The following is a 144,179-nucleotide window of genomic DNA, read 5'->3' as shown; positions in this document are numbered from 1 at the left end:
CGTGTTCTCCTACCGGTATTTATAACTAAGCCAAGCCCCTCTCAAGTCAAAGTTTGTGGACATGTCCTTAAACCTTTATGGACGGCACATCCATGCAGTTTTCTTGGAAAACAATCTGGAAGTGTTATCTTCCAGGGTTTTTGTTTTGTTTTAATTTCTAATACCCTGTAATTCACTGGTTGTCTGCCATCCAAGCACTAATGAGAAACAAACTCATTTAGTTTTCAAATCCAGATAATCCTAGCCATTTACTGACAATGCTGTAACCATACTCTCATGAGAACTCAACATTCTCTATATTCTAAAGCAAAGGTTTTCCAACCTTCTAGAAGTTTTGAGATTGCAACATTTAGGATTGACCCAGCAGGGCCAAAGAAATTCTAGGAATAGTAGGCCCAACCTTTTAAAAAAGTTGCTCTAAATAATTGTTTTCTGACTTCCGGTTTGTTGCTTGTCCCCGTTGGACGCTCCTTCGGGATCGTCGAACCCACTGCCTGTAAGAGCCGCCTTTTTCAGCGGAATGGCGGCTCGAAAAAACTCCGTTTCCATTAGGAAACGGAGATAGAGCCGGCTGGGGTGGGTAGAGTCCTCTGCCTAATCCCAAAAGTTTTTTATTTACTTTTGGGAGGGAGCGGAAGAGACTCCCCGTATCCCCAGCCGATGCTCCGGGCTCTGGGAAATCTCTGCTACACGCAGAGCTAGGGGGCAAAAGCAAGCCTGTAAATCTGTCAAATAAATTAATTAAAGAAGATATGAGCTGGACCTCTGATCCTGAAGCGCAAGTATTCTTTTTATTTTATTTTGCCTAAGAAGTGAAGTGAAGGGAAAAAAGTTTTTTAAAATGGCGATTGCTGCTGCGGCTTGAAGAGAGGCTGAAAGGGAAACTCCTTCCGTTTTCAATTACAAAGTAGCGGAATGAATATTTTTGGCTGTAACTGAAGGCAAAACCTCACTCTCACTTCTGTTTTTTTTTTCCTTTTTTTTTCCTTGGGGATCTGATATTGATCTTGGTTGGAAAAAAGTTTTTTTTTTCTCTTTTCCAGTAAATTTTGTCTGCATGGAAAAATGGCACTGAGACTTATAAAGCTAGACAAACAGGCAGTGGGGGGGGGATTCCCCCATTAATAAATTACATCAACAAGTTTTAACTCTCCAGTCTCAGAAACCTGATTTTAATATAATAGAATTTCTTCTTGAGGAGATTGTAAGAAGGGATGAGATTGTGAATCAGCAACTTGAAAAATTTAAGTTGGAAATCAAAGAAATTGGTGAATTGGTGAAATCTAAGTTTGGCTTTTTGGATCGAAAGATTTTAAAAACAGCTAATGGCTTAGCAGACTTTGTGATTCAGTTGGATGCAAATACTAAATTATTAGAGTCTAAAATGAACGAAACTGAGGAGAATTTGGATGACAAGATCCAAAAAATTAAAAAGGATTTGGCAAACACTCAGGATAATAGTTCAGAAGACAAACTTAAAATGGAGGCTGATCAAAAGACTGGTAATGAAGAAAATGTACAACAGAGGATTGAAAGAGAAGTTTTAATGATCCAACACAATTTTACAGAATATGCAATTAGACTGAGAGGTCTGCAGGAAAATGACAGAGATGATTTAAGGAAGATATCTTCTGAAATTCTGGCTGGGATTTTAAAGGTTCAACCTGATGAAGTGTTTTGCAGGATTGACAGAATTTATAGAATAAACTCCTGGTTGGCAAAACAAAGGCAATTGCCTAGAGATGTGGTGATTTATTTTACAGACAAAGAAATTAGAAATAATATTGTGCAGAATTCTTATAATTCTACTTTGCAATTTCGTGGAAGAAAGATTTGGATTTTTAAGGAACTCCTGCCCAAGATGTTAATGGAGAGGAAGAAATTTGGTTTTCTAGTGAATGAGTTAAAAAAAAGGAATATTCTATTTAGGTGGGACGTCCCAGTTGGTTTAATATTGAGACACCAAGGAGTAAGATACCAACTGAATACTGTCGAAAAAGCGGAAGAATTTTATCAAAAAATTTTAAAAATAAATTTAACATCTTTAGGCATAACACAGGACAAGCAAAAGGAGCTGGAAATAAAGGGAAAACATCAAATTACAGAGGCTGTGGTAGATAAACTGTCTTCGGACTCCTTGGATACCCCAGCTGGACTGTCTATAAATTTGAGAGCAGTGTCATCTGATTCTAATGTGATGAATTATCAAGTTACAGACAAGTGCGTAAATCAACCAGTTGATATACAAGTGATGGAAAAGACATATGAGATAATAAAACAAAATCAACAAGATCAATTTACAAAGCAGAATGACAACCGATCAGCTGATACACAACTTGTAGGAAGGAAATCTGGATGGAAATGCAATCCACAAAAGAAAAAGAAAAGAAACAGATCTCGTAGAAATAGTAGTTTCTAAACCAAGCAACAGTGAAGCCAGGGATTTTAAAAAATAAATGAATATGTGAAAAGATATTGGAGGCGAATTATCGTTTAATACTATCTTGAGGAAAGTGGCAGATCTCTGCAATGCCGTGATTTTGGGATGTGGAAAGAGCCTTACATTGTTGGATTTGAACTATCTATTTTGGATTTCTTTTACCGATAAATATATTATAATTATTTTGAGTTACAAGGCAAGAGAGTCATGCTGGGGCATGCAGAAGATCTGGCTGTTACCCACTAAGATGATGGGAATTTATAATCCTGATGAAAACCACAATTACAACTATATGGAATATAATTGTCACTCGGGTGGTTGTTTTTACTTTTATATATACATGAAGATATTCATTATTGATGGGGGCAGAAGATGACTGAAGATTTTGAATAAACTGTTGCACCAGGATGCTATGTTACCCTATTATGGATGATGGATTTAACAATCTAGTGGAAAGACATCAAAGAAGATACTAAATGAATTATAAATTTAAAGTTATTGTCTTTTCTCTTTTTATAAAATGGAATGTATATATAGACATATGTATATTTTAGCAGAGTGGGCAGTGGATTATATTTAGAATTGTAGTGTATGGTAATCTTGCAGGAAACTGGGTTGAAATAGGCTAGTTTAGTGATTGATTAGTTTAAGAAAAAGGATTTTTAAGTCATATATTTTGGGGAGTGGAAGAATTGGATAGAACTGAATAAATGTTAAATTTGGAGAAGGCTGCTTTGAAATGTTATATTAATATATATAAAAGATTAAAGGTTATGTTGTTGTAATAATAATAATATTTTATAAGTTTGGGGGAGGAGAAAAAGGGTAGATTATTGCGAAAAGCGGAGAAAAGCGGAGTTATAAGAATATTATGCTAAGGGTCAGTACTTTGAGGAGTGAGTAAGGGTATGGTAAAATATTATGTAATTAATTATGAATCAGCTTATTGTTGTGAAGAAGAAGTCACAGGGGGGGATGGGTGGTGAGGGGGGGTTAGGGAAGAGGGGGGGAAAGGGGGAAAAACTTGTATTTGAAAACTTTTTCAATAAAAAAAATAATAATAATTGTTTTCAAACTTGGCAACTTTAAGATGTGTGGATTTCAGCTCCCATATTTCCCCAACTAGCACTTTGATCACAAAATGCTCAATTTTTTCTTGTCTACATTTTATCAATTTAAGAACACATCTCACCCTTTGAGATAGTTATTCCTCATTCATCTGAACTATATAATATGATAATATATTGTATAGTAATATAATACATATAATAAGCAGATTATGACTGGCAAAGTTTTTAAAAGAACGAGATTACCTAGGAGTTATAAAAAGGTTTAAAGAGTGAAACAGCAAATATTCTATGCTTTTAAAATTATAGGAAGTAAACCGGATTGTAATTATATGTGGAAATGACTCTGGGAGACAGGAGGAAGAGCTGCAAGTTAGGCAATTGTCTAATGAATTAAACTTGAATCCAAAGAAGAAAAGGTGGTGAAAGAATTCCTGATGGGACCTCCCTAGTTTTCAGAAAAGTAAAAATTCCTAACAGTTTTGCTCTCTTTGTCCAAGCTTCTCAAGGGAAACTGGGAGTCATATTCAAGCAGTACTTACAGTAATCCAAACTGCAAGAATAGTACAATCTATTCTCCAAAGCACCTGAAGGCAGAACAAGAAACAATGGATGGAAACTAATCAAGGAAAGAAGCAACCTAGATCTAAGGAGAATATATGGATTTCCATGGAAGGCTTTCAGACTGATCTCCTCTAAATCTAAATCTAAGTCTAAATCTGATTTCAGGCTGCCTGAGACCACACAGAAGAAAGGAAGCAAGACTCATAGTTAGTGACACAGGCTGTTTCTGGGTTGGCATCCAAGGCAGGAATTGCTCATCCTTGCTCTGTTTCCTTCTGCATCATGCCACTTCGGTAAGTGAGATTTTTTTAAAAGCAGTCAGACTGCAAATGAAAACAACATAAAGACTAAGAAAGAAAACCTTGGATATACTTTTGAAAATAACTTTGATGCAACTAAAACAACTGTTTGGAACTGGTTTATGTATGCTTAGATATGTCCAATTTGTCACCCTCAAAAGCTTAAATGTTCCTGTGAAAGAAGACAACTAGCTTAAATAAGGGGATGTAATTTCAGTAATCTTCACAACTGCAACTGCCTGTGGTTCTGCCTCAAAAGGCAGTAATTTACTAGGGAAAATCCAGCACATTAGAATCACCACTGTAATTCAGAGAAACATACTTCAGATAACAATATAACACAGAGACAATTTCTGTGTTTCCTCTGAAATGTTTAGAAAGCTAAAACTGAGTAGTTAGTTGAACTGCAATGATTATAGTAGTTATATTACACACACACACACACACACACACACACACAGAGAGAGAGAGAGAGAGAGAGAGAGAGAGAGAGAGAGAGAGAGAGAGAGAGAGAGAGAGAGAGAGCTCTGATATCTTCCCATAAAATTTATTTTCAATTCCAGTCAGGAGAAGAATGAAGTAATATAATTAATTTGATCTAGTGGTTAAAGTACCAGGCTAGAAACTTGGACTGTGAGTTCAAATCCTGCCTCAGCCATGAAAGTCAGTTGGGTGACCTTGGGCCAATAAAGGTGGGATATAAACAAATAAACTCTTCTTTCATTTCCTTGTTGACTTTTATTTAACACCAAGATAGTACCAACCATTAGTTGGATAGATTCTTGTGCATAGCTATAACTAATAACAAATCAATTTAATTGGAACTTCACTTGTGGTCCTGGTCTTTAGTGCTTGTCAAAAGTGAAGAGATGAGAATGGCAAAAGACTTTATCAATTATTTTGCAGTATTCCTAACAAATCTATTTTGATTCATTTTTGGTGATTGTTATTAAATAATTTAGGTACTGAAGTTACGTTCTATTGCAGGGCTGCCAAATTTGAGGCCTGCGGGCTGGATGCGTCACATGCTGGCCACACCCACACCATTACATAGTTACTGTATATCCAGATATCTGTCACAAATATGTAATGGTGTCATTTGGATGGTGATGTCATAGATGATGTCACATATGTTTATTCATCACCGTTTCTACTGCTTCTACTGCTATAGATGTACACAACCCTCACATCCTGGACATAAACTGTTTCAACTCCTACCTTCAAAATGATGCTATAGAGCACACCAGAACAACTAGACACAAGAACAGTTTTTTTCCCGAATGCCATCACTCTACTAAACAAATAATTCCCTCAACACTGTCAAACTATTTACTAAGTCTGCACTACTATTAATCTTCTCATCGTTCCCACCACCCATCTCCTTCCACTTATGACTGTATGACTGTAACTTTGTTTCTTGTATCCTTACGATTTATATTGATATTGTTCCTGATTGCTTATTTGTACCCTATGGCTATCATTAAGTGTTGTACCTTATGATTCTTTTTTTTTATAATCAAACAAATAACATTTTCACTTGTATATTTAAACATTTATAACCCACCCTTCCCCCCTCCCCCCTCCCCCGACTTCCCAGAAGAAAAACAGGGTATAAGTTTTATCAAACATACGCTAAAATATGCTAAGTTAATGCAAGACTATAACTCCCTAGACCCCTTAACTCCCCTTCTACAAATTATTCATCAACCTCCCTTTAAACTCAAAATAACATATAATCCTTTAGGCCTAAGAGTTTTAAAAACATTAACAAACACTAATAGATCATTCAGAACCTAGAATTCTCGTAATACATCTGTAAGAAATTCTTAGTTCATTTTCTTAATCATTTTACTCTCCCTCCTACATTTATTCTCAAATATTTTTCTTAATTCAAATATTTTTTCTTAAACCTTAATTAATCATTGATTGAATTCTTAATTCATTTACTTAATCATTGTAATTAGTCATTAATACATCAATTATTAAACCAAAGAAAATTAATCTTCCCTTCTTCCTTTCTTTCTATATTTTTTCCAATCTTTCTTCCTCCCTCTTACTTTTATTTTAAGGAGGTTTTGATTTTCAACTGGGGGTTGATGTGTCTTTGAAACTTGCCCCTTTTTTGAAATCGTTTCCTCTGATTTGGAGCCCCCATATCGACTCTTCTTGCTTATATAATCAGTCAGTTCATAGAACGAAGAGTTAACTCGATGAGTTTGCAAAAAAAAGTCCAGTTGTTGCATTTCAATTAATTGTGTGAAAGCCTCTGCCAAATCTTCCAAAACCTCGTAGGGCTGATCAGTTTCTTCTTCTTTCTGCTCCAAATTATATTTTTGAAAAGTTCTGTCAGTTAATTCCACAAGGGCAGGAAGAAAGTTTGAAGATTCTTGAGAATCAGCCGAATCCAGTTTCTCTGTTTTAATCAAAATGTCTCCTTCATTGTCATTGTGCTTTCCTTCAAAAACATCCTCATTTACTTTTATATCCTCCACCAGCTCTATAAATTTTCGTTCCATGATTGCTGTAAAATTATTAATAATTGCCATTTGGTTATTCATGGCTTCCTTTATAAATTCTGTAAGGTCTCTGAAAAAATCCTCTTGGCTCTGTGAGTCAGTTCTCTGTGTCATTTCTGACGCCATTAAAGAGCTTCCACCACTTTCAGAAACTCCTTGCTTGGAAGCCATATTATTTTAAGAAATTTTTTCTTTTCAAAGCCAAAACATCTCTTAAACAACTTTCTCAATTTTTTTTTGTAGTTTATCAAGTAAGATAGTCTTTTCTACATCCAGCTCTCAAATCCCAGCAGCTTAAGTCCAGTCTCTAGGCACAAATCTGTTAACAAGCACTTAACTTTCATTTTCACTCCAGCCATAATGAAGACGCTTCCTCCTTCAGCTCAGCAAAATCAAGTAGAAATAATGTATCCCAGGAGTTAAGCAACATACTTGCAAAGGCTTGTTCTCCTGCTTCCGTTCTGCCTGCTTTTGGAATCAATTAGTCCTTGTTGACAGCAGAGTTGGTCGCCGGCGTCTAGCTCCATTTAAAATGGAGTCACCATGGATCTGGAGCTTCAGTGGGCTAAACGGGGAGCTCTCACCCTCCAAGCCCCTGGAATTGCTCCAGGGGCTCCCGGGGAGCTCTACCCTCGCCCACCGGCTCTCCTCTCCTTCTTCTCCCGAAGGAGAGGTTTTCAAGCCGTCTGACAGCTGATTAGCACTGTCAGAACGGCTCCAATGGAATTGCGGGGCTGGTGGTCTGAAAAGACCATCCGCGACACCGGCGGTGCCAACGGAAGTCTCGTACCTTATGATTCTTGATGAACGTATCTTTTCTTTTATGTGCACTGAGAGCGTATGCACCAAGACAAATTCCTTGTGTGTCCAATTACACTTGGCCAATAAATAATTCTATTCTATTCTATTCTATTCTATTCTATTCTATTCTATTCTATTCTATTCTATTCTATTCTATTCTATTCTATTCTATTGTGGGAACTCATTCGTCTCCTTGCTTTAACACAAGGAAATGTAATATTAATAAGCACAAAAACTCTCACAGTCTTCTTGATTTATTCACAAAAAATAAAATGTAATTCTTTGGTGGTCTGAGAACATATTTTCAGCTTGGTAAGAAGTGACAGCGGGAAGGAGAGCAGTGGAAAGCAGAAAGAAAAATTAGGTTTTGCGGTTGCTAGAAAACAAAAACAGAAGTCATTTTCTTAAAAAAGCTATTTGTTCTGAAATTATAAATTGCTATTTAGTAGTTGGCAATCTTAAGAATACAAATGGTAGTTTAAAAAGTAATATAATAAAATAGTTGGGAAAGTTCATCTATCTTGGCATGTTTTCACCTTAGACCTCTCTTGAGTGTTCAGATAAATATGTAGAATCTTCCAACTGGATAAAAAAAATACTGTAGGACACTGCACCTAGCACCCCTTCTTATTTAACTAAACCTTTATTCTGTCAGTTGATGTGAAGAGGAATTGTATTTGTATTTGCTTGAATTGGAGTGGAATGATATGCACAAGTCAGGTTGCTAAAAAAGGGTCACAGAAAAAGTGGTAAATACACAAACAGTTGTTTTTAGACTTCCAACTAAACACAAGAACATTGGAGGTTCAAGCAGTATGTTTGTCAGGTTCAAGCTCTTGTGCTTTCAGAACAAAATCTATTCGCAGTTTCAAGTGTTAGTATTAATTATATAATACAGTAGGGATTAAAGGTGAAGTATTTGAATAAGCCTCACCCTAAATTGGATGTTTTTCTCTGCATGGACTTCAGTTCCCAGGAATTTTGTTGTTGTTGTTAGTTGCGAAGTCATGTCTGACCCATCGCAACCCCATGGACAACATTCCTCCAGGCTTTTCTGTCCTCTATCATCCTCTGGAGTCCATTTAAGCTCATGCTGACTGCTTCAGTGATTCCATCCAGCCACCTCATTCTCTGTCGTCCCCTTCTTCTTTTGCCCTCAATTGTTCCCAGCATTAGGCTCTTCTCCAGCAAGTCTTTCCTTCTCATAACATGGCCAAAGTATTTTGAGTTTCATCTTCAGGATCTGGCCTTCTAAAGAGCAGTCAGGGTTGATTTCCTCTAGGACTTTCCTCTAGGATTTCCTCTAGGTTGGATCACCTTGCAGTCCAAGGGACTCGCAGGAATCGTTTCCAGCACCATAGTTCAAAAGCCTCAATTCTTTGGCGCTCAGCCTTTCTTAGAGTCCAACTTAGCCACTTTAGTCATGGCTGAGAATTCTGGGAGTTGATGTGCACACATCTGGATGATGACTGATCTGAAAAGGGCTTCAGCTTTGACTGAAAGATCAATGGTTATTAGCAGTGATGGGATTCAGCTGGTTCGGGATGGTTTGGCTAAACCAGTTGTTAAATTGGTGGCTGGCACCACCTCTCCCCTCGCCTCCCCTCCCCACCCCACCCTGCCCCTTCCAGGAGTCTCCATGCGCCCCATTTTGGCTCCCTGGTAAGTACAGCCTACTAGTCCAAAATGAGGTACGGGCCCCCTCGGCACAGACCATTTTTGCCCCCAGGAGGCTGCAGGGAGGCCTACTAGGCCCAAAATGGGGCACAGGGGTGTGTGATGCCCCCCTGTGTCCCATTTTTGCTCCCAGGGGGGTGCAGGAGGCTGAGTGCTGCCTGTCACACCCCTTGGCAACACCCACCATGGCAACGCCCACCTAGCCGGTCATTAGGGCAGAGAACCGGTTGTTAAATTATTTGAATCCCACCACTGGTTATTAGTCTTGCATTAAGAAGGTCTTTTAAGATGAAGGTGGCTGTTACTATAATAGCCGCAAGAGAAGCTGAATCAGGCAAATGGGGAGACAGCATACAGATAGTGAAGAACGATAGTGTCAGTAGAAAAGTTTATGGTTGTAAGATTATTGAAAGTAGACTGGCAACAATAGAAACAGCACAGAAGAAGCAGGAATAGGGAGTTTTGGGTGCCTGTGGTGGGCTGCACTGAAGGGCTTTTTAGCGTCCTCATGGCTCCTGTGCTGCAAATTGCCTAGATGTGAAGTTGTTTTGAATGTTGTTAAGAGGAACACATAGGCTTAGGACTGGAAGGATTGGAGTATCCTTCAAACTAGGTTTCTTACTCTAGATCAAAGAATCACATAATCCTGTTGTGAAGTATCTTTCATAACATCCAATGTCAACAGGGCTAATATCATGCAACCAGCCTGCTGCTCTTACTTTAAAAGGCATTGTCAAGTTAGAAGAATAATTTGATTTAGTGACAGAGCCATTTTGTTTTGAGTTAGTTAAGAACATTTGCTCCTTTCATATACAGGCACTTTTACTTCCTTAAATTGTTTTATGATTAGGAGAATTAGCCCTGATTAAAATGAAAAAATCATTTGGGATTTGTGTATTTTCCCCCCCTCCCCTTCAGCTTTTAGGTGGAGTTTGGGGAGTCTGCCACTCTATAACCCTTGAGGTCTGCATTGTAAGGCTTTGTATCCCTAATTTGCTTTTGCTCACAGCTGAATGAAATTTTGGAGACTTCAAGCATGAGTCATAGCTGGCGCCCAGTTTCTCCAGTGATGAAGCAAAGCAGAGGAGAAATATGCCTGCACTAGAAAGAGTGGTTCTCTTTATGTGGAGGCATTAGCAGGATAAAGAAGTTAGTTTCTGGCTACTACAGAATAGTCATATTTTTTGTTTGCTTCCATCATCTTACTACCATGGAGTTTCCTCTATATGTTTTTTCTCATAAGGTAGACTTCTATGTTCAATCTGTTCTCACTGCAGTTATAATGTGTTTCCTACTTTAAACTAACGAGAAATGGTGCCATCAACTTTCATTCATCGTAGTCATAAAATGGTCTAGAACTTTGGGCCAAAGCTGATCTCAACATGTCCCATATACTACCCTGTTTCCCTGAAAATAAGACCCAACCGGAAAATAAGCCCTAGCATGATTTTTCAAGATGCTGGTAATATAAACCCTACCCCCCAAAATAAGCCCCAGTTAAGATCATCAGCCAGATGGACACAATTAGTACTGTATTTCCCCCCAAAATAAGACCTAACCAGAAAATAAGCCCTAATGCAACTTTTGGAGAAAAAAATAATATAAGACCCGGTCTTATTTTCAGGGAAACATGGTACATGAGGATTAGTTTGGTAGCTTGGACATACAAAATGTCAAGTATTTCAAAAATGATGAAAATGAATAACATAATATGCTATTAATTTTATTTAACAGTAATAATAACAGACTTTACTACCAAATAGCCACTTGTGAAAGAGAACCACTTCACTTTGGATACTTACCTTACATAGTTTTTCATTAGCCAAGAGAACATTGGTACTTGGTTTTATTACTGGGATGTTATGCAATATTTGTTCAAGATCCTATCTTAATCGTATTATCCTAATATAATTTAGGACACCCATCCTAGAACTTCCTATACCCTGGTTTATTTTTCTTCTCTATCCTTGGTGAGCAGATAGATCTTACTATTCTTTGGTCCTTTCTCCTTCCTTCCTTCCTCCCTCCCTCCCTCCCTCCCTCCCTCCCTCCCTCCCTCCCTCAGAAAGGCTTACTTATCTGATGACCCAAAAGCACTTTTTCCAAAAGCCAACTGGACTTGGTTTTATTTGTTGAAAATGTTTTGCTTCTCATTCAAGAAGCTTCTTCAGCTCTAAGAAGTTGAGTTCTTACAACTGAAGAAGTTTCTTGGGTGAGAAGTGAAATATTTTCAAAGAAAAAAACCCTAAGTTACCTTTTGGAAAAAGCACCCTTGGGACAACCATGACCTGGATGACTGAGAATCTCCAGAGACATTTGCTTATCTGATGGCTTCTTGCTTCTTGACTGACAGAGAGATCCTCACAATTGGGTAGCATGACCCAATCCCCCTCCTCAGTTACCTCCTCCTTCCTTCCTCTCTGGAAGGTCCAGCCTCCTTTCCCATTTTCTTTGCCTAAGCCTCCACTGCCCATGCCTGGAGAGTCCAGTGCCATCTCAAAAGCAACTGGCACCAGAGAGTGAAAGAGCAGGCAAGAGTTCCCAAGGCTGGTGCTGTTTGGTGCGAGAAGTCCTGGGGCATTGACTACATAGCTTGGTTAATGAGGCCTGACAATTGCAAGAAGACCTGATGGTTAGGCTAAGGCAGATTGCTATACCACTCTTCTTTTTGGAGATCTGACAGTGTTGTCAGTCCCCAAACAGCACTATAACAGTTTGCAGAAAATGACCTGGAGGACAGCATATGGATCATAAATCTGAGTCTTCGTCTAATTCCATTATCTTGAATCCTGACAGCAGAAACCTTCCTTAACAAAAATTTACCACAGATTGAAGCTTCACCTTCTCCTAAACTAAGCTATGGCCCTGATCAGATCAGATCTGCTGGAAATAGTGGATTGATCTAATAAATTTCAACATTAAGATTTAAAGGCTTTGATCTATTTTATATGAGGCACAACTTTCTCCGTGTGATGAATCCCAGATGGATTGGATTTCAGTTCTGCAATTCCTAGTTACTGCAGTTTAATCCACAACATCTACAATCTGTGGAGAGTGTTTTCTTTCTGGATGAAAACATTTGCCTTACAAGTCATGCTTTAGTGTGTTTCTCCAGTACCACAAACCTAGCCATTATCTTTCTGAAGTTTATAATTGTTTTTATACTATAACTATAGAGTTATAATTGTTTTTATAACTAAAGATTGTTTTCAATATTTTCAAACTTTGGGAACTTTCACAGCTATAAACACAGAGTGTTCCGGAATCAAAATCATACTGTAGGAGGATAAGCAGCAGAAACCATTTCTAATGCTGTTTGACAGATCTTTGCAAACACTCTAAGCAACATGGAACAAAGAAAACTCTTGGATGATTTGTACAAAAACCTCTTTCCTTGATGTTCAGCCTGATTCTTACTACTATTCAAACAAGTGTGTATGTGCATTTTCTATCACAATACTACCACAAATGTCTTCAACATGGGTTAGTCAACAACTTGCAAAATCCCAGTTTGTGCTCATATTTAGGTGCCATATCATATTCTTAATCCTGTAAACTCTAGAACCAATAGGAAAGAGGATTATGAGAGCTGGCTGTTCTAAAAACAAATTCAGCCCTCTGTATCTGACTTGGTTGAGAGACTGAATGCAGTGAAAACTGCCCTGCAGTTTCTCAACAGTTTGCTCTCTCTGTGAAAGGGACTTGTTTTTTTTAACTTATTCCCAGGGCGCTTGAAAATTCCTGTTGAATTTGTCTTGTCATGGGTGGTGTTTTTGAACATTATTTATTGTTGGAGGTGGTGGATGGTATGATTATCAGTATCACTGTTTTCTGTTACAAAGGTTTCCATCACTCAGAGGCCTGTCGAGTTGCTGATATTTTCCAATATGGAAAAAAAATGCAGCAAAAAGCATTCTGTAATGAAAACATGCCTGTAGATTCATCCAAATGTGAGAAATCGGAGGGACTGGCTACAGATTGCTGGAGACAGAAATGCAGAGTCACAAACTGCACACCATCCGCACAGCCTTTAAATAGAAGTAGTGCAAAAACATTTGTTTCCATCTATGAGCATTTCACGGAAATTCTCTTCTCCTTAGAAACAATTTCAAAACCAAATTCTCTTTCATCTAATGCCATGATGGCAAACCTATGGAATGCGTGCCAGAGGTGCCATGCAGCGCCCACTCTGTGGGCACATGAACCATTGCCACAGTTTAGCTCCGCTGAGCATGTGTGCGCAGCTCCCGCCAGCCAGCTGGTCTTCAGGTCTCTGCTGCACATGTGGGGGAGCAAGTGCGGGGGGTGCATGTGCATGCATGGGGGGCATGCATGCATGTGGGGGCCCATGCATGCATGCAGGGGGCAGCACGCACATATGTGAGGGTGGGGTGGTGCACATGCATGGGGCCTGCACATGCATTGCGGTTTGGGCACTCGGTCTGGAAAAGGTTAGCCATTACTGAACTAATGGATCAGATTCGACAGAGATTTGACAGATTTTTAAATTAATTTTTTGCTAGTTTACAGAAAGCATGTGAAAGAGGCAGGAAGTCTTGCAAACTACTGTTGCCACCAATGTCCGTATATGTCCCAACAGCTTGTTAAGTCTCCAGTTTCCTTGTATTGCACAAAAGATGTGCCAAAGATTTCCATATATATATATATATTACATAAGCAAGTAGAAAAGTCTTTGAGCAACCAGGAAAGAAGTTGCCAATCATGTGAAGGTTCGTTTCATTTCTGATAATCACGATAGAAACCATCTTCATGTTACTTTCCATGCAGTATGGAGAGATCAGAGACATCAAGGGTCTGGCCTGCATGCCTCATTTTTCTAAAAATCTCCTAACTTTTCAATCTTAAAGCAGTTGGCGATGCTAGTGGGAAATGTTGAGAGTTGGTCTCAAATGTGTCTGGAAAGTTTCAAGTTGCAGAAAGTTGACACAAGTCATGCAAACATAATACAGTGCAGAAGATTCCCCAACGTCCCTTATTCTATCATAGAATAGAGAAGAACAATCTTGACACTGTATTTTTATTGATGCATCCTAGGATTGCATTTGCTTTCCTTGAACCCATAATTGCACTGTTCGTTCATATTCACCAAACTGTCATAATTCTCCTCTCATGTACTTATGCCCAGTATTCTTTCCCTTTCATTCTGAGTATCACAGTTTAGGAAGGACCATGACAAACTGGAGAATCTGCAAAGGAGAATAACCAATATAATTACTAGAACAGAGCATTTCAGAGAATGTTTGTACTTAAACAGAGACTGAATAGTCAACTTTTGGTGATATTGGTTTCACATAATGGGCAAGATGTAGGAATAGACACTTCCAAAATCCTTTCAATCTCTACATTCAATGATTCTATGAACCAAGGATTACATCAAAAATATCCTGGCTAGTCAGAGACTGTAACATTTAGTTGACAATGGAAGTCTGAAACAAGAAGGTAACTTTTGCCAACAATGAATGTCATTGTAGTTCAACGTGGAAGAGAAGAACATTGCCTGGTAATGCAGAGATGATTTTACTTTTTCTTTATTTGGATTAAGAGTAGCAAAAGTTCTTTGTTCACCCTTAAAGACCATCATGCAATCAAAATATAATTGAACATAATCACACATCATAGCCTTCAACATGAGGCCCATGGAGCTTGTTGCTCACAAATACCTTCCTGGCTCCTTCCACACTCTCTCATAGTTTACAATTTAAAATGATAATTTTAAAAGGTGCAAGCTGGATCATTGCAAATCAGATATCACTTTTGTTTTCAAGTACTGTATGCTTTCGGCTTTGGTATTAATCTTTCTTGGAAAATAAAGTTGAACATGGACTGATTGGGCTCCTGATTTTCTTAATTAGCCTGTAGATGGCTTTATGGTTTTCTAATAATTTAAGGAAATTATTGTTAGGAAACATATATCATATAAATTATTAGGAAAACAAAAACTTATATGTTGACTATAATCTGTTGTCTGGACCAGGTTACTGAATCCTCAATGCTGCCCAAAAGGTCCTTCACTTTTGAAAAGATGCTTTCTGTTCTAGGATATGTTAATTTTGTTCTGCTATGAGACAAAATTAATTGCTAAAACTAATGTCATTTGGTGGCTGACTCAACAATAGCTGGTGATTCCTTAGGGTATATTTAATAGCTAGAAATGACAAGACAAGCAAGGTTCAGTTTGACATTGTCACAAGCAGGAAGCTAGCAATGAGTAAGGCCCATCATTTATTCTCATTGTCTAATTGCTCTTATATGCAGAAATCCAAATAGGATCTGCTACTCAGAATATGAGCAAGTGTCTCTTGAAATTAAATCTTAATTATGTTTTGTGATTGTCTCTCTTATTTCTAGCAATGCATGTAATACAGTGGTGAAATCCAATTTTTTTTCCTACTGGTTCTGTGGGCGTGGCTTCGTCGGCGTGGCTTGGCTTGGTGGGCAAGGCTTGGTGGGTGTGGCAGGGGAAGGATACTGCAAAATCCCCATTCCCTCCCTACTCCTGGGGCCAGCCAGAGGTGGTATTTGCCAGTTCTCCGAACTGCTCAAATTTCCGCTACAGGTTCTCCAGAAGCTGTCAGAACCTGCTGGATTTCACCCCTGATGTAATGGCCATTTTGAATGGTTTTGTATTCTATAACTGTTCAAATGGCCATTACACATATTCCTATGTACTGTAACTATTTTACTAGTGGGCCTTTTAATCAAATCAACTCCTTCACTTTATAAAAAAGTTTAGGATAGTAATTGCAGAATAGCAGTGGATAGCAGATAAAGAATGAAAGTGTAGGCTCAAACCATATCCTAACATGGCACATTAGCAATGATGTTGGCCCTTGAGAACAAAGGGGCATATTTTTCATGCACATAATTCTGATTCGTAGGAGACCTTACAAGCAATGATGCCTGCTTAATGTCTATAGCAACTTTCACTCTTATAACAAAATTAATTACAGTGGCAGAGCCAAGGCTCCAGTGAACAAGTCATACTGTTTTTCAAGTTGATTTGCCAAGCAACTTATATGTTTTTAACTTTTTGCAACCTGACAACTCATTTATTTTATTTTATTTTCCTTAAGACTGCTCTATAACACAAGTGACTCACTAAGATAATGGAGCTCAGCAGCAGGGGATCATGGGCCTGTCAGATGCCTGGTACATCTTCTTTGAAGAGAATATATGTAGCTCACGGTTGAACTATGGAGTCCTTGGTGCTCTCTGAGCTTGGTTGTTTGCTTGCAGATGAAAATGGAGTTTGCTCCCTTGACTTGTCAGTTTTGGTGGGAATATGTTTTTTCCCTTTGTAGTTCCTTGATTAGGGTTTTGTTTTGTTTTTTTTCCTTGAGTGTTTGGCTACTGTTAATCCCTGCTTATCTAGATGTTGACTGCTGGAGTGGATGTGTTTTGGCCTTTTTGCTTCCTTCTTAAATTTGTTATTGCTTCTTTTGAATCTAGTATATGTCAATGTGTCTACAATGGTTGATTTGTCAGAATGCAAGGTTTTTGGATTTAGTTTGGTCTAGGATGTTATTGTTTCCCAGTTGGAACTATGGATAAGTCTGTTCATGTGTTACCAAATAAATGACTTTTCATTGTGTTTTCTGACTACTAGTTGGTGTTCATGGATACACTGTACTAGTCTTGTGTTTGTCGCACATAGTAGCTGTTACACTGCTAGAAATACAGTAAAGCACAGTCACCTGGACATCACATTTTCTTTGGTTTGCTGAACCAATCAACAAACAAGAAGTTTCTTCATTTGTCTGTGTAGGCCCACATACACAATTGGTGGACTGCATTTATCTTCATAGGTGGTTAGATTTTGAGCTGAAAGCAACCAAACAGAATATATTTGAGCCTCCCATCTCTAGTGCAGAGGATTCAAACACAAATTCATAGCCAATTACTGAGCACACCACACAAAATCAGTCATTGGTACCTTGTGTTTTGTTTAGTAACCTCAGTAATAAATCAGGTATTTTTTGGTTTCTTGAATCACATGCTGTCTGATATTGTATGTGTTCCTTTCCATTGGATTATGGTCAACGAGGAGGAGGAGATGCGTTGCATTTATGTCTTCTCTTTTCTCTGAGAGCTGTGTACAGACTCCAACTGCAGGTTTCAGCAAAAATTATATAACTGTATTGTTGATCTTTAAAAGTTAGAGTACTTGAAAAATAACAGAACACCTATAATCATTTGTTACATGCACAGGTAGAATCTCATAAAAACATGCAAGATTTTGGATGAGATTTTAGCAATTTGGAGGGAGGTTTGAACCTTACTTTATATATTCATTGACACTCAAGCCATATTACAAGATTGATGTCTAATTCCTGAGGAAATTATAAATAAGGAAGGCAGGTTTTTTTTCGTTTACCTGAACTTGAACTCTTCAAGTACATTTTAAAAATATTTTGAACAATTCTGGAGAACTCAAAAGCTTATTTAATGCTTTGCAGTACAGTTAGTTCTAATAATATATTATTCCAGTTTATATCTAGCTTATATAAGGAACAATAGTCTCAATAGATTGCAGCATCAAGTCAAGATTGGATGGGCTGGGACACTAAATTAGGTTGGTCCTGGATGAGACATTGTCAGAGAATCTCAGAAGGCAGCAGCAGCAAACCAGTATTGCTGCCTGGAAAACCAAATGGCTGCATCTACGTGGTCACCTTACCCATCTTTTATGGCACAGGAATTGAATAGTCCATTCTCTAATACCTATATCATATATAATATACCATATCATCATCATCTGCAAAGACTGCATGTAATTAATTAAATACAAACATTTCAACGTAATAAAATTAGAATAGAGAAGTCAACCTAAGTGCAATTATCTAATATAACTATAGTATTTAACCAATAGCAGAGAATCATGGTTACTGATTAGAAGACAGGTTAGAAGGCAGTTACTGGTTAATAGAGCAGTATCATGGTTAGAAGGGAAAATACTAGATTTGCCTACCAGGCCATTCTCCTTCTAATATAATATTATTTCCCTGTCAAATAAAAAAGCAGGATAAGAGCATGTGCAAATTTTCTTCCACAAAATCTTCCTTTGAGTAAATGAAGAGCATTGAGTCTAGGAATTATGAAAACTCTTTTAGAAAATGGATATAAAATGTTGTTAAAACAATTAGCAAAGCATAACAATCTTCCCATCAACTATTCCATACAAGGAAGAATGGCCTTTCAGGTCTCTCTGTACATAACAATATCTAAATAACACTATTTCACAGTAATATGTTTGATGTCTCTGATAGATAAACAAAGCCATAATAAACCACTAAAAATGCTGTTTTGTTCTACAGTTATGTTGTTTAACTTTGTCATACAATATCCGGACATAATTTTCACTGTTCTGTAGCTTGTGTTTTTTAAATCTATGCAAGAGCTCATAGCAAAGTAATTGGTGCCTTGGCTGACTGAGTGTGTTTATCTGACAGGATAGTGCCATCAGCTGGCCAATTCAATTATGGTGAATTTCACTGAGAAATTCAGAGAAGTGCACATTATCAAATATAAACTGAATTATATATGGGTGTTTGGGGTCAAAAATGTGGAACTGAACAACTAAATACAATTCTCTGTCCTGTTGGGTAAAGTTGATCTGGACTTTTGATCTCAATCACTAGTTACTATGTTCAGAACTGCTAGTTCGTGGTTCATTCTTACATGTAGCATCATGTACTGTGTGGAATCAAACTAAGCTAATCTCTACCTGTTGCATAATTTATTTGGGAGCTAAGGGGGAAACCTTTCAAACTTCTTTTTAAAACGCAAGGGAAATTGGGAAGCCCAGGGTAAGAAAAATAATAATAAAAACTAAAATGTTTTTGCTACATTTAGAACTAGTCTTCTTCTACTGCTAGACAAGAAACATACACAGATTGAAGTGCATACCTGAAAAAGATAGAACTATAGGCAACCTAATATGGAAAAGTGCACTTTAGAAATGGAATAGGAAAAAACACCAACTCTAATATTGTTTGGAGTGATTGGAGGATTAATAGTGGTGATGTCATCCATTTTTGTTGTCTAGAAACACTTGTCTGCTCATTCTTCTGATGGCCAAGTTAGCAGTTCAATGAAGTCCTCAGTCACAATGCTACTGGCATAGGCAATTCTATTTGTGTGAACCCATTCATGATCCTTTGTAAGACAGTTGATTACTTGATTAGTGTTGTGTAAAATCAGTCTGTAATGGTGGCTTAAGTAAAAACAAATAAACAAAAACAAAGAAGAGAAAAACCATAGTTTAACTTGGTGCTTAAAACCGGTCTTTGTAGATCTGAGGAAAAGATGCTGAAAACTGAATTGGCTTCATTAGATTAAAAGGAAACAACTCTTTCATGAGGAAAGCTTATGATGTCTGTGGCTTTTTAGTGCAAAAAAAAATATGAGTAAATGGGTACTGTTAGAGGTGTCTAATACCATGCATGATAGAGAAAATTAATAGGGTGTTTTTCCCCCTCTCCTTCCTTTAAGATATTACAACAAAGAGTCATCGGATGAAATTAATTAATGGGCCATTTAGCTTCTCTTCTTGAAGCCAAGTGGATGTTATTACCTCATGCAATCAGATTGTGTCCAAAGACCTCTTCCTTAGAAAATTTTATGTGAACCATGTGGCTGTCTGGGAGGGAGGAGCTATACTCTATGGATTTCATTAATATTCAGATATATGTCACTATCATGTTGGTGGAAATTTTGATATGAAAACCAATGTGATGTAGTGGCAAGGATCAGGAATATAGAATAAGAGCAAGGGGACCCAGTTTTAGGTCCCACTGTAGCTAACGTACAGGAACTCTTGTCTCCCAGATTTTGGGTAATAAAATGAAAAGAACGTTTGGCAGAAAGAAAGACAGAAGTTGAACAAATACCGTATTTTTCGGAGTATAAGACACACCGGAGTATAAGACGCACCTTAGTTTTTGGGGAGGAAAATAGGGGAAAAAAATTCTGCCTACCAGGTATTCATCTGGCTAGCGTCCTTAGTTAGGTCAGCTTTAGCACATTAGTTCACTCGCTGGTTTTGAGGTTGAGGTTGGTTGGGTCTAAAAAACAGCTTCTAAAGCACAGATGATCGTCAGAGGAAGCAGCAATTAGAAAAGTAGGCAAAGCATGGAAAATCACTCACAGTTGGGGCTGAAAAACAGCTTCAAAAGCACAGCTGATCATCAGAGGGAGCTCCAGTGACTAAAGCAAGTGAAGCACGAAAGGGGTAAGAGAAGGCAGCAGCTGTTCTGGGTAGCCATTTTGGGCACCACGCATTGCGTTTTCAGCCTCCAAATGCATCGTGTCTTTGGGCGGCGATCGGCAGCGATGTGCTTTGGTGATCGCCACAGCCTTGAAGGGCTCTCAAACAGAGCATTTGGAGGCTGAAAATGCAACTCGCGGAGCCCAAAAACATAAGAGGACACATGGAGGCCGGCGGGTGGGGGGCGGCTGGTGGGCGGGATTACATTCAGAGTATAAGACACACCCAAATGTTCAGCCTCTTTTAGGAGGGAAAAAAGTGTGTCTTATACTCCAAAAAATACGGTATGTCAAATATGGCTCTGCTCCATATTCATATGTTGGGATAATCATTAAGGTAATATAAATACAATAAATCATCCATTCAACCAGCAAACCTGAATCTGTTTAGAGGCTCTTAAAGCTGTTGTCCTTTTCCAACAGAGACTATGCTTGGTAATAATTGTAGGATTCATCTCATACTGTCACTCTATTTGTAAGAGAGAAAAAGCTATTGCTATAACTGACAGTAGATGCCTGTCATGGTGATCAGTATTATTTCTCCTTCTTAGTGACCTTGAAGCACCTATGAACTACCATTCCCACAACTCTTATCCAGCACATGCACTTCAGATTGAGAAAGGATGGATTAGATACACTAACTTGGTCACATTTCCATGCCATAACCTGTGCTGTGGTATCTGGACAGTTGTTGCATGATAAGAAAGCCTTAAAGCTCTCCCAATGAGCAAACAACCAGTCTCCCAAACAAATACATAGATAGAGAATAGTACACTCTTCTATTGGAGTAGTGTATGGTCCAGCCATATCACCATAGCAACAAGACACAGACCACTAATAACTCCATGCAAGATTTCCAGATCATTGTTCTCATTGCATCAGCAGTTCAAAGGCCCAGATGATTTAAGGGCCAAAAATAGTCACTCCAAATCAAGTTAATCCATCTGGAATGTGACAGATTGCAGAAGCTGCCAATGATTGTTGATCAAAGGAAACTCCTCATTTCTCTGCATGAGGGATTCGAACAACAGAGGAAAAGAGAGTGCTTTGTGGAACTGCAAAATTAAAAATGAAACAAAGAACCTAAAGGGAGTCCAGCTTTGATATTGATACCATGGATTTTAGAATTTATTTACTCTTATTTCTTTTAACCCTTAGAGAGTCTCTCAAACCTGCTCTTAGAAGCACACAGGAACACTGAATTAAATAAACAGGAGAGAAAATAAGATCCAGACACTGACTTATCAACTTTCTTGTAAAATGTGATCCTGCACTGGCCAAGCTATTGAGGAGGAAGGTTGGAACAATAAAATACTGGAGTAGAGAATACACTGATTAGCTTTCCCATACTTGGGGGGGAAAAGCACTTTGAAAAAAGGGAACTCAAACTTGTCTTCAAAGGTTCAGGTCAAAAAAACATGCAAGGTATCTACAGGAAATATTTTTCCTGTATTTTTCCTATATTTTTGTATCTTTTTTTTTTTTTTTTTTGCAAATGCAAAAAAAAAGTGATTGTACTTTTTTGGGGATATAGGAAGAATCTGAGAGTGGTTGATTAAGGGAAGAACCAGCTAAAGAAGTTAGCTTATTTATTTATTTATTTATTCATTCATTCATTCATTCATTCATTCATTCATTCATTCGATTTATATGTCGCCCTTCTCCGGAGACTCAGGGCGGCTTACAATGCATTAAGCAATAGCCTTCATACTTTTGTATATACCTGCTTAGTAGGGCTTTTTGGGCCCCCCTAAGCGGTGTTCTATTTTATACAAAGTCAGCTTATTGCCCCCGCAAACCGGGTCCTCATTTTATCTACCTCGGAAGGATGGAAGGCTGAGTCAACCTTGAGCCTGGTGAGAATTGAACTCACAGTAATTGCAGGCAGCTGGCAGCTAAGTGCTACTTTAACAGCAGTTTAGTCTGCTGCGCCACCAAGGCTTGACCAACATGATTACATATTACTACACCAAGGGTCAGCAGCTTGAATGGACTCAGTTGTGAGTTTGCAGAAACTGTGAGTTTGCTAAAGCAACACAAGGTGGATATTGGGTGCATACAAGAGATGTGTTGGAAAGGCCCAAAGTCCCATGATGTCAACGAAGGATACAAATTAATCTACCATAGTGTGTCCAGTAACCATACCTTAGTTACGGGACACACTATGGTAGATTAATTTGTATAATTTACTACCATAGTAAATACTAACATGTGCAGCCATGTTGCTGAGATCCATCAGATAACAGATTAACAGAGTTGGAAGGGACCTTATAGGTCATCTAGTCCAACCCCCTGCTCAAGCAAGAGACCCTATACCATTTCTGACAAATCAATACTCCAATCACCTTATCTCATCTGTCATCAACACTGCTGCCCATCAATTACACATTTTCTTGGTCTATGCTCACAAACTAGGTGTGATAAGAAAAAAAAGAACAGTTTTGGACGAAACTATAAAATTGTATATCTGCCTTCCTAGAATTACACTTGTTGCTTCTCTGCAGTGACCTAAACGAAAGTGTCAGGACATGATATGGATATGTAAATCACCTAGCTGAACCTGGTTGCTGTATCTGATCATACGAAATGATCCAAGAAGCAGATCTTACATCTTGCAGGAAAAGAAGGAAGAGGAGAAGAATTTGCATGATGTCACTGGAAAGGCCAAGGCAGAAATTTGGAGCCTTTTCTACTTATCTACATGGCTACATCTCTATATATCTATCAAGATTACTGGTAGAAGCCAAACACAAATGCTATTGGATTTGTTTTAAGTGAAATGCAGTAAAGACAAATGTGGGCAGTATGATTTGGAAACCAACAAAATCACAAAAGGGTTACATGCCAAAATTGACCATCAGTTTGCCATTTTCTGGGCTATGGAATGTTCTTTTGGAGGGGAAAATGGAAAACTAGACTGAAGAAGATTAGAGATGCCTGGAATAAGGAATCAACAGCTGGTTGGCTTCCCAAGCAGATGGACTTCACCCTGAATCATTCGTTATTTTGTACGTGAGCAGATTGCAGCTTAGGTGAGTGAGAAACTGCACTATCTCTCTCTACCAGATGCCCTGCCAAAGACATTTTATTTTCACAGAAAGGATTTTTTATGGCATTATCTCTATTTTCTGATAAGATATAGAGCAGATGTTATATGAGATGAACTAAACACAAAGGAAAGCAAGAGATCAAAAGCAAATAACTTTAATAAAAACCCATAAAATGAAATGAAGACAGCAGCAAATTAAACAATGCAGTCATTATATTATTGTCTGACTGGCCTTCCTCTTAGACTCTAGACACCTTGCCAAGCTTTTCTGCAGACGCTGCCCAGAAATCAAGATGAAATTAGCTGTGCTTGGCTGCTGTTGTTGCTGCAATATTCGTATAAATTTGGAAGACTAAGCTTTCTCCCTCTCTCTGTTCCCAACCCTGTGCTATTGAAATGCATTGAATCGGGGTGAAATGCTCCCGGTTCGGACCGGATCACCCGATCCGGTAGCGATGGCGGCGGGTGGTTCGGAGAACTGGTAGCAAAAATCCCTGCGCCCCCCCACCCCACGCCCAGCTGAGCCGCACGATCATCAGAGGCTTTTTTTAAAAAAAAACTTTTAAAAGCATTTTTTCTACAACCTCTTCCGACGAAAAAATGCTTTTAAAAGTAAAAAAAAAAAGCCTCTGATGATCATGCGGCTCAGCTGGGATCATCAGAGGCTTTTCAAAGCATTTTTTTCTGCAACCTCTTGGCCGAAGAGGTGGTAAAAAAAATGCTTTGAAAAGTCTCTGACAATCCCAGCTGAGTTGCCTGATCATCAGAGAGGCTTTTCAAAGCATTAGAAAAAATGCTTTGAAAAGTTTTAAAAAAAAAAAAGTTGGCCACACCCACCCAGTCACATTCCCCCCACCACCAAGCCACGCCCACAGAACCGGTAGTAACAAATTTTACATTTCACCCCTGCATTGAATGTATAAGAGCACTTCTCCCTCTAATATCCGAATTAAGGTTAGAGCTGAAATCCTATAACCAACATCTATCTAAGTATTGTACATTTAGGACTGTATGTAGTAAGTGCGGCTTACTATGGTATGAAGCCACTCTGCTGTTTTGTGAGGACATGTCCTCCAAACATAGTCTACATTTTAAGGCCAGCCCATCCTAATGCAGGCTGAACCTCGGCTAAGATGTTTCAGCATGAAAGTTGTGTTTTCCATCTTATGCCAGAAGACAGGGCAGGTACCTATTGTAGGTGCATGGAAAAGGAATCTTCAGAGGTGTACAGCCCATCAGATAGACCAGACCAAAAACTCAGCTCCATAGGAAGGCTAGTAAAGTGGTTATAATACAGGAAGAGAATCCTGCAAGTCTGATTGTGCTGTATCTTCTCTTCCTTTCTATAGTTCAGTGAATTAGGGAGGCACCTGCCTGATCCACTTCCAACTGTTAGCTTGTTGTCCTGAACTTGAAAAGTATTTCAGCCCTCTTTTGCCTAGGTAACATTTCCTGCATTTCTCCAAAAGAGTCATTTTCTTTACTTACTACTATACTAAGTCAGCGATCTGTTGTACACCATTGGTCTGCTACAGAACAGCCCACTGGGCTCTGCACTTCCATGGGATTTTTGCTGCTAAAGGGACTTTCATGGATTTTTGTAGAGATATGATGCATAGGAATCGAGGTTGATACCAGGGGTGAAATCCAGCAGGTTCTGACAGATTCTGGAGAACCGGTAGCAGATTCTGGAGATCGGTAGTGGAAATTTTGAGTAGTTCAGAGAACCGGCAAATACCACCTCTGGCTGGCCCCAGAGTGGGGTGGAAATGGAGATTTTGCAATATCCTTTCCCCCAGGAGTGGGGAGAGAATGGAGATTTTGCAGTATCCTTCCCCTGGAGTGGGTGGGATTGGAGATTTTGCAGTATCCTTCCCCTGCCACACCCACCAAGCCATGCCACCAAACACACCATGCCCACCAAGCCACACCCACAGAACCGGTAGTAAAAAATTTGGAATTCACCATTGGTTGATACTATGACTATAACTTTAAAAAAATCATGATAAGATTTCAACTCCTGGTTCAGGATTAAAGGAGTTCTAGAGAATTATAAAATCATAATTTTGTTCCAACAAGCCGGGCTGGCCTAATACGAATTTTATAATGGGTGTATGTTAGTTTTTTAATTTTGTGGGCCAAATTTTCATATATTCGGTTTTAAATTGTTTTTAAATTTTGTAAATCTATATGTGTTTTAATATGGCTGTACACCGCCCTGAGTCCTTCGGGAGAAGGGCGGTATAGAAGTCCAATAAATCTAATCTAATCTAAAATAGACTTAGAAGGCACCGAAGAGATCAAATCCAAACTCCTGCACACTGCAGAATTCACTAGGTAGGCTAAAGTAGGTTGAATAGTTATCTACTAAGGATGGCCCTGGTAGATAACTATTCAGCCTACTTTGAAAATCTCCAGTGAAGGGGAAGAAGTCACTCCATGAGGTAACCAAGAAGCTTAAAGCTCCCTCAATAAAGCCCCAGGGCAGGGCACAGCAGAATTTGGGGGGTAGATGACTGCGAGCTTTAAGCATTATTCCAATCAGAAGTGGCAGGCAGAGGATGCAAGAGTGCCAGATAGATTAATATCAGTTTACAAATGGGAAGCTGGTAAAAAGCCAACAAACAGGTATAGATGGAATTATCTGGAGAGATTTGCAATTATTTTTTTATTTTTTAAATTATTTTTCACCTCAAACTATTCTGTTCCTATGTGTGTATATTCTATCTTTTAATTCTATAAGTAATTCTTTTCATTAAATCTTTATTTTGGAACCTGGTCTGAAAATCCCACTGACATCTATAAATGCACTGACATTTATAGATGATTAATCTATAATTTTTTTTTTATTATTATTAAATTTGTATACCGCCCTACTCCTGAAGGACTGAGGGCGGTGAACAGCCATAAAATAAAACATATAAATACAAAATTTAAAATGGCGATAAAACAAATTAAATAAATTTGGCTGAACCATTTTAAAACCCCAATAATTTAAAACCAAATTTAAAATTCCCATTTAAAAGAGGAAAAATTTAGGTCAGGCCAGCTTGATGGAATAGGAACGTCTTAAGCGCGCGACGGAAGGTACGCAGATCCGGAATCCTCCGTATCTTGGGGGGGAGCTCGTTCCAGATAGTAGGTGCCCCCACAGAGAAGGCTCTCCCCCTGGGGGCCGCCAGTTGACATTGTTTGGCCGACGGCACCCGGAGGAGCCCCTCTCTATGGGAGCGTACTGGTCGGTGGGAGGCTATTGGTGGTAGCATTAATCTCCAATTTCTAATTTTTAATCCCCAAGGAAAATCTAATATCTAGATTGTTGCCCAATGCATTTCTCTGGCCCAAAAGTTGATTCTTAAAGAGGTTTTTTTTGGGGGGGGAAATATTGGAAAACTGGTGGACATATTGGAAATGTAGGATGGTAATAGATAAATAAATAAATAAATAAATAAATAAATAAATAAATAAATAAATAAATAAATAATTTTATTTCTATACTGCCCTTCTCCCGAAGGACTCAGGATGGTGTACAGCCTATTAAAAGCACAAAGACAGACATCAATTAAAAATAATTAAAATTATTAAATAATTTCGGCTCAGATTTAAAACCCCCAAAATTTAAAACACCCAATTTAAAATCATTACACTGATAGCCCGGCCTGGCGGAACAGCAGGGTCTTGAGGGCACAGCGAAATACACGAAGGTCGGAGACCTTACGCATTTCCGGGGCCAGTTCATTCCACAGATAAGATTTGTTTGCCTTCATGTACATCTCTGGGAATAAGTATTTTTGAGGATTTGGGACCCAAAACAGAATTTCTTGCTTCCCCATCTTTTTTGTTTTGATTATTGTAGTTTTATCACCTTGACAGGTCAAATTTGTTCCACTCCAAGTCACAAAACAGGTTTGACTTCATCTCAAAGATTTGTTTTCTCTCACAGAGCGAGCTGTCCTCTTGGTATATACTTTTGTTTTCTCTGGGGAATGCTTGGTTATTATTTCTTGAGCTACAGCAGGAAAATCTTCTTCCATATTTTGCTGTTTCCAAAAGGTTCGAAGTTTCCTAAAGTATATGTCTTAAAATTACACCTGCTGGCTTAAATGAAATAAAAATAGATGTTTACATAATATCAATTCTATTATCTTTTCATTTATGTAGTTCTGATAAAAAATCTATAAAGTTACTACATATGGAAAACTATGATTATGTGACAAAATTAGAATAGCAAAAGAATCTCTGTTAAGTTTTGATAGAATACATCAGATAAATACTTACACATTCTGGAATTTGGGAATGTCTTGGGAATGTTGTGTCTTAGGATGCACTATCTCTGTTATTCATATTTCTTTGAACCTCATTGCTTTAAGAAGCTAATGATCACAACGGATGAAATGATAATGATAAAAAACTTGTTGACACATATAAGGATGGCTGATTCTTGTGTTTCATGGGGATGGTGCTGGCTTTTCTTTGCATTATTCCTATTTACTTTTACTTACTAATTTAGTACTTATATCATTTCTACTTACTCTTTTCATTTTTCTCACCACAAAAGTGCAGGAAATATTTTCCTATTTTTCAGGAGTTCTGTTAATAGAATCCAAAGCAGTGGTGAAATGTAAAATTTGTTACTACCAGTTCTGTGGGCGTGGCTTTGTGTGGGGGGTTGTTAATATGACTGAGTGGGTGTGGCCAACTTTTTTTTTTTTACTTTTAAAAGCATTTTTTCTACAACCTCTTCGAAGACGTTGTAGAAAAAATGCTTTTAAAAGCCTCTGATGATCCCAGCTGAGCCGTGAGATCTTCAGAGGCTTTTTTTAAAAAAATCTTTTAAAAGCATTTTTTCGGCCAAAGAGGTTGTAGAAAAAATGCTTTTAATTTTTTTTAAAAAAAAGCCTCTGATGATTGCGCAGCTCAGCTGGGCAATCGGGGGGGGGCAGGGATTTTTGCTACCGGTTCTCCAAACCACCCACCTCCATCGCTACCGGATCGGGTGATCCAGTCCGAACCGGAAGCATTTCACCCCTGATCCAAAGCAGAGTCAGGGGAAGCTCTAAAAAGCTACTAAAGTGGAGATTTTAGCTACATGTAGTTCTGGGGCCATAAATTAGCAGATTATATTGTCAAATATATTTCTTGAGACTAATTAAATAATTATGAATCATACTAATATTAGACAGAAAAGATCCACTTTTGGCAACATAAAATCTATCCTTTGTCTCAGCAGGTAGCAACAGCTGCCCAGTCTTGACAAGGTTTGTAAATTAAGCAGAACTGGGTCTGGTTAGTTTGTGATGGGAAACTAAATCAAAAACATATCCTGAAAGAAGATAACAACAGATGACTTCAATATTGCTGCCAAGCATACTGTGTGGCACAACCATGAAATCATAAGGAATCAAACTTGGTTTGGAGAATTGATTTTAAACCCCTCCTTTACCTTGACTTTGTTATTTGCTTACAGCTTCTGCTTATACTTTGGCTAACTCTTTGTAATAACTATAGGGAATATTGGCTACATTATTAACAGCAAGGGTTTGTATACAAGCTGCAGTTGCATATGACCCAGGGCAATGTCACCCAGATTTAGCTCAGGGCTTAAATGAAATATCATTTTTCAGCTTGACTGTTCTGTGTCAATCAGTGGCCCATTCGTATCTAAATGCAGAGGAAAGGGATGCTGAACAAGTCAGTGGAGGAGAACTTCTAAGCAACTATCAACCATCTGTTTGTATCAACGCAGGAATTATTGGAAAGACAAGGATGCACAGATAAAAGCAGGACCGTCTGTCAGCTGCCAAGAAGTGTCCAATACAGGCAAAGAGTAGAAAGAATTGAGGCCAAAAGCCTGCTTTATTCTTAAGATCTCAATAACTGCGTTCTGCAAATGTTTCTGCCAAAAGCCTGCCAATCATCTCAGAGGAAAGAGCCTTATTATTTTTCCCTCCCAGGATTTCATATTGCCAAGTTGTCTTTCTACCACCATGTCGGTTTTTCTGTAGCTTAATGTTCTCTATTGTACGGTTCCCGATCACTTTTTATTAATCAAAACAAGAGTTTTCTGTCTCAACCATAGGAATCGTATCTTCTTAAAGGATTGCCGATCTGTTTTGCCATGTCAGGCACGTACCTCATCATTTAGCTAAGGTTATTTTGTGCATTCTGTGGTGTATGGTGGTGGGTTTCTGATGGGTGTGTGATAGGGAGTCTGAGTATTCTGGCCTTGGAGGGAAGTCTAAAGGGTCTGATGGTGAGATTAGACATTAGAGGGAGAATAAAGGGTAGGTAATGCCATCATAGTTGTGACGGGGAAATATAAAGTGGGAAGCCATATTAGTGGGTAGCAGTCATGTTTTGTCCTCAGTGTTCACTCCTGGTGCCAAATGATTGCATCTGCTCCAAGCTCCAGCTGTTACTTGTAAATGCCAGGTTGGTTTGTAATAAATAACCTCATCCATGGTTTTGTCAGGGAATAGGGTGCTGACCTAACATATACAGGTAGTCCTGGTTTAGTGATTGCCTTGTATAGCAACCTTTTGAAATTAAAACTGTGATGAAAATGCAACAAGACTTCTCATTTTGACCTTCACAGATCTATGTGACCTTCACAGGTCTATGTGATCTTCACAGGTCTAAAGTAAAGTTGAAGGAAAAGCATAAGTCATGTGAGGTTATTTGTACTGAATCCAATCCCAATTCCTGAGGTAGTGGACAAAGTCTTCCGAAGTTTGGTCCACTGTTTATTAGACCCAGGTCCTTCCTGCATGTCAAAAGTAATTCAGGTGGTGATCTGTAATTAGGTGTGTGGTGGCAATGCAGAAGACCATTGCGCCAAGGAGTTTACTGTCCTATTTTGATTTTTACTTCACATTAAGAAAAATCTAGTTTAGAACTCATTCTGAGCTAATCTGTTTTTCACTCTCGTTTGCTGAATAAAGAAAGGGAGGGGGGGCGGAAAGCTCCACATAACTGCAAAAATGAAAGTCTCAGACTTTTGGTTCCCATCCCAGAGTCATGTGCCACCCGGTCAAGGTCAGGCCTTGCAGTCTCATGACCATAGTAGGGCATGAAGCTGTGGTGCCAGGTTTTGATAAAATCCTTGAGGTTGTTATTTGTGGGAACTTCTGCATAGAAACTAGCATTAGGTATTGTGGAAGCTGTCTATCCTTGGGCTATATCTGCTGTCATTGTTAAGGAGTTCTTAACAGGTTGTAAGAGATTTGGATGTCGTCTTGCTTTATATGTATTCTTTTAAATGTTTTATTGAGTTAATAATAAAGCTTAAAACCATTGGTGTGCTCATTGTTTCTGGATACAAAAGAAGAAATGACTTATGACTGCCCTGACATCTGCCAAAACAAGGTGTCAGCCTTTCAGAAGGCAGCAGTGGTGTTCCTCTTTCTCAAGAAGCTATTGTGGGATTCATCTCTGGACAGTTATTGTCCAGTCTCTGATATTCCCTTTCTTGGAAAGGTTGAGGAAATAGTCAAACAATTGCAAGTCTTAGAAAACAAATCTGGATCTTTTGCAGTCAGGTTTCATGTCAGGCTATGATATGGAGCCTATATCAACATCATACTTGTTGATGACCTTTGGCAGAGTTAGGAAGATGTATCATTCCTTGATCTCAGTAGCTTTCAATACTATCAACCACAGTATTTTTTTTACTTCTACTCCTTCTACAGGGAAGTAGAGGTGGCTGTGTGCACGGCCCCTCATTTGTGAGGGACCAAAAGGCTCAACATTCTTATCCCTGTTTAACATATGGGTGAGGTGACCCATGAATTCAGGGACTGGTATCATCAGTATGTTGTAAATCTGTCATGACCATCTCCTAGTCTCTTAAAAGTCCTGAACCAGATAGATATTCATCAAAGGTAAGAATAGCTTCCCAACTTTATCAATTTCAAAGAACCAAGCTATGACTTGTGAATGAAGTTGCAGTGGCACCCACAGAATTGCAAGAAAGTAGAATTTCAAACCATGGATTAATTGTATCCTGGGATTACATTCTGGTGCATCCAGATCACTATGAATCACTCTCAGATGGGGAAGCTACAGTCCAATTTGTAAATACGCTTGTAAGCATTATTGACACATCTTAAGGGGAGGCTCTTCTTTTTATTGTGCAAGCACACCCTGATGCCCTTAAGAGTTTTGGCAGCATTAGCTATAGCTAGAACACAACTCAAAACATTGAGAAACAGCAGTGCAGAAGTGCCAGGCTCGCATTCACATCCAAGTCATAAATAGACCTATTGAAAAACTTTTGGCAAAGGTGCCTGGCCAGCCACTCCCACTAGCCCTCCCCTCCTGATCCCATTTTTGACGTCCAGCTGCCCAAGCTTGTCACATGATGATTGACAGCATGGAATCCAGTTTGCTACTTGAATTGCAAACTCAGTTCTTCAAACCACTGCAGATTTGTAGCTGTTTGGTATTGTATTCTATTGTTTTGTACAATACCAATCAAAATACAACAGAAAACAGAGCGCGCCAATAATTTAAATTATATTTCCCCCCCTCTTCAGGCTGATTGAAGAACAGTTTCAAACATTTTTGAGAGGGGATGTGAAATTCAGGTTAAGCTTTTCTTCCAGAAGGCAGAGCCCAATAGGGAAATTCCAATGAACCAGCCATAACTACTTTTCCTTAAAGGTGCATTGCTTTAAAAGAAAAAAACAGTATTACTATAATATGCGTGGAATCTCTCAATATGAATTGACAAATCAACTTATTTTCCCACACCTATCATTCGCAATAAAAAGTTTTTATTTCTTTTGCACTATTAGTATATTTTTATTCTGGCATAATTACCTTTTCTTTGATTCTCTCTCTCTCTCATTACTAATGCTAAAAGACCATTACTTTGTAATAATATATCTAAAACAGTAGCATAATTATATCATATAAAAGACTTTAAAAGAGAAACCTAGCCTATTATAAAGAGCTATATGGAGAAAAAAATATTAAAACATTCTATTAAATCAGTGGCCACCAAGCTTTTGGGCAGCAGGGACCAGTTCCACAGAGAGAGGTTTTTCTGCAGACCAGAGCGGGCGTGGTTTCGTGTGCTGCCTGCATCCCGTGAATGGGGCTTTGTGCAGCCTGGTTTCTGGCATGCCGCAGCCCGGTGCTGGTTCATGGACTGGGGATCGGGGACCCCTGTACTAAACTATGTGTGGATGTACAGAAAACAAACTTTAAAAAAACTAAAAAGCTCAAGCACACATTTAAATTAGATTTTTAAATAAAAATATATAACTTGTCTCAAATTTACATAATTTTCTTCAAATTCTAAATCTATTTTTGAACAATTAAATCTAGCACATGCCAAAACATATTGCCTATCTCCTTTGGTACAAAATCTAAGAGTTGATTCAATATAGGTAGTCCTCAACTCACAGCGATTCATTTAATGACCATTCAAAATTACAATGGCACTGAAAAAAGTGACTTTTGACTGTTTTTCATACTTATGACTATTGCAGCATCCCCATGGTCACAAAATCCAAATTCAGGTGCTTGGTAACTGGCATGTATTAAAGCACCAGGATAGAAAGCAAGAGATTGCGAGTTCAAGTCCCACCTTAGGGAAGTCAGCTGGGTGATTTTTAGCCAGTCACTCACTTTCAGACCAACTCACCACACAGTTGTTGCTGTGGGGAAAATAGTAGAAAGGCGTATTGGATATTTTTGTCATGTTGAGTTAATTGTAAAAATAGAAAAGATGGGATAGAAACAATTAACAGTTGCATTATCCCAGGTCATGTATTCACCAATTTTTAACCTTCCCAGCCAGCTTTGACAAGCGAAGTCAACAGGGAAAACCGGTTTCATTTAATGATTGCATTATTCTCTTAGCAACTGTTAGGCAAATCACTGCAGAGTTGCAGTGATTTGCCTTACAATTCTGCAAAAAAGGTCATAAAACGAGGTAAATTTCACTTAACTGCCTTGCTTAGCAATGGAAATTTTGGGCTCAATTGTGGTCATAAATTGAGACTATCTATACATAATTGCGTTTTTCATAACTGCCCAAGCTTGATATATCCAAAGTTCTCCATAGAATGAAATATTCCAAATGTTTTATAGTTTAACAAAATATTAAATATTTCTGCTTTCCAACTTCACCGCAACAATCATATTTAACCAATAAGTAATTACAAATAGAAACATATTTGTATGGATTTAATTTTTACTGTATGTCATCTGAAGAACTTGCTAGTGTTGAATGTTGAATATTGTAAATAAAATGTCATCTCTCTTACCCCATACTATATCATAGGAACCCCAAGCTTTCAATTTTTACAAATGACTAGATTTTCAATTATTAATTTGTCCAATACATCATCTGGCAACCAAGAGAAATTATACTACCTGTTTTCCCGAAAATAAGCCCTAGCATGATTTTTCAGGATACTCGTAATACAAAAATATTTGTATTTTGATAAACTAATAAAGTTTTAATTTGAAAAAGATTGTCAGCCAAATGGACACATTTAGTACTTTATTTCTCAGAAAATAAGCCCTAGCTGGAAAATAAGCCCTAATGCATCTTTTGGAGCATAATATCTGGTTTTATTTTCGGGGAGACAGAGGTATTGGCAGAATGAAACATAAAAGGAGACTGATTTTTACACAGCTGTTCAAAATGGCTATTCAATTTACAAGCTACTGAAAAAACATGAGTAAGATACCTGATAAAGAACCTACCGAATTCCTAGAAGTCACTAAAGAGTTGATAAAAAGCAATTTTTCCATCATACCATTCTCATTTCATACTTAGAAGCAAGAGTACTATATATGTTCTGTTTCTTTACTCTCAGGCATAATTGTGCAAAAAAGTGATTTTCAACCAACTATATTACTATAAAAACAAATAATACTCTTGCCATCAAAATGATACATGCAACACAAGAGATACAAGAATACTACTATTCACTTTATAATTTATATCTGATATTGCTTATGAAAGAAATAGCCTCAAGCATATTTCATCTTAAATGGTAATTGCATAATTTATGGCCTTATTAATTCCTGGCACAAATCCTAGGAATTCAACTAAAAAGATTTTATTATAGTATATAGAATTACCACTACTCTAAAGAAGAGTTACTAGCAGAAATTCTTCTGAATATAAAATAATGTTCTTCTGATAAAGATTACATTAGGAGATCTCTTAGCAGCATGCTTTATTTTTTCTATTTGAAATTTTTCCATTTCTTTTTTAGCATTTGGAACAGTAATTTAGGATTTCATTGGCAGTCAGGCTGAAAGGTATTGTTACGTCAACAAATCAGATAACTCCTGGTTAATGTATCTAGATTTTTTTTTAGAGAACTCATTGATATTACTGCCTGGAATTGCTTATAAAGTAATAAGGGGGGGAGGGAAATAAAATCAAATAAGTAAATAAATAAAACTGTAACCCGAATTCCTATCTGGAAAGTTAGCAGAAAAAAAATTACAACAAACAGGTATATGCAGTATTTTTCTTGCATGTTGGTCAAGGCATTTTAATTCAGGTCAATCAAAGGTCCTACTTCAGTAGAGTAAAAATAGACATAAATATATGTTGGTTATAAGCCTTTGCTTGAAACAGAATGCATTTTTCTTTTAGAGCGGTCAAGAAGCAACAATAGCAAGGCTGTCTAAGCTCTTAAGATTTACACATTCTTCTCCTTTGTCTTACATGTTTATTTTCTCAAAAACTTGGCCTGTTCTGTAAGGTTACTCTGTACTAGAGCGGATGCCAAAGTCTAATAGATTAAGAAAACAATGAATTTGGAACAAGAGTATGGTTGATTTTAAGGAGATTTTCTTTCCCAAATTTCAATAGGAACCAGTTTTTTTTTTAAAAAGATACCAATAATGTAAAGGACAATAAATGAGATTAACTCACATCATTGAAAGGCTAATACTCACTGGTTGGAAACTAAAGGGATTTAAATAGTCCAGCACTCTAAAGTTATAGTGGATCAGATAAATGCATATGCTAAAACAGAGAAAAACTGGAGAACGCTGTAGAAGGCTATAGTCAACTTTAAGCAAGAATATTTCTAATTAGCTGGAAGCTAATACAAAAATCAAATTTGTGAAGTAGAATACATTCAAATATTGTGATCTATTCAGTCTGATGCTACTCATTTGTTCCAGCTGTGAGCTCTATTGGGAAAGGCAGTTTCATTGCAAACTTTCTCATGTAGAACAGTGATTTTACCATTAAAAACATAGTCCAACAATCAAAACTGAAATCTAAATTCAGGAAAATAAAGGCAAGACAACTTTTCAAAGACTCTAATGCATGTTTCCAATAATTGTTTTTATTGAAATTTACCAAAAAGTTATTTGTTCTTGGACTATATCTTGTGGTGTTGAAAAAGCTATTTCCCCTCCCCTTTCAATGCAAACATATTCTGAGAAATTAAAGTTAATTCTTATGTTTATATCTGTATGTACAAGACCACCAACTCTCCCCAAAATGCTGAATATATAGGGCCAGGACTTAATACCGTTATAACTAGAACCAAGCCACAAAGATACGTTTACATGTATTACACATGTCACAAATATCTAAGAAAATGAATAATGAATAATGTAACATAAAATATGGTTTTAACAATTCTACTCCGTTTATAAAGGTGACAACTTAAACTGCTCAGTTTTGTCATTAATACAATAAATAACAAAATTAGATGAGAAATATAAACGAAAGCTATAACAATTACTTCTTTGGACACAGAAAGAGAAGACTACCCTCCTTTTAAGGCTGCAGATAGGAATTTTCCATCAAGTTAAATTTATAAAGAATATCCATTTAGGAAAGGGATGCAATTACATATTCTATGTCTTTGCATTTCAATACTTGCAATCTTTTAGACATATATGACTCTTAGTGTACACTAGGGAGCTAAGAGAACTTTAGTGCTACAAAACCTAAGTGCTGGAAACATTCATACACATAGTACTAGTTTACTAAGGACAGAGTTAGCTCGTTGTTCTGTTTTCTTTTTATATATCTATCTGTGAAGAACACTGACATATTCTAAAATGTGTCAGCTTAAACAATCACATATGTGATAGAAAGTCAAATGCAGTTCAAGTGGAATACATACAAGATATTTAAACAGAGAAGCACAGATGTTAATGTTCTTTTGCTAATGCCTCAAATGTAGATATGAACTTGAGGAAAATATTAAGCAACAATTCATATAGTTATACTGTCTTTTTATGAAGTGATAAAAACTAGTTCAATATTATAAGGCAAGTGACATTTGTGAAGCCTTGAGTCTGACATTAAATTAAAACCATTCAAGTTGTAATTGCTAAGAAAACTTTTTAAATTTACCTGCCATTTCCAAATATACCATCATATGGCATTTAGTTCAGAGATCAGTCATGCAACATTAGGAAGAGATTTGGGATGTAAGCAAGTTTACTGTCACCAGTAATAAATTTGAAAAGAGTTGAAGTTGCACTGCCAGTGGATATAGCATGCAGACTTTTCTCTGCCAGTATTTCTATTTACAATTTTTATTACATGGTTTTCTTCAAGCCACCATGGCAATCAAACAATACAGGTACATTTTTTGCTTTCTAATACTTTACACATCCAGAAGACCAAACTTTAATTCAGACTATAAACATGTGACTGCACAAATTTACTATGTCACTACCGTTTGTCTAAGTACAACACTAAACCCAAGATGAACAGAAATAGATTCGATATGAGTCTGACTGAAAGTCAAGATTCACAAAAGTAAATCTCCGGTTTATAACATAAGCCAAAGAAGGGTGTGGGTGGGGTTTTTTTGCACTTTTCCATTTAGTTATATAACCTTCTAATAATTTATTGCCCTTTGAACTGTGCAAAATATATTAGCTTTTGATGCAAAATGGTCTTCAATTTCTAATACTTCTGGATAGGCTTAGGATATTTATGGCTTAAACTTGGACTTTTAACATCAATATTACAGGCATGTGTTTCAACAGATATAGCACTACCCAAGATAAGATAGTTACCGTAGATATGATTTCAAGACATGTACTGACTGTTAAAAAATACATTCCCTTCCTTTCCTGAAGGAAAGACACAACAGCTACTTCGTAGGTATAAAAGTCAACAGCCCTATTCAAGTTCAGTTTTAGAACCAAATTATCATCCAAAGTTTTCTAAAGCAACTTAGATACCTACCTACATTGGAATTTACATGTGATAAATACAATATTTTTGCCCTGAAGGACATTGCTCTGATGCATATGAAGATTTAGTTCTACCAAATAATCCCAAATTACAAGCCATTGTTCAACCAAATAGACTACTTAGTGCAAAGTTGGTTTTGTTCTCCTGGTAGTTTAAATCAGATAAGTAACATTTTGACCATTGTCCAAGGTTTTTGCAAATTATATTTGCTCCAGTTATAATTCCAATGACCTGATGATAATCAAGTGTTTTACTGTGATGCACTCAATACTGGTCATTTTTTTTCATTTTGTTCTGTGAAATTTACTTTGTCACTTCAATTCAGAATTCTTCATTTTGACATGCACCAACAACATGGGAATTGAACTGTACTACTATAATTGTGATATCATCCCTGTACATCCGAGCCAACTCTTCTGGAAGACTGAGCATCTTGGAGAGCCGTTCATGATCCACAGTGCCAAATTCATTATTTCCTACAGCATGGCGTATCAAATGAGTAGCAGCATTCTGATCTTCAAAGGCCGAAGATACACGGGCTCTCCTTTCAGTAAGAAGCCCATGCATCTGTCCCAAAGTTACCTTGTAACCACCAACGGCTATTGGCTCCTGAAGATGAACACCTGTAAGATACTCACCTACAATTCTAACTACATCCTGCCTGTGCATTGTTTCCCACAAACCATCTGTTGCCAGTATCAGGAATTTGTCCTGCGGTCTCAACTTGTGGTGTATCACTTCAGGCTCAGCTGTGAGATATGGCGGAGTGTGATAGTTTGGTGGAATGAACTTTGTATATTCATTATCATTGAGTTGATCGGGGCCAGATTCTACTACTCTCTTCTGAAGGTCAATGCTCCACTTAAATTTGACATCACCAAAAGCTCGGAAAGGCATAAGTAAACCCAACAGCCGATCTTGCTTGACAACACTCTTTTCTTCGGACTTTGGATGTTCCATCTTAAGTCGTTCAATTTCACTTTCATTGTGTGAATTATGATCATGAGACAAAGCAACAGCAGTCCAAGAGCCATCCTCTTCTTGGACACCAAGCATGGCTCTACTATCACCAGTATTGGCAACATGCAAATCAACACCATCTACATGAGCCACACAAGCAGTTGCACCAGAAAAAGCTACACGCAATACTAAATAGTTAAGAAAAGAATTTGGATCTCCAACTTGTGCTTCCAAAGAAATGTCATTGTCAAGCCTCTTAAATGCATTAATTAAAGCTTCTTTGACATCTGTTGTTTCTCCAGTGTTAAGATCTATGAGTTCTTGCCAGTAAGTTCGCAAGCTGTTGAAGTATAATTTGGAGGCTTCTTTACTGAAATAGTCATTAGGGTGTTTATGCCACTGTAAGATGGGCAACAGGGCTCTACCACTTTCAACAGCATTTTCTATTTCAAGTAGAGTTTCGTGGGGCAACAAAGAAACAGCTATATAATAAAACAATCTCTCACTGACAGCTTGGGCACATGCACATCCTGCGTGGCCATCGAATACACCCAGAAGCATGCCTCTTGTCTGTAAACAAGTCGCCGCACTTCTTCGATCCTCTATGGGAGCATTGGCTGGCAGCTGGTTGCTGTCAAAGCCAAGAACAGAACTTACATTTTTGCCATCAAACTCTGGCACTTTGAAACTATATTCATTTGCCTTGAGGATGCTGTTGACTTGTGGAGGAGTGAGGTAAAATCGCTGTGGTGTGGAGACATAGTTTCTTGCATGAATAAACTGACTGAAGTTTTCCTTTGGTCTGCAAAGTGTTGCAAGCTTCTTCTGAGGAACATACCTCAAGTGCTTGTGAGTTACGGGAGGGGACAAGCAACATAGATGCTTGTGGTGACAGTAACATGCAGTACTGTATATCCTGCCAATCTCACAGTTGCGAATTAATGGGAGTAGTAGCTGAGCTGGTGCTGGCATGGCATCAGAGAACAATGGCAGTCTGGAGCTTTTGACTGGAATTGCTGGAAAAAAAACATAAGACAACATAAACTTAGGATGACCCTTTCATAATATATATATATATATGCACCATATACTCACTTTTATTTAAATACCTCTTTAATGTGTACAGCTTTGCTGATTCAACAAATACGCTGGAAGCAAGAATATTTTAAAGTATCAATCTAAGATTAAATATCTCAATTCACCCTATTATACTAGTAGAGAATGACAAACAGCATTATTTAATTTAATCAAAATTTCAAGTTGGGAGAACAAAAGTCATCTCAAAAGTTGAAGGACCAAAACAACCCAAACTGAAATCCTGTCCTTGAAAAGACTCTCAGCTTCTACATGTAATAAGGATTTGGATTGCCATATGAAGGAAATTGTCACATTTGTTATTTGTGTTAATTATTGTAATCTATTTTCTCCGAAATGATTTCCCTCTAATTTCACAGAATAACAGAGTTGGAAAGGACTTGGAGGTCGTTTAGTCTATACAGAAAACTCTATATAACATTTCAGACAAATGGTGGCCCAATCTACTCTTTAAAAACCTCCAGTGTTGGAGCACTCACAACTTCTAATTAATTGTTCTGTCAGGAAATTTCTCCTTAGTTCTAGGTTGATTCCCTCCTTGATTAGCAATAGCAATAGCACTTAGATTTATATATCGCTTCATAGTACTTTACAGCCCTCTCTAAGCGGTTTACAGAGTCAGCATATTGCCCCCAACAATCTGGGTCCTCATTTTACCAACCTCAAAAGGATGGAAGGCTGAGTCAACCTTGAGCCTGGGGAGATTTGATCTGCCAAATTGCTGGCAGCCAGTGATCAGCAGAAGTAGCCTGTAGTACTGCACTCTAACCATTGCGCCACGGCGCCTCAGTAATTAGTTTCCACCCATTGCTTCTTGTTCTGCCTTCAGGTGCTTTGGACAATAGGCTGACCCACTCTTCTTTCTTACAGTCCATTAGATACTGGAACACTACTATCATGTCACCCCTAGTCCTTCTTTTCATTAAACTAAACATATCCAATTCCTGCAACTGTTCTTCATATGTTTTAATCTCCAGTCCCCTAACCATCTTTGCTGCTCTTCTCTTCACTCTTTCTAGAGTCTCAACTTATATCATGGTGACCAAAATTTAAAGGGACCAGGCTTATATCATCTTTGTTATTATCCACCAGTAATTCTGGCTCCAAGTTCACCATTTACAATTGACCAAAGATATTTATTGTGTATAATAGCAATCATGTACAGTAGACTAGTCTGGAACTACATAACGTCCGACAGATTGTTTTAAACAATTAGTCATTCAAGCAAATTACAAAATAATTAGTTTCCATTTTGTAGGTAGTTATTTTCAGCAACTATCTGTTACACAGTTCGTGGTCTATGACAACAGCAACTTCAGAATTAATATGTATTATAATATTATTGTATGTTAGAACATCTAGCCCAAACTTTGTTTATTAGTGTAATTTTAGTGTAATTTTCTCACTGTACCCCTATCAATTCCCACACATGCTCCATAGCACCCCAAAGACATTGGGACAGTTCAGTGTATTAAGTAGTAAAATATCCTACAGTGCCTGTGAAATTATTGTAATAACCTAGGTGTCAGTTTGGGAGCCACAGATATAATCCACACTTTCAACTAACAGCTTTTCAAGTGGAACTGTAGCATACTCTTTTAAGTAGTATTACTTTAAAATAATTTTCTTACTCTAAAATCTTTTCTGTTCCATAGATCTACAGAAATATTTTAGTTATTTCACAAGGTTTGGTATATTACTATCAAATTTGTGTTTTTCAGTCATATAGAATTTTAAAAAAAGTCAAACTGTCTTAATCTGATAGTTTGATAGTCTAATACTGACTTAATCTAATAGTCAGTATTAATTTTTTGCTTCTGTATTCCTATATTTTGGTTGCACAGTTTGCTCAGTATTTTGTTTACGTGTCAGTCTTTCTCAAATGTCAGATACTTTTTGCTACCTTAACTCTTAATAACCATGAAAGGAACACACAAGGTGGATCCATTGTTCCTATTTTATTTTGTTTCCCTTACAATCATACCCTTTTGTGGGACTTTTACAATGCCACTAGTAATATGCTACTCTGGAGAGCCTTTTGGGGGTGAAGCAGAGATAGCTTATTTCATTGCACAATTTAAATATGTATATGATTTTAAATTCTGGAAATGTCTACTTTTATCTTCGTCTTTCATCTATTAAATCAGACTGTTCTAGAAATTGCCAACAAGGGACCAAGTTCAGTTCATTTCCTCAGTTTTACCACCAGAGCTGTGGTGGCACAGTGGTTAGAATGCAGTATTGCAGGTTAGCTCTGCCTTGATCCTCACTGGCTCAAGGTTGACTGAGCCTTCCAAGGTCGGTAAGAGGATCCAGATTGTTGGGGGCAATATGCTGACTCTTTAAACCACTTAGAGAGGGCTGTGAAGCACTATATAAATCGAAGTGCTATTGCTATTTACTTGTTTACTGTCAGCTCTCCAGACCACTTTATCAATTTTAAACAGCTGATGACTTGTGTCTATCAATAAAACAATTTGAAAGCCTGATATATGTAGAGTTACTTGTCATGGTTACCTTGACCAATATTTCACTTCCCAGGTAGGACTCAGCACTGTATTAGATAGATCATACCAGGAGTGTGGTACAAGGTGGAAAACAGCAGGGGGTGGGGGGAAGTGGCAGGGGGAAAATACGTCAGTGACATGCCCAATCTATGCCAGTAACTGAAGCAAGTTAAATTAATCCTGAGGGCATTCAAAAAACCATCAACGAAGGTATTAACAATATAATTTATCTTTATATTATAGAAACTTGCGAAGCTTGTCAGCAGTACATTTACACAAATTAGTACATTCATTCATCCCATATTCAACACAAGTATAATGACTGGCTACACACATCCTAAGGATATTTTAAAAACCATAATCAGTTGAAGAAACAGTAATGGCTAGATCCACATATAATGTGAAATCATAAAGCATATTTCACAAAGCACCATACTGAGTTCATGTATTTAAGCCCAAATTAAACAAGCTACATTGTTCAAAGTGCTGTGTGAAATCTGTTTTTACTGTACAGTGATGTTTGCAACATTGAAATCCAAGGTAAGTTTATTTGTAAGATTATATACTAAGAAAATACCAATTTTAAGCTTAAAGAAGCATTTACAAAGATAATACTTACAGCACCTTTTTCAAACTTGGTATTCTCCAGAAATGTTAAGACTACAATTCCAAGAATTCACAGCCAGAAGTCATCTACAGTAATACTTTAATACACTCCCTCATAAACCTATTACCCACCCTCAAAATTTTATTACTCAGATAATAGGAGCACAAAAAATACCTACCAATTCTCCTGGGCCCAGGACACACACACATTCTCCTGTCACAACAAGAAGCCGCCAACATCCACAAAGCAGAAGCCCAGGAATAGCAAGGAACAGGAGAGATTATTAAAGGAGGAAGAAGAAGTCTCCAATATTGAAGAGGGACAGGAAAAAGAAAGACAGAAAGACAAGCAGTTTGTTTGTAGTCACAAACATTAAGAAGCAACTTGCAGCATAGCCAACGCTACCTAAGCTTTCTACAGCCGAACACAGAGCAGAACTCAATCACACTTGCTATGCAACATAACATCCAGTTCACACAAGACTCATCTGCTATCAGCCAGCTCTGAAGAGCAACAGGCATATACATTGTTTTGAAACGAGGCTGGAGGAATATTTTAATCTGCTAAGCACCAGCTTCAATTATTTGAAGTCCCTATCAAAAGGTATATAGTTGCTCTGAACAGAGCAATATAGAGTTTTCACTTTAGTATTTTCAACAAAGCTCAGGATTTTTCCAGCTTCACTGATCTAACAGAGATTAGTAAACAGACATACAGGACATATTCTGACCAGACTGACATTTAAATCAAAACCAAATGTCCATATTAAACAAGTATGAGCAGTATTGAAAATAACCAATATACCTTCCTGAGTACATATGAACATCACAGAAAGGAGGCGGCTTCTTAGATGAAGAACAGTTTATCACTACCACTTCAACAATTTTGGCGTTTTTAAAAATGCCTTCTTACATAACCCAATTTTTCTTATTTGAATATTGGGGTCATCAAGACATGGATTTATAGTCAATCCAGTTACAAGACATAGATCCTATTCTCCAAGTTCTACAAAGTTCTTGCAAATTCATGAGATAGAAGGGGGTCAATCACAAACCTGGCAAGAGCACATCAGCTGTTTAGCCGCAAAAGATAGTTTATTCCTAGTATGAAGGCATTCTCACAGGGGATTAATTATATCTTTCCCAGGATGCTGTCAATCCTGTTAATTATTCTCCATATTGCAACTAATGGTAAAGAAAAAAGGGCTGCACAAGTAAGTTCTTCTGGATACAAGGCAGGAAGAAATAAACTAATTAGTTTATGTAATGATCTGCCAATCAGATTAAAAGCTTTAATTATAGTAGACGTGTCCCCAGGGAGAAGGGCAGCATTTTATCATAAAAACCTCAAACAAAATGCTGTCTTAAAGTTTTGTTCTTTTACATTCAAGAAAAAAAGCAACATATGCTTCCTAACTTCAATATTATTAATCATATAGAGGTATACAGCCCAGCTCCAGCAGATGGAAATAGCTGGCTGCCTATATTTGAGTATGAAAGCTTAGAAAAGAATTGAGTGGGATTAGTACTGGGAGAAGTGAGCTGTAGAGAATACCACAGGCTATGAAGAGATGAGAAACGAGCAAAAAATTATATAGATCGCAATATTGCTGTCTATATCTGTGTATGTGTATATCTGTGTGTGTATGTATGTATGTATCTATATCTATCTATACATATATATATATATATACATACACACACACACACATACATACATATATATGCTACCGTGTTTCCCCCAAAATAAGACATCCCCTGATAATAAACCCAATCAGGCTTTTTCAGCGCATGGCAATAAGGTCAATGCTTATTTCAGGGTTCAAAAAAATATAAGACAGGGTCTTATTTTCGGGAAAACACGGTATACACTTATATACCGTATATGTTGCCTATACATTGCAAGAAAACTACATTAAGATGTAGAAAACTACATTAAGTAGTTAATGTAGAAAACTACATTAAGTAGTTTTCTCAACTTGGAGACTTTTCGATATATGCTTATATATTACACATGTGTGTATTAATAGAGCCACTGCTCAGAAGTAACACTTAAATATGGCCCATTTTGCTCTACAGGGCCTGCAGACAGGCTGGAGCTTTCCTCTCCTCTTTACTAAGGAAACCATCTGGATGTGGTCCATGAAACCACCAGGACCCCAAACTGGACCCAAAGGTTATTTTTTTTCCCCCCACTACCCAGAGATGCAGCACAGTGAACCAAGGCTTTCCTGAAGGTAAAAACACTGGCGGATCCCGAAATGTCACCTTCAAGTCGGACCGCGGATGCCTGTTTTGCATGCCTGGCTACATAACAACAATGCCGGGGCTTTTTCAGGGGCTGCCTTGGAGACGCCTGAACTCGGGTCTGTTGCTGAAACTACGCCCGCGTCCTCCTCCTCCTCCTCCTGTGCGAGGCATCCCCGGTCTCCTCTTGGGCCTTTTCCGCCTGTACCCAATATGGGAGGCAGCTGCACGGCGGCAGCAGCAGCAGCAGCAGCAGCATCACTACCTCCTCCGCCTCAGGCCGGGGAAAAAACGGGAGCCGGGAGATGGCAGCGGCCGCTACCCAGGACCACTCGCGGGTGCTCCAGCCCCAGAGCCGGCTCTAAACCGAGAGATACTGACCTGGCCCGAGATGGGGAAGAGGGAAGGTGACGGTACCCGGTGAGGGCAGCGGGTTAAAAGGAGAGCGAAGCGGCCGCTGTCCCGCCCTTCCGCGGCCGCCGTAGACGGGGCGACTCGGCCTTTCCCCCTCCCACCCAGAAGCCCGAGTGGCCAGCGGCGGGCGCGCGCCTGCCTCAGCTTCCAGCTGCAGCCGCGCAGCGGACGGGAGGGTGGGGAGGGAGGGAGGGAGGGAAGCGAGACGGGTTTCAAGGCTCGTGGGCGGTTTTTGTGACGCTGCCCAGATTATATAGCCTTCGCTCGGCCGTCTTCACGCTCATTGGCTAAAGGCAGGGATGGGCGTGGGAGGGGGAAAAAAAAAAGAGAGGGCAGATCACGTGACTCACACGCTCGCTTATCCCAAGCTCCCATGCTTCCCCCCCCCTCTCTTCTTTCTTCCCTTTCTTCCGTTTTTTAATGCCGGGGCTTGGCGGAGGGATCTCGAAACTTATGTCCGCGTCCGCCGATCGCCTTGCTTGCCTAGTGGCTTTCGGAAGCCGAATGGACGAATTGCCGCTGAGGACTTCTTTTCTTTCTCTTTTGATGATCTGAAAAAGGCGGGAGCCGGCAAAAAAAAAAAAAAAAAGAAGGCGGGTTCGGCCGACGTTGTGTTTGGCTCGGATCTCCCAGAAGGTCCGCCTTCGTATAGCTTTGCGGCCTATCAGACCGCTTTGCTGAGAAGAGGCGTGGTCGGTGCTTCTGGGGTGGGGGCGCGGGAGGTGTAGGGGGAAGCCGTATTCTCTGGAAAAGCAGGTGGGAGCCATTTCTAGACTTCTTCCCAATGCTCCCTCTTTGCTAAAGTTGTAACTAAGTTCACCCGACGATAAGGATAGCGATCCTTTGCTTTGGATAAGAAACTCAGTGTACCCGCATATGTGTTTGCACAAGGGCTTGTATAATTAACCCCATGGGGGTTCTGGGTTTGCACAAGAGACCGAATGGAAAACGAACCAAATTTATGTTTGCACGGCAGGCTGAAAAACGTAAATTGACTGGTTTATGGTTTGGTAAGTGAGTCTTAACCCTAATATTTCGATGTAGCCTTTTGCAGGTATGAACGGACACACAGCTCATCTATTTACAAAGACTCCCCTAACATTTTAGGGAGGGGAAAGGATGTGGGGAAGAAATGGGATGAATGAAGAACCTGCAGTAGAATAAATAGGGTGAAATGCACTGAGTTAATCTAACAGCATTTCTGCAGTTCGGATCCACGTTACATAATCAGAATTTGAGAGAAGATGGCTTGCTGGAGACCCGAGCAGCAGCATTCAAAAATATGCTCCTCTCACTTTTATACTGTATATGGTGACCATATTTTCTTGGGAAAAATGAAGGACAATCCTGAAAAAGGCAAATCTGAAAAAGGTTCATAAAATAAAACGTTTTAACTGTTTATGAAGATGGTCTGAAGTTGTCTGAAGGTTGAATCATTGCAACTGGACTAGTATTTTGTCAGTTTGAGAGCTGCAGAGTCGCATAACTAGCTCTCAAATTAACAACAACAAAAAAAACTAGTCCAGCTGCAGTGATTCAACCTTCAGATAACTTTACCTGGATGATTGAGAATTTTCATTGACATCTTTCTGTTTATAACTGCTTTACAAAAGAAAAATCAATAGCAACCCTCCCCTGGCAAAATGCACATTAAAATTAAACAAATTACAAATTTATTTTTAAAAGAAACCAATTTCCGTATTTTTCACATGAATATGAAAGTGCATTAAATCATAACATTTGTACAGTAAAAGTTTAACTCAATAGGACAGATGTATGTTTTTGAAAAGTCTTAACAGGCAGCTTATTGAAATAAAGGATTATCTTTATATTAAAGAATGTATGGTCACTGTACTTACCTATAGCATTTTCCTGATATGCTTGATGTTGTACAAAAATACAGAAGAAAATAAAATCTTTATTCTTGGGTTAAAAGGGCTGTAAATTTCATTCAGCTCTAGGAGATTTAATGGACATATCATTAGATTTTAACAACTGAAATGATTTATCATTGCCTTCTAGGATTGTTTTTTGACTTTCCAGTTTAGACTCCAGTCCTGGGATCCAGTCACTAACCAGATTTCATTTTCATTTCATTTTATTGGATTTATATACCACCCTACTCCCGAAGGACTCAGGGTGGTGAACAGCCAAAAAATAAAACACAGAAACTACAAAATTTAAAAGACAATATAAAAACCCATTAGATAATTTGGCCCAAAACAAATTAAAACACCCCTAATGTTATAAAACAAATTTACAATTTACAATTTAAAAGGGAAGTTAGGCCAGGCCAGCTTGCTGAAATAAAAAGATCCTGAGGGCACGGCAGATCTGACTCTGTTGCCCAAGGTTTTCTAGGATTACTGACTGCATAACAGAACAAATATAACATTTATTTGACACAGCAGTAGTTAGATACTCATACAGTAAAGTTGTGCCTAAGATTCAGCATAAGACTCTTGCATATAAGATTAGGTTAAATACATTATGCGGCTGTTCTGCTCAACAGGGCCATTAGAAACGCCTAGCTAGTTCGAGCCATTACATATTTCATACTTTTTTCAGAAAGAGTTGAGTTACTTATAAAGTAATAAAGTTAGGATAAAAAGCATATATATATTTCAAAAAGCATAGTTTTCATTTAATCTTCGGCAGTTTGCAGACAAGTAGAGGTTGGAATCAGTCAATTAGTGTAGAGGTTGTCCTAGATCTACCATAACTCAGATACAAAGCTCTCTGTTTTGGAGGAAATGTCTATTCCATGCACCGAAGAACAATGACTAAGCTCTGAATTAATTGGAGAAACAAGTGCCCCAATATCAGAATTATGGATATCATTGGAAAAAGTCTAGATTGTTAGTTTTAGGAACTTAATAAGGTAAAACTATGCTGCTTTTTAAAAATGGAAATATTAGGCACTTGGTTCTTAGATCATTAAAGGCCTGCTTTTTCCCCATAATTCCTTGTCATCCTTAAACTTCCTTTTATTTTTTTGGTTTGATTCAATTTTGTGGTGACAAAAGAGGTTTTTAAAAAATATGAAATACTACTGGGTTCCAAAAGCTTCAGTGCTATGAATGTTAGGAATTTAAAACCTGTCCTACCCTGAGGGTCAGCCAGAACTGGAAAAGTGACACTGAGAAAGACCGTTGGTTTTAGATTTCAGACCGTGTGACCGAGTCATTTCCATTGACCTACAGCAGAAGAAATACTTCTCTTATTTTTTTTAAAGGCCAGAAGTAGCAAAGTCTGAACTTTTAAAGATATCAGTTAGTTCATGGAGTGACTTGCTGACTGCACAAAAGTATATTGATGTATCCAGGAGGAAGTCCCAATTCTTATAGAGACCCAGGGGATGAAACAATTGAGGTTTCTGAAAATCTGAAAAAAATCTTTATCGGTACCTGTGGATGCTGTGCCAATTTTCCATGCAATTCTTCCTTTGTATGTTTAAATGAAATACATTTAGAAAAGACATTTTATTTTAACTTCTACATGAATAGGATGAGGCAGGAAGGGAATAGCAAGATGAAAATGACTGAAATGAAACATGATAAGCCTGCCATTCCTCTCCACAAGTAATAAGGCATGACGGAGAGTTTTGAACTAAATTGAATTGATCTGAATCTGAACTTCTAATATTGATTGCATTATAGCAATAGCATTTAGGCTTATATACTGCTTCACAATATAGCCCTCTCTAAGCAGTTTACAGAGTTGGCTTATTGCCCCCAATAATCTGGGTCCTCATTTTACCAATCTCGGAAGGATGGAAGGCTGAGTCAACTTTGAGCCTGGTGAGAATTGAATTTATCAACAGATTGGCAAAATATGCATATGCATTTCTATCTATCAACCCCTGTATGTTTTACAGGAGAGGCAGAATAAAAAAATAAATAGTGGGAGAGAACTGGGATAGAGGATTCATGCTTCAAATTATAAGAGAACATAAATCATGCATTAAAACTCAAATTCTCCCCTTCCCTTTCAAGTCCCAGGCATGCAACTAATCCTTCCATTAGTTAGAGTGAGTTTGGCTGACTTTAGTAGCCACTCTTGACATCATGAAAAGGCGCATTGCTAGTTATTAATTTGTTACTTTGTTACTGCTATTATTACTGGCTGGATTTAAACTTAATAATAGAATAGACCAATTAAGAGCAATGGCACTGAGGTTAATAATTAAGTCTCATTGTTTTCCATTGGTCTCTAGGTATGCATGACCCATTACATTTTTTTTTTTTGTTGAGGTTGATAAGTGCCATAAAGCAAAGGTGTATCTGTATATATATTGGCTCAGGTGCCAATTTAACACAGTTACTCTTGGCTTGGATACTGCCGTGTTTTCCCGAAAGTATAACATACTCCAAAGTAAGTCCTAGCTTGATTTTTACACATGCGACCAATATAAACCCTACTCTCAAAATAAGCCCTAATTAAGATCCCGCCCACTCCAGGGTGCATGAGTAAAAATTAAGCTAGGGTGGGGATGGGGGGGAGCTGCCCTACTACTTACCTTCGGACAGTTGTGGCCAGGCCTCGCACACCTCGGCCCATTTCTTCTGCAGCTGGCAAAGCTTTCCTGAAGGCCTCTGTAGCTGATAAAAGAGCTCTGGATCTATCTGGAACTCTGTTATTGGCTGCAGGGACCTTCAGGAAAGCCTTGCTGGCCGAAGAAGTTCCTGAAGGCCTCTGACAGCAGAAAAGAGGCCAGGGGCGTCACACGCAAGTGAGGTGATTTAGTGGATGATATCCCCCCTCGAAAATAAGACCTGGTGCCTTTTTTGGTGGCAAAAAAACTAAGACAAGGTCTTATTTTCGGGGAAGCATGGTAGGTGTTTTAATGGAAGGGTTACTATTTATTTTCCAGCATAAAGTTTTGGACCATCTCTGTCCAAACAAACTAGTAACCCAAGTTAGCCGAACATTTGTACCTGCAAGCTGTTTTCAGCTAATATCATGTACAGAAAATGTGGCATCCCTATACCAAAGAATGTTTTTAGTTTGACCAGTTTGGCTGGAACAGGAATGGGGGGGGGGGAGGGGGAAGGAAAATGTTTAAAAATGATTTCTCAATATTTGTGAGAGTCCCACTTCTTGTTTTATTTGTCCTATTTTCTCTGCCAGTGTTCATACTTACACATTACCTACGTAATCTACAATTTCTCTATCATATTCTGCTTCTTGTTTCTGATGGAGCTCTTCATAATTTTAGATACAATTTCCTTTACAGCCCCTGCATGATTCTTCTAGACCAGGGGTCTGGAACCTTAAACACTCAAAGAGCCATTTGGACCTGTTTCCCACAGAAAAGAAAACACCGGGAGCCACAAAACCCTTCCCGTGCCTATTTCTTGAGTGGCCACAAAACTAGCATATGTACTTGAATTAAATGTTCTGTTTTCTTCTGAAACTTTTCTTTTCTTGGATTTATCCATGGTTGGCCTACTGGGGGTTAAAAAGCTCAATAAATCGCGTGCTGGCGGGTGTTTCACATTGGCGGTTGTGACGCATATTTTGAGTGACAGGGAGCTGCAGCAGAGGGGTGAAAGAGCCACATGCGGCTCCAGAGCCGCAGGTTGCTGACCCCTGTTCTAGACTGAAATTTCCCAAATTGAACCAGGGCCTTTTTGAATGCAAAGCATACACTACAGGTAGTCCTCAACTTACAATAGTTCGTTTAGTGAATGTTTGAAGTTACAACGTTGAAAAGAGTGACTTATGACCATTTTTCATACCTACAACAATTGCAGCATCCCTATGGTCACATGATCAAAATTCAGATGCTTGGCAACTGACTCACATATATGATGCAAAGTCCCGGGGTCACGTGATCATCTTTTGCGACCTGACAAAGTCAGTGGGAAAGCCAGATTCACTGTTACTAACTTAACTACAGTGATTCACTTAACTGTGGCAAGAAAAGTCGTAAAATGGGGCAAAATTAAGATGTCTCACTTAAGAACAGAAATTTTGGACTCAATTATGGTCGTAAGATGAGGACTACCTATAAGTCTGCATTGCAACGGCTTTTTACCAGTATAACATATGATGACCAGTACACAAATAATTTAGCTAGAAGGCAATCTTGATAAGCTGTATTTCAGTCCTGATAGCAAGAATTACCCATTTTATCAAATGTTATCAGGACACTTGAGCCTTGAGCCACTATCTGCTATTTATATATTAATCATGAACAGAAAAGACACTTAAAATTCCAAATGGCTTTGGTCTGTAAACAGCTTCCTAAGTGAATTTCATATTATCTTATTTACATTTCAATGTCCAGACAACATAACTTTCAACAAGTGGGATTTTGCAAGGATCATTTAAGAAATGGCTGTAAGTCAAGATTGTGTAATATTCCAAAGTATAATATTACAGATTCAAAAGAGCATTTCAGATAAAAGGAACTGAGGAGTCAAGGGAAAAGTAGGTCATTGTGACCTTAGTCGAATACAGACTAAAAAAATACAGACAAAAATAATAGTAATGGTGAAACTGTTTGCTCCTCAGGGAATTTTTTATTTTACTGTAGTCAAAATGTATCATTTTCAGAATGGCCTGGATCAATAGTAACTTAAAAAAAAAAAAGGTGGTTCAGTTTTTTAAGTTTTCTCCCCCAAACAAAACAAAAACAAGGCTTCCAGTATCTAATCAAACTTCCCATTAAAAAAAGTGAACAAAACAGAGCAATGGAATCCAAAGTACTATCAAAGCATGACTTGTTTTATAAAGAATTGTATTATAGAAAGGTATATTAGTTTCCATGTTTTATTAAATCAACCACATAAAAGAGCAGTGAACGTTTATTTTTATTCATTTACTAAAATTACATAGTTGCTCATCTACCAGAATAAATTCTGGATAGTGAGCAAGAATTGAAACACAATATAATTAAATGATTTGATTGCTTATTTGTTCCCTATGACTATCATTAAGTGTTGTACCTTATGATTCTTGATGAATGTATCTTTTCTTTTATGTACACTGAGAGCGTATGCATCAAGACAATTTCCTTGTGTGTCCAATCACACTTGGCCAATAAAGAATTCTCTTCCTCTTCTCTTCTCTTCTCTTCTCTTCTCTTCTCTTCTCTTCTCTTCTCTTCTCTTCTCTTCTCTTCTAAAATGAAACAAAACAAAAACATCTAAAATGATGCGGAGGCCTGATAAAACTTGCCTCCATCAACCAACCATCAATCTTGAATCCCCCAAAGTTGCAGGTGGTCCTATTGTTTCCTTGCCAATAATTGCTGTATTCTTGAGAGGATTTCTTAATGTCATATGCAGTCACCTCCTTTAAAACATCCACCACCACCTCTGCAAATTTATTTCTTTTATGGTTTTATCAGGAAATAGTCTTCTGCAGTCATGACATAAGCCTAAAATTGAAAATCAAGCTTGTCAGATGCTACATCTTTTCTATCCTGCTCTATGGAATGAAGAGTTGGTCTCTGACAGAAAGCCACTTGAAGAGACTAGAAGCATTTGAAATGTGGATTTACAGGCCGTTGTTACGTTTAAACTGGGTTGACAAAATCCGAAAAGAGGAGATGATAAGCCTCCTGGGAAAGCCAAGGGAAATCATAAAAACCATTAAAAAGCGAAAGTTAGAATATTTCGGACATGTGATATGACACCAGGAAAAATACGGCATATTTCACTTAATCCTCCAAGGAAAGATTTGAAGGCAAATGAGGTCCAGGCAAAAGAAGAACATCATGGCTTCAAAATCTAAGGGACTGGTTTTGACAAAATTCAGCAGTACTTTTTCATGCGGCTGTTGATAAAAATAGGATTGCCAACATGATCGCCAACGTCCGATGACGGATATGGCACAAGAAGAAGAATGCTTTTCCATTATTTACCAGGATTTGTCATAATGATTAACACTAGAGCTTCATTCTAGAAATTCTCCTACTGAAGTGAGTGGTTCTTTGAATAAGGATGGTTAGAATTTCATAGGACAAAATAATAGTCTTGAATTGTTTGCTAATCACTGTGCATTATATATTAGAATACATAAAATTAAATCTGGATGGCATGATTCAAGAATGTCCACAGAGTGTAGTCAAAAAGTCACCATGAATGAAAGCTTGTTCCCAGCAACCTGCCGTTCGTTTTCTGTTCTTTCATGAAAACTATTTCTGCAATGGTTAATCTGATTCAGTCTCTTAGTGGTGCCGTAATAAAAGGTTTAAACTCTCATCTTGAAATTAAGAGGCTACAGTAGGGTTGTGGCAATGTAACTCAAGAGAACTGCTGTGTGATTTAGGTGGTAATTGATCTTGCAATACGCTAAATAAATAAATAACCATACGCTAAATAAATAAAGATCTTGCAATCTTTCAAGCAACTTCCTTAATAGACAATGATTGTCAGAATCTCCTTGGATCTGTTGTACTTCACTGTTGTAAGAATTCTACCTTACTCTTAAGCAGTGATGGGATCCTGCCGGTTTAACAACCAGTTTGGTGATTGTGTGCGCATGCGCGCAGTTTTATGAAAACTTACCTTCTGCGTTACTGCTGGGGAGTAACACAGCTGAGGTGCAACAAGCCGCTCTGCCGCGTGAATCAGCTGAGAGGATATCTGAGAGGTCAGTAAAGCGCAGGGGTAAGTGGGCGGGCCCACCTGGTCGTCAGTGCTACCGGTTCACCCGAACTGTCCGAACCGGTAGAATCCCATCCCTGCTCTTAAGATTCACTCTATGTATCTTCTTAGAAGTTTGGGGAAACTCTCCTTTAGATTGCATTTTGTCCCTGAACAAATGCTAACAGTGCTATGGTCTCACATCTCACTCCCTGCCCTTAATGTGTCTTGATAGCTTCTTTAAAAAATTGCATACCATTTGAAAAATTGTAGAACTCTATCTCAATATTATTTAGTAGTGTTGCACTGCTTGTCTCACATTTATTTTTATTTAAGATTTTTTTAAAAAAAAAAATATTAAGGAAAAATAAATGGAAGCAAAACAATTCATCCAAGTAATGCTTAATTTTCAGATGATAGTCTGACAATTATCATGTCATGATTTTAGCTAGGTCCTCATTCATTATTTATTTAAAGTACCTATTTTCAATGTCTCTTTTGGTAAGAAGCTTATTTTTACAGTATGTCCTTCAAGCTAATCCTGACTCCTGGTGATTACATAAGATTATCTTCTTTCAATGGCTGAGAAAGATTGACTGGTTCAAACTCATAGTCTTCCTTCTTTTAAGTCTGTGTCTTTAACTGCCAGAGAGCAATTATGAGCCTTGAACTTGCAGTATTGTGAATTTAATCAACGTGATAACACATAACAATAGCCTCCCACCGGTTGGTACGCTCTCATACCAAACAATGTCGACTGGCAGCCCCTAGGGGGAGAGCCTTCTCTGTGGGGGCACCTACTATCTGGAATGAGCTACCCCCGGAAATATGGAGGATCCCGGATCTGCGCACCTTCCGTTGCGCTCTCGAGACCTTTTTATTCCATCAGGCGGGCCTGGCCTAATCTTTTCCCTCTTTTTTAATTATGTAAATTTTAATCAGTTTTTAAATGATTGGGGTGTTTTAATCTGTCTGGGCCAAATTGTCTAATTCGATTTTATTCTGTTTTTAAATTTTGTATTTATGTATTTTTACTGTTTTGGCTGTTCACCGCCCTGAGACCTTCGGGAGTATGGCGGTATATAAATCAAATAAAGATAAAGAAAGATAAAAATAACAGACTCTGTAGTCTCATCCCCAAACTCCCCAAACTTTAACCTAAAACTGTCTACTGTTGACTTCACCTCATTCCTAAGAAGTCTGTAAGGGGCATGCATAAGAGCACCAGCGGGCCTACCATCCCTGTCCTAATGTTCCCTTAAATTGTATTCATTTTATGCATTCAATTCATGCTTATATATATTATCTAATATGGACTCGACAAAATAAATAAATAAAAAAAATAAACAACAGTGAAATCCATGGAACTATGCTGCAGTAGGAAAGTAATTTCTCACTTATTCATTATTAAAATATGTTTGGAACTCAGCCTAATCACCTACTAAGTCAGTGAAAGATCATTCTGGTTTTTTTTTAAAGTGCTAGATTATGACGTCAGTCACAATTCTACCAAGAACATTGTTCACACTTCTAGAAGTTGCATTTAATTTGGTTGATGTATTTTCTGAAGAATTTCACAGTTCTTTTGGGTTTGTGGAAGGAAGGAGGAATGGCCATCTGTATAAATGATCACATATGCATACAAACCCTTAACCATCTGCTCTTTTCTCCTATAAAACTTGAGAGATACATATGTTGTACAAGGCAAAACTAAGTAGGAAAGATTTTATATCAAAGATGCTGAATTTGGAAATTAGCTCATATTAATAGTACAGTAATTGTGCAGATGTATTTATGTTGTTTTAATTTCATTTAATAATATAGTATTGAAATATACTTGTTATAAGGGAACACAAATAGTGATTTGATGATAGGAATGTCTATGGATTCTCAGTCATCCAGATCATGGTTGTCTCAAAGATGCTTTTTCCCAAAGTAAACTGGGTTTTCTTGGTTTTTTTTCCTTTGAAGGCGTTTCACTTTCATCCAAGAACCTTCTTAATTCACTTCAGTTGATGATAGGAAATGCAATCAGTGACAGAAAATGAGTTGAACTGGTTTCAAGTAGCTTTTTGTAGATATAGAATAGAATAGAATAACAGTGTTGGAAGGGACCTTGGCAGTCTTCTAGTCGAACCCCCTGCTTAGGCAGGAAACCCTACACCACTTCAGACAAATGGTTATCCAATATCTTAAAAATTTCCAGAGTTGGAGCATTCACAACTTCTGCAGGCAAGTTGTTCCACTGATAAATTGTTCTACTAACTCAGGAAATTTCTCCTTAGTTCTAAATTGCTTCTCTCCTTGATTAGTTTCTATCCATTGCTTCTTGTTCTATCCTCAGGTGCTTTGGAGAATAGTTTGACTATTCAAACTATTATAGATATAGACCTGTGCAGTGCATGGTAATTTTCCTGTCAGGCCAACAGCAGAACTTTCCAAAGGTTTGGCAAGTCTCGTGCTTCGATCAACGCGAGCATATCCTTCTTCATTTTCTAAGTTCTCATTGTTCACAGCTTTAACAAAGTACAAAGCTATTTCTCAATGGTGACTGAATTATCAGGAAAATTAAATCATGCATGTAATATCATACTCAGCCAATAATGGGTTAGCGTGTATATTTCTATTACAGATTGGTCTTTAAGTTAAAAAAAATCAAATCTTTACTTGTGGTTTCCTGCTTGAGCATGGGGTTGGACTAGAAGACCTCCCTTCCAGCTCTGTTATTCTGATAGCCTACAAGCAAGTGATCTTTTGCAATGTGTTCAGAGTGGGTCATTTCCCAGATTACATGACAATAAAGCCTAGGTTGAACAGACTTCTTTGATCGAAGTTGGATGCAGTGGACACAATTTGGGGCTGATGATTACTGTAAAACAATGGACAGCTATTTAATTGAGGCTTTTCTTCTGTTCATGAAAGGCCTGGGAAGACACTGTAGGAGGAAGGTGCTTTCCTTAGCCCCCATTTCCAATACAACGGGGTACTTCAGGCTATACATTTTCAGCCATGTGCAAAACTGTAGCCAGATTTTGTGAAAAAATATACCTTGTGAAAGGCTAGGGCCTAGGCCCATGATGGCGAACCTATAGCACACGTGCCACAGGTGGCACACGTAGCCATATCAGTGGGCACGCCAGCTCAGCTCTGGCGCGCATGTGTGCGCCGGCCAGCTGATTTTCGGGCCTTCTGGGCCCAACAGAAGTAGGGAAACAGGCTGTTTCCTGCCTCCAGAGGGCCTGGGGGGAATGGGGAAGGCCTATTTTTCTTTCTCTCCTGGCTCCAGATCCTCTCTATGCATCTGGGGAGGGTGAAAACAGCCTTCCCCACCGCCTCAGAGGCCCTCTGGAGGCCTGAAACGGCCCATTTCCCAACTCCCAGTTGGACAGGAAGTGATGTTTTTTGCTGTTCCCAGCCTTCAGAGACTCCTAAAAGGGCTCTGGAGGCTAGGGATAGCAAAACATGTCACTTCCTGTCCATCTGGGAGTTGGGAAATGGGCCGTTTCAGGCCTCCGGAGGGCCTCCGAATGGGTGGGGAAGGCTGTTTTCGCCCTCCCCAGATGCATAGAGAGGATCTGGAGCCAGGTGAGAAAGAAAAACGGGCCTACCGGGCCATCACATGCCAGGAGCGGCGGGGAGGAGGTGGGATTGCGTCTGCATGCCCAGGGTGGGGTGCATAGAATTATGGTTGTGGGCATACGCGCACGTGAACCTCCCCCCTCCCCCCTCCCGGTGGTCCTCTGGGTGCGCTTCAAGGTTTTGGTTACCACCTTTAGAGCGTTCCATGGCTTAGGACCTGGATATTTATGGGACCGCCTGCTGCCACCAGTAGCCTCTCACTGGCCAGTACGCTCTCATAGAGAGGGGCTCCTCAGGGTGCCATCGGCCAAACAGTGTTGACTGGCGGCCCCCAGGGGGAAAGCCTTCTCTGTGAGGGCACCTGCTATCTGGAATGAGCTCCCCCCGGAGATACAGAGGATCCCGGATCTACGCACCTTCCGCCGCGCCCTCAAGACCTTTCTATTTCAACAGGCTGGCCTGGCCTAACTTTCCCTTTTTAAATTGTAAATTTTAAATTTGTCTTAACCATTGGGGGTGTTTTTACTTTGTCGCGGGCCAAATTATTTAATGTGGTTTTATACTGTCTTTTAAATTTTGTAATCTATGTGTTTTATTTTTTGGATGTTCACCGCCCTGAGTCCTTCGGGAGTAGGGCGGTATATAAATTTAATAACATAAAAAAATAAAATAAATAAAAAGGTTAGCCATCACTGGCCTAGGCTTTGCACAGTGTGGAGGGAGGAATGCCATCAACCCCTCCCTTTATGTTCCTTTGTAAAATCCCTCCTTTTAGAAGGCCAGATCCTGAAGATGAAACTCAAATACTTTGGCCACCTAATGAGAAGGAAGGACTCGCTGGAGAAGAGCCTAATGCTGGGAAAGATTGAGGGCAAAAGAAGAAAGGGACGGCAGAGAGTGAGGTGGTTGGATGGAGTCACTGAAGCAGTCGGTGTGAGTTTAAATAGACTCCAGAGGATGGTAGAGGACAGGAAGGCTTGGAGGAACGTTGTCTATGGTGTCGTGATGTGTTGGACATGACTTCGCAACTAACAACAACAACAAAGTCTCTCCTGCCTATGCAGACAGAATTGGAAAAAGGCTGGGAGTTACAGCCCGGCTGGAGAATGAGGGCGCTTCCCACCCCTTTGAGAGATTTGGAGTGAAATATTTTTTTGAGTGGGGGGGGGAGTTGGCTAAGGAACTGAATTTTTTTTCTTTAAACTGTAGTTAAATGGTGAAGTTAAAGAGCTAATGAGAAAAACAGCACCCAGCTGAGCTTGTCTGAATTGTTGTATCTGTAGCAGGCAGCATGAAGGCTGTGTCAAGGCCAGAAGGAGTCCAGCAGGAATGAGACAACATACCTGGGGTGGTCCAGAGGCAGCTTTGAATAACTCCACCAATGGAAAAAAACTGCAACAAATAAAGCCACAACAAAGTCCTCCTGTGGTGAATTACACTGCTAGCAAAATGTCTCAAGTGTTCCCAAGTTATCAAAATGATGGCCTTTTCTTATTTCTTGCCCCTAGTGTCTGTTAATAATAAATTTGTTGGATTCTTTGACATCCAACCTTCTCCTTGCAGTCAGCCTGGAAGTTCACACCTCTTGAAGGGACTCTCTTTCTGTCCCCTGGAGTCTTCTGTCCTTACTGCTCTTCTTATCTTTGCTGTCAATAACCTTTTGCTAATTTGCAGTTAGTGACAGCAGCAGCCTCTACTTTCTTTGAGTTACCCCTTTAGGCAGTGGTGGGTTTCAAATTTTTTTGCTACCGGTTCTGTGGGCATGGCTTTGTGGGCGTGGCGTGGCTTTGTGGGCATGGCAGGGGAAGGATACTGTAAAATCTCCATTCCCTTCCCACTCCAGGGGAAGGATACCGTAAAATCTCCATTCCCTCACCACTCCAGGGGAAGATTACTGCAAAATCCCCATTTCCTCCCAATCAGCTGGGACTTGGGAGGCAGAGAATAGATGGGGGCAGGGCCAGTCAGAGGTGGTATTTACCGGTTCTCCAAACTACTCAAAATTTCCATTACCGGTTCTCCAGAAGTGGTCAGAACTTGCTGAAACCCACCTCTGCCTTTAGGGAGTTGTACGATATAGGAGATAATCAAATGGAAACAGGGCAGATGGGCCTATTCAGATACTCAAATTTAAAACTTCACTTTAAATCAGGTTCCAGCTCCACTTGATGCTCAAATTTATCTCCTGCAAGTAAGTCTAATACTTTACAACCGGTAAGTAGTGGTCCTCTACACAGTTTTACAATTTAGTTTGTTTTCATATGAAGAAATGAGAGCCAGTTTGGGGAGGCATCATGGTACAAACTGGGAGACTCTAAATTCTAGTCCCCCCTTAGGCAAGAAGCTAGTTATTTAATATATTTATACGAGGTAGACCAGACAGGGAACATGAACAGATGAACTAATTTTACTTTATTGTAAGGTTATATTAACAGAATCTTGCAAGTTTGAAAGTACACTTCTTCCTCAGTCTTTGTAGCTCAAGAAACTAAGAATGGTTCCTTCTGAGACATTTGCCATACCCATAGTCCTGCAGTAGATTAAGCTACTAAATAGGCTTTATCTAACTGCTCCCTTGGCTGTGTGTCTATTCTGTCTCTCAAGGTCATTTCCACATATGATTACACGGGGTGACCTTGGGCCAATCACTTTTTCTTAAAGCTAGGAAGAAGACAATGACATCTTTTCTTGCTAAGAAAACTGCAGGCAGTTTCCAGGAGTCAAAATCTGACTTGAAGACACACATACACAACATGAAGAAATACTGGTTTCTTTCAGAGCTCTTAATGAGTTCTAGAGTACAAAAGGGAAGAAAATTGGCTGAAAATATACTGTTATATATGGGAAGCATTAACATGTGATTTCTTCACTGCAGAAGGCTAGTTGCATGCTGATTTGGTTTGTCAGGACATTGTAGGACTGGTTACTTGTTACTGACTCTCAACTCAGTCCGTAGAGGCTTGTTTGCTTCCATATCTGCTTTGTTTTATTTGATCAGCATATTTTTTTTGCATCTATCAGCATTTGTTACTTTAGTGGAAGGCTAAACCCAGCATGCCTTTATTCAGGAGATCAGCAAAGCTACCAGCTAAAGTAACCAAGTTCCAGAATCTTTTGTTGACATATGAAGCAAAGCAGAAATAACAACATACTTGTTTGATTGTAACCAGGGTCACTATAGCTTTTCCCCTTTTCCAAGTTTTTTTCTGTTTAAATATACTAAATGTTCAGTGGTCCTTGAACTCTGTGAAAAAATCTGCATTAGCCGTTGCACTCAGCTTGTATTTTCCAACATTTTTTGCCAAAACTCTCCAGTTTCTTTATTTTTCCCCAGTATTTAATTAATATCCCATTTAACATAGTAAAATCATAGAAAAGTTTATAGAAATTTACAAAATTACAGAAACATTAAAAACGGTATTTAAATACTTTACGTATTCTAAATCAACTAGTTCACAAGTCTGTAAAATTATAAACCCATAAAGCTTACTTAAACCATATGCAAATATGTTCAGACTAGCCACAATTGAGAAATATTTCAGTAACAAATATGAGTTTGTATAAAATTACAAAATTAATTCATGAATTTTATTTTGTAATATTGACAATAGGATTTTGTAGTATTTTATCAGTGCTCTGGAGCATGGTATTCATTATGAACTACAGTACTACAAGTACCAAAGAATTTAATTCATACAAAAATAGAATTTCCAGTATGCCACATAAGAAAAGTAGGATACATTAATATTTAAATAATACTGCAAACAGATTCTTCTTTTGTGTAACTTTTTTTCAGAGCAACATAGTGTCCAATAAAGTACTTTTCCCCCCCCATTTATATCAGGAATCGTTCATCCACTAGTGTCTTGGATGCTAAATTCTTCTCCCCAACTGTATTCCGAATGAACCTGAAAATCTAAGAATAAAAACCAAATTCAGATGATATGTCACAAATTGAACCAAATATTCTTTGTGTAGCAACAAATGTCCATAGACTGTTCTGCTAACTTATATACTGTTCGGTCTCATAAAGATTGTTGTCTTATTGTGACAAATTTATATTGTAGTGTGTGACAAAAAGGGGGATATCCACTATCTATCTAATGTGTATTCGTATTACTTTGGAGTTCTAAGAAGTACATCAAAAGCAAAGCTTTAGGATCAGTCACTATATAGGATATATCAATTTACAGTGACCAGTCTTAAATATGCTATTTCAGGCTTTCAGAGAGTAGCGATGTTATAATTTCTTTGGAAATTTTAGAGGTATTCTAACTGCCAAACAAATGAAACCATGTGACTTTACTGTTTGAACAGTCAGGTTTTATTAACAAATGGGAGTTTACCAGAGGATTATGCACTGAATTCAAAGTACTTCCTGAAAATGCCACACCAGATTAGTTTGCTTAATACTAAACATAGTTATAAAATAGCATAATGTTTCTTTGGAAGGATAAAAGAACTCAAGAAAAAGTTTAAATATAAATCTTTAAAACACTATTTTTATGGGATCACCAAACCAATGTTCAATGTTCCCTTTTGCTCTCTGTTCTAATGTGATTTGCCTTTTCCTTTAACTGTAAAAGATGGATCATTTTAAATTTTTATACATAGTATATAGCAATTTATAGATATTAATAATTTTAATAATGTACATTTCCCACAGGATAACTACAGGATGTAAATAAATGATAGAATGGAACTTTGAAGCATTCTCCATGTTATTTTAATTCTGAGATTTACCTCTTGTTGTAAATATGTAAGAACAGCTGCTAAAACAAAATTCTGAGTAGCCATATCCACAATAGCAAAAAACAGCATATCAAAGATGAGAAGGGTAGTTTCATTGCCATAATAAAGAATATCGCTGAAAGAATGACCTTCATCTGCAAAAATGAAAAATAAATAAAAGATAAAAAATTTTTAAAAATCTGCTGAATAACTTGCCTTTTAAAAAAGTTTAAGTAGTAGAAAAAACATTCTACTACTAGAATGTTTTTTCAAACTAGGATCCAGCTCTCATTATCCATAGCCAATTGGTTGTACTGGAGAACTGATAAAAAATACAGAGAACATGCAATGCCAAAGGAAACATGAACTATCTGTACCGATTTGAAAAAAATAGTTATATAGATCTCTTTCGATTAATGCCCTACTCAAGTTATATTTGATCATAAGCAATCTAATGTGTTTAACATATCTGCAAATCTACCAGTGCATAATATAGTTTCAAAGCCCTTCTTAAAAGCAAAATATGATTGAAAATACAACTAGAAGCATTTGATTTCTGACGTTTTATAGATTAAGTTATTGTATAGAACTTGGATGGGAGACCATCAGGAAATATCAGAATTGCAAGATATATTGGGAGCTTGAAAAGAGAACCTGGAAGAAGACAATGCCAAACCATTTTCAGATTGTTGCCACAAAAATCGCAAATTGCTAGGAGTCAAGCCTGACCTGACTATCCTTCTAGTAAAAAAATTAAACTGCATTGAACAATACGCTATTTGTGACCAAATTGCTAAAATTCTAAGACTCTTCAGAATGAAAAAGTGATCACACTTCTCATCTGCCGGTATGAACAGAAAGGAAAGCTGCTTGGTTTCTCTATAAAGCAAACTCCATTTTCAAAATTAGTGCTGAAGTTAAGCAAAGTGATAGATGAAGAATTTTTAATTTCAGTGGTGGAGATTAAGAGATGAATCACTTAATTTCACCTCTGACTTTTCTTTTGGTAAAGAGTATGTTTTTACCAGCATTTTAAAAAGCATTTATCCAGTGGTGAAATCCAAATTTTTTTATTACCGGTTCTGTGGACATGGCTTGGTGGGCATGGCAGGGGAAGGATACTGCAAAATCTCCATTCCCTATCCCACTCCAGGGGAAGAATATTGCAAAATCCCCATTCCCTCCCCACTCCTGGGGGAAGGATACTGCAAAATCTCCATTCTTACCCCACTCCAGGGGAAGGATATTGCAAAATCCCCATTCCCTCCCCACTCCTGGGGGAAAGATATTGCAAAATCTCCATTCCCACCCCACTTTGGGGCCAGCCAGTTCTCCAAACTACTCAAAATTTCCGCTACCAGTTCTCTGAACTACTCAAAATTTCCGCTATCGGTTCTCCAGAACCTGTCCGAACCTGCTGGAGTTCACCCCTGCATTTATCTACATGTTGTTTGTAGAGATGGAGGATTATTACCCCAACAAGCTGTAACACATTTGCAAGTTAAAATCTTTGGGACATAATTAGGCTGTATTATGGCTAATTTATGTCTTAGTTTGAAACTAAAATAGTTTTAGTTGCAGCAATTGAGTTAGGGATGTTTGTCATAAATGCATTACAAATCTAAAAACTCAGAAGTTGATTAATTTTGTCTGAACAAATACTACAGGATGGAACTATTCCTCTCTAATTATTAAGAGTATTTTGTCTTGACATCAGGTTAAGAGAGAAAAAAGGGTGTGAAATGTGTGCCCATCTAAGGAAAATCTATTTGGAATTGTAAATTCTGTAAATTGTAAACAGAAGATTTAGCAGAGATAATCACTGCTGAAGGTACATCAGTTTTGAGGAGCGCTAATGCAAGGACAACTGTGACAGAAGAGCTTGGCTTATCCTAATATACAAAGATGGCCATTCGCTTACAGCCTGATGTATTTAACTGCTGACAGATTTAATCTTCATAAATATATGTATATAGAAAGTAGCAAGTATAAACTATATGTTATATAGTTAAGTTTGGCATTTTTCTGAAACACTAAATGCTGTGCAAGAAAAAAAAAGATTGCATATTGAAATAAGTTGCTAGGTTTCCTTTGCCTTCATAAATTAAATATCTGAGATAATACCATTGTAAAAGATGCTCTTTTCTATTGGTTCCATAAACTCCATTCCAAGAATTCTTTCTAATAGTAATTTGTCCTTTATGATGTAGTCCATTTCCTTATGAACCTATTAAAAAAGGAAAATATAACAACTCAGAAGAAGCAAAAGCAACTCTATTATGAAATTCCTTTCAAACGAACAGTAACAGCAAAACTAAATAATGTGTTCATTGTAAGACAATGTTTGCAAACTAAGCAAAACAGAACAAACAGTACAAAATAATTGTGTGGCTGATGATGATAATACAGATTAACAACAAAAAAAAAAATGTAAAGATCAAGCCAAAGTCTATTAAATAAAAAACTAAAAATAATAATAATGCCCCATTGGCTAGCAGAATATTGCCAGAGCTGATAATATCATGTTCTGGATATTATAGCTAAAAATATTATTCACAAATTATATTAAAAAACATGTTAGAATTTGCAACAATATTAAATGAAAAAAGCTGAGCCATTTTTGGGACAAAAAATATATTACAGCTAATCAACAGATTTAGATGGAAATAACACAAGCTAAAAAAGCTACCTCACAATCACATGAAAATCAATATTTCATATGTTAATCATAATACATACATGATCAATAAATGAGCTTAGAAATTTATTCATAGTGTGGTATGCTTTTGTGCTTTGCTCAAATGTGGTTGCAGAAGAATTCAGAAGCCTAACAGGACCATGTTTCTGAAAGGAAAACGAGAGAATAAAAATTAATCTGAAGCATGTATATTTGTGGGTCCATTTTGGCCCTTGACTAGTCACTTTCTCTGAGCCCAGGAAGAAGGCAATGATTGCAATATTGTTTACTGCTTGGTTGCTTATTTGCTGTTAATCCTGGAGTTAGTCCCTAATTATCTGGATGTTGATTGCTGGCCAGGAGATGTTCTAGTCTTTTTGTTTCCTTTCTAATTTTTTTATTGTCTCTTTTGAATGGCTTGTAAATGTTGTTTACCTTTTATGTGAATGTGATGGCTGATTTGTCTAAGTGCCAAGTTTTCAGGAATTTCCTAGAATTTTTGGATTTAGTTTAACAAAATAAGAGTTGGAAGGGACCTCGGAGGTCTTCTAGTCCAATCCCCTGCTCAGGCAGGAGACCCTAGACCATTTCAGACAGGCAGCTGTGCAGTCTCTTCTTAAAAGCCTCCAGTGACGAGGATACTCACAGTTTCCCCAGTTGAAACTATGATTAAGTTGTCCATGTGTTATGAAATTAAGGAGTTTTCATTGTGTCTCCTGATTGTTAGTTGTGCTCTGCTACTGCTCTGCTACTCTTCTGCCGGTCTGTCCTGTATAGCGGCTGTTAAAGTCTTCATACTGTATGTCAGGTCCTGCTAGTTCCTGCTACCAAAGGCTGAAGGTGGTGGACAAATGAACAATATGATTGTGTGTACATGATGGGAAACAGGGAAGAGGTAATGTCAGGTGATGACCAGAGAAGCCTGGAACCGGTTTGTACCAGAAGCACCAAGGCCATGCATCCTGAGAAAAGAATGTGAATTGCCCACAACATCTCAGTGTTTTCATAACATCCTGGCGAGTCCTGATTGGTGAGGGGGTCACTGGGATGACGGGAGAGAAGGGAATGTTTTCTGTATCTTTTTCACACAGGAAAATCTTAGAGCTATTCTGTCTTTATTGCAACCAACTTCCTATAGTAAAAGAACCTTTTGCTTCAAGCTAATGGAGTTGAGGGTCTTTCTTTTCTAAGGGATCAGTTTGGGGCAGTCTGACACTGTATGATGTAGATGACTCCTGTTTTTTAGTTTACTTAAGATGTTTTGGAGGGCTTTAATTGGCTGGTGGTCTATTGTGGGTTGTATTATAGATAATTAAAAAAGCTAAAAAGAAAACAAAAACCCATCTGAGTGTTCCTTGACATAAGTCAACATTCAGATAAGTAGGGATGAACACCAGACAATCAAGCAGTAAACATCTAGGAACTACCCAGAAGAAAACAACACTGTCACCAACACTGACAGGACAAGCTACTTTATATAAGAAGAGCAAACAATCACTCCCTTTTAGCACTGAAGATGTTACCTAGTTGGGTGACAAAACGTCTACAACAAATAACCAAGCTCGGAGAGCACCAAGAACTTCACAGTTCAACCCTGGGCTACATTTATTCTCTTCTAAGAGTATACAATATTCTGCACTAATACTACTATTTAAAAGGACCTCATCAACCATTTTAACATACAAATATAAAATGATAAACTCCATTCAAACTGTAGGAATACGAATGTAGAGTGATGGTCCACCTATATAGACACAAATAGGAGAATGAATAATAAATCCTTGGCTATACAAAGATAACACAAAAGTGAGAAAAGTAATTGTATCAAATATCATATTTTTTGCAAGAATTGGATCCCATATATTGCTGCAAAAATCATATTTCAAATATCTGATAGCAAACAATCTTAACAACAAAAAATATATATACCCTTGTCAATGATTCATGAATCTTGTCATATTGCTGCCTCATTTTGCTTGAAATGGAAATCTGAAACGTCTGGCCATCTGTATTTGGTAACAAACCTCTTTGGCTACACAGATTTTCCTGAGGAAATGACACAAAGTAGAATTGATGAAATAACATATACAAAGATTGAAACTTAACGATTTATTATGTAGGTTGGCGCTTCTCTACCTTGGCAACTTTTAAGATGTATGGACTTTGACATCCAGAATTCTATAGACAGCAAAATCTGGAAGTTGAAGTACACACATTTTAAAGTTGTCAAGGTTTAGCAACACTAATGCAAGATGGTCAGATATAAGATGCAAAAAAATCTGGATGAACATTGGATTGGAGTAACAAATTTTCTCTTTGCTGCCATCTGGATTTTTCTAGCTAACGTCTGGGCGCCCCGTATTATTCCTGTCACAACAGAATGTGAACAATATGTGATTCCAGAACTGTGAAGAATCTAAAGTTTTGATATAAAATATCGTTCATAATGGTAAGAACAGCCACCACCAAAAAGTGATGAAATTAAGTTTGTAGCAGGTTCCTTAAACAATTAAAATTGTTAGATTTCCAGTCTTCTGGTTTCTTCACTTACTGCTTCTCTTTTTAGGTTCATATTCATCTCTTCCATATTTGTATCTGAATGGCCATGCACAGATCGCCCATGAATGTAATACCCAAAACATCTCTCTGACAATAGGAAAACTGAAATCTGCAATATGAGAAAAGGAAAATGGAGCGTTTTAGTACACATTCAGATAACAACAAGAACAATTCTGCTCACCACTGCATTTTGTAAATGTATTATGTCATCACTCCTATGCTACAGAGAATAAGCAGCTCTGTATTTGGAAGCCAGGATATGTTTTAAATTTGAAGCACTTTTGAAATTGTATGTGTGATCATGAGACACTTCCTTGCATGAGGCTATATCAGTAGGAACAACTTTTTTATTGGACTGGAATGCAGCACAAATTAGCAACAACTAGACTGAGTGGGATGAGCTTCGTTAAATATTCAAATAGCATTATACTGAGCATTAAAATAAAAAAAGTGAAAATCAGTCCTTTGTTCCCTTTGGCTCACATCTGAATTCAGACACTTGAAAAATGGAATTCTGAATTTATCTCATAATATCATCAAAAGCTTTCCCATAGGACTTTTTTTCAGGTCTACATCAGTAAAATTATAAAGAAATAAAAGCCATACGGGTTTTATTAAAAAAAAAATCAGGAAGTTGTTTGAAAAAGTAGTTTGGGATACAAATTATTAGTATACTAATTGTAAATATTTTGACAAAGCACGTCATTTCAAATATAATTTTGAAATGTCTGAATAGGAACAGCCTTTTTGAAGAAAGGCACTATTTGGAAGTATAAAATACTTACATTGCTCATGCAGCATAAATCAACAAACTGTCTGATCTTATCTTCAATAAATCTTTCATAAATGACAGAAAAATATACCACCTGTGAAAAATCAGATTTACTAATAAGTTAAAAAAGAAAGTGTTCGTTTTTCTATTTTAGCCAATAAGATTACCACTTATTAAGATGTCAAACCAGGCTGGGGCAACCAAGGTTCAAATTGAAAGCTCACTGGTGACTGGCCCAGTTAAAGGTAAAGGTTTCCCCGCACGTGCGTGTTAGTTGTTTCCGGCTCTAGGGACGGTGCTCATCTCCATTTCTAAGCCGAAGAGCAGCGCTGTCTGAACACGTCTCCGTGGTCATGTGGCCGGCATGATTAAACGCCGGAGGCGCACAGAATGCTGTTACCTTCCCACCAAAGTGGTCCCTATTTTTCTACTTGCATTTTTTTACGTGTTTTTGAACTGCTAGGTTGGCAGAAGCTGGGACAAGTAACAGGAGCTCATTCCATTACGCGGCACTAGGGATTCGAACCACTGAACTGCCGACCTGATCGACAAGCTCAGTGTCTTAGCCGCTGAGTCACCGTGTCCCTTGGCCCAGCTACTTCCTTTCAATTCTATCCGCCCTACAGGGTTGTTATTTTGGAGGAAAAAAAATGGAAATTAGAGTACTATATATACACTTGTTTCACCTCCAGAAGGAAAGGCAAAAAATACATCTAACAACAATTAAATAGGCATTGCCATGTGACTGGTTTGCAGAATCGAAGAAATTTTCAACTCTGCCAATTCCATAATAACCAACCAAGCAACTAAGCAAAAAAATACATTCCAGAATGAAGGAGGAACTAGCATGGAATTTTCTGATTCTCTGGAATGCCCAGGTAGATGCAGACTGTCTTCCCTCCAGCCCAGTTTTGGTTAATGAGCTACAAGCAAGACAGCCAATAGGAACATTTACAAATGTGGTCTTTCTCTCTCTGAGTCTTCTAGATAGGTAGGCCCTTTGACATTCAGTGATGTTCCTTTCTGTAGACTAAATATTATAGAATGAGTGTCATAGACCTCAGCTTAAAACTTATTAGTATTTTTCCATGTTATTTCCATTTTTTTTTTTTTGCTTTAATTTATATGCCGCCCTTCTCCGGAGACTCAGGGCGGCTTACAATGCGTTAAGCAATAGCCTTCATACTTTTGTATATTTATACAAAGTCATCTTATTGCCCTCACAATCTGGGTTCTCATTTCACCTACCTTTGAAAGGATGGAAGGCTGAGTCAACCTTGAGCCTGGTGAGATTTGAACTTGCAGTAATTGCAAGCAGCAGTTGTTAATAACAGTGCTTTAGTCCACTGTACTACAGGCTCTTTTACGGAATTAATTTCAATACCAGTAAATGTTTTATTTCCAATAAAATCAAGTAAGTTACATATAATACTCATTAATGACTTTTCCAAGAGGAAGCTCTTAATTCATGCATACTTGGGATGATCACAATATATTAAGAAAATCAGATTCTAGTACAGAGGTGCAAATCCTCCTTAATTGTGGAAAGAGAGAAAGTCATTCTGTCACTATGAGAGAAGTCAGCATAATTATAACATTTGCTACATTATCGTTTGAGATATATTTTTTATTTTTTTCCTGAAAGTAATAAATGTCCATAAAGCCACTCCTGGAGAAAAACTTGAGAAACTGGGTTTTATCAATTTATTGTAGATATCTACAGTATGCTGATGATGACTCAAACACAATAAAATCATTTAATGAATGTGAATCATCTGGTAGTCACAGTAAAATGATTTTATAAAGTTTTACCTGAATTACAGCAATCAATAGCCAAAGTACAGTGGATATACCATATCTCAAAATGCGGCTCCAGGGTGCTTTGTAACTTTCAGGATTTCTAGTTAGACCAGAAGATGAATCCATTAAGGCTAAGTTTGAAAATCCTACAACCTGTAAAGGTAACAAACAAATTACAGTCATACCTCAGTATTCAACTGCTTCAAAACTCATCAGATTTGGTAGTCCATATATTTTGAAGCAAAAATCTTGTCCAGGTACTCGATCTTTCGCCTGGTGCTCGACGTGCAAGGTAGAACTTGCTGGTATCGGCCGCCTCATGACTCACTATCCCTTCCAGTTAAAATAAAAGGTCATGTGGAAAATCACATGATTTGCTTGGAACCTGTTTTAAATATTTGTCACGCCCCTTGGAATGAAGCCCAGACGAGTACCGTGGTATCAATGTATCGATAAATTTTGAAAATGTTGATCTACATTAGTAAAGATTTTCTAACGAATGAAAGCAAATATACATGTCTCAGGGTAATGTTGCAGGATCAAATCTGGGTCGGTCACAGGGACCAGAGGCTTTGTCTTCCGAGTTTTCAGACTTGTGCCGGAGCCCATCTTCAGGGAACTTCTCTCGCAGGGTGTGTGCTGTTCTGGGTGTGGTATTTATATGGTGCCTGTTGTAGCAATAGCAATAGCATTTAGACTTATATACCGCTTCATAGTGCTTTTACAGCCCACTCTAAGTGGTTTACAGCATATTGTAGCATATTGCCCCCAACAATCTGCGTCCTCATTTTACCGACCTCGAAAGGATGGAAGGCTGAGTCAACCTTGCGCCGGTAATACTTGAACTGCCGAACTGCAGCTAGCAGTCACCTGAAGTAGCCTGCAGTGCTGCACTCTAACCATGCGCCACCTCAGCTCTTATGTAGTTTTTTAGATGTTGATTGGGGTGTGTTGATGGCTGGGCTTTTAAGTCATTGCCTACTGTTTGCTTGTGCTCCAAGAGATCTTTACAATGCATAATTTGTCCTTGTATGGTAGCCTCTGGGCGGTGTGCGATGCCCACTTGCAGATCTTGGAAAATGCATTCTATAGCTTCTGAAATGTTTTCGATGTATGGCAGGGTGTGCCATGTTATTGGTCTTGTACCTTGTTTCTTCCTTTCTCTCCCCACCTTGCTGTGCAGACATTTTGTCAGACACTGTCAACACGGTGTACCCACAATCATTCATCACAAATTGAACAAGTGGGCACCGCACATTGCCCAGAGGCTACCATAGGAGGACAAATTATGCATTGTAAAGATTTCTTGGAGTGGGAGATATTTCCAATGTAATCTACCGAATCCCCTGCATGGATTGTCTCTGTGACTATGTAGGACAGACAACGAGGAAGCTAACCACCAGATTACAAGAAGCGAGTGGTCAGAGAGGAGACCCAAACTCATTGGTAGCCTCACACTGCAATAAATAAGGACACACATTCAAGTTAGCAGCCACTAAGATTGTTGGACGACCAGGCACAAAAACAGGCAGGGAAGTGATTGAACCATGGGAAACAGGCCCTTCGTCAGTCAACAGGAGCGCTGATTTACTACTACCATATCATGTACTTAGAAGGCAAGAGTTAGGCAGCACAAGCAAATGACAGCCAATGATTTAAAAGCCAGCCATCAACACACCCCAATCAGCATCTAAAAAACCATGTACAACAGGCACCATACAAATACCACACGTAGAGCAGCACACACTCTGCTAGAGAGAAGTTCCCTAAAGATGGGTTCCAGCACGAGTCCGAAAACTCAGAAGATAAAACCTCTGGTCCCAGCAACCAATTCAGATTGAATCCTGTAAGATTTCCTAAATTGCCTAGATGACCACTTTCAATTTTTGAATATACTTCAGCAAGCATGAAATAGCAAGTAATATCTTGTCAATATTTTCCTTTAAATAATATTAGCTGTTGAGATCTTATTTTTCCAGATGTTACTAAATTACTGTTCCCAGTCAGAATGGCCTACAGGAAGAGTTACTGGGGTTAATTCATCACAGCTCTGGCTTTAGGGTACAGGAAGACTTGCAATAATAATGTATTGGTAACTGGTACTTGATTATAGTAGTAAAGTCAGAAGGTAATATTTATCAGTTGAAAAACTTATTATTTAGCTTTGTAAACATTTGTTACAATTCCTGTCCAAAGACAGCTAATATTTATTTTTAATTTTTTTGCTATGTTGATACCTAGCAAAAATTAAAACCAACTTCAAATAATATTAGACTTGGAATTTTATAATTCACATGAATAACCCTGTATTCTTCAGTTGTTTGTTTCACTTTCTGCTTTATATATTTGAGTTGGCAGCCAAAATTTAAACCTGCAGAAGGAAATGGCAGCTTGAATATAAATCGAAGTTCTAGGCCTAGAGTGTATTATGAAGTAATTTTTCTCTTACCTTAGTTACATGCATAAAACAAATTTGTTCTTATCTATGTCTCATAAAAAGTATGCATCAGCTAACTTTTATTCTGCTAGAAAATCTATTTTCTTTTCACTGTATCTTGAACAGATTCAAAACCAGGAACACACAGATAATATGAGGCAGGGGTGTCAAACTTGATTTCATTGAGGGCCGCATCAGGGTTGCGTTTGATCTTGGGGGGCCAGGGTGGGCATGGCCAGCTCAACATCACTCGTGTCAGCGCCTGTGGTGGCCCGAGCGCTCTGCCAGAGAAAACGGGCTCCCGACCTCCATTTTTGGCTGCAATGGCCTCCTGCAACCCTCTGCCAGTGAAAACGGAGTTCAGTTTTCACTGGCAGATGGTTGCAGGAGGCCGTCGCAGCCAAAAGCGGAGCTGTGGGCCGATCCTTCACTGTTTCCAGGGCGGCTCCGTGGGCCAGATCTAAGCACCCCACAGGCCGGATCCAGCCCACAGCCCTTGAATTTGACACCCCTGATATAAGGGCTTTGAATGAAAATAATATAAACTTAAAAGTATGTCATTCTCCCAGACACTGGATTACCTGATTTGACCTCCCTTGCCTGATTTATTCAATATCTGATTCTGGCCAAACTATGAATAAAATTACGCTAAAAAGTCCCCAGGAGGCCGTTCCAGTCTTTTAAATATTCTGAGCCTTGGAATAGCTATTGATTTTAGTAAGATAATGGAAGTAACAGAATGCAATTTGCATGTCTGACAAATAAGCACATCGATTCTTTTGCTATATTGTCAAAAAAAGTGTATTTATGTCCAGAGAAAAAGCCATTAACCTGTCTGTCTTAGGAAATGAGGTTGTAATAAATCAATCAATCATATTTTAATCCAAACAGCATCTGCTCCTATTCGATGGGAGGTCGTTCTTGGCTGTAGCCTGATTTCATTTATTATATTTTATTACATTGTGGCCATTCAGTATGTGGTTATAAAACTATAGAAGAAATTGATACAGCTTTGGTTTGCTGAATATTACTCCATAATAAAGAGAATTGTCAGGAAGCTATCATCCATGTTGGTTAGAATTAGACAGCAATTGAAAACAAAAGTTCAAACTTAGCAAAAGCATCAATGAAGCTTTTCCATTATTAAGACTCAGCCAAGATGCACCCAAAGTATGTATGTCAGCTCCTGAAATCTACTCCTGATGAATTCTTCCAATGGTTCCTGAATTATGATTAAGACTTGTAAAACTGTAAATGTGGCCTGGATGGGTATATATAAATAGACACTATTAATAATTTTTGATGTTGAATGTAAAAGAAAAAAAAACTAAATCTTAAGTGACTGAATAATTGGCAATTCCAATCACTCACATTTCTCACGTTGGGCTGCTCTTGATCATTCAACATTGCCCTTTGTTTAGAATAATCACTGATAATATGGAGTTAATCTATGGCAATCAAATTAAAAAAAACCCTGCTTATCAACGATCATTACACTAACAAATAGGAAAGAAAATGAAAAAAAGATTCTTTTCTTTTGTATGATACCTTAGGAGCCCTGGTGGCACAGTGGTTGAATGCAGTATTGCAGACAAACTCTGTCCACAGCCTGGAGTTTGATCCTGACCGGGCTGAAGGTTGGAACTCAGCCTTCCATCCTTCCAAAGCTGGTAAAATGAGGACCCAGATTCTTGGAGGCAATCCGCTGACATTGTAAACCAGCCAGAGTGCTATAAAGTACTATGAAGCAGTATAGAAGTCTAAAGTGCTATTGCTGTTTCTCAAATTATGAAGTGAGGTGGTGGTTTTGATGTCTTTAAATTTCCCAAAAAGGTATAAAAATGGTCCTCAAACATCAAGCAAGGAAGAACATAAACATAGGAATTCCTACTCTGGTAAGAAACTCTTCTGTATTTCTCTTTGTCTGCTACTCTTTATCCCAAAGAAACTAAACCATCTTCCAGTGCACCAAGCGGACAGAAGCAGCCAATTTGCACAAGAAGGGAACTTTTTCTCCATCTGTTTCTCTTCTTACTGAACCAGAAAACCTTTTTCTTCTTACAAATAAAGTTTTCTTTACTCTATTTTCCTGAGTTGTTATGTCTGCAAATCTCTTTGATTTCTTTGCTGTAACAAGACACCTTTGTTTTCATTTTTGCTGCATGCCCTTCCAGACTATGTACCATTAGTATGAACTTCTCAAAATCACATTTTCTGCTTGTTTGATTTCACCCTTGTCTTTCTCTCATAAAACTTGAGAATTACATTCCCGATAAACTGTTAGTGACTATTTGATTGTTTTATATGCAACTGGCTTCATATATACTTAATGTTACTGCTTTGATGATTATGTATGCAGTAATTTCATTGTTGGATGTCCAGATTGCATAAATCAGTTTAAGGCTGTTCAAATCTGGTATTTTAGGAGGCCCAGTTTGTGGCAACTACTGTATTATAAATGTGATTTTTTCATTACTCAATTTTCATGACCCAATTATGTCTTGGAACCTTGAAAAAAAAATTAAATGTCACCTCTAAAATGAAGAGAACAGCAAGCACTTGGAAGAGAGGATTTATTTTCCTAATGGTCTGAATTTCATTCCACTCATTTGCTATGAAGTATGTTCTCCATATACTGACTGGTGCAGAAACACTTCTTACGCCATTTTCTCCTATGAAGAAGAAACCTATGTTAAAGAATTTATTTTGGCCTCAATGACACAAACACCACTAGTTTGATTACATTAAATTATGTAATTAATTATATAAAATTAATATAAAGCATATCATAGATGTTTAATGAAATTAAATAACCTCATGCATTTTATGTAATCCAGTAGATCAGTGTTTCTCAACCTTGGAAGCTTGAAGATGGGTGGACTTCAACTCCCAGAAACGGAAATCTGGGAGTTGAAGTCCACCCACCTTCAAGTTTCCAAGGTTGAGAAACACTGCAGTAGATAAATGTTAAATATTTGGGTATACACTCATTACTTATCCAAAAACTGTATAATGGATTTTACATGTGAACCATATGAACAGTCCCACAACATGAAAAGAATGTGTAGTTACTTAATATATACTATGAGAACGAAAATATACCGTAGAAGTTGTTATATATGTCTGTACAAAGTAAAGCTCTTCTATATATAAGCATAGAATGCTTGGGATGAGATTTGCGCCATTTCTGAAATCAACAAGTTAATCAACCAAAATAAAAACATTTTATACCTTCTACTGCCTTAAGAACTTTTCCTTTTGGACGCTCCCAATCGATGAAAAAGATATCTGTTGTAAGTTGGGAAACAAGCAGATGCAAAAAGTGCAGCGCCTAAAAATCATTAGATGACATAAAAAAAAACAAACCTTAAAATTATTGTCTTGGGAAAAAATTCTAGAAAAGCAATCATAATTTAGAATTATATAAAGAAAGGCATTTACACTGCCACCTATCAAATAATAATAAGAAAAGTCATGTCTAATACCTCTGCCTCCTATTGCCATCAACAGGAATTACATGTTTTATATGATGAATGACTTGAAAATTCCCTGTGCAATCCCAATCAGATCGCAGAATTACAAAATGCATGAAGTAGAAGGGAGTTTGTAGGTCATCTTTTCCAAGCCTTCTAATAAATCATCCCTGATTGGCTAGTGATGCAGCTCCATTTGAAAGCTTCCAATAAACAGAAGTCCAGTACTGTTTTGGACAGACTGTTTCATTTAGCAGCTTTTTCCAGTAGGAAATTCCCAGTAATAACACAATTCCTGGTGTATTTATTCAGGTGTAAGTTTCACTGAATTTAAATTCTGAAATTCTAAAGAACACAATTTTTAAATTCTTGTAAAAAGCTATCTGGTTTTTTTCCCTACCTATAAGTGCTGAATTATATATAGAATATTTATGTTTAATTGATGTATGCATGTGTACTATACTTTGAAACACTTATAGACTGATTAAAAAATGCAAGCGTTTTCAAATTGAAAAAGCATATGTTTTTGTTTTTAAGGATATGGGGAGAAAGGCATGTTCTATGATAGAATTCAGGCTTATTCTAAAGTTTTCTTCATGCACGTATCACATCTGACTTAGGGCAGGCCCAAAAGCAATTTCATGCCCCCACTGAAAATTAGGAAGTAAGCATGAGTTACTTTTCAACTAGACTTCAAAAATACATTTAGCAAGAATTGTTGCATCAGCTATCAGGTTCTTACTTTGAATTTTAACCTAGTGAACACTAATAAGAAAACAGTATTCCAAAAAAGAAGCTACTATTAAAACTCCCCCCCACCCCCCACTTCAGACAATAAAGAATGCAAACTGTTTCCAAACTGATACTGATAAATTGTAGCACTTTATATTTTTGGAAATCAAAAGAGCATATAATTTACCTTCAGAACAAAAGCACATCCAACGTAAGAAATGAACTTATCTTCTTGACTTGGCTGAGGTAGTAAAACAGAGACAAACTGCTGTGCCTGAAGAGCAACAAACTCTGTTATACCAAACAGGATATAACACAATTATGCTTGTTTAATCATACTAGCTTGTATGTTACTTATAGCATAGCAAAATACTGCAAATAGCAATACTTACAGACTTGCAAAAGGTAATGAATTTGAAAGCAAAGTAGGATAGGTACCAACTAGATCTATTATTTTTTTCAAGTGCACTTAGAGGGGAGAAACTAATAAAAAAGCATCAGAGCAAACAAAAAGATCACTTAGCATGCAGAACTTGCCTGAATTGTCTGATCAGAAAAGGCAAACGAGAAAGTAGAACATATAAATATTCAGATGTCTTATAATTATACAGAATTGTTTATTCTTTTATAAAAAAAGGGGGAAAACTTACTTTAAAAAATATAAGCCAATAAATCCCTGTTCCCACTGTGATGATGAAGAAAACATTTGCAAGGTCTCCGGCATAGAAAAGCAGAAACTTCATAACTGTCTAAAAATACAAAATTATGTTTTTGTAAGATGCAATGGAGTGACATTTTCCCCACAAAGGAAATGATCAGAAAAGCCACTTCTAAACAGCTGCATTACATATCAAGAGACTCTTGACATGCAGAGGCTTCACATGCAGGAAAAGTTCAGATTTTGCTGAAATGGATAAATTAATCTCTTTGATTAGAGAAGAGACATTATCTACTTTTATTGCTGACTGGAAGCCTCTTATAAACTATTTGTATAATAATGAAAACTCCTTTTCTGTCACTGATTGCATTCCCTATCATCAACTAAAATGAACTGAAGAACCTTCTTGGATGAGAAGCGAAACGTCTTCAAAAAGAAAAAAACAAGACAGTCCAGTTGCCTCTTGAAAAAGCACCTTTGGGACTTTTGGATGACTGAGACTCTCCATAGACAATAATGAAAAAAATGCACTTGTGATTTATGGTTTTGATGATTAGATAGGATAGATCATAGAAAGGAAAAGTATTATGATGCAACTTTAGAGAGAGGTCAAATATATTTGCACTTAATTTGCATAGCAAATTTGTATTAATTGCTATGCTATGAGAAGTATCAAAAGCCACTTCTTTATATTTTTTTTCCTTTCTTTTCTATTTGTCTTTAACTCCCCCCCCCTTTTCTTTCACATTTTGCTTTCTCCTTTCTCCTTTTAGTGTCTATTATTTTGTGTTAGCTTTTAGGTTCTTATTTAAAAGTTTTAATAAAAATTATACATGTAGGGGCTTCACAGCTGATTTTTGAAAGAATCTATAGGAGAGATAACAATCCAGCACCCAAATGTGGAAGTGATTTAGGAAATATTTTTCCATTATTTCTTACTATTCAAATAAGCCAACATAAGGCATGGATATAATATTGTGCTGCTCTTATTGTATTACATACAACCATGTCATTAACAGTGGGTTGAAAGAATGCAAGAGTAAGGCTACACTACCGCAACGAATAAATATACAGTATTCTTTGCTAAAATGAGATTTAGAATCCCAGGTTATTTGGAAATAATCCTTGTTATGCAGGACATGGAGGGCTCCTTCCATTCAGAGATCAGTAATTTAAAGAACCCTTCTGCTGTTTTTCATGAAATTTACTATTACACATACATGCTAGGATTGCAGTTTTATATACAAACTATAATTGACACTGGAGTTTCCAGTTGGATGCTGTTAATGCAGTGCTTACATTCCGTAAAGTTTTAATCCTGGTATAAATGTGCATCCTAAAATATAATTAAACTGAATAGGATTTATTTTTTTACTAAACGCGATCATAACATCAGTGGGATAACAGTACCAAAGTGTTATGTTTAACCAGGTCAGCTTTATGTTGCAGGAAAGTGTCCTAACATATATACAACTAAATAATACTATATAAACTAAGACATCCAACTGTTCATACCTGTAAATCAATCATGGGGCTTCCTGTACGCCTTTTCCAGCCAGCAGTCTTGAGAAGGGACCATAGAACTGCCAGGCCGCCCAGAACGCCTAGTGCTATCTGCAGGAACAAATAAGCAAATCATATGGCTTTGCCTATGGAAATGAGCATCATGTTTCAAAGAGATCAAAATTTGGCGGGAAGAGAATGCTTACATCAGTGTGAATGAGCGCCTCCGACTGGTTCATTTCATAGTCGACTGAGAAGGAAACCTAAACAGTGAAATTGTTAAGAATGTTAAAAGAATAATTTCACAAATTAAATCACCTGTACTTGAGCACCACCATCCACAGAACATTATGTTATGGGTCATAAAATATTATTACTTTAAATAAAATAAGTGAGTCTTCAGATTTTGGCACAAAAACATCATAACACCACAGACAAAGTTGATGGTGTCAGAAAACTAGTGGCTACAATATGGAAATTTGAACCAGTCATTGGTAAGAAATATTCAAAACAGCTTTATAACAGCTTGGCTTTATATGCAAAACTAGTATTGAGAGATTGTTTTAAAAAAATAATACATAATAGAACGAAAGAAATGCTAACTTAGTGACTCTTGTCTACAGAAAAAAATATATATCTGGGAATAGAAAACTGAGGCACAAAATATGATCATCATAGACTATTGGGCATGATTTTCTTATATGTTACTCATTTGTGAGATGGATGCTAGATATTAAGCATAAATATAGGAGAAATAAGAGACTAAGAAATTGATCAATGTTTAAATAAACCAGAATGGATATTTTGTGAGGATGCATCAGTCTGTAATTATTGATATTAATGGCCATTCAGTAAACTGGATTAAATAGGCAAGAGAACTTAGTATAGAGAACTAAGCGCTGACTTAAAAATATGTAAAATGCTCTTTTCAGTTAATTGTTAAACCTTTATAATGATCAATATCCAGGGCTTTCCAGTTTATTAAGTTAGTGGAATTATTGATTATTCAGTAGGATCTATCTTGGTTTTGCCTGGCTAAGCTAAGCTACTGTTAAATTTAGCTGAGAGGCAGGGAAGAGCATTACCTTACCATTATATTCTCAGCATCAGGATTCTCGATGAGAACATCACTGTAGGCAATTGTTATCAGAGGTGGATAGATGGCTCCCCTTTGAGAGTTCCGCACAAGACGAATGCTGCAAAAAGGAATGCAATGGAGCATTAGCTAGAAAATCGCAATTGGCACCATTGGAAGTAAGGTAACAATTCAGTGGTGGGTTGCTCCCGGTTCGCACCAGTTCGCGAGAGCCGGTAGCGGTGACGATATGACGTCACCGAACCGGTTCTCTGTCTTCGGGAACTGGGCCCTCCCGCCCGCCCCGGCGTTATACCGACCTTATGTTTCTTCTTTTTTCGCCCAGCTGAGAGGTGCAGCAGAGTGGATTGCTGCACCTCAGCTGGGCAGATTTGCGATGCGCTTGCGCAAAGCGCAAGTTTGGTGCGGAGGCAAGCATGCACACAGCGATCGTGCACAAAGCGCGTGACTGAAGAGACGATCGCGCGCAAAGCGCGCACACAAAGAGAACCGGTAGTAATGCCGGTTAGAACCCACCCCTGTAACAATTGTGCAAAGCATAACTGCACCCAGTTCTGTTTTGTTTAAACTTACTTTTTCATTATATGTAATTTGCCTAGTATCTCTTTTTTTTAAACAATCTCATTATTCTTTTTAACTCCCATAACTATGCTTAAATATTCTTATTCACTATAATAAAAGGTATTATTATTACTGTTAATGGAAGATAGGCAAAGGCAGACTGGGAAGAAAAGGTGACATGGGGTATAGATCACAGAAGAGGGCAGAAGAAAGGAATGTGATGCATTGGTCTTGCCCTACTTATTTGGTAAAACCTCTCTAAATTTTGCCTTGGATGAAATTCAGAAGAACTGAAATATTGTTTCTGGGTTAGCAAAACTGCAATCTACTTGGCTAGACTTCCTGGCCATGGTGTGTGTGTTTGGGGTTAAAACAAACATATTTCTGTTTGTATACATCCTTCTACAAAGTACAGATTATAAATTTAAGACAATACACTGGTCCCATGTTTCATGGACAGCACTTACTTTTATCAATGACTGATGGCTATACTGTAGCAAGTAAAATATGAAATTAGCTTTTGCTTTGCAGTCCAAGTATGAACCATAACATTTTTAATGCTACTTCCCATTTCACTGTTGTAAGGTAGCAAGTTCCCTCTTCAAGAGTAAAATTTGCCGTAATAATTTCCTGAAATTTTCATTTAGGCTCATATTGTACATATAAGCAAAATATTTGTTTGAACTTAGGATGTTATCATCAGCATGTGATGGACTATTTTTACACTATGATCACACTTTATGTAGAAAGAGCAGGATAAATTCCAATGAATTCAACAAAGCTCCCATTTGAGCAGATATATGGGGTTTTTGATGGTTGGAGGACATTGGGCCATCTTATTTTTGTGCAGTTTTTTTTTCCTCACAGCAATGTTGATTCAAAGAAAATTCAAATTTGAATTTGGGAATTTACAACTGGGTAGCAACCTATTCAAACTTTATATAACCTTACCTTATTGCTATTTTATTAGCAATTCGGATTACTTTTGGCTGGCTTTCTAAGTCATTTTCTCGTCCACTTAAAGTATCGACCAATAATATACGCCGTGTCAAAAACCAGTTATTCACATTGCTGCCTTTGAAAAACATACAAAATTACAACTTTAGACAAAAAACTTTTAGATAATTACTGAGAGAAGAAAAAATAAGGAAACTTACATTGTTTATCACTAATATAGAACAATGATAACAATGATATAAATCATGTTGAATAATTTTCAGTTGTTCCATATTATTAAATATATTTTAATATATTTACTTTTAAAAGTAAAATAACAATTGAGGTTACTTCAGGAGCACATGTATACTGCTTTTCCTTCTCCCCTAGCATAGCTGCCCTAAGACTGAATTTCTGATTCTGTTTTTAATTACCTGCCCTGTTTCCCTGAAAATAAGACATCCCCTGATAATAAGCCCAATCGGGCTTTTGAGCACATGCGTTAAAATAAGCCTCCTCCCGAAAATAAGCCCTCCGCGAAAATATTTAAACACAGAGTTGGAAATCAGGTAAAACGGCAAGAGGAGCCCCGTCTTGCTCCATGTGCCCCAAAATAATAAGATCTCCCTGAAAATAAGGCCAAGCGCTTATTTCGGGGTTCAAAAAAATATAAGACAGGGTCTTATTTTCGGGGAAACATGGGTATAGTTATAGTTTATGTCCAAACCCAGATAAACTGTGGCTGGCCTTATAGTTTACTGAAAACAACTCAATTTCAAACTATCATTTACAAACTGGGCTTTTTCAGTAACATTGTTAAATTAATCAGGGCATAAGAATAAAGCTTCAGTTAACTGAAAACCGAATTAACACTGCTATCCTCCTATTGATAGAGCTGCCTGAAAAGAAAAGGAACAGGGAGATTTAAGCCTGATTCCTGTTCGCTTAATACCAAATTAGGGCTTTGTGTTTTATTCAAATGAGGCCATTGTGTGTGTATGAGGTTTGGAGTACAAGTAGAGTTACTGATAAATAGTAGCAATGATTTTGAAGAACAAGAAAATGAAATCATATATTTTATTACACCTACTTTTTATCTGTCGAATCACTGAGATACGTCAACAGAATATTCTTACCTTGGTTCACAAATATTTCATTATACTTAAGATTCACATTTAACACTGGCACAGCCCAAAGGTATTGCTGTCCATCTTCTTCATCATGATATTTGAGGAATATATCATAAAACACGGGTTCCGCATAATCCTTTAAAATTTGGGAAACTGAAATTGTACACTGTATCAAAAGAGCAAATGAACGTGTAATGTATTTTTATTAACATCCACAAAAACTCAAAAATGGAAAAACATTTTAAGGAAAAAGCCTTCCCCTTAAAACATGTACCTTACTATTTAGAAGACAACAGAATGACAGAACAAAGAGATTATACAAAGGGCTTCAAAAATCTATATACAACTACAAAGTGCCCAGACAGATTTTCCTGGGCACATTGAATAGGACATGAGAATAATAGCTTCCCTTTCACTATTTCCAGTACTTGGCAGTTTAGAAGGATCCTGTGTCCAAAAGATATTGAGAACTTTATTTTCAATCTATTGGGCTTATTTTGATAAGATGGACTCAATTACCAAGAGTCATCTTGCATTCCACAGCCTGACACACTGTGGAAAGAAAGAAGTCCCTTTTTCTGCCTATTTTGAATCTTCCTCCAATGACCTTAAATACATACCAATGTTATGAGAAAGAGAGAAAAGGGAGTCTTTTCACTTAGAGTTTAGGGCAGAGGTCTTCAAACTTGGCAGCTTTAAGACTTGTGGACTTGCAACTCCCAGGATTCTCCAGCAAACTGCCAAGTTTGAAGACCTCTGGTTTAGGGCCTTAATCATGTCCCTCACGTTTTTCCAGTAAATGAAGAACGGCCAAGCTCTGTAACTTTTCCATATGGGAGAATCCAGGGTGTATAGTCAATCTGCTAACAAGGCACTTTTCTGTCATAAACAGTGGATGGATGACAACAGCCTCACCCTCTTCACACTCACAATATTACATTTTATCGAAGTATTTTTTTTTTTGTATCATCAGAGAATACTATTTGTAGTTCAGGGTTGAAATGAGGGGTCCTTGGTGCTCTCTGAGCTTGGCTGTTTTCTTGCAGACATTTCATTATCATGCACTGATGATGTTACCTAGTCTGGGTAATGAAACATCTGTAAGAAAACAACCAAGCTCAGAGAGCACTAAGGACACCTTATTTTTGTAATCAAGGAACCCTTGATAATTTGCAAAACTTCAACAAGGGGTTCCTCCAAGTCCCTTTCAATCCACTCCTGGGAAGATTTATCCATTGGGAAAGGTAGTCTTTGTTCCTGCACTAATACTACAGTAATGCTAGTGAGATACTACAAATACAACTGTCCACAGCAATTCAGATATGATTTATATAATAGCATTACAATACATTTTTATGTTTAATGCCCCATCTAATGAGCTGTAGAACAGAATCATTAACATTTTCACTGAGTTAAATATTTTAAATATTTAAAAATGTGATAGTTTTTTTAAAAAATCAGTAGGTTTATAATAGTGATGTTCCTGTTTTAGTATTTTAAGTATTTTATAGTTATTTCCAGTATTTTATAGTTAAGTAAAAATATGAGGAAAAATAAAACAAAGAAAAGGAAAAAGACATAGAATAATACAATTGCATACATAGCAGGGTAATGTTAACATGTCTATGTTAATACTTTTTTTTTTTAAAAAAGAATGTTGTTATTTGTGTTGGGTAAGTTTTACACTGAGATGAGGATTAAAGTAAAAATTCAAAATAGATCTAATATGATTAAAATAAATATTAAAAATAATTTTAAAAATAGAAAAAATTGTCTATAAGGAAAAGCATTCAAGCAGTCGTCTTTTATTCTCCCCACTCATTTTTCTCTAACTACTACTTAAGTATTTTTATACTATGCCTTATACTCCACAATCATTACTCATTTCTGTTTAGATAATTTTAATTTAAAAAAATCAACAGGACAACTCTCAAATTTAACACTGAATGAATTGTTGATAGTATTTTTGAGTGTACTTTCAGTTAGTACTGAATTTTCATGCCTTGCTGATTCTAAAAAGCTCTTTTATTCTAATATATTTGGAGTTCAGGCATGGCTTAAAAACCAATAATAACACCAAATTTTGAACTGTGAAATATGCAGCATCACAAATATGCACCACTTCTTAGGTAAAATTATGTGATCTCCAAATATAAAGTACCAGACTATTTTCAACTGTGTTCATAGTGTGACAATCCAGAAAGATCTTATTTCCATCAGTCCATATGAGAGCATGGAAGTTTACACATGAACACCACAACAATTGGACATTATTTTCTTCTCTAGCCTTAATTAATGTGTATGTTACGAATCTTAAAAAACAAAAACTATGCTTACCTTTTGTTGGTAGGTTGTTCCAAACTTATAAGCAGCATTCAGCCTAATTAATGTGTCTGGACAAAGCTGTTTTTTTAAAGAAAATATTTAGCATTCTTCATTATAATATTCTCAGGTTTTTAAATAAATGTTACATTCATTCCTTTTTTTTAAAAAAAGGTAGAGGAGTTATGCTTACATGAAGACAAAATGCAGTCCTTGCCACTTTGGATTTTTAACTGATATGAAGTACTACAGGTAATCTTTGATTTATGACCATAATTGAGCCTGTGACAAGTTGTGACAGCCATCAAGGGGATCATCATGGGACTGCCCCCAATTTTATGACCTTTTTTCCCGACAGCCGTTAAACAGATACAGGGTTACAAAGTGAACTGATTATTTGCTATGGGGTATTTTTTGCTGGAAACTAGAAATAAACAAGCAAACCTTAAATGTAGGCCAGTTGCCAAGCTCCCAAATGCAGTTACATAATTGAATGTGGGTGGCTGTCAGAACTGTGTGTTTGGGTCATAAGTACCTTTTGTGGGGTTCATCGTAAATTTGAATGGCCGCTAAGCTTGTAAATTGAGCACTAATTGCACCAGGGATATCTTTATTGTAAAAATTACAATAACAGTTTGAAGGATTTTTTCTCTTCCTCTCCTTTTTACTCCCTGGAAAATTAGGGAGGGTCCCTTCTGAATTGCTTCTTATGCCCTGCACCTTCTGAGTTCTGGGATACTTTTTACATGATGGTTGCCCACTCTGCAGTTCTTCCTCTTGTCTCCCAAGGTCATTTCCACATACCATTACAGGTAATCCTCAACTTAAAAACCATTTGTTTAATGACTGTTTAACATTATGACAGTTCTGAAAAAAAGTGACATGACTGGTTCTCACACCTCTTTCCACCACAGCATTTTTGTAGTCATGCGGTTGAAATTTGAGGCTTGACAATGGGCATGTATTTAGGATGGTTTTAGTACCCTGAGGTCACATGGCCATTTGGCTTCTAATAAGCAAAATCAACGGGGAAAGCCAAATTCACTTAACGATCATGTGTTTGGTTTGATGACCACAGCAAAAAGATCCTAAAATCAGATGCAACTTACTTAATGACAACTGAGTGACAGAAGTTCTGGTCCCATTTGTAGTCATAGGTTGAGAACTACCTGTACATTTTCCTACCAATGATTTCAGAAAACTACACAAAGCTAGGCCTCCACACACTTTATATTTTGAGTCTATGCTGATGGGACTCAAAATGCAAACATGTGGATTCATAATTAGAAATGTAGCAATGATGTCATTGTCTCCATGGAACTGCTTCTGTGACTAGAATAGATTAAAACAGATTCTTCCCCATCCTACTTCTTGGACATCCCTGTATCTGCTTGGGAGGACTCTTGAGCTCTCTGAGAAATATGCAGGAGTGGTGATGGGAGAAGGAAAGCAAACGGAAGTTCACTTATCTAGTCCTGTTTAAATTCATTCAAAGCCTTTTAACCATGACAAATTTGTTCTACTAGTTTTCAATAGACAAGTTTGACGAAATCTGATAGATATTCCTAACCCAAATTAATACAAGGTGATATGCTCTTCCCTTACCTGCAAAAGACCATCTTCTAAATGTTGCCATTTCAGAAAATTTCCCATTGCATCGTATGAAGCTGCAATAAAATTTAATTTTACATCCTGTAAAAAAAAAGGTACTTTCAAGATCTAGATTCATGCATCTTAGGCACATCTTTTATGCAAGACCAAAAAGAAAATCAGAATGTTATTAATATTTCATGTTACGTATAAGAAAAACTATCATAAGAATTAAGTACTAAATGTAAATCCCTACCACTCCACTTACTGGGTAAGGTCACCATATGGAAACATTATCATGGAAAGGCAAAAGTTACTTCCTTATTCTAAAAATATGAAAAGGAATAATGGCCATAATTTTAATGTAAAGAAGTGTTACAATTTACCAATATAGACCTGCAGCTATAAGATAGAACTCTCTCAGCAAAACAGATAACATGGGGATATATTAACTTTTAGATCTTAATTAAATGCATGATTATTCATATTGTATAATATGTATATATATTATTATAAATTAATGTCTGTCTATCATAAATACGCTTGAAAATTCTCCCTCTTGCCTAAAATATTTCCAAGAAAAAAAAAGGCAAAACCCAACAATAAAACTTATAAATGTCTGTGAAGTAAATGAAATTAATTTATGTACAATTAAATCCTAATAAATAAGTTATTTAGACCCAGCATATATGCTTATTTCCCATTTCTCCTTCAAATAATGAATAACTGAAAATAAAAACATCTTGGTCATTTCAAATTATATGAAGAGCTCCAATATAACTGTAAAATAGATTTTTATGTTTTATTTTTAAGGTACATATACAAAAGTAGTCTATACCAGCAGCCCCCAACCTTTTGGGCACCAGGGACCAGTTTCGTTGAGGTTTTTCCACAGTCCAGAGAGGATGTGGTTTCGTGTGTTGCCTGCATCCTGTTGATGGGGCTTCATTTGTTTGTGCAGCCTGGTTTATCGCATGCCATGGACCAATGCCGGTCCAAAGACTTGAAGACCCCTGGTTTATATTACAATAAATGACATATCCTCAAGAAATGAACTAATACATTAAAGTAGCCCCCTGGATAAATTAATCATTACAAAACCACATCAGGGAGAAGTCTAGATTGAGAAAAAAAGACTTTTCACTGCAGGGAACCTACCTCATCTTTTTCTTTAAAAGTGAAGCTAGTAGGAAACTCCGTTCCATCAAGAATCTGGGATGCTAAGCCTGGTTGGTCACCATAGAAAAGCCATGGAAGAGACTGTCTCCTGCAAACAATTATTCAGTGTTTACTGCAACCTATCTATGACAAAAGCATACAATTCAAAGGAATGACTGACAAAGACAACATACCAAAATGATATTGAATGAACAGTACCAAGTCCAACTGTGTTTGCAAACACATATTGAAACAAACCACATGCATCAGGAGTGGCAGAGCTCAAACTATTCATGTTCATAACACACATATTTCCCAAGGCTTGGCAAGATGTAAGATTGGAATATAGCTGAAAGAAAATAAGCCAACAATTATGAATAGAGTGTAAAATTATATAAAAGGTTTAAAAAGAAAACAATGTTTTCTCTTGTGAATGAAAGAAAATAAATGGGTTGTTTTCTAACATTCCATTCCATACAGTTAGTCCTTGACTTACAATCCAATCAATAACAGAATTTCTCTGTCACTAAGCAATGTGGTTGTAAAGCAATGTGACCGCTTTGTTTAGTGATGGCAATCCCTGCCATCCCAGTTGCTGCAATTGGCCATGGGACCACAGGGTGCTAAAACCATTAACTGAATTCAATGGTTGTTAGGTGAGTTTCTCACAGCCAAGTCAGTGGAGAAGCTAGGGGGAAGTTGCAAGTCCCAAGTGGCTTATAAGCAAGTTAGCAGGCAGGTAAGATGCTGCTGCAGGGTAGGATAGGGTAGAAGGGGGTGCATGTGAGTGCAAGGCAAATGTGAAATGATTTGGAGAGGGTGCACGAGAAGTGCGACAAGGTTTCGGGGGTGCAAGGGTGCAAGGCAGGCATGGAGGGTACAGAGGATGTGTGAGTGGCCAGTGCAATGTGAGCTCAAAGGCCGAGGGAGGGTGCACGTGTGAAGGTGACTTAGCTGAGCAACTTGTGCCCATTCCTGCTGGCTTCCCCATTTGACTTTCTAAGGATGCCGGCATGGAAGGTTGCAAATGGCTATCATATGATCACAGGGCTTTGTAACTGGTCCTAAGTGTGAGCCTGTTATCAAGGGCTCAGATTGTGATCACATGACCACAGGGATGTTGGGATGTGACATTACACTTTATGACTGTGTTGAGATGGAAATTCTGATCCCAACTGCTACTATAATCTAAGAACTGGATTAGAAACATTTATCAATTATTTTGTTCAAAAAGAAAATTAATTTAATACATACCCAGCAAGCAGCTGCTGATGCTTGAAGATTTTTATAAAACCACTCTGATCTCAATGTGATGCCCTAGCAATGGAATAGTTCAAATTGTTACAGGTGTATTGTTGTTTTAACTATTTAGTCATGTCCGACTCTGTGACTTTATAGGCAAGTGGTCTCCCTGATGCCCCGTCAAGCGCAGCTTCTTTCAGTTGTTGGCTGTTCATCTTTGTATCAGCTTTACCTGCTGATCAAGCCAGCATGTTCTTTGCATGGCCTTTCTTCTTGTTCCGCTAACCATTCCTAGCATCATTGATTTCTCTAATGGGTTTGCATGCATGTTGAAGATATCTTAGTATAATTCTACAAACATCTGCTTTTCAGTCAGTCCCAGATATAAACAAAAGATGGCACTCTCATGACTTTTTCCTTCAAAGAATCAGCAACACTTGACTTGATAGCAACCAAAATTAAATTTAATAGCACTTACTATTAAAAATACTTGAGAGCCTGTCAAGACTTTGGATACAGATTTATAGAAAGACAACTTCTGAATGAACATTAGAGGAATTTACAGTAATGAGTTTTTTACATAAGAAAATTCATTACTAAAATCAAATCTATTGGTGGATTTTCATTCACTAGATGCATTCAAATGGAGGTTGGAAAGTTATCTGACACTGATGTTTTGACAAAGATTTCTGCACTAAATTGGATTACATGGTCAAGTAGCTTTTTTTGAGTTTTGTGTCTGTGGTTCTATTGCACATTAAACTTAGCTTTTATGTTAATATGCTGCCGGTAAAAATGATGTATTTATGTAAATGTAGAAGCTTAAAATCGACAATTCTTTTACGTCCTGAGTCCAATGCTTTTGTAAATCGTATAAAAATGTGACTATAACTTACTAGTTTTCCAAATCGAACAGTTGTAATTCCCTTTGGAGGAAAATTTCCGGTGCTTGTGAAACATAAACCTCCTGTCTGAAATTGAAATAAATAAATCTTGTCATGGACATATATTATTATTATTATTATTATTATTATTATTATTATTATTATTATTATTATTATTATTATTATTATTATTTATTGAATTTCTATACCGCCCTACTCCCGAAGGACTCAGGGCGGTGTACAGCCATGAAATAAAACACATAGATATACAAAATTTAAAATCAAATAAAATGAATTAAATAAATTTGGCTGAATTAATACCCATAATTTAAAATACCCATAATTTTAAAATACATTAAAAATTTAAAATTTACACTTAAAAGGGAGAAGATTTAGGCGAGGCCCGCTTGATGAAATAAAAGCGTCTTCAACTCGCGGCGGAAGGTGCGCAGATCCGGGATCCTCCGTATCTCTGGGGGGAGCTCATTCCAGATCGTCGGTGCCCCCACAGAGAAGGCTCTCCCCCTAGGGGCCGACAGCCGACATTGTTTGGCCGACGGCACCTGGAGGAGCCCTTCTCTGTGGGAGCGTACTGGTCGGTGGGAGGCTGTTGGTGGTAGTAGGCGGTCCCGTAAATAACCAGGTCCTAAGCCATGGAGCGCTTTAAAGGTGGTAACCAGAACCTTGAAGCGCACCCGGAAGACCACCGGGAGCCAGTGCAGCTCGCGCAGGAGAGGTGTTACATGGGAGCTCCATGTTGCTCCCATAACCACCCGCGCGGCCGCACTCTGCGCCAGTTGGAGCCTCTGGGTGCACCTCAAGGGGAGCCCCATGTAGAGAGCGTTACAATAGTCCAGACGAGAGGTGACGAAGGCATGAGTGACTGTGCGTAACGAGTCCCGATCTAGAAAAGGACGTAACTGGCGAATCAGGCGAACCTGATGAAAAATCCTCCCGGTCACGGCCGTCAAGTGCTCTTCTAAAGACAGCCGTGAGTCCAGGAGGACGCCCAAGTTACGAGCCCTTTCCGTGGGGGCCAATGATTCGCCCCCAATAGCCAGTGATGGCGCCAGCTGACTATATTGGGACGTCGGAAACCACAGCCACTCGGTCTTGGATGGGTTGAGCCTGAGCCCGTTTCTCCCCATCCAGATCCGTACGGCCTCCAGGCACTGGGACATCACTTCAAGGGCATCGTTGGGGTGATCCGGGGTGGAGATGTACAGCTGGGTGTCGTCAGCGTACAGATGGTACTTCACCCCGAAACCACGGATGATCTCGCCCAGCGGCTTTACATAAATGTTGAACAGAAGGGGCGAGAGAACCGATCCCTGCGGCACCCCACATATAAGGGGCCTCGGGGTCGATCTCTGCCCCCCTGTCAACACAGACTGCGACCGGTCAGAGAGAAAGGAGGAGAACCACCGTAAAACGGTGCCTCCCACCCCCAACCCTTCCAGCCGGTGCAGCATGATACCATGGTCGATGGTATCAAAAGCCGCTGAGAGGTCTAACAGGACCAGGACAGAGGAACAACCCCTGTCCCGAGCCCTCCAGAGATCATCAACCAACGCGACCAATGCCGTTTCCGTGCTGTACCCAGGTCTGAAGCCCGACTGGAACGGATCTAGATACGACGCTTCATCCAGGTACTGGGGTAGCTGTCGCGCAACCACACTCTCAACAACCTTCGCAACGAAGCAAAGGTTGGAGACTGGATGATAATTAGCCAATACTGCCGGGTCCAGGGAAGGCTTCTTGAGGAGAGGCCTTACCACTGCCTCTTTCAGGGTGGCGGGAAAGACACCCTCACCCAACGAAGCATTTATAATCCCCTGGAGCCAGCGTCGCGTCACCTCCCGGGAAGCCAGCACTAACCAGGAGGGACGGGTCCAACAAACATGTGGTCGCGTTCAATCTACCCAGAATCCTGTCCACGTCATCTGGGGTCACAGGATCAAACTCATCCCAGATAACAGTCTCAAGACCTGTCTCCATCACCCTTTCTGGATCTATCCCGTCAGAGTCCAGACCTGCCCGAATCTGAGTGATTTTGTCATACAGATACTGAACAAAATCCTCGGCTCTTCCCTCCAAGGGGTCCTCCCGCACTTCGTGGTGGAGCAGGGAGCGGGTCACCCTAAACAGGGTGGCCGGGCGATTATCTGATGACGCAATAAGAGCAGCAAAATGAGAACATTTTGCTGCTTTTATCGCCACTAGGTAATTCCTAATATGAGATCTTACCAGTGTTCGGTCAGATTCAGAAAGACTAGCCCTCCAACAGCTCTCTAGGCATCTTTTCCAGCGCTTCATCTCCCTCAGCTCCTCGGTGAACCAAGGAGCCAGGCGAGATCGGCGCCGGGTCAGAGGCCGCAAAGGCACGACTCGATCCAGGGCTCCAGCAGCCGCCCTATCCCAGGCAGCCACTAGGTCCCCAGATGAGGCGTGAGCCAGAACCTCCGGGATTGGCCCAAGCTCCATCTGGAACCTATCAGGTTCCATCAGGCGCCTGGGGCGGTACCATCTTACCGGTTCCGCCTCCCTGCAGTGGGGTGCCGCGGTTCGAAGGTCAAGGCGAAGGAGCGAGTGATCTGACCATGACAAGGGCTCGATGACTATATCCCCTATTTCGAGATCACTCAACCACTGTCCAGAGACAAAAACCAAGTCCAGTGTGTTTCCCCCAGTGTGTGTAGGGCCATGAATTAGTTGGGTCAGGTCCATGGCTGTCATGGAAGCCATGAAATCCTGAGCCACCTCAGACGCCTCACCCACGGATGGCAGGTTGAAATCCCCCATGACCATAAGTCTGGGGGTATCAACCGCCACCGCGGCAATAACGTTGAGTAGCTCGGGCAGGGCTGCCGCCACGTGGCAGGGAGCCAGGTACGTGATCAGCAAGCCCATCTGAACCCCATGGCCCCACTTCACAAGGAGGGACTCACAACCAGCTGTCTGAGGTACAGTGGTCTCCCTTGGCCTAAGGCCTTCTCTAATAATAACCGCTACTCCCCCGCCCCTCCCCTGCGACCTTGGCTGATGGAATGCGTGGAAACCTGGTGGGCACATTTCTACCAGAGGGACCGCTCCCTCTGGGCCCAACCAGGTCTCCGTAATACCCGCCAGGTCTGCTCCGCCCTCGTAAACAAGATCACAAATGAGGGGGGGCTTTATTTACTACAGACCTGGCGTTGCACAACATCAGGCGAAGGCCCGGGCCCTGGAGGTCTGAACTACCTGGAGAACGGGTGGAGCCTTGGGGGCCGGAGCACTCTACCGCTTGAAGACAGCGGGTGCGTGCTCCCTTAACATATGGCCCCCTGCTCCCGCCATATCTACCTCTCCCACACACAGTACCGATGGTAGAAACGCAGTCTGGACCAGCTCGACCCCCTCCGGATCCCCCACCACCCCCACCGAACGTCCTGGCCAAGCCCGACTCTCCCCCTAGTGGGTTATCCCCCAAACCCACAACCCTAATTCCAATCCCACCCCCCTCCCCCCTCCCAGAACCCCTTAAAAGTTTAAACAAGGACAATTTTAAAAAACCCCGCAGCCCTCTCTTTGCGGCATGCCACCTCTCGGGACTCCAGAGCTCGTCATCGAGGTAGGCCCTCGATAGAATGGAGGGCCAAGCCTGCGAGAGGGGGGAGTCTCGCAGACCAAGAAGCTCCGCTGCTGAGTACATTAATCATAATGGGTGACACGACCATATCCTGAGGGTGTATATAAAGGACTGAGGAGAAGACAAAGAGATGGGGGAAATCTCAGAGACATATTTGCAGGACCAAGTCCCCTGTCCCCTCACAACAGAGGACATAGTCCAAAACCAGGACGACCACAGTTCCAAGGGGGAAATAGATCCAACCACCCTCTCACGGTGGTTAGGTCAGCTGGACAGCCCCCTCTTGTGGTGGGGTGGCAGCAATGAACCGATGCATATAGACAGCGTCCGGGGGGTCAGATCCAAAAATCGCCCTCTCACGGCGTTTTGTCCAGTGGTAAAGACCGATGGTAAAGTCCCCTCGCTGGTAAAGTCCCCTCGCTGGTAAAGTGCATATATGTAGAAAGCTGGTAAAGTGCATATATGTAAAAAAGCGTCCCGGTTTAGCCCCCAGGGGCTCTGACACCTGGCCACCCTCTCACGGTGGTCAGGCAATGTCTAGCCCCCTCAGCCGACGGGATGCAGCCATGTACCGGTCTCCCATTCAGGTGGAAATAGCCCTCTCCCTCTACCTTTAAAATATATATTTTAAAGGTAGAGGTCTTATCCTAGAGAAGCCCTTCTAAAAATAAGAAAGTTTCTTTTACATTGAAGATCCAATAATAGATGAAGTTCAGAAAGAAAGCCACTTGCATTTCAGTAATTCACCATTTATATGAATGTCCTATCCTATCTCCCATTCAAACAAGAGTGAGGAAAGAATTTTGGAGGACATGTATGTCTCACTTTAGTTCCACTGATATTCCACTAAAATCTAGATTTAATACAGCAGTGTAATTCCGATTTAGGCATGCAAAACCTAACTCCCATTCCTTCCACCGTAGTCCCATGTATATCCTATAAAAACTCCAACAAATTGGGAATGTCATATGAAGTGGGAGGAGGCTGCAGTAGGGTTGCTGCAATACAAATGGGCTGGACCTGAAAGATAAATGGTTCCTCCACATTATTCTAGAGAACCGGTGAAAAGTAGACGCATGCAGCTTATGTGAACAAACTTCCATATTCAGTACAATGAACTATGATTATTTATTAAATTTATACCCCTCCTTGCTGCTCCAAAAACAGTGAAAATGGCTGTTTTTATTATCTGCTGTTTGTTACACTTACTAAAATATTTGGCTCAGAACAGCTACATGATTTGTTAATGCTGATGAATGTTGGTTGACATCTTTTGCACCTACAAAAGATAAAATGAAATGTCAACAATTTCCATAGAGTTTAACATTGAATAATCTTAAATAAAGGATACAATGGTTCTTAGATTAATAAGCAACATGAATAAATACAGTATCTCCCAGAATCATGGTATCATGGCAAAGCTATATACTGCACTAGAGTTAAATCAATGTTGAAAAGTCAGCCTACAAATAGGGTTGAATTTACATTTGGCAAACATTAGTTTTATTTCAATTTTGCAAATTTAATGAGAATAAATAAGAAAGGCCAATATTGTTTCCTAATTCAATATACATCTTATGTAAATAATATACTTACATGTTATTTAATGCATTTGCAATTGAAAACGACTCTTCCTTTCCATCACACTGAACACATAATGCAGCTTTCAGTAGTGAACCATTAATATTTCTTTCCACTTAAAAAAGTACAAGAATATTAGTAACAATATTACTATAGATACCATATTATACTTAAATATAACAGAAAATGTATGAATACCATCTATATTTAAAATGCATTTTTAAAAATAGAAAATCCATAAAATTGAGTTGACATTGCTTAATACATGACTCCAAATTTGGAGGGCTTGGTCATGATCTTTCCAGGAATTACCTTGAATAATGAAAAATTAACTTTGTGTAAATATGGAAGTGCTTTCCGCTCATGTACGATCACTTATTTCTACCAGGTATTTTATAGGAAAAAATCAGCTTGCATGTTTTTAAAAGGAAACTTTATTTTTAATTATGTAACAACAAAAGCTATGTTGTAAATCTCTCTCAACACTATTCTATGTTGCAACTTTCATCAAAGAGAAAAATGGTATCATAATCTAACTCGCTGCAAAAGTATAAATTCAGAGGAAGAACATACTTTCAGAGAACAGATTTTATTTTCAATTTGGGAAAATAAAAGAGTTCAGGAGAAGATCCTGAAAATCATTCAATCAAAGACACTGACAGCTTGTGTAACACAGCAGGTTTGCTTTGCTGTAAAACTATCAGTGATTTCTAAATGAGATGTTTCATTTTAGCGAAGAAGAAAATAGCCATAAAATTTACACTGTTATTATTTGGAATAATAGATCTGAAAAAAAGTAGTAGATATGAAAAAAAATATGTATTGTTTTATTTTTAAAATACAAATTGGAAATATATAATTATATTCCTTTTGTTCCTGGAATAAATCAAAGTTTGCAATTTTTCATCTCTTAACTGAACTAAAATGTTAAAATATATCTCACATATGTGTTTCTACATAGATTTGCCTGGAAAAATAAACAAATAAGGGCCAGAGTGTGTTTGCAGCAGCTCCTCTTGGTTTTATTTTATTTTATCAATTTTTAATACACCCCATTGGATCCTTTATCTGAGATGATAACAGCGTAGACCACAATACAGACAAAGTTTTGGCTGCTGAGGACTAATAAGGCACGGGAAAAAGAAAGAAGCACCATGGCACCAGCCCAGGATCTCTCCTACCAGGGAAGAATGCAAAACAACCAAAAACTGACGAGCCCTTTGCTGGCAAGAGATTTGTGAGTAAAAATATCCCCCCCTCCATTTTCAGCAATCTGGAGAGGTTAGAACGGGACCTGCAAAGAGATCTGACAAAACAGCAGATACTAGACTTTCCAGATCTGGGGGGAGGGGAGCAAAATGACAGCCAGCTGTTTTCACAAACAATGAGTCCAGCTACAGCCGGTATGGAGACTGAGATAAAGAATAAAAAGGTTAACAACAACATAATTCAGAGTGTGGAGAGCTTATCGTGGGAAAATACAACAGAGTTTATGGCAAAGCAATGCCTTCTCACAGCGCTTAACTGTTGTTTCAATATTTGAACAACTAATAACCATTCAACATGATGTAGAGACACTGAAAAGATGTAGCTGTTTTTCTGCAAGCACAACATCGGGCTACAGGCACCTCCACTAAAGTCCATACAGCAGACTTGGATAAATCCCATACTCAGGATAAGAAAGAGGAAAAAGTGCAAATACCCAGGGAAACAGTTAAAGAGCCTGCTAAAAAGTGGCAGCCCACTCGGAAAAACAGTCCTTCTCCAGATAAGGCATCAAGAGGAGAAGGTATTAATAGAGAAGTTTCATTGGAAGACAGTAAAGGATCTCCAGTACAATTACATTAATCACATCGCTCACTACAAACACATCAGGTTGCGCTTAGTATCCATATGAACAGAATTAATTATGGATGCTGGACCACCAAGAATGCTATACTAAATTCCCTAAGCCAGCTTCTTCACTGTCACTGGGGACAGATTGCTATTTAAGATGAAGGCACATCTAACCCCCTTCAAATCTTTTCCATCAGTTTTCTGTGAGGAAAGGGTTAAACTCTTAATTGTTAACATGCCAGCTCCCAAAGTTGCTGTCTCTTCCGCATTCTCAACCTTGGGAAAGAGAGAGGAAGAAAAGTGGGAGTAAGTCAGCCTTGGTTGGTGAAGATGTACTTGTTCTTTCCTTGGGAGAGCGCCAAAAGCATTACTGAGACTAGTTTCTGTGCAAAGCAAGTAGTAATTGATAGAATGAAGGACATGGAGTTCCAAGAAGAACTAAATAGGTTGCCTCTCCATAGTAGGGACAGAATCAAACAGGGTGTGTGGGAATCATCAAAATATCTAAATGATCCGATCTTCCCAAAACAAAGAATAGCTTTCTTCAGAGCCAGATTTAATATTCTCCCCTCAGCACTTCTCCAGGGTAGGTATAAGAGAACACCAATAGCAGAATGGCTATGTATATGTGGTAAAAGAGAAGTCGAACCTATCTCACATATTTTATTGTGCTGTGAGCTATATAGAGTTTATAGGTCAGTATATATTTTCCCCTTATTAGAGAGATTGCCAGGGAGGGCAGAGGACTTTTATGTAGGCTTTCTCCTCCAGGACTCAAATCCGGCTACCACTCATGCAGTGGCAAAATTCTGTGTCGCTGCAATGTCCACAAGAAAAAAATTGGTTACAGAATTATAGCTGTCAACTTGTGCCAATTTTTGGAGATATCTATAACAATTTTTGGAAAAATATATTATTCACATACTTATCGGCTCTCCACTCATGTAAATTAGGGAGCGACCCTAACGGTTTGAGATCATGTATTTTCTTAAGGGGGATGTTATGATCCAATATTAATGTTGTTATTATTATTACTATTATTATTATTAATATATTGTATGTCTATTGCTGGTCAATGACCATAATAAAGTTATGTTCTATTCTATTCTATTCTATTCTATTCTATTCTATTCTATTCTATTCTATTCTATTCTATTCTATTCTATTCTATTCTATTCTAAACAAATAAGCATAAAATAACTGTAAAATTCTTACCTAGAATCTCATTATTAGCACATATACATTTTCCTTCTATAGTTAAGCCACTAGGACAAGTAATGCAGTCCCATCCATCTTGAGTAACTCCATTCTAAATGAAAGATTAAACTTATTTAAAACTCACTTTGAAGCTTGTAACATAGAAAAAAATAAAATTATTCTACCTACTTTTTCTAATAAAAAATATTTTAGGTTGATTTTACCATCGTTTCTGGACATTTTTCACACATAATAGATGTTCCACCTTTATCAAAAACTTTTTTGAATCCTGGAAGACAATCACATGATGTACCTGAAAAATATACAATACCTTGTTGTATTATCTGCTTCAAATTAAAATATTTGCTTTAATATGGATTTGACTGAAAGAGATCTCTCAAATTTCTCTACCTATGTTGCCTTCAAAAGTTTTTAAGGAACCTTCCAACAGTTATGCTGGGTTTTCTGGTGAACAATGTATTCTGGAAAAATATGAGGACAAATCATAAAGGTAGCTTACTGGTATTCCTGGCCAATAAGATATGTCAACTACAGGTAGTCCTTGACTTACATTTAGGGATTGTTCAAAGTTACAACAGAAATGAAAATAGTGACTTATGACAATTTTTCACATCTATGACTGTTGCAGTATCTCCTTGGTCATGTGATCAAAATTTGGATGCTTGGCAACTGGTTCATATTTATGATGGTTGCAGTGTCTCAGGGTCACATGGTAAGTTTTTGCGATCCTTCTGACAAGCAAAGTCAATGTGGAAGCCACTTAACCACCGTGTTTCTCATTTAACAACTGCAATGATTCACTTAACAATTGTGACAAGAAGGGTCGTAAAATGGGGCAAAACTCACTTAACAAATGTTTCGCTTAGCAACTTAATTTTTTGGCTCAATTGTGGTCATAAGTTGAGGACTACCTGCATTTGAAATACTCTTTAAAAGTTCTCTGTCCAGTGCACCATTTTTATTATGTTTATTATTATTTCTGTTTTCATTGGTTTTAAATATTTTATGTTCATTGTCCAGAGAAGCAATTAAAAGTTGGATGACTATATAAATTAAAGAAATAAATAGCAATCATTTTTCTAAAGTAATCTTCATTTTTCCTGGTAGCATGTTGGCTTGACTGTAGGTATTCTATAGCAGGTTCCAATACTACAGTCAAACCTGAAAAAAGAGGCAATCTTGAGATCCCAAAAATTCAGAAAGAACTGACAGAATCAGCTTTTGAAATGTTCTTAACAAGGTGCCTTTAGCGGGTTTTCACTGTCCTTCACTACTAGTGGGAATCCACTGATATTGAGATGAATCAATAGATGGAAAGGGGATTAAGTTTCTCCCCTTCTACCCAGAGGCCACCTTTATTTCACATAGAAAGAATCTACAGTTTAACAGCAGTTGGGAAAAGTTGCTTTCCTTTTCCTTCCAAATATAATGCTCAAGATTAATGGAAGATAGGGCTTAAATGTAAGAATGTGTGAATGTAAATATATACACGTAATCTTTCCACCCACCCATCTGCAATCTCCAGAACTAAATAAGGTTGCCTGGCCATCATCCAGAGAGAATAATAGTGGTCATTTGCCCAATAATCCCAGCATTTAGTATTTCTCTGTCTGGACAGGGAATGACTGCACAAAAGAATTAGCTCCAGCAAAATATATGGCACCTTCTATTTACTCACACACCCTCAGCATGAAGCAAGAACTGGAGGCTTGTTGTTCACAATTATGTGGGGTTTTGTCCTTTTATTAACAAACAAACAATTTGCTTGTTCATAAACACATTTTAAAGCAATTTCACCATCTTGCTTAATTTCTCCCTGTGGTTATATGCATTATTTTCCCTGGAGGTGATCCAATGACAAGGAGCAGCTACTCTTCCTGATCTGCCCATTAGTTACAAAATGTCCAAAAGATGCTTGGGTGAGCCAAGCACAACTATCTGCTCTTTTGGGGAAATAAATGAACCTGCAATTCTACATGCACTTATGTTCGAGAAGATCCACTGAATTAAGTGCAACTTTCTGAATAGACCTTTTAAAAAGCTCCACCCTCCATCAGGCTGAACCTTCAGGTAGTCTCACCCTGAGCGCTTTGCTTCTGGAACTCCCCGCAACGTTTGCAGTCTAAGCTGGCGATATCGAAGTACTGAGCCGCAGTGCAGCTCTGTGGGTCGCGCAAGGGGAGGAAGAAGCCGCGACCCGCGCTCAACGGGAGCATCACCAGCGCCGCGGCAAGCCACCGCCGCAGCGTCGCCATGGCTACTGAAGCTTCGACCCCGCCCACCCCATCGAGAGCTCCCTAAGCCTGGTTGGAAAGGCGGGTTTGAAACGCGAACTACGGAGCGCCATTAGGGTTAAAAAAACAAAATCACAGGCGGACGCAGGACCACTTTCTCCGTCTCTATATTCAGTAAAAGTATCGCGAGGTCCTGCGGCTCATTCAACGAAAGGTGGTTCAATTTTGAATGGAATCCTCGCATTGGAAGATTACATTTCAATCATTTGATGAGTGAATAGCAGTCCATGAAAATTAGATCATAATCTGCGCTTCTTCCATGTTATTATTTTTGTTGAATTAAAACAAAATACTGGATTTAAAAAACATTAATTGAGAGTGTAGTGCATATATTATTTACCTATGAGATCTTAAATTAAAAAAAAAACATTGTCAACATCACTTATACAGATGATAGTAAGTATTTGGACATCATTGATATGATTAAACGGATGGTTGCAAAATTTTATTAAATTTAGCTTTCATTTTCACAGGTCTTTTTTGGTGTAATAATCTTTGAGCAGTAGTTTTAAATAATTCTATGTACTTATTTATTTTATTTTATTTGTCAAGAACATATTAGGTAATATATATAAGTATAAGCATGGATTGAATACATAAAATAGATACAAATAGAGGAAACATTAAGATAGGGACGATAGGCACGCTGGTGCTCTTATGCATGCCCCTTACAGACCTCTTAGGAATGGGGTGAGGTCAACAGTGGACAGTCTTAGGTTAAAATTTTGGGAGGTTTGGGATGAAACCAGTGTCAGGTAGTGTATTCCAGGCATTGACCACTCTGTTGCTGAAGTCACATTTTTATGTACTTATTAAGTACTTCACAGTGCTTTTCAGTAACACATTTTTCAGGTAATGATTTTGAATCTATTTCTTAGGCTGCTGCAACTGTCAAAATCAACAAAATCGATTTGTTAAAACACACTTAAAAAAATGCATTTTACAAATGATAAAAATGCTTATTGTAATATTATAAATTTAAATATAAAATTATTTTCTAACCAGTTGGAAAATGTAACTGCACACTTGGACACTGAAACCTCCAGATGAGTTGAATTCCCCAACAACCATGCATTTCATAACAGTTCAAAGTTATAATGGCATTGAAAAAGTGATTATTCGCACTTTCAGTTGTTGCATCATTGCCATAGTCACATGGTAAAAAATTGGGCATTTGACAACTGGTATGTATTTATCATGGTTGCAGCATCCCATGGTCACGATTGCCATTTCTGACCTTGTCAGTCAGCTTCTGATAAGCAAAGTTAATGGGGAAAGGTGGGTTCACTTAATGACCACATGATTCACTTAACAGTTGCAGTGATTTGCTTAACAACCCTGTCAGAAAAGGTTGGAAAAATGAGGTTTGACTCACTTAGCACGCACATTGTTTAGCAATTTTGTTCCCAACTGTAAATATAAGTTGAGGACTACCTAGTTTTGAAATAACATGATTGATTGCTTCATCACTTTGGATGTTAGACGTTCTTATGTACAGAAAATGATTGGAAATGTTTGTCTTTTTTAACAAGTGATCGGAAAATGTGGAGACCCCTGGCCCATATAATCGCCAAGAATCAGACATGTCTGAATGGATAACATCATCATCATCACCACCATCATCAATATATATCACAATACTATTTAAGCCCAAAAATATCAATGAAATTAATTTTTTCATGCATATTGAAACACAGAGAAGGTGCTTTTTCAAGAGGCAACTGGACTTTCCGGTTTTTCTTTGAAGACGTTTTGCAAGCTTCTTGTCTTCAAAAAAAACCCAGAAATTCCACTTGCCCAGTGGTGAAATTCAAATTTTTTAACTACCGGTTCTGTGGATGTGGCTTGGTGGGCGTGGCAGAGGAAGGATACTGCAAAATCTCCATTCCCACCCCACTCAGGAGAAGGATACTACAAAATCTCCATTCCCTCCCCACTCTGGGGCCAGCCAGAGGTGGTATTTGTCAGTTCTCCGAACTACTCAGAATTTCCGCTACTGGTTCTCCAGAACCTGCTTGAAAAAACACCTTTCCGACAACCGTGACCTGGGTGACTGAGAATCTCCATAGACATATAGAGAACAGCACTGCATTAAAAGGGGAGATAAAAATCAGTCACATGAAATCATTAACCTATTTGAAATCAAAGCTCTTTGGTTTTCAGGATGCTGGCATTATCCACATCGTTACACGTTACTTGTATAAATAACTTGTATAAATTTTTTTTAAAAAAAAAATTCTGAGTTTGTATTTAAGAAAACTCTAGGAGGCCAAATGGACTTTATATTATGCTAAATTTTCGAGTCCAATGCAAAACGCCATCGGATTGTTAACAAAATTTGCACTCCTCCCGCCCTTCCTCTCTACAAAACTTTTGACGGTTTTTTTTTTTAAACACGTGAAAAAAAATTGCACTAGCGGCCATCGGAAACGATGAGGCACATCGCATGCCCGACCAAACTTTGAACTTCCGGGGCACGGCGCATGCGTTTTTAAAGTACCACTCTGAGCCTGCGCGCGGAAAGTCGCGCTCGATGGCTTTGCTGAGGTGGGACGCAGGGAGCTGGAGCGGAAGCGCGGCTGCCATTTTGTCTATTGCGGATCGGTCTTTTCTCGCTTCGGGAGGTCGAAGCGGGGGGGGCCGCATTGTAATTTTTGAGAGGGCGAGACGCCCGCAGCCGCTTTCCTGACGGACGCCTGGAGAGATTGGCGCGGCCGAGTGCAGAGGGGAAGAGGCCGCGGCGTTTGCCTCATAACCTGTTAAAAGCAAGCGCGGGTTTCTGTTCCTCTTTCCCGCGGGAAATTAACGGAACTGAGGCTCTTTCGAGGCCTCATTCGACTCCCAGGGGCCTGGTTAGTAAAAATGAAAGGCGAGCGGGTCATTCTTAACGGGTGTCCGAATGTGTGCGAATGTGTTTGTGGGGGTTGCTGGCTTTCGACAGGAGCGTCTAGGCCGCACTTTGCATTCCGTGTTCTCGCGTCGGGCTCTGAGCAGAGAGGCCGACTGAGACCGGCAAGCGGTGTTGTGTAAATAAAGGGGTGGGAAAAAACGCGGGCAGCTCCTGCTGCAGGGATGGTGATGCTGAGGCGTTTTGCTGTTCAGTGTTTTGATAAAATATTGAGGCGTTTTAAACAATTCGCCGGAAGCGAATGCTTTCCCTGTTTAGGACGGGGATGGAAAGAAAGAAAGAAAGACTGTTTGGTGTGCTTGGAAATGGTCGCCCTGGTTCTTTCAGGATGGAACACGCTACGGAAGGCCTCGTAGTTCTTGTCTTTTCGTTCGCTGGTTTAATGGCGCTTTCCCTGAGAACATTGGATCATTCCGAACGTTTTCCCGAGGAAGAGAATTGGATGATATTAGAAACCGAATTTGTATGTAGACCCTGTACGAGATGAAGAAACTCCGGAGTCGCAGCTTGTTCCACCCGCTGATTTCCATCACGATATGTATTTCTGATGGCATCTTAGTCAACATAACTGTATGGGTATTGATCATTGCTAGAGAGAAGACATGCTTTTTCACCCCACCTGGTCTTTTTGCAATGTCTTTTTCTACCAGGATTACAATCACGGAAATCATGCCTCATATTCCAGATTTCTGGTACTCTGCAATTTTCTAGGAGGAATACATCTTTGCAACTACCTTCCTGGGAAAAAAGAGTTCAACCAGCCACTCACTACTCCAGCAGTAGTCATTGAATGGATAGGAATGAATGTGCCTGTTTTAACAGGAATCCATGCTTGCTTGCTCAAATTCACATATGAACTACAGAAGAATAAAATGCAGAGCGTATATTTTAACTGCAAAAAACATAAATAAACCACTTCATCTGACATTCATCCTGTGTACGGAATTGTATAATATGAACTGGTCCATAGAGGGTTGGAGGTGTTTTTCTTTTTTGCATGTGGTTAACTACAGTATTCAGTTGGTTTTTAGAAGGTGTTTTAAAGCTTACGAACAGGGTACTGCTCAGAAATAAGTTGTACTGAATTACTGAACTCCTTGTTTGATATGTTTTTTCTCCTCTTGTTACCAGATTAATGTATATGAGTTGGTTTACTTGACAATCAGGAATTGAAATTTTAATAATTGTTAATTTTACTTCAGTTGGGATTCCTGAAGGCTTTTTCATCGCTCAGTAGGCCTCTTGGAAATAAAGGACAGGATATAATGCTATCAGTCTTTCTTTGTTAGATCTAGTTGTTTATTATTCACTTGTGTTCAGGGGAAAAATTGAGCCGCCCAATAATGTTAGTAACAGTTGTAGCTGGCTAGCTAGCATTGCATGAAAGCTATAAATTGTTGATGTAAGCTTTTGAACAAGTTGTTATTCATGTCCCCAGATTAGTTGCCATTGTTTTCAGTGAAATGTAGAAACTACTTATGGATTGGCCCTTACAAATTATGTAAGGTCTTTAAAAGGAAAGATGGATGTGCCATACGTTTGAGGATGTGGAGAAAGTTTGGTTCTAAGCTTAATGACAGATAACAAATGTTTGGTCTATTTGTTTGGTCTAATTGTTTACAGTCTTAAATCTTTTTGTTCATCAGATATCTGATTTTGGTTCTGATATTAATATTCTATTAATAGAATATTAAATCGAACATATTTCCTTCCATGTATTCGATATTGTAATAGGTTTTTGATACTGAAACTACAGTACTGTGTACATTTGTAAGTGGACTTTGATAAGCTTAGTGGGACCTTCTCTAAGGTTATATAGGTTTGTACTGTGTTTTTTCTGTTATTTTCTTTTTTTGGAAACTTGTGAAATATGGATATTACAAGTGCTGTATAAATCTATTTCTGCACACAGTCATTACACGTATACTTCTACCTTTGCAAGGTACGGTACTTATCTTCTAAATTCAAAGTTATTCTAACATACTGGATTTCTCTGGATTCATATTGGCACAGCAAGCATTATGGGGAAATTGGTATATCATCAATATGTTTTCCTGGAATTTCTGAAGTTGTGTATGCTTCATTAATTTGGTCACTTATTCAATTTTTGATGAACATTCTGCTATTTTTTTTTAAAAGAAAAAGCATGTTAGAAGAACTGGACACTTGCTTTTTAATGTGGAACTTTCAAGGACTGAGGACATTAAGGAAAAGAATATTTTTAATCAGATTTTTTTACCTGTATCAAAATTTTGAAGATAAATCTCATATCACTGTTGCTGACATCAGTTTAAGTAGAGAGCATAATGAAACTCTCAAAACATGTGAAAAACCAGATATACAATTGAAATTCACAAATCCTGTTTTGTTTTTTGGTACGTCTCTGGAATAGGAAAGAAACGGAACAACTTATTATTTTTTATTTCTTACTGGGTTGTTAATGTTCACCATGGTTCTGGATATCCCACTGAATGTGGCTTAAAATGTAAATCTGCTTCTTGGCCATTAATTTTGTTTCATTTTCTTTCCACAGTTGATTTCACAGCCTTTATCAGGCCTTCCAAGAAGAACCAGGTAAGCTTCTGAAAGCTTGATATTTGTATTGTCAGATTTGATGGCTTTTTTCCCAAGCTGATGACTGCAAAGGAAGATGTACAGTTGGCTGTCTAATCATAGGAAAGAATAAACATGGAGAAAAAGTTACTGAAATTAATTCTTTATGAGATGAGCTGGCCTGGCAGAAAAAGCTTAAACTTTATTATTGCTTGGAAGTGATATGACATCTTTTTGATCAAAGTAATTCAGGATGTCAGATAATGGGAAACAAGATGTTTTCTTTTACTGGATTTTATAAGATGCTGTGAAAGCTTTGATACCTTTCATCATAGATTTTATGAATGACATTGGTGCTTTTATGATTGAGATTATTATTGGGAACTGTATACTTATTTCAGACTGGCCAGTGTTTATAAATATTCAGATTAAATTAGGTTGTATGATTTGAAATGTAGGCATTATTCTTTCAATGTCAGGATTTTTGTTTAAGTGGTGTAGAGTAGGCCTAGCATTCTTCCAGTATACTAAAGGCTTGTTATCATGTATGCCTTTTTGTCCACAGGTGATTATTGCTGTGGGTTGAGCTCAAAATGGCTGTAGTCATCCGTTTACAGGGACTTCCTCTTGTTGCGGGTTCTGCAGATATTCGTCGTTTCTGCTCAGGATTGAATATTCCTGATGGAGGTGTACATATTATTGGAGGAGAAAAGGGGGAAGCTTTTATTATATTTGCAACAGATGAAGATGCCAGACAAGCAATGAGCTATTCAGGAGGATTTATCAAGGATTCACGTATACAGTTCTATCTTAGTAGCAAGGCAGAAATGCAGAGCATAATAGAAATTAATAGGAAGAGATTTGATCGTGGTGGAAGAGGAGGAGGACCTAGGCGGACAGGTCCTAATCATTCTGGAACACATGATGTTGGCAACCTTTCAAATATAGTTCAAGTCATTAAAAAGGGAATTGGTAAATCTAGCCATGATTCCAGAGTTCCTTTGGAGGATGAGTTTCATTCTAGTGGCTCTCGAAACAGTAATATAAATATTTCAAAATCGAATTTTAACCAGCCTAGGGACGAAACATCTAAATCTGATAGGTTATATTTATTCATACGTGGTATGCCTTATTCTTCAACAGAAGACGATGTGTTCAATTTCTTTTCTGGATTACAAGTGGAGAAGATACTTATGTTAAAATCCAATGGTCGAATCAATGGAGATGGTTTGGTCAAATTTGCTACATTAAGTGATGCCATGAAAGGACTGCAACGAGATAGGAATTATATGGGTTCACGGTTTATAGAAGTACGTCCTTCCAGTGAAGGAACATGGATTAAATATGGTGGCAGAATAGAAGAGGAGATAGATAATTCTTTCCACTTTCAACATAATTTGAATAAAGGACAATATTTTTCAAACACAGAACATCCAAAAAAAGAGCCAAACTATTTGCCTTCAAGGAAACGTACCCGATCCAGAACTCCACCACGTAGAGTAGTATCACAGGTTAATTCAAGATCTCCTTCATGGAGGATTACGGAATGCAGCTATTCAAAATCTCCTTCACAAATGGTTATGGCACATGCCTTTTCAAGATCTCCTCAGAGGGATATGGCACACACTGGCTCAAGATCTCCTCCACGGAGGGTCACAGCACGCAATGGTTCAAAGTCACCACCACGGAGGGTCATGGAACCTATGCATTCACATTCTCCAAGGAGGATCACAGTACGTACTCATTCAAGGTCTCCAAGGAGGGTTAAAACCCATTCTCATTCACCTTTCTCTGGTCCAAGCCAGTCTCATTCACCTCAGAGCAAGGAATATTACATATATCTTAAAAATCTGTCTGCTGCTGTTAAAAAGAAGGACTTGCGGGTGTTCTTTGAGGCGCTAACTTTAATGAACAAGGACATTACTTTTCTAAAAGCTCATTATAAGGCAAGAAACAAGGATGCAATTATTACACTCAGATCAGAAGAAGCATATACAGCATCTTTGACTTATCACAAGCTTGAACTTTTTGGACGACAAGTTTACATTTTTCCTGTTTCCAAAAAAAGAGTGGAAGAAGCAATTGGGTCTTCTGAAGTTAAAAGATCACCAGAAGGATATCGCCATGTAAAGGATAAAAATAATCAAGATGGCTACCTTGGCTCAAAGACATGTGTGTATGTAAGAAATTTTCCATTTGATGTGACAAATGTTGAAGTACAAAAATTCTTTGCAGGATTTAACATTGATGACAATGACATTTATTTGCTTTATGATGACAAAGGAGTTGGACTGGGAGAAGCACTAGTTAAATTCAGGACAGAAAATCAGGCCCGAAAAGCTGAAAGCTTAAATCGCCGATGCTTTTTGGGGACAGAGGTACTCTTAAGATGTATACCCGAGGAACAAATGCAAGAGTTTGGTATAAATATTTCATCAGCATCTAATGAAAAGATGCAAGGGCATCACCATAGTCATGAAAGAGATGAAAACTTTTACTCTGTTGATTCAGAAGGACCCTCTGTGCATGAAGGTGACTATAGAAGCCTGTCCGATGATTATATCTGCTCATCTGATAGAGGTCCTCCCCAATTTAAAGAATTTGGTGATGGTATTCCTGGAAATTTTTCTGATAGGCGCTTTGTGCCTGATTCTAACTTTGATGGTGGCTCAGATTCTGTAACTTTGATCAAATTAAAAAATATACCATTTCGAGCTTCTCCTAATGAAATTCTGGATTTTTTCCATGGCTATAAAATTATACCAGAATCTCTTTCTGTTCAGCACAATGAATATGGAATGTTTTCTGGTGAAGCAATCATTGCTCTAATAAATTACAAAGAGGCAGAGGCTGCTATTAATGAACTGAACGATAGGCCAATAGGCCAGCGCAAAGTTAGATTAACCTTGGTATAGATGAAAATGAGGTAGAATAAATATACAGTATTATTTCATTATAATTCACAACTTTTTACTTGGAAAATGAAGAAACCCCAAAAGGTTAAGCATTATAAAGCATTGTTTAATTTTTAAATTGCAGCATTTTTAATTGATTTTTTAAAAATAATGGATCAACCTCATAGTTCTGCCAAGTTATCTTTAAAATATGCATAGCTGAATTATGAAATTTGACATGTATTTCATCCCTCTTCTGCATGTATATTTGCAGTTTATCTAAATATGGTTTGATGTAAAACATTGTATTTTCAGAGTTGTTCAAAAGCATAGGTTGTGTCATCCTTGTATATATTAACTTAAATCCATAGGATTCTTGTCCATTGTTAATTCTCAGTGATAGCTTGAATGGTTTTGTTATTGTCAGCTCAGCCTTTCTTTTAAAATAAAAGTACATGCACTGAAATATGTGGATGGGTCATTGATGCATTGTTTATTCATAGCAGTAATATCTTCAATTCTAATAAGTTTTATATTGGGCAGATATGAACATAGGTAATGATTTTATAAATTAAGTTTTATAGGAGCAGGCACAATTTTAAAATATTGCATAGTATAGTCTAAAGAATGCAACTTATTGTGATACCCCTGTATACCCCTATAATTTTGTTTCATATCTAGATTTTCTATTAATTTGGCAATAGTATTATCCTTGGGTAACATTCTATACTATATAGTACAGTGATGGCGAATCTTTTTGGCACCAAGTGCCGAAAAGGTTGCATGGAAATAGGACCATGCTCCGGAAAAGCCGAACTTCCGGGTTCTAGTGCACCTGACAATCAGCTGGCTGGCATGCATACACACCAGTTTTCGGCATTGCTGTGCGCGTGAAGGACAGCTGATGGTCACGTGTGCGTCAGAAACCCAGAAGACAAACAGGCAAGGCTGTGCATGCCGAGCCACATGGCTTCGTATGCCACTTTGGGCACGTGTGCCATAGGTTCACCATCATGGATATAGTATATAATACTATATACTTAACACATTCTTTTAAGTATTGTGGTAGGGAGAAAAAGGAAATGACAGCTGAAAAGTATCCAGTATTTAAAACAACTTCAGAAACATTTTCAAGTTGATCTACATGCATTGTAAGGGCATTTTTTTCTTATCGTGGGTACTTGCAGCTGCAGCATCATTTTAACTTGGCTTTGTATGCATTAGGCAAGTCTTTCCCAACTGTCTGTCTTCCAAATGTATTAAACTACAATTCTCATCAAATTTAGTCAACTATTTTGCTTGGGAATTAAACATAATCTGGAAGGTATTAATCAGATTGTTAAAGGCAATGTTGAACACTTATATATGGGATGTCAGGATGACATTCAACAAATCTTATTTCATATACCACATCTCTTCTGAGTAATTATGTTTTTCTCTTAAAGATAGTATTTGACACGATAAAAGGGAGTCAACATATCTTTGCAGTATTTATTACTCTAATTAGCTGAGCCAGGGAAATGTTTTCCAAGTATGATTAGTAAAGAAAACTGCTTTTTTTTCAGTATGGATATGCAGTTTGTCATATATTGATTTGCAAGATCAATCATTGTATTCCAAGATAATATTCTTGGCACTATTGTGCAGTGTAAATTGATCTTAAATTACTGAGGTAAAGAAATTATGGTTCAGTTTTAGGTTTTTGCACATCTGCATTTTAATTATAGTTGATGGAAGTTAAATATTCTCTTTGGTTTCAAACTTAGCGTTTTGTACAGTTTAAAAACATCATGCTATGGGCTTCAGTTTCAGAATCACTAAGACAGGATATAAATATTAATGTTTTTAAAGCGTTTTTTATTTTTAAAATATGATAACCTACAATTAAATAGAATGGATTAGAATATCGCTAATACATAATTAATGTGTTAATTCTAATTATAAATGAGAAAAAAATTAAATCCCATTTTTCTTCTAAAGTCATGTGAATTTTGACTAAAATTCACAAGAATTCTAAAAGCTATACCATAAAATGCTGAAAGGTGTAAACCATTTAATACTGACTCACACTTCTATTGCAAATCAAATATGATTATTCAGTTAAACACCAGAGACTAGATTCTGGGGAAGAATCTGGCTAAGGATGGGCAGAGAAAATTATATTCAGGTTTCACTGACAGTTCTCCAGTTATATGGCATGCTGGAAGATAGTGCTGGAAATAATTAACGATCAAGATCTTTCTGATATAACTTGTTTTTAAACTTACAACCATGTGTTTAGTGACTGTTCAAGGTTATAATGGCACTGAAAAGTGACATGACTAGTTTTCACTCTTACAACCACTGCAGCATCCCCATGGACACATGGTAACTTGGCGTGTATTTATGACAGTTACACTGACTCGGGATAATGTGATCACCATTTATAACCTTTCCAACCAGCTCCCAACAAAGTCAATGGAGGAAGCCAGATTCGCTTAATGACTGCATGTTTCACATAACAACTGCAGTGATTCACTTAACAAATGGGGGGAAAATAAAATGAGGCAGAACTCAGTAATTGTCTTGTTTATCAACAGAATTTTGGGCTCAATTGTAGTTGTAAGCTGAGCATTATGTACAGACCAAAGCAAATTTAGATGTTTTGACAGGATGGATTCTATAATGCATCAAAGGAATTTATGAAGGTCATTTTATTTGGTTACAAGGGGATGACTGCTTACATTGTTAAATAAATATGAACATATACTTCATTCCCTGTGTTAGTAGATAATCAATGGAAATATCTGTTTTGAAAAGCAAAGAAACCAGGAAACTTTGTGAATCCTTTGTGATTTTTAAAAAATATCTCAATTTTAGCAACTTTTTGTACATATACTATTAAGAGATCATAAGGTGGTCAAAATAATGCATTTTTGCAGTAATTTTAATGGCTGTCCTTATGATGTCTTAACATGAAATGTAAATACAATTAGTATTTTTAATTTGAGGAATGTTTTGTTGTGGCAAAAGCTATCTTTCCTCCTTAGTGGTTTCAGATTCTTCATCTTCTTCCTCTTCCTCTTCATCTGCCTCCTCTTCCTTAAGACGATTCCTAGCAATCTGCTACCAAAGAACATAAGCTGTTTGAGAACAACTGAAAAGCATTCATTGGACAAAGAAAAACATTTTTGTAAAGTAATTTTTGTATGTAAGGATTCATTGTTGGCAGACTATCCTACACATCAACTATCTTTCTGAATTATATTTAATGGCTTACAAATGGAAGTATTTTCAGCCAGATTTTCCAAAATGAACAAATACATATAAGATGCAAAAATAAATTGGCACGTAAGCTTTCAAATTTAAAAATCGGCTTTTAGTCCAAAACATATTGTATTTTCACACAGCTGTTATTATAAATGCTAGCCTCAATATTTGAAAATGGTACTAAAAAGCCCTTTAAAATAAGTTCCACTATTATCCCTAATAAGGTTTTCATAAATGATTTACACATCTGATTATGTGTAATATTTCATAAATGATTTACACATCTGAGCATGTGTATTCGCTGTTAGAAATAAAAGGTTTTATAAATTCATTTTTAACTTTACTGAATTGGCAAGAAAAGCAGGTGTTCAAACAATTTGATATCTAATAGATTTCTAGTTAGAGATGATAGATTATTTGGAAAGACTATATTAAAACATTGTAGCTGCTTAGTAACAAAAACATTTAAAAACTTTTTTTTTTACCTGAACTATTCCAGTACACGTTCTGGAAGAACCAGTTCTCTGAAGGGGAGATTTAGAATTTGCACGAACAATATCCAAACGGGTTTGATGTTCTGGTGGATAAAGTGAACTCCGAAATACCTGTTAATAAAACTTAAATGTTGATAGTGAGATTTGGAATGCATGCAGCAATTCTGAGGCACACTATTTCTCAGGAAGTTATGATTACCTAAGTACTATGCTGATTTAAGTGATACAAACATCACTTCAACACATAATTTCTTGGATACTCCCAGTAGACCACATTTTAATCTGAAGAGACTGGTGTAAATCAAAGTAGGATTCTAGGATGTACTGTAAATGGCTTCAAAGAGAGGAAGCTGAACAATATCAGCTCATCTCTTCTGAAAATATGTTACCAGAGATGAACATCAGTCCAAAATCTGGATATTGATTAGTATGTGCAGGTCAAGCAGGAGAGCTTGTATAACTGAAGTTTCCTTTATCTCTTCAGTACTGAAGAGAAAAACTAGAAATCTATTTTTTTGAAAGGCATTTGGTTTTAAATTATTAAAAACAGTTAAAGAAATTTTGGCAGAATTTATGTTCCCTATGCCTGGCTTGTTATATCCCAACTTCTAGATGCGGAAGAATTTTAAGTTAAAAAGGCTTATTTACTTGCCTTCCATGTTGCAAAAAAAAAAAAAAAAACTTACTTCGAAGTGCTAGCAGCTGGCCAACACTTAAATCAGCAAAAATTATTTCAACACATTCCTTCTCATAACAATTTAGGGAGGCACATTACATTTTTAAAAAGTTGAAATTAGGAAGACAGTAAATATAAATCTATTGTTTCCTATCACCAAATCTACTTTTTATTTGATAAAATAGATTTAATAAATTGCATCTCTTTATTTATGGACAGAATGAGCAAGAATGGGAAGCCTTCCTGTTGCTTATTCAATCTAATTTTTTGTCTGCTTTAAAATATATAGACTATAATTACTCCTTGAGGTTTTTGTTTGTTGAATAGAAGCATATACATTTTTAAATATATTCAATTATCCAATAAAATATTATTTAAATATTAAATTATTTTGCAACAGCTAACTTTTAAAACTGTAATATGCTACAAAACCAACTGACTACAACTTTACCAAAGATGCATTTGGTCTCTTACCTCTAAATCTTCATTCTCATCAATATTTTGTATATTTTGAAATGCAGCAGTATAAATTTCTAAGGCTTTTCCATGAAATAACATTTCAATTGTAATGAATTCTGAAAGTATGTTCTAAAAATAAAGGGTAGATTATTATATATACATTTATCTATCTCTTGATTTATGACAGTTGTGGCAATAATTGAGCCATCACTATCAAAACTAGAAAATTCACTATGCTTGAAAAAAAAAACTTATGTTCAATTTACAGTTTGTAACAATCTTTGTATAATTGGTGCCTGTTGTACAGGCTGATTAGTATCTGTCTAAAAGAGATCAGTGCAGCCACAACTTATTCCTGAACAGTTGACTAGAATACTTGTTCTTTCCTGACTTCAACTGGGAAAAGTTCTTCTACACTTTTTTGTTTGAAGGTTTCTTATGTGAAATGTAACAGCACGGACCAGCTGAGCATTATTTTTTTCCACACATCCTAGTATCTGGCTCAGTGTTAAGTACCGAGTTCCGATTTCATTTATTTACTAAAGAAACTGCCTGTTCCTTAGAATTAATACATTTTGATGTTAATCTATTCAAATACTAATTGCAGAATTAAATTCTGTAATTTTAGTATGAGCAAATTCAGTAATAAATCTGAGCAGTGTTGTTCTTCACTGTAAATGAGATATTTTAACAGAAGCAGCAATTTGCTGGGGCTAAACTGTATCGCTGACATGCACTATGATTGTTTAAAAACTGCCAGTTTTAATTATTTAGTGAATGTAATTTGAATTCTGTCACTAAAGTTGAACATGCCAATTTTAAAAATAAAAGCAGGAATTATATCCTTTCTAGGGTCCTCATCATATGGAGGCTAACCAACTTGGCTCATCCATTTGCAAGTTCATTAAATGTGTGGAGAGGTTTGTTCCCATTTCAGAAACAGTCCGCAAACCCCACTATCTGTATTGCTTTGTACCAGAATTACATACTTACCTTAATATCTTTTATTTTTTGTTTTTCAAAATTATCAATTGTTTCCTCCAACTGCCGACTTGTTCTAGTTGCATCCAGAGAGGCTCTCTGTAATTCACTTTCAGCCTTAAAAATAAAATGATTTTTTTCCTACAACAGATGTTTTCCAATGTTCTATTTAAAAAATATTAGATAAACTGCCTGAGAAAGCATACTGCTGTATCGATAGCCCCTAGATAGTATACTCTTAAATAAATTATATATTTCTCACAATTTGGAAAGTACTATAAACCTTATAGAAAATACAGCTCTAAAAATGTTTCATTGCTGTTTTAGGTAACTATATGGTAAGTATGAAAGATGTTGTAGACAGCAGTGATTGCAAAAATTTATCTAGTGGATCTACACTAGTATATTGTACATAATCAGCATTAGCAGAATTGGAAAAGTGGCGAGTATCTGTAGTTTGGGTGTAGGATGAGCCTGATAATGAAATGTTTGGAAAACAACCCACAAGCTTGGAGAATGAACCTCCACCCTCACAATTGGAAAAGCTTGATTTCTTAATCAAATTAAGTATGCTCTATTGGGGAAATCATTAAACAGTCAAACTGATCTAGGAACAGCCTTTTTAAAATGGTAACCTTTTAAGCTCTCTTCTGAATATTAAGTACCCATTAACCATAAATCCCTACTGGAAGTGGGACTCAGTTTTACCATGAGCCAGCTGTAGCTTTAGGATCCTTGGGAAAATGTTTCTAAAGATGTCTAAGATATAGATGGGAAAATGTTTCTATTTTTCTCACCTATAACTTAAAATATTTACTGGAAACATTATTTGCAATAGATGTGCTGATAAAGCACTATTCTTTCAGTCTTTCATTCCTAAAACTTAATTCAAATGTTTTATGGACGTTAAGCTGATTTGCTGCTGTAGTAGTTTTAACTTTAGGAGTAATATTTTTCTTAGTATTTTGAGTTTATTTAATGTTTAATTTTTATTTATACTACAGATAACCCATCTTTATATCCTTAGGAAATAAAACAATAAAAAATAAAGTTTAAAATACCATAAGAACATTCCATTTAAATCTAGATAGTGCCCATGCAATGAACAAGCCACTGAAACCGACCATGAATTGTTTACTCCTAACTCTGGTCATTCTAATCAGTTTTATTTACAAATAATACGTTAGGACTTAAATGATGATTTTTTTAAAATGTGACCAAATTCTGTAGGGTAATATGAAGATGTAGTTTGGATCTTTTGTATACCTAATTAAATTAGCTATGCAATATGCTTTATGCCAATACTAGTCATTAACTTTAATTATCAAAAATCAATTTAGCTAGCTAACTTACGAATTTTAATAATGTATATTAGTCAGAAAACATGCTACCAAACTCTTTTTTGCCTTCTAAAGAAAGAGCTCTTCAAAGAAAATCTACTACTACTGATCTTAGTATACAGTGGGGCAAAAAAGTAGTCAGCCACCAATTGTGCAAGTTCTCCCGCTTAAAAAGATGAGAGAGGCCTGTAATTGACATCATAGGTAGACCTCAACTATGAGAGACAAAATGAGAAAACAAATCCAGACAATCATTGTCTGATTTGGAAAGAATTTATTTGCAAATCATGGTGGAAAATAAGTATTTGGTCAATATCAAAAGTTCATCTCAATACTTTGTTATATATCCTTTGTTGGCAATGACAGAGGTCAAACATTTTCTATAAGTCTTCACAAGGTTGGCACACACTGTTGCTGGTATGTTGGCCCATTCCTCCATGCAGATCTCCTCTAGAGCAGTGATGTTTTGGGGCTGTCGCTGGGCAACACGGACTTTCAACTCCCTCCAAAGGTTTTCTATGGGGTTGAGATCTGGAGTCTGGCTAGGCCACTCCAGGACTTTGAAATGCTTCTTACGAAGCCACTCCTTCATTGCCCGGGTGGTGTGTTTGGGATCATTGTCATGCTGAAAGACCCAGCCACGTTTCCTCTTCAATGCCCTTGCTGATGGAAGGTTTGCACTCAAAATCTCACGATACATGGCCCCATTCATTCGTTCCTGTACACGGATCAGTCGTCCTGGTTCCTTTGCACCAAAGCATGATGTTGCCACCCCCATGTTTCACAGTAGGTGTGGTGTTCTTTGGATGCAACTCAGCATTCTCTCTCCTCCAAACACGACGAGTTGTGTTTCTACCAAACAGTTCTACTTTGATTTCATCTGACCATGTGACATTCTCCCAATCCTCTTCTGGATCATCCAAATGCTCTCTAGCAAACTTCAGACGGGCCAGGACGTGTACTGGCTTAAGCAGGGGGACACGTCTGGCACTGCAGGATCTGAGTCCCTGGCAGCATAGTGTGTTATTGATGGTAGCCTTTGTTATGTTGGTCCCAGCTCTCTGCAGGTCATTCACTAGGTCCCCCCCGTGTGGTTCTGGGATTTTTGCTCACCGTTCTTGTGATCATTTTGACCCCACGGGGTGAGATGTTGCGTGGAGCCCCAGATCGAGGGAGATTATCAGTGGTCTCGTATGTCTTTCATTTTCTAATTATTGCTCCCACAGTTGATTTCTTCACACCAAGCTGCTTGCCTATTGCAATTTCAGTCTTCCCAGCCTGGTGCAGGTCTACAATTTTGTTTCTGGTGTCCTTTGACAGCTCTTTGGTCTTCACCATAGTGGAGTTTGGAGAGTGACTGTTTGAGGTTGTGGACAGGTGTCTTTTATACTGATAACAAGTTCAAACAGGTGCCATTAATACAGGTAATGAGTGGAGGACAGAGGAGCCTCTTAAGAAGTTACAGGTCTGTGAGAGCCAGAAACCTTGCTTGTTTGTAGGTGACCAAATACTTATTTTCCACCATAATTTGCAAATAAATTCTTTCCAAATCAGACAATGTGATTGTCTGGATTTGTTTTCTCATTTTGTCTCTCATAGTTGACGTCTACCTATGATGACAATTACAGGCCTCTCTCATCTTTTTAAGTGGGAGAACTTGCACAATTGGTGGCTGACTAAATACTTTTTTGCCCTACTGTATGTAGGTATATATAACTTATTTTTATCTTACTGGTGGAACAATTATAAATACAAAAAACATAATTGTCAATAGATCTTATGCTATTGTTTCAGACATAAGACTTACCTGCGACTGAAGGTATTAACAGTAAAGGAATATGTTTTAAGTTATAGAAAATACTACAGCAGTATTTCTGATATTTAAATAATTCTTTCTATATAACAACTCATCAAGTTTCTAGTTTATCAGACAGAAATTATTGATACCGTTTGCTTTTTAGTAAATCTTGAAACTATAACAAATTAGGGAGCAAAGAAAGTGAATCCCATAAGCAGGTAATTACTTTTAATTGCTGGATAATCAATGTAGCTGCTTGTAAACTAAGGAATTTTAGGAAAACAATGTAAAAGAAATTGTACTTGATTTTTTACATGTACCAATCTTTTTCAACAGTTTAACTATTGCACATAAAGTTTTAAATAAGTATGTGTGCAAAGGATACAATAATATGCCGATCAGATGGATTTCGTTGACGGGTTCTCTCCAGTTGAGATAATTGTTTTGCTTCTCTGTTCTTCGCTGTTAAAGTTGCTTTGAGATCCTCCTGCAAACATATTGTAGGCATTTCAAAAAGTATGTTTTTTAAAAAGAGGTTTCTAATTATTTAAATTTTTGTGGCATTCTAAGGCATTTGCTTAGGCTATTGATTAAATGATAACGAGAGGTTGAGGTTATTGCTTTTCGATAAAGCATTTTCCCCAATTTTTTAGAATTGCTTTAGGGTGAACTACTAGGTACCTTTTGTTTTTCCAGCATCCTGTTTTCCAAAGTCTTGGACAACAGATGAGGGAAACAGCCATTTATCATAACTGGATCTTCAGCTATTGGTATCTAGAGCAGAGATGAGCAAGGGGCCACTTTCCCCAAAGGGCCACATGAGAAACTGGTATGGAGCCCCCCCCCCCCGGTGGCCCCACTGATGCCAATGCCTTGCCTCCCTGCCGACGGCCAGACAGGGACAACCAAAGGGCCAGATGTGGTCTTTGAGCCATAAAATGACTAGTCTGATCTAGAGGCCTGTTGCTTCTGATCTGGAAGGTACTGACACATAAATTTCATGAGAGTTTATCCACTTTAAAGCAACTGAATTTGAATAGCTAATGCAATTTGTAGAAACAATTTTTGTAAGAAAACACTTACTGTATTCCATCCAGGTTTTGATTTAATAAGACAAAATATGAATAAGCCTTTTTTACTCATGAATGCAGCCCCAACCCTCTCTTTGTCATGCAAGCAAACTAGCAAGTCTATGTTATCTATTTTTTCCAAGATCGCCATACAACAGTATATAACAGAAAATATTGAAATAGTAAACCTTTTTTTGATTTAATATTCAGTATATTTATATAAAGGTTTGGAAGAACAAATGAAATTATGATTATATATGTATGCTTCCTGTGTTAAATGTATTTTTGTGTAAATATATGCTTTTGAATTTCAAAGTTCCTGGATATTGCCAGTTTTCAATATCTAAACATGCAGAATTTTAATTACATGGCCTTTTATAGATTTTAAGATTTGATTATTTGAATTAAGAAAGACTAGAAACACCAGGTTCTTAGAGAAGAAGTACAGATAGTCCTCGATTTACATCTGTTCATTTAGTGACCGATCAAAGTTACAATTATACTGAAAAAAGTCTCTTATGACCGTTTTTCACACTTATGACCATTACAGCATCCCCATGGTCATGTAATCAAAATTCGGACACTTGGCAACTGACTCATATTTGTGATAGTTGCAGTGTCCCAGAATCATGTTATCATTTTTTGTGACCTTTTAACAAGCAAAGTCAATGGGGGAAAGCCAGATTCACTTAACAACCATGTCACTAATTTAACAATAGTGATTCACTTAACAACTGTGGCAAGAAAGGTTGTAAGGGTGCCTCGGTGGTGCAGTGGACTAAGTGCTGTTAAGTGCTAGCACTTAGCTGCCAGCTGCCTGCAATTAGTGCGAGTTCAAATCTCACCAGACTCAAGGTTGACTCAGCCTTCCATCCTTTCGAGGTACGTAAATTGAGGACCCGGATTGTGGGGGCAATAAGCCACCTTTGTATAGAACAACACCGCTTGGGGGGGCCGAAAGCCCTAATAAGCAGGTATATACATAAAAGTATGCAGGCTATTGCTATAATGCATTGTAAGCCGCCCTGAGTCTATGGAGAAGGGTGGCATATAAATTGGACTAATAAATAATAAATAAATAAAATGGGGCAAAATTCACTTAATGAATGTCTTACTTAACAGAAATTTTGGGCTCAATTGTGGTCATAAATTGAGGACTACCTGTACCTTAAAACATGAAAAAGGGAAACAAAGTCTGTCACATACTCTTTTAAGTTTTATGATGGTCCCATAACATTTCAGAGGTTCAACAACTTTAGCTTCAAGTCTTTCCACCTATAAAAAGAGGTCATGATGAATCATTCTAGAATTTTTCATTGCATAAATTCCCATTACTTTCAGTGAATCTGAAATATAGAAAATAATCAAGAAGGAAATAGCAGAGGAAAAAAGACCTTTGCTCTGAAATAAAGAAATCTAATGACATATTTATTAGCATACTCATCATTTAGTTTAAAATACAATTATTAATTTGCTAATCATCTTGTAAAGTGAAAGATTACATTCAAATACAACTTAAACCCACAAACCCTTACTAGGGTATTTTCTTAATATACTGAAAAAAGGGTTTAATTCTCTCTCTGCAAATTTATTCTGGAACGAATCAGAGGGACTACATCAGAAATTATCAAAAGATTGAAAGTTCTGTTTATGGGTAAGTTTCACTCTATGGTATTGGATTCCAATAGCTCTAATAAATGTAATTCATTTATTATCATGGTCATAACATGCAAACATTTAAAATTTGAGTACTGACATAAGAAAATACATGAACATAAATTTATACCTCTGCTTGGCGATAATCCTGAAGCTTGGAAAACTCATCTGCAAAATTTTTCAATCCAAACTTTAAATTTGGGGTTTCTGTAGCTGCATAAGCATGTATCTCATTTACTAAAAGGTCTGCTTTGTCTCGTAGCCTGGCAGTTTTTCGTACATATGCTGCAAATATTTGGCATAATTCACCAAAATGTTTTTCCACGTTTGAAACAGCTTCCCGTATTTGCTTGGTCTGGTTATCCCTATTTAAAAAAGGAGAGTTAAGTTAATAAAGGCAAAGGATAGTGTTGAAAATTATAAACACATCCAACAATACCAGCAAACTTTCAACAGACATGGGGGAAGCAACATTTGTTAGACCTGAGTGTCCATTAAATCTGAATAGAAATTGAACCTATACAGATAAATCTTGATTTATGATCACCTTGGGTGACTGGATGGGAAATAAGACTCTGCCTACAGACTGCAACTGCCCTCAGTGTGCCAGTCGCTTCTGCTGACCTGCTTCCTCTGCCCCTTGGGATTCCCCAGGCCTCCACTGGCTGCTAACCTGTTTGTGGAGCTTCCTGAAAAACAACCACCTAGTTTTGCTAGAATAGCATATATAGGCTATCAAACTATGCTGCATTCTCCTAGCCTTCCCAAAAGTATTTAAGACAGGATTTGGTATTAGGCCTGGGGTTCAGCTGTTCAGATGCAGGCCCTGGGTTAGTTTATTGTTTTAATCAGGACTGTCTGCGAGATTGCATGTTTTTAACTCTTTTTATTGTTTTGTATGTGTATGCTGCCCTAAGTGGAGGGGAATTGCTGGCTATAATAAATGTAAATAAGTAAGTTATACCTACATGAAAGCAACTGCTTTTAGGAAAACCAACTCATTAAACACATTATAGAGAATAAATAATACTTCCTTGCAGTAGTGGCTTGCAAAAGGCAAGGGACATATAAAGATGGATGGATAGATAGGAAGTTATCCTTAACATGAAAGCAACTGTTTTTAGGAAAAGCAACTCATTAGTTAAACACGTCATAGAGAATAAATAATACTTCCCTGCAGTAGGCAAGTATGTATAAAAGGCAAGGGACATAATCCCCTTTGTTTATCACATCGTTTTTGCTGAGGAAAATCTAACACGACCATAGGTGACCAGTTTATTGAAATCGTGTCCTAAAGGCAAACGGCTCCTCTCGCTCGCCCTTTTCGTGTATGTATATGGGAGGGACACAGCCAGGCGGATTTCAGTTCATTGATCAAAAATCGATCCCAACGGCTTTTGTGCCCAGGGAGAGAAGCCGGGGGAACGTGAATGAGGGGACACGGCCGCTTCTCGCCCACAAGGCGAATCCCCGAGCGCGCTGCCACGCCGGTGATGGACCCGGACGATGGGAAAGGAGGGAGCGCTATTTCTGAGGGCCTCGCACGCCTCTTTCCTTTCAGGATCAGAGCGCGGATGCCGAGACAGCCTCCAGCGTTTCCCGCCCAAGCGGGGATAGGGAGCTATGGCCCTTTTATGACTTATGGACTTCAACTCCCAGAAATCCTGTGCCAGCAAGTCCTGGCTCGGGAATTCTGGGAGTTGAAGTCCACAAGTCATAAAATGGCCATAGCTCTCCCATCCCTGTCCTAAAGCACGCGCTGGACTACCATTCCCATATGCCCTGATCGAGATGAGGAAGGGGGCTTTTAAGCTGACAGGCCTTTTCTTCCGGAAGCCAAACCCAAGCCCCCTCTTCTCCTTCAACGAGGCGGGGCGGCCCCCGCCGTACCCGTACAACGCTACCCTCCATTCCGGGGCAAGCACACACCCCACGACAGGGAGCGTGGCACCCGAGCGGGCTCCTGCAGACCGGAAGCCCCTCTTGCCCCTCCGCGACCCGTTACCTGGCGTCCAGCCCCCTGCCCAGCATCAACATGGCGATCGGCACCGGCCGCAGCTGCCGCTGGCGGTTGGCAGAAAGTGGATGGTGTGCGCATGCGCCTCGCTTCTCTCCGGTTGCCCTGGAAGCCAAGCACCGCCCACCCGGCGGCTGATGCGATGCTGCTCTTTGCTTTTCAGAAGAATGGGCGTTTGGAGGCGTTCGAGTCATCCCGGTTGCTATTTTTTTCCTCTTCCTTCCACAATCTTTGGCAGAGTCGGGGAGGATACTTTTTCTCTCCTTGATGAAACGTTATTTGCATTTCTGGATAACCCATCTCGGATGCACTAAAGCAGCGGTTCCCTAGGTGGCAGTAAAATGATAGGAAAACTCTTCTCTTCCCTCTGTTCTGTTTTTTTGCAGCTTAGATATGGCAGCCTTATATTTTGGGATTTTCCCAGGGAGACTTGACGGGAACTCCAGCCGCTCCTTGTCGATTTAAGCATCTGTTTTTTTTTTTTCCTCCTGGGAGTTCAAGAGTGTTGGCTGAATAAAGGCTGAATAAATCTATCTCCCTCCCATTGTGGGAAAGTGGAGAAAGAAATGCCATTTATTTTCAGCTTCTGCAGGAATGGCTGCTGCCCAGTAAACGTGTGAATGTGAAGGAATGGCAAAGGAGACCATGATAAGGATAGCCAAGGTTTTTACTATGTATGAATTAAGTGTTTTCTAGTTGAAAGCTGCAAAAGCAAACGGAGGAGATACTTTAGGGAAGTTTTGGTAGTCCTCAGTAATTCCTTGGAGATGCTACTCCTCACTTCTCACCATTACACACTGAAAGGGAAGTTAAGTGGATGAATGGCAGAGAATCCTATCTTTATTATTCGTGATAAAAATTGAATGATACCATTCAAAAATTAGCACAGAAGGAGGTGATTAGCTTCATGCTCTAACCAGGAAATGATCTATTATGTTATAGTACATATAGTCTGTGACTTATGACCAGTCATTTAACTGTTCTCAGTCACAGTGGCCTTAAAATGGGTGCTTTACAAACACTTCCAGCCATTGTAAAATATTGTGCTACCTTGGTCATATGCCTGTATTTCTGGCTCTTGGCAACCTGTTGGTAGTCAGAACCCATTGCAAAGTGTCCTATGATCATGTGATTTCCATTTGCAAGCTTTGCTGGCTTCCTCAGAAAATCAGTTCAGTGGGGAAGGTTGTGAGAGGAGGGGATGTTGGATTTAAAGGGCTGTTTCCCCAGCATGCTGAGGGGTTTCCCCTCCTCTCCATACAGAGGGGGAAATTCTATGAAAAGAGTTGTGGTGGTGCAGTGGTTACAATGCAGTATTGCAGGCTAATTCTGCCGTCTGCTAGCAGTTCAGTTCTCACCAGCTCAAGGTTGACTCAGCTTTTCATCTTTCCGAGGTCGGTAAAATGAGCATCAAGATTTTTGGGGTCAATATGCTGACTCTGTAAACTGCTTAGAGAGGACTGTAAAACATTGTGAAGCGGTATATAAGTCTAAGTGCTATTGCTATGCACTGGAGGAATGGACCTCAAATCTGGCACAAATGCTAGGGAACACCAGCATTCTAAACTAGTGTTTTCCCCTCCTGTCCAGAAGGCTCAGAAAGACTGAAGAAGAGAACAAATTGGTAGTAAATGCCAATCTTCTGAGCCTTTCTGATCGTTTTGAGCCTTTTTCTGGAAGGGAGGAGGAAAATCCCTCAGCGTACTGGAAGAACGGACCTCAAAACTGGCAAAAATGCTAGCAAATGTCAGCGTTCTCGTGATTGTTCTCTCTAGTGGACCATAATTGGGAGAGCCAGGGCTGTAGTTGAGTGAAGTGTCATGTGGGATCTTTCCTCAACAAGCAAGATTCTGGTCCCAATTGTGGTTGTAAGTGGAGAATTACATGTATTAGAAACAATGCGGAACTAGAAGAACATGCTGCTGTGTTTTACAAGCCTCTTGGGACCCTATGGAGGCATGAATGCAAAAGTGAGGAACAAACAGCCCTTGAACGTAGCTGGCTGGCTGAAGGTTTTGAGGGAGATGGAGGGGGGGGTCAGAAATGTGAAATATAACTTAAACAAACATGGATGGGTTGGTAGTACAACATTTTGTGATGGATAGTAGTCCTTTGTGGACCACAGAGTACCGTTTCTGAGGCCACTGTAATTCTAGACTGCTGTTAAACAGTTGTAAGTCAAGGAGTACCTGTAATGGTAAAGGCACCAGGCTAAAAAGAAGGAGATTATGAATTCTACTCCAGCTTTAGGCATGAACTCAGGTAGGTGCTCTTGGGCCAGCTATTCTTGCTCATCCCTAGGAAGGAGGCAATCACCTGTGTTATCTTGTCAGGAAAACTGCAGAGACTAGTCTGGGCAGTTGCCAGAAGTCAATACTCAATTGAAGACAACTTCCCCCCCCCCCAAAACAACCCTTAAAGCCCACTATGAGTGGCATACAATTAAATTAAGAATTAATTAAATTAATTAAGAATTACCTAGTGGCGATAAGAGTAGAGAAGAATAACTACTTTTCTACTCTTATTGCGTCATCAGATAATCGCCCAGCCGTCCTGTTTAGGGTGACCCGCTCTCTGCTCCATCAAGAGACGCGGGAAGACCCCTTGGAGGGTAGAGCTGAGGATTTTGTACAATATCTGTATGACAAAATTGCTCAGATTCATGAACAGCTAGACTCTGACTGGATTGATCCAGAGGAGATGACAGGGGCAGGTCCTGAGAATATTATTTGGGAAGAGTTTGATCCTGTGACTCCCGAAAGCGTGGACAGGATACTGAACAGACTAAATGTGACCACATGTTTATTGGACCCGTGTCCATCCTGGTTGGTACTGGCCTCCCGGGAGGTGACGCGAGGCTGGCTCCAGGAGATTATAAATGCTTCTTTGAGTGAGGGTGTCTTTCCCACCGTCTTGAAAGAGGCGGTGGTGAGGCTCCTCCTCAAGAAGCCCTCCCTGGATCCAGCTGTATTAGCAAATTATCGTCCTGTCTCCAACCTTCGCTTTGTTGCAAAGGTTGTTGAGAGTGTGGTTGCACGACAACTGCCTCAGTACCTGGATGAATCGAATTATTTAGATCCATTCCAGTCGGGATTCAGGCCCGGGTACAGCACAGAGACAGCATTGGTCGCATTGGTTGATGATCTCTGGAGGGCTCGAGACAGGGGTTGCTCCTCAGTCCTGGTCCTATTAGACCTCTCAGCGGCTTTTGATACCATCGATCATGATATCATGCTGCACCGGTTGGAAGGGTTGGGAGTGGGGGGCACTGTTCTACAGTGTTTCTCCTCCTTTCTCTCTGACCGGTCGCAGTCTGTGTTGACAGGGGGGCAGAGGTCGACCCCGAGGCCCCTTATATGTGGGGTGCCACAAGGATCGGTCCTCTCACCTCTCCTGTTCAACATTTATGTGAAGCCGCTGGGTGAGATCATCCATGGTTTTGGGGTGAAGTACCATCAGTACGCTAATGACACCCAGCTGTACATCTCCACCCCAGACCATCCCAATGATGCCCTCGAGGTGATGTCCCGGTGCCTGGAGGCCGTACGGATCTGGATGGGGAGGAACAAACTCAGACTCAACCCATCCAAGACCGAGTGGCTGTGGTTTCCGTCGTCCCGATATAGTCAGTTGGTGCCATCTCTGACTATTGGGGGCGAGTCGTTGGCCCCCACAGATGGGGTTCGCAACTTGGGCATCCTCCTGGACTCACGGCTGTCTTTTGAAGAGCATATGACGGCCATAGCCAGGAGGACTTTTTATCAGGTTCGCCTGATTCGCCAGTTGCATCCCTTTCTGGATCGGGACTCGTTATGCACGGTCACTCACGCCCTTGTCACCTCACGTCTGGATTATTGTAATGCTCTCTACATGGGGCTCCCCTTGAGAAGCACCCGAAGGCTCCAACTGGTCCAGAATGCGGCCGCGCGGGTGGTAATGGGAGCAATGTGGCGCTCTCATGTAACCCCCCTCCTGCGCGAGCTGCACTGGCTCCCAGTGGTCTTCCGGGTGCGCTTCAAGGTTTTGGTTACTATCTTTAGAGTGCTCCATGGCTCAGGACCAGGGTACTTACGAGACCGCCTCCTGCCACCAATAGCCTCTCACCGACCAGTTCGCTCCCATAGAGAGGGACTCCTCAGGGTGCCATCGGCCAAACAATGTCGACTGACGGCCCCCAGGGGGAGAGCCTTTTCTGTGGGGGCACCTACCATCTGGAACGGGCTTCCCCCGGAGTTACGAAACATCCAAGACTTACGCATTTTCCGCCGAGCCCTGAAAACATTTCTATTCCAACAAGCTGGTCTGGCCTAACTCTCCCCTTTTAATTGGCTTTTAAACTGGCTTTTAAATTGGGTTTTAAACCTCTTTAGATAAATTTGGATGTTTTTTAATCTTTGAGCCTAAATTAGTTAATCTGTTTCTAAATAGTTTTTAACTTCTACATGTATTTGTATTTATTATGGCTGTTCACCGCCCTGAGTCCTTCGGGAGTAGGGCGGTATACAAATATGAAAAATAAATAAATAAAATAAATAAATAAAACCAATACAATACATAAAAATGACCATCTCAAAGAACATCACCTAACAGGCGAAGCACATAGCATAATCAAAACCAACAGATGAGCATACCGTACCACCAGATTATTCGAAGAGTTTGGGGAAAACCCCAGATTTTTTTTTTAAAATGTCTAAAGGCTTGTAGGGAAGTCCAAGCTTTCTAAGAGGATGTTATTCCAGGATCAGGCACTGCACTGTACTTGCTGTCATCTGCATTGGTAGAGAATTGTCATATATGTATATAAGGCCAATTTATACCATTTATCATTCTTGGAACTTCTGATATTTCTGTTAAAAGATTTTCTATAGAACACGTAGCTTTGACCTCAACATTCTTAAATTAAGGCACTAAATATAAGGCATATATTATATATGGACTTTCAGGCGGTGCAGATGTGTCAAATCAGCTCAAATTCTGAAAATGATTAAAAATGCACATTGCTGGTCAAATGCCAAACCTTCATAGAATAGAATAGAATAGAATAGAATAGAATAGAATAGAATAGAATAGAATAGAATAGAATAGAATAGAATAGAATAGAATAGAATAGAATAGAATAGATTTTTTTATTGGCCAAGTGTGATTGGACACACAAGGAATTTGTCTTTGTGCATACGCTCTCAGTGTACATAAAAGAAAAGATATGTTCATCAAGAATCATAAGGTACAACACTTAATGATAGTCATAGGGTACAAATAAGCATAAAGAAACAATATCAATATAAATCGTAAGGATACAAGAAACAAAGTTACAGTCATACAGTCATAAGTGGAAGGAGATGTGTGATGGGAACGATGAGAAGATGAGAAGATTAATAGTAGTGCAGACTTAGTAAATAGTTTGAGAGTGTTGAGGGAATTATTTATTTAGCAGAGTGATGGCGTTCAGGAAAAAACTGTTCTTGTCTCTAGTTGTTCTGATGTGCAGTCCTCTATAGTGTCATTTTGAGGGTAGGAGTTGAAACAGTTAATGTCCAGGATGCGAGGGATCTGTAAATATTTTCACAGCCCTCTTTTTGACTAGTGGAGTATTCATGGCCAAATTACCATGCCCAGGCTTTGTTTTCTGCAGCTATAGACTCCTAGTGCTTATGTGAATATACGACTTGGAAATTATGTGATAGTACAACTCTTTTCCTCTGGCAACCTGCCAGACAATACACTTGAATATTTTCTTAAAGTTCTGCAAAGACATTTTGCTTGAATTTGTTTTCTCTCTTTAGTGGTAAGCAAACAGTGGGTGGCATTCACTTAGTATAATTTGAATTTTTATAGTATGGTTTTCTTGGCTGCTGTTTATGACTAATTTTAATTTGTTTTATAATATTTTTATTCATCCCGATTGCTCAGGGTTGGGTGACTGAAAAATTTAAATATATTATGGAGAGAATAAATGAGCAGTATCTGGATAAGAAAAAAACCTTAACTTTGTTGAAAATAGATCCCTGGAGTTCTCCCATTCTGAATCCCAAGCCCAGATGGCACATCACTTGCCCACAGATTCCTGAAATATTAGTTTTAATTTACTGATGGTATAGCCCAGCAGGTTGCAGTAAAATGGGAGGAGTGGGGGAAATGGTACAAGCAGTAGAAGTTTGGTATTAGAGGAAAGGAAATATCTTGTGTGTTAGGAAGCTGGAGCCCAGGGCTTGCAATTACCAGGATGTAAAAAAGAGCTCATGTGTGTAAAAATAAATGGGGAAAACTGTAAAGTAATTTGATCACAGGGAGAGACAAGGGGCTTCTTAACAGAAAAAGGGCAGCTTGCAAGAAACCTGGAATTAGTGAGAGAAATGAACAAAACCTAATTTGGAGAAGATACAAAAGGTGTGTTGTGTGTTACACAGAACAGATGTAGAGGCAAGTGCAAATCTAGGGGACTCCACTCCACTGAGGGAAATAGACCCAGAGAAACCAAGGTGGGAAGGTGACTAGGAAAAAGACAAGGAAGTGGCTAGCTTAGTTCAATGTTTCTCAACATCAGCAACTTTGAGATGTGTGGACTTCAACTCCCAGAATTCCCCCAGCCAGCATGATCTTATCTTTTTTATGATTGTTAGGAAATACAGCCATGATGAGCAAGCTCCATTTATGGTTGTATGTTGAGGACTACTGTACTCCATTTTGCCAGCCTTTTGTAAGCTGGAAAATGCTCCTTCAACATGTAACTGATATTTATGCTTTAAAATAATAGAATTCATGCATTTTTATAAGAAAAATCTTAAATTAACAGAAAACGTTTAATAGAAAACAGTGTACATAATCTGAAAGATTTGAGAGATCAACTGTATGAGTGCATTTTTTGCATGTATATGTTAGGCTACTGCACCAACTTATCACTTAGAGTAGGGGTGGACAGCTATGTCAACTTACCACCTGTGGACTTCATGAAAATCTGGGAGTTAAAGTCCACAAATCAGAAAGTCCACAGGCTGTAGTTGCCCATCACTGATTTAGAGTCATTATCATTGAAGTGCATTAGAAGCATTTGTAATAACTAACTAACTAACCAAACAAACAAACAAACAAACAAACAGACTCTTTCTGAAATTTTCAGCCTCAATTAACTAAACATACTGATTGTTTCAGTATGCTTCAGTAAGGCAGGATAGCAGCCAGAATCTGCAAAGACGAAGTCAGGAAAGCAAAGGCTCAGAATGAACAAAGACTTGCAGCAAAAGTCAAAGATAACAAAAAAAAAGTTTTTTCCAACATATAAATAACAAGAAAAAAATCAAGGAAACAATCAGCCACTAAAGAGAGAAGACGGCAAGGAAGTAACAGCCAACAGAGAGAAAGCATAGCTGTTTAACTCATTCTTTGCATCGGTCTTTGTGCAAAAAGAAACTAGCCCAACCTACCAGAAACATAACTGTAAAAAACAGACTGGAAATAAAAGTTAAAATAAGCAAAAAAAATAGTAAGAGAACACCTGTCTTATCTTGATGAATACAAATCACCAGGACCTGATGGATTACATCCCAGAGTTTTAAATGAGCTGGCAGATGTCATCTCAGAACTATTGCACCTCATCTTTCAAAAATCCTGGAACACTGGGGAACTACCAGAGGACTGGAAAAGATGTGGTTCCCATCTTCAAAAAAGGGGGAAAAAAACCAGATCCAGGAAACTACAGACCAATCAGCCTAACATCAATACCCGAGAAGATACTGGAAAAGATAATAAAAAAACAGATCTGCCAACACCTAGAAATGAGTAAAGTAATAACTAGCAGTCAGCACGGGTTTGTTAAAAACAGATCATGCCAAATCTTATTTCATTCTTCAACATAGTGAGTAAATTAGTAGACCAGCGAAATACTGTGGACATAATAAACTTAGACTTCAGCAAGGCATTCGACATAGTAGACCACAACCTACTTCTTGGTAAGCTAGAAAAAAGTGGGATGGATAGCTTCTCCACCAGATGGATTCACAACTGGCTGACAAACTGTAATCAACGAGTAGTCCTTTAATGGGTCTAAGTCTACATGGAGAGAAGTAAGCAGTGGGGTGCCACAAGGTTCCATCTTAGGACCAGTACTCTTCAATATCTTCATAAATGACTTAGATGAGGAAATAGAAATGGAACTCACCAAATTTGCAGATGATACTAAGCTGGCAGGAATAGCTAACACCCTAGAAGATAGGCTCAAGATCCAGATGGATCTTGACAGACTTGAACACTGGGCCCTATCTAACAAAATGAAATTCAATGTAGAGAAAAGTAAGGTCTTACACTTAGATAAGAAAAATCAAAGGCACACATATAAACTGGGGGAAACCAGGCTTAATAGCAGTGACTGTGAGAGGGATCTTGGAGTCTTAGTGGACAATCAGCTAAATATGAGCCAGCAGTGTGCAGCAGCAGCTAAAAAAGCCAATGCAATCCTAAATTGCATTAACAGAGGGATACAATCAAGATCAAGTGAGGTACTAATACCACTCTATAAAGCCTTAGTAAGACCACACCTAGAGTACTGCATCCAGTTTTGGTCACCACACTATAAAAATATGTTGAGACCAGGGGTGGGTTCTACTTACCTTTACTACTGGTTCGTAACAACGCGCTTGCTTTGCTTGTGTGTGTGTGCTCTTCTGCGCATGTGCAGAAGAGTTTTGATGATGTCAGGGTCAGTGGGTGGAGCCTCCCACTGGTTTTACTACCGGTTCTATAGAACCGGTGCAAACGGGGCAACCCACCACTGGTTGAGACTCTAGAAAAAGTGCAGAGGAGAGCAACCAGGATGATTAGGGGACTGGAGACTAAAACACATGAAGAACGGTTGTATGAACTGGTCATGGCTAATCTAGTGAAGAGAAGGACCAGGGAAGACATGATAGCCATCTTCCAATACTTGAGGAGCTGCCACAGAGAGGAGGGGGTCAAGCTGTTTTCCAAAGCACCTGAAGGCTAGAAAAGGAATAATGGATGGAAACTGACCAAGGAGAGATTCAACCTAGAAATGAGGAGGAACTTTCTGACAGAACAATCAACCAATGGAACAGCTTGCCTTTGGAGGTTGTGGGAGCTTCATCATTTGAGAATTTCAAGAAAAGATTGGACTGCCATTTGTCAGAAATGGTGTAGGGTCTCCTGCTTGAGCGGGGGGCTGGACTAGATGACCTATAAGTCCTTTCCAACTCTGTTAATCTGTTAATCTGCTTTATGTGGAGATGCCTTGGAACAAAGCTTGGAAATTACCATTGGTACAAGCCATGATGGTTAAGTAGTTAAGTAGTGCATAAAACAGGGTCACATGATGTCTCTCTTGCTAGAGTTTCACTGATTTCTGGTTCCTTTCTGGGTTCATTTTTTTTACTGCTGTTTTTGATATTTAAAACTGTAAAGTGCTTAGGGATCCTTATGTGAGGGACTGCTACTCCTGTCTTGAACTTGACTTGCTATTTGCATCAGCAGGAGAGGGTTGTCTAAGAGAGTTTGCTCTCTTAGACAGCTTAGAACTTAGAACCATTGGATGGTTCTGAAGTTCTCATCCCGAGGAGAAAGAAATATTCAGGCAAAGTAGAATATAAATGTCATTAATAATAAAAATAAAATGTAAACAAAAAACATTGAATAAAGATACTTTCCAGCTATGTGATTAATATTAGGGCTGGGCAAAACTTTCAGAAGGATGTTTCGCCAAGTATGTTGATGTGAACAAAGCATCCTTTCTCAAGGCACTTAGGTCGACAAGTCCTCTCGAAGGCTTGGTGTGTCTGTTTGCAAACTGTATTTGCAGATACAAACCACACTTCTTTTGGGACCACCAATGAAATGGCAATGGACTGTTTGGGCACAGCATGTGTGAAGCATTCGGACAACATTCCTGAAAAGTGCATCTTCCTCAACACTTTAAGGATGTTTAATACGTCTTTGTTCTTTTCATCCATGCTGAGCAGACTCCAAAACTAGAATTCCTCTCTTTGGTCAATACATTTTACAGGTTGGCAAAGAACTTTACTGTCTAAGAATTTTGGGTATTAGTCCCACCACAGTCAAAGGAGTCCAACTGAGTCCAACTTGGGAAGGTTGACACATCTGTTCACAGCCATCATGCAACTGATCAAAATGTTCTTCTCTACTTAAAAATGACTACAGGTAGTCCTCGACTTATGACCACAATTGGGACCTTTTTGCCACTGTTGTGAAGTGAATAGCAATAGCAACAGCACTTAGACTTATATTCTGCTTTACAGTGCTTTACAGCCTTCTCTAAGTGGTTTATAGAGTCAGCATATTGCCCCCAACAATCTGGGTCCTCATTTTACTGACCTCAGAAGGATAGAAGGCTGAGTCGACCTTGAGCCGGTGAGATCTGAACTGCCAAACTGCTGGCAGCCAGAGATAAGCAGAAGTAGCTTGCAGTACTGCATTCTAACCACTGTGTTGTGACGCAGGCCCAAGTAAGTAGTAGGAAAATCAGTCAGTGAAAAAACAAACAAACTTTATTCGAACAGCTGAGGATTACTTCATTCCCAGCATCTTTCAACTAAATTAAAGCAAATTCCTCCCAACACAAACTCCTCCCAACACAAATTCCTCAGTCCTATCGCAAACCTTGATCCAATTAAGCAAACTGTCAAAGGCCTTTCTTGGCAAACATTCAGAAGTCACAGATACAAAAATAAATGCAAGGCGTAGATGAAGAATACGAAGCTATCAACATTGTTTTCTGGCAAAGCCCAAACGCCATTTCTGGTCTGTTTTAAGCCTTATGGGAGGGGCCAATCATCTCTTGGCCCTACTCCGGAGTTGTCCTCTTTGCTTGAGCTGCTCTTGCCTTCTGGCAGCTCTTCTCATGCGTGCATTAGCAACAGGCTTCTCCTGTTCCTCTGCCTCACTCCTATCAGTCTCTGGAGGCTCTGGAGTCCGCACCTCACTCCCTGATGGACCTGGCCCCATCTCTGCCTCCGACGCAGAGGCCTCATCCGGGCCTTCCCCAGCCTCCAGGACTGGCCCATGTTCTTCCTCAGCCTCATTGCTGTCTGACTCCACTGCCCTCCGCAGGCTGCTGGCGGACCACAACACACTGCGCCACCAAAGCTCTTGAATCACTGCAGTTGTTAAGTGAAACATGGTCATTAAAGTAAATCCAGCTTCCCATGTTAACTCTGCTTGTAGGAAGCAGGCTGGGAAGGTTACAAATGGTGCTCACATGACCCTGGATTCTGTAACCATCATGAATACATACTGGTTGCCAAGTGCCTGAATTTTGATCGTGTGACCAGTTGTAAATCACTTTTTAAAAAATGTGTTGTAACTTCAAACAGTCACTAAACGAATAGTTGTAAGTTGAGAATGACCCGTAGACGCCATTGGATGAAGAATGAGAGGACAGACAGAACTAGATTGTCTATGTAAAAGTAATTCAGAATGAAGCTTAAATTGCACTAAACATTCTCCTATATCGAACATGTACATTTTGGGCACAATTAATGCGAAAGAGGAAAATGTGGAAAAAAATGTATCTGTACTCAAAATGAACTGTCTGGGCTATACAAGCTTTATTTTCATATTACAAAAGATGGAAGAAAAGTTGAAAGAATATCGTTTAGAAAGACAATGTTGAGTCTTTGGTTGACATGGCTGATGCGCCCTGATTTATGGAGACATAAATTGCTGAATTTGGCTACAGGATCTGGGAGATTGAGGGCTTGGCAACAGACTGGTCTCTGGGCAGCGTAAGCAGAGAATCGCCAATGTTATTCAAGAACCAGGAGAGTGATTAATTTCCAAGGCAGTGCATTGGATTACTGTACAGCATACAGTGATAAGTTTCTGCAATTTAACAAGGGGCAGTAAGTGGGAATTTTCTGTAGGCAAACTTGGAAAAGATATGAGGAAAACCTCTTTTAGAAGACTTAATATCATAGCAACAGTCAGCAGATGGTGGTGTTGCATCACATTTCCTGATGTCTTTCAGTTGGGCATTTAAAATTGTTTAGTTCAGAGCCTAAGGAACAACAGGAGAGCTTGTCTTAGCTCTTGTTCAGACTAAATTTGGCAGCATTGCTGCCAGGCTGAGATTTTATTTCTTTTTGAAGAAAAGAGGATATGTGTTCTTAGTTTTGTTTCTTTGGTCCAAGTTCCAAATCTCATATACAGTGCCTGTTTAAGTAATGTTGGTTATATTTATATCCAATCATGAAACATAGCCATATCCTCTCTTAAGGAAAAGCTAAAGGATTTAAAATACTTGCTATTACCTAACATGGAAACGTACTCATCCTAGCCATAGCCATAACTATAATCATGGATGGCACTTTTTTTTTTTTTAAAAAAAAATCTTTTTCTGTTGGAAAAATAAATTATCAGGAAGAACTAAATATGAGCCAGTAGTGTGCAGCGGCAGCTAAAAAAGCCAATGCAATCCTAAATTGCATTAACAGAGGGATACAATCAAGATCAAGTGAGGTACTAATACCACTCTATAAAGCCTTAGTAAGACCACACCTAGAGCACTGCATCCAGTTTTGGTCACCACATTATAAAAAAGATGTTGAGACTCTAGAAAAAGTGCAGAGGAGAGCAACCACGATGATTAGGGGACTGGAGACTAAAACATATGAAGAACGGTTATATGAACTGGGCATGGCTAGTCTAGTGAAGAGAAGGACCAGGGAAGACATGATAGCCATTTTCCAATACTTGAGGGGTTGCCACAGAGAGGAGGGGGTCAAGCTGTTTTCCAAAGCACCTGAAGGCCAGACAAGGAATAATGGATGGAAACTGACCAAGGAGAGATTCAACCTAGATATGAGGAGGAACTTTCTGACAGTGAGAACAATCAACCAATGGAACAGCTTGCCTTTGGAGGTTGTGGGAGCTTCATCACTTAAGACTTTCAAGAAAAGATTGGACTGCCATTTGTCAAAAATGGTGTACTGTCTCCTGCTTGAGCATGAGGTTAGACTAGATGACCTATAAGGTCCCTTCCAACTCTGTTAATCTGTTAAACTGATCCTGAGACAATAAGCCAGCTGAGCAACACTCTTATTTTTAGTGCATGATTCCACCTTGTGTAACATAACTAGTGATATAGTAAGACAAGAAAGTCTGTGGAAATGAGTTAACACAATCCTGCTCTCTAAATTGTGTTCGCTTATTTCTTATTTTATATTACGGAGAAACTCAGTCATGATGCATTTGTATTTGTACAATTTACATCTTTTTTTTCCTCCTTACATTCCAGCACTTGGGGTATATCATTTTTATTGCAAAAAAAAAAAAAAAAAAGCTTCAAGAGTTTTAAAGTTTCAGGAATGAGTATGTGTTCTAGATTTGACTTGGGAAACAATGTTTCCTCAAATCTCTGGTGACTATGTGCAAGACTTCTTTTGTGCAACTTTTTTTTTTAGAACCAGAGGTCAAATGTGCCTGCCAAGACTTGACTGCACCGAAGAGAGTATAATACAAATAATATGTTGGTTTTTTTTGAATTTGTGATGAAAATAATATTACTACTTGTTAAAAATGCACATAAATAAGATGCACTAGCTATAATTTCATCTGCAGTTGATGGTTCCAAGACTGCACAGAGAAAAACATATGTATTAGAGTTTTTCTATGTGAAAATATTTCCTGTATTTCCAGCAAGAAAATCTTTGGATTTTGAACATAAGCCACTGACTTGCTCATTTCCAAAACTGAACTGGTCTACTGCTGTGCAAGCAAAAGCAGATTTATCTCCTTCATATAATTTCATTCTCTGGAAGCATGTTGGCACATAGGATGCTCTTGGAGTCATTATAAAATTGGTTATCCACTTGATAATTTTCTTGGGACCTCCAATTTAAACAACCTTAACTTTAATCATTTCATAAAACCGAATCTCGGAGATGCTGTCCTCTGATCTCATTTAGTTTACCATATGCAAATTGAAATGCTTATTTCAGATGTCAGATTGCATTTTGAAGCAACATGGTTAATGAAGACAGCTCAACAAAACTTCATTCTAATCTTTTAATATTACTTACTTCTCCATGCTTTTAAAAAAATTTCTGATGATATTATGCCCTTTACGGATGCCCGAACTGAAAATGATTTTTCCTCAAGTGGAAATTCAAGAACTCTCTCTAGCAAGAGTTATTTAAAATGAAAACATAGAGGTGTAAAGATTCTAACAAATAACTACTTTTCAGTTTAGAACAAGTATATCTTGGGGTCATTAAGGCAGGCTCTTAAGTCTTTTATGGATAGCATTCTGGTTTACCAGACAGGAGGCAGCTGTCTTCACTGACAATAAGCAGGTCTTCAGTGGCTTTCTGAGAACCAACTCTTGCAGGCAACATTTAGAAATTAGACTGCTATTTTTATTTTGCTTAAAGTACTCCAAAATATGATTATACTTGTAAATAATTGCTGAAAAGTGAAAAGTGCCTGGCACACATTATTGGAAGGTCTGAAAGCTACTAAATCATATTCAGAAGCGTATTTTTTGAAATTTACAAAGTTCTGTGGAAGTTTGAAGGAGCATCTCAAGGCTACGTGATCGCCTTTGCCAGACAGAATCTGCTCTCTTCTTAAAGGGAACATTCAAGAGAGGAAACTTGTTGAAAATCCTTTCCTCAGGAGAATGCCATCTACAGCTGTGGTGGCGCAGTGGTTAGAATGCAGTATTGCAGGCTAATTCAGCTCACTGCCAGTAGTTCGATCCTCACCAGCTCAAGGTTGACTCAGCCTTCCATCCTTCCAAGATCTGTAAAATGAGGACCCAGATTGTTGGGTGCAATATGCGTACTCTAATCAGTAATCGTAAACCCTGGATGTCAGCAGAGGTACAATCACTTCTGAGAGCCCGAAACTCCACCTTCAAGGCTGGAAATGAAGACGAATACAACGAGGCCAGGGCAAACTTGAGGAGAGGCATTAAGGTGGCTAAACAGAAATGCAAACAAAAGGTAGAGAAGCATCTGGAAGATAATAAGACAGGTGTGGCAGGGGCTACAATACCTAACCAACTATAAGGGCAATATGAAAAAAAATAGCCAATGCTGATGGTGGAGGAGCTAAATAGCTTCTTTGCCCGCTTTGAGGTCAAAAGACCTGTCTCTGTGGCTCTAGCCCAAAGGCCCTTTAACCTCCAGCCACTCACCCTGGATGAACATCAAGTGAGAGCTGTGCTGAAGGCTGTAAATCCCAACAAAGCTGCAGGTCCAGATGGGGTGCTGGGGAAAGTGGTAAAAACTTGTGCTGGCCAATTAACTGGAGTCCTGACAAGGATTTTTAACATCTCCCTGCAATAGGCTAGAGTCCCATCATGCTTGAAAGCAGCCACAATTATCCCAGTTCCCAAGAAAGCAGCCATAAACAGCCTGAATGACTATAGACCAATTGCACTGACTTTTATAATGATGAAGTGCTTTGAGAGACTGGTCCTACAACGCCTCAGGTCCTGTCTTCCACCAAATTTCGATCAACATCAGTTTGCTTATAGAAGCAACAGGTTGACAGGGGATGCCACCGCCACAGCCACTGTTCTACATATTGCACTGAGCCACCTTGAGAAATCTGAGAATTATGTCAGAATGCTTTTTACAGACTATAGCTCGGCCTTTAAATACCGTCTTACCAGGCATTCTCATTGAAAAACTGACTGACCTGAATTTCCCTCCCTCACTTGTGACTGGATCAAAGACTTCGTGACGGATCATCCACAAACAGTAAGGATTGATTCCTTTACATCTTCCACCCTGAAGCTCAGCAGAAGCTCCCCTCAGGGCTGTGTGCTCAGCCCCTACCTGTACTCACTGTATACACATGACTGCATATCCCCTGATCCATCCAACATCATAAGAAAGTTTGCAGATGACACAATGGTGCTAGGTCTCATAACTGGAGGGGATGAATCAGCATACAGGGAAGAAGTCCAGAAGGTATCTGCATGGTGCTCAAAAAACAAATACTAGTAAGACAAAGGAGATGATGCTAGATTTCCAGAAGCACATAGAGGAACCTGCCCCACTGTATAGTGAGGGGGGCTGTGTGCAGCGGGTTTCCTCTTTTAAATTCTTGGGAGTGCTTATTAGTCAAGATTTCACCTGGAAAAACAACACATCCCTGGTGATTGGCAAGGCCCAACAGAAACTTCATTTCCTTAGAGTCCTGCGAAAAAAATCAGGTGGAACAACAGCTGATGACTTCTTTTTATCGGTCCATGATAGAAAGTCCTCACATACTGCATTACAGTATGGTACGCTGGTTTAACTCTGAAGGCACTCCAGAGAGTGATCAATTCGGCACAAGAAACCATTGGTGGCCCTCTAACACCACTCAGAGATGATTCACACTCTGGTCAGTGTCTCTTCGCACTTCTACCATCGGGCAGAAGACATTGAAGCATAGCCAGCCAAACAAATAGGTTTAAAAATAGTTTCTATCCTTGGGCTGTCAGACTTTTAAACACAACCACAATCACTCCACGCACATGTGGAAACGTATGACTAGTTTTTCTTTTTCTTTCTTTTTCTTTTCCCCCCCTAATTACTTGCATAGGGATTATTCTTTATACTATTTATTATTATTATTTTTGAATCAAGTTTTATTGATTTTTTTCTTTCACACATGCACAAATCTTTTCTGAATAGAGTATTGGCCATATCATATCTTATACAACTTATCATATCCAATTTCATTTTACATAGTTACAATTTTTGCCAAAATATTCTTTTTCCATACTTTTTTATCTTAATACTTCTATACTTACTATATAAACAGCATCACCATCCGCCCTCAAATCCTAGTTTCTTAACATTATTTCAATTAGTTATCCATTGTTAATCATATATATTTTCTTTTAAATTTCATATTGATTTGTTCTTCATCCTAATAAATTTGAACATGCTCAGAGTTGCCTTTTTACCATTTCATCTCCTTTGTTTTACAACAATTCTTCTCCTTCTCCTCTTTTTCCCTTCCCTTCCTCTTCTATCCTCTTCTACTTTCTTCTTTTCTCCTCTCCTACTCCTCCTCTACTTCCCCTTCCTTTCCCCCCCTTCCTTCCTTCCTTTGTAACCTTCTCTCCTGCTCTTATTTCCCCTCCCTCCCTTTCTTCCTCTCCTTTTTCCTTTCTTCTATTCCTCTCTCTCCTTCCTCTCTTCTCCCCTCCTTCCATCCCTCTACTCCTTCTTACCATTCTCTCTTCATTGCTGTATTCATTTTCAATTCAATATTTTCCACAATGGTATCCGGGCAACCCTGATTTTTTCTCCATTTATTAACAATATTTTTCAAAGACCCCATCATATTTTTAAATTATTAACAGTGTATTTCAACTTATTCTTTATACTATTTATATTGTTTGTATTTTTTTTGTCATGGATTGCATCAGTGAGGCTAAAACCAATTTTGTTGCATACATGATGTACAATGACAATAAAGACTATACTATACTATACTGTAAACCAGTTAGAAAGTGCTGTAAAGCACTATGAAGCGGTATATAAATCTATGTGCTATTGCTGTCTACAGACCTCCTGAGGACTAGCTTTCTCAGATGATGTTCCTCTTCTATAGAACAAAGCACTGTAGGTAGCAGCACCTCCTCCACATTTTTGGTCTTTGGATGGCTCCTCATTTGGGGATATAGGAGATTAGCATATCCCTACACTAATGATTACTTACATGTATTCTATATGAGGTAGGACACAGTGGCTCAGTGGCTAAGACACTGAGCTTGTCGATCAAAAAGTCGGCAGTTCTGCAGTTCGAATCCCTAGTGCCGCGTAATAGGGTGAGCTCCTGTTACTTGTCCCAGTTTCTGCCAACCTAGTAGTTTGAAAGCATGTAAAAAATGCAAGTAGAAAAATAGGGACCACCTTTTGGTGGGAAGGTAACAGCGTTCCATGTGCCTTTGGCATTTAGTCATGCTGGCCACATGACCACTGAGACATCTCCGGACAGTGCTGGCTCTTTGGCTTTGAAACAGAGATGAGCACCACCTCCTAGAGTCGGGAACGACTAGCACATATGTGCGAGGGGAACCTTTACCTTTTTATTCTATATGATTGGAGCAGGGGTGAAATGCTCCCGGATCGGACCGGATTGCCCAATCTGGTAGCAATTTTTCCCTGTGGTTCGGCGATCTGGTAGTGATCACCACCTGGGTGTCATTACTTCCTTACCAGTTTCAGAACGTGCGCTTCCGAACTGATAAGGAAGGTAAGTAGATTTCACCCCTGGATTGGGGGTGTTCAGATGTTTTGGTGTTTGTAAACCACTCAAAATCTATGGGAACTGAGCAGCATACAAGCCTCTGTAAGCAAGTAAAGAAAGGAAGAAAGTAGAGGTCCAAATATCCTTGATGGATGCATCTGTGTTTTCATCAAAAGCTAAAATATGAAATGATGCCAATGCTACTTCATATAATTCTGCACAATGCTGCTAATAATTTCAAGAAATTCAAAATAATTCTTTTCCAATTTTCTGATATATGCATGTACTTGTCTATGTGCTTATTCATATCTTAAATAGAAAGCATTAAGTTGTTCATTTTTGTAGCCAACAAAAGCATCGTCAATAAGAACATTTATTTCTTCTAGATTTCATTGCTTGTGTTCCAGATTAATTTTGTCTGTTCTGTATTTTTGGAGGGATTTTCATGCAGCATGCCAAGCAACCCTCCATGTAAAAATGGGTGTTTATTTTTGTTTAATAGAAGAGAGTAGCAGAGTCTTTATGAGACTTGTTTGATAGATGGTGCTTTGCTTTAAGAAATCCAGCTTCTATACTTCCTCCCAGGACTGTTGGCATCTTGACAATGCAAGCAAGCAAGCAAACAAGCATCATTATCCTCATATGTGAATGTTTCATGAAGCTTGAATATGTGTTAAGCCATGGGATTTTGATGTAGCCATTTTTATAGATTCATTCAGCTATTTGAGACTGCCATCTAAATGAGACTGCCATTCATTTGTGCTTCAGGCTTTTAGAAAGCCTGAAGTTTTATGATTTTTTTAAAAAAGTTCTTTAAAATTATGTTTTGACAGTTACATATATTGTATTAAGGTAATCTCAGTGGCTAGTTTGTGTTTAACCAAGTTGTCCAGTCCTCCTGTCTCTCCCACCAGGTAAATAAACATTCTTGCCTGTGTCCAGTTTGATTAGCAGCAATGCAACCATACAACTTTCTGATGAAGCTCTCAGATCTAACAGGCAAAGCCATGAGGGATGGAGCAAGAGGTCTGTTGCTTCCAGCCAATGGAAAGGCAGACACGTGTGAATATACTGGAAGGAACTCTAGTCACAGAAAGGAAGTGAGTGGCTGAGCCAGGAAGGTTCCTGGATTGTGCAAATGATACTTCTGTATGCTAATATTTGGAAATGCAGATTGTTCAGTTTAGGGTAATGCGGTTATATTTTCTTAATTGGCTTTTGAACTAATGTGAAATTATTATTGTTGTTATTGCTATTTCTTAGCAATACTTCATTCTTTCATCTTGTGCTTTGCCATGTACGTTCGATTCATCCAATGATCTCCTTGAACAGGGGTCTGCAAACTTAAACACTCAAAAGAGCCATTTGGATCTGTTTCCCACAGAAAAAAAAAAAACAAAAACACAGGGAGCCACAAAACCTGGGTGGATGTGGCCAACTCAATGTCGCTCACTCCCAGTCACATGACACCCCCCCCCATCCATGCCTACCCAGACGGTCATTAGGGTAGAGAACCAGGAACCCCAAAACCAGTGGTGAAGTGTAGCTGGTTCTATCCGGCTCAGGCAAACCGGTAGTGCCAGTGGCAGGAGGCTCCGCCTACCTGCCCGGATGTCATCACATCCCATTTTTTAGGCTCTGTGCATGCACAGAAGGTCTGGTGCATTCGCAGAGGTGTTGCGCATGCGTGCTCCCATTTGTAAACCAGTATTGATTTCACCTCTGCCAAAAAAACCTCTCTCTCTCTCTCTCTCTCCCCTCTCTCTGTATCTATATATCTCTCTCCCCATCTCTCTGTCTCTCTCTCCATCTCTATTTCCCCCTCTCCCCCCCTCTGTATCTCTCCCTCTCTTTCCCCCTCTCCCTGTCCCCTCTCTGTATCTCTCTCTCCCCCTCCCTATCTCCCCCATCCCCCTCTATCTCCCCTTCTCTCTGTATCTCTCTCTCTCTCTCCCTCTCCCTCTCTCTCCCCCTTTCCCTGTATCTATCTGTCTCTTTCTCTCCCCTCCCTCTCTATCTTTCATTCTCTCTCCCCCACTCTCTGTATCTCCCCTCTCCCTCTCTTCTCCCTCTCTCTGTCTCTCTCTCTCTCTCTCTCTGTCTCTCTCTATGTCTGTCTCTCTCTGTGTGTATATATCTCTGTATCTCTCTCTCTGTATCTGTGTCTGTTTGTGTCTCTTCTCACTCTCTCAGAAAGCCCAGCGAGCTCTCCTTGGGGCTCTTTGCTACTGCTTTTCTTTCTTATTTTTGGAAATCCAGGCTGGCTGAGGAATGAGTGCGATGTGCAGTGGAGGCTTCCCTTTGGGCGACCCTCTTCCTCTTTCTCCTCTTGCGACCCCCTGGCTGGCTGTGGCAGGGGTGAGAGTGTGCACACGAGTGGGGTGACCCTCCTTAAGAGAGTGGCCACCCGCCCTGTACGCACCTTTGCTGCGCTTTGGCTGAGCTTGCAAGCTCGCTTGAGGAGGGTCTCCCTGCTTGTGCACATACTCCAGGCCCCACCACAGCTGGCCGGGGGTTGCAAGACAAGAAGGAGGAGGAGGGTCACTCAAAGGGAAGCCTCCACTGCACTTCGCGTTCATTCCTCAGCCAGCCCAGATTTCCAAAAACAAGAAAGAAAAACAGTAGGGAAGAGCCCCAAGGACAGCTCACCAGCTTGGCCCAGTCTCAGCTTTCCTGACCCCCGGGGTGGGCATGTGAGGTTTGGTGGGGCCAACCCCCTTTTCCCGCTGCCCTGAGCTTCTTAAAGCCATGGCTGGGTGCTGCAGGCCCATCCCCCTTTCTGTCATCCCATCCTCCTGGATTCCATTCCTACCCCGCCAGCCCTCATGTTAGTGAGGCTGGCGTCAGGCATGGCTGGGTCAGGGCAGAGAGCAGGTTGCACATCCTCCCAAGAGACTGATGCATGCCCAGCACCAACAAGGGCCAGAAGAAGCTCTAGCAAGAGTGAGGTGCCAGAGAATCAGCCCCCGCTACTTCTTGACCACCCGCCATCACCCTTACCTTCTCAAACCAGGTGAGGAGTGACTGGAGGGGAGGGTGAGGGCTGGGGCAGCCAGTGATGGGGCAGGGAGCCACAGCAGAGGGCCCAAAGAGCCGCAAGCAGCTCTGGAGCAGCGGGTTGCTGACACCCACCC

At 38.6% G+C, this 144,179-nt stretch overlaps 4 protein-coding genes and 2 long non-coding RNA genes across 9 annotated transcripts; 2 read left to right on the top strand and 4 right to left on the bottom strand.

The window, feature by feature from the left end:
• Positions 1–14,434: 14,434 nt before the first annotated feature.
• Positions 14,435–17,458, bottom strand: LOC148114942 (uncharacterized). Its single transcript, XR_015733422.1, has 3 exons — positions 17,319–17,458; positions 17,080–17,206; positions 14,435–14,571 (listed from the first exon to the last, which is right to left on the bottom strand). It is a non-coding gene; the product is annotated as an uncharacterized LOC148114942 (long non-coding RNA).
• A 20,584-nt stretch (positions 17,459–38,042) lies between these two features.
• PDP1 (pyruvate dehydrogenase phosphatase catalytic subunit 1) lies at positions 38,043–45,915 on the bottom strand. Of its 3 annotated transcripts, XM_034422441.2 has the most exons (3): positions 45,705–45,915; positions 43,256–43,290; positions 38,043–39,884 (listed from the first exon to the last, which is right to left on the bottom strand). In XM_034422441.2, exons 2-3 carry the CDS (start codon positions 43,284–43,286, stop codon positions 38,230–38,232), a joined length of 1,686 nt encoding a protein of 561 aa, XP_034278332.1. In that variant the 5' UTR covers positions 43,287–43,290; positions 45,705–45,915; the 3' UTR covers positions 38,043–38,229. The 3 variants fall into 3 exon arrangements, with proteins under 3 accessions (XP_034278332.1, XP_034278334.1, XP_087746920.1); XM_034422443.3 differs by lacking the exon at positions 43,256–43,290; XM_087890794.1 differs by lacking the exon at positions 45,705–45,915 and having other exon boundaries at positions 43,256–43,331.
• Positions 45,916–46,517: 602 nt separating this feature from the next.
• On the top strand, positions 46,518–51,153 carry LOC132709107 (uncharacterized). Its single transcript, XR_009620143.2, has 2 exons — positions 46,518–46,747; positions 50,974–51,153. It is a non-coding gene; the product is annotated as an uncharacterized LOC132709107 (long non-coding RNA).
• A 9,155-nt stretch (positions 51,154–60,308) lies between these two features.
• TMEM67 (transmembrane protein 67) lies at positions 60,309–100,799 on the bottom strand. Its single transcript, XM_034422439.2, has 28 exons — positions 100,518–100,799; positions 98,641–98,729; positions 98,435–98,528; positions 95,399–95,498; positions 95,012–95,081; positions 90,187–90,261; positions 89,303–89,365; positions 88,243–88,397; positions 88,049–88,157; positions 86,906–86,992; positions 85,316–85,381; positions 82,985–83,144; positions 81,864–81,987; positions 80,346–80,451; positions 79,462–79,518; positions 79,268–79,366; positions 77,745–77,843; positions 77,282–77,368; positions 76,121–76,220; positions 75,422–75,561; positions 70,465–70,605; positions 68,666–68,746; positions 67,873–67,989; positions 67,251–67,367; positions 65,384–65,488; positions 64,769–64,871; positions 62,657–62,799; positions 60,309–61,829 (listed from the first exon to the last, which is right to left on the bottom strand). Exons 1-28 carry the CDS (start codon positions 100,690–100,692, stop codon positions 61,749–61,751), a joined length of 2,943 nt encoding a protein of 980 aa, XP_034278330.1. The 5' UTR covers positions 100,693–100,799; the 3' UTR covers positions 60,309–61,748.
• Positions 100,800–103,218: 2,419 nt separating this feature from the next.
• RBM12B (RNA binding motif protein 12B) lies at positions 103,219–109,552 on the top strand. Of its 2 annotated transcripts, none has more exons than XM_060681900.2 (3): positions 103,219–103,278; positions 106,173–106,213; positions 106,758–109,552. In XM_060681900.2, exon 3 carries the CDS (start codon positions 106,786–106,788, stop codon positions 109,105–109,107), a length of 2,322 nt encoding a protein of 773 aa, XP_060537883.1. In that variant the 5' UTR covers positions 103,219–103,278; positions 106,173–106,213; positions 106,758–106,785; the 3' UTR covers positions 109,108–109,552. The 2 variants fall into 2 exon arrangements, with proteins under 2 accessions (XP_060537883.1, XP_034278329.1); XM_034422438.3 differs by having other exon boundaries at positions 103,219–103,583.
• Positions 109,553–111,639: 2,087 nt separating this feature from the next.
• CIBAR1 (CBY1 interacting BAR domain containing 1) lies at positions 111,640–122,998 on the bottom strand. The gene is made up of 8 exons (XM_087891354.1): positions 122,815–122,998; positions 120,940–121,174; positions 120,360–120,428; positions 118,469–118,570; positions 114,958–115,062; positions 113,980–114,093; positions 112,821–112,940; positions 111,640–112,191 (listed from the first exon to the last, which is right to left on the bottom strand). Exons 1-8 carry the CDS (start codon positions 122,844–122,846, stop codon positions 112,099–112,101), a joined length of 870 nt encoding a protein of 289 aa, XP_087747480.1. The 5' UTR covers positions 122,847–122,998; the 3' UTR covers positions 111,640–112,098.
• Positions 122,999–144,179: the final 21,181 nt, after the last annotated feature.

Source organism: Pantherophis guttatus, chromosome 3 (assembly GCF_059756535.1).
Source record: "Pantherophis guttatus breed Tessera chromosome 3, ASM5975653v1, whole genome shotgun sequence".
NCBI classification, from domain to species: domain Eukaryota; kingdom Metazoa; phylum Chordata; class Lepidosauria; order Squamata; family Colubridae; genus Pantherophis; species Pantherophis guttatus.
Note: the sequence above shows the minus strand (reverse complement) of the source record. Positions and strands in the feature narration are given on the sequence as shown.

What these genes read in the sequence shown, in the direction of transcription:
- TMEM67 (XM_034422439.2), bottom strand. Translation starts at nt 100,692, where the DNA reads ATGGCGACGCTGCGGCGGTGGCTTGCCGCGGCGCTGGTGATGCTCCCG. An exon ending in CATCAGCAGCTGCTTGCTGG is followed by an intron (nt 88,398 to 89,302) that starts GTATGTATTAAA and finishes ATTTTCTTTCAG; the next exon opens with CTATATTCCAATCTTACATC. An exon ending in AGGCGCTCATTCACACTGAT is followed by an intron (nt 79,367 to 79,461) that starts GTAAGCATTCTC and finishes TTGTTCCTGCAG; the next exon opens with ATAGCACTAGGCGTTCTGGG.
- CIBAR1 (XM_087891354.1), bottom strand. Translation starts at nt 122,846, where the DNA reads ATGTTGATGCTGGGCAGGGGGCTGGACGCCAG. An exon ending in GGCAGGGGGCTGGACGCCAG is followed by an intron (nt 121,175 to 122,814) that starts GTAACGGGTCGC and finishes TTTTTTAAATAG; the next exon opens with GGATAACCAGACCAAGCAAA. An exon ending in AAAAAATAAAAGATATTAAG is followed by an intron (nt 114,094 to 114,957) that starts GTAAGTATGTAA and finishes CTTTATTTTTAG; the next exon opens with AACATACTTTCAGAATTCAT.
- RBM12B (XM_060681900.2), top strand. Translation starts at nt 106,786, where the DNA reads ATGGCTGTAGTCATCCGTTTACAGGGACTTCCTCTTGTTGCGGGTTCT.
- PDP1 (XM_087890794.1), bottom strand. Translation starts at nt 43,316, where the DNA reads ATGTTGGCGGCTTCTTGTTGTGACAGGAGAATGTGTGTGTGTCCTGGG. An exon ending in TCCTGGGCCCAGGAGAATTG is followed by an intron (nt 39,885 to 43,255) that starts GTAGGTATTTTT and finishes TTTTTTTTCCAG; the next exon opens with CAATTCCAGTCAAAAGCTCC.